At 50.3% G+C, this 115564-nt stretch overlaps 11 protein-coding genes across 20 annotated transcripts; 7 read left to right on the top strand and 4 right to left on the bottom strand.

Moving 5' to 3' along the window:
* Window positions 1-8476: 8476 nt before the first annotated feature.
* Window positions 8477-24694, top strand: TRIOBP (TRIO and F-actin binding protein). Of its 2 annotated transcripts, none has more exons than XM_083860347.1 (14): window positions 8477-8812; window positions 14356-14412; window positions 14762-14830; window positions 15232-15321; window positions 16161-16270; window positions 16721-17276; window positions 17878-17988; window positions 19952-20099; window positions 20590-20701; window positions 21163-21322; window positions 21662-21775; window positions 22074-22160; window positions 23036-23193; window positions 23885-24694. In XM_083860347.1, the coding sequence occupies exons 1-13, from the start codon at window positions 8492-8494 to the stop codon at window positions 23189-23191; spliced, it is 2091 nt and encodes a 696-aa protein (XP_083716473.1). In that variant the 5' UTR covers window positions 8477-8491; the 3' UTR covers window positions 23192-23193; window positions 23885-24694. The 2 variants fall into 2 exon arrangements, with proteins under 2 accessions (XP_083716473.1, XP_083716474.1); XM_083860348.1 differs by lacking the exon at window positions 8477-8812 and adding an exon at window positions 10293-10743.
* A 5472-nt stretch (window positions 24695-30166) lies between these two features.
* H1-0 (H1.0 linker histone) lies at window positions 30167-31092 on the top strand. The gene has a single exon (XM_083859129.1). It carries the CDS (start codon window positions 30355-30357, stop codon window positions 30928-30930), a length of 576 nt encoding a protein of 191 aa, XP_083715255.1. The 5' UTR covers window positions 30167-30354; the 3' UTR covers window positions 30931-31092.
* Window positions 31093-33189: 2097 nt separating this feature from the next.
* Window positions 33190-37886, top strand: GCAT (glycine C-acetyltransferase). Its single transcript, XM_083859128.1, has 9 exons — window positions 33190-33428; window positions 33514-33644; window positions 34235-34336; window positions 34864-35010; window positions 35291-35445; window positions 35961-36043; window positions 36416-36587; window positions 37007-37128; window positions 37521-37886. Exons 1-9 carry the CDS (start codon window positions 33227-33229, stop codon window positions 37676-37678), a joined length of 1272 nt encoding a protein of 423 aa, XP_083715254.1. The 5' UTR covers window positions 33190-33226; the 3' UTR covers window positions 37679-37886.
* Window positions 37887-40621: 2735 nt separating this feature from the next.
* On the bottom strand, window positions 40622-41453 carry LOC310909097 (noggin-like; the record flags this gene model as incomplete). Its single annotated transcript, XM_083860661.1, has 1 exon — window positions 40622-41453. Exon 1 carries the CDS (start codon window positions 41366-41368, stop codon window positions 40622-40624), a length of 747 nt encoding a protein of 248 aa, XP_083716787.1. The 5' UTR covers window positions 41369-41453.
* A 1755-nt stretch (window positions 41454-43208) lies between these two features.
* On the top strand, window positions 43209-46313 carry GALR3 (galanin receptor 3). Its single transcript, XM_083860704.1, has 2 exons — window positions 43209-44249; window positions 45172-46313. The coding sequence occupies exons 1-2, from the start codon at window positions 43900-43902 to the stop codon at window positions 46067-46069; spliced, it is 1248 nt and encodes a 415-aa protein (XP_083716830.1). The 5' UTR covers window positions 43209-43899; the 3' UTR covers window positions 46070-46313.
* A 3645-nt stretch (window positions 46314-49958) lies between these two features.
* Window positions 49959-59517, bottom strand: ANKRD54 (ankyrin repeat domain 54; the record flags this gene model as incomplete). 2 transcript variants are annotated; one of them, XM_083859714.1, is made up of 8 exons in its annotated part: window positions 49959-51697; window positions 52352-52459; window positions 53287-53411; window positions 53524-53571; window positions 53978-54049; window positions 54478-54576; window positions 58875-58922; window positions 59256-59517. In XM_083859714.1, 8 exons carry the CDS (start codon window positions 59515-59517, stop codon window positions 51623-51625), a joined length of 837 nt encoding a protein of 278 aa, XP_083715840.1. In that variant the 3' UTR covers window positions 49959-51622. The 2 variants fall into 2 exon arrangements, with proteins under 2 accessions (XP_083715840.1, XP_083715839.1); XM_083859713.1 differs by having other exon boundaries at window positions 58875-59517.
* A 312-nt stretch (window positions 59518-59829) lies between these two features.
* Window positions 59830-69362, top strand: EIF3L (eukaryotic translation initiation factor 3 subunit L). Its single transcript, XM_083860205.1, has 13 exons — window positions 59830-59913; window positions 59994-60042; window positions 60148-60358; window positions 60949-61028; window positions 61278-61339; window positions 62656-62725; window positions 63395-63468; window positions 64322-64493; window positions 64748-64902; window positions 65684-65854; window positions 66841-67338; window positions 68302-68382; window positions 69120-69362. Exons 1-13 carry the CDS (start codon window positions 59881-59883, stop codon window positions 69156-69158), a joined length of 1695 nt encoding a protein of 564 aa, XP_083716331.1. The 5' UTR covers window positions 59830-59880; the 3' UTR covers window positions 69159-69362.
* Window positions 69363-72412: 3050 nt separating this feature from the next.
* Window positions 72413-93031, top strand: MICALL1 (MICAL like 1; the record flags this gene model as incomplete). 7 transcript variants are annotated; one of them, XM_083859132.1, is made up of 16 exons in its annotated part: window positions 72413-72558; window positions 78629-78677; window positions 80738-80879; window positions 81990-82093; window positions 82792-82928; window positions 85139-85719; window positions 86247-86310; window positions 86974-87359; window positions 87700-88118; window positions 88546-88716; window positions 89037-89163; window positions 89520-89610; window positions 89975-90048; window positions 90463-90577; window positions 90904-90950; window positions 91250-93031. In XM_083859132.1, the coding sequence occupies 16 exons, from the start codon at window positions 72413-72415 to the stop codon at window positions 91369-91371; spliced, it is 2775 nt and encodes a 924-aa protein (XP_083715258.1). In that variant the 3' UTR covers window positions 91372-93031. The 7 variants fall into 7 exon arrangements, 6 of the variants coding, with proteins under 6 accessions (XP_083715258.1, XP_083715256.1, XP_083715257.1 ...); XM_083859130.1 differs by having other exon boundaries at window positions 87640-88118; window positions 91250-93030; XM_083859131.1 differs by having other exon boundaries at window positions 87640-88118; window positions 88582-88716; window positions 91250-93029.
* Window positions 92348-97170, bottom strand: LOC310908285 (UPF0193 protein EVG1; the record flags this gene model as incomplete). Its single annotated transcript, XM_083859136.1, has 6 exons — window positions 92348-94064; window positions 94362-94462; window positions 95625-95759; window positions 96228-96404; window positions 96779-96841; window positions 97080-97170. The coding sequence occupies 6 exons, from the start codon at window positions 97168-97170 to the stop codon at window positions 93960-93962; spliced, it is 672 nt and encodes a 223-aa protein (XP_083715262.1). The 3' UTR covers window positions 92348-93959.
* Window positions 97171-97268: 98 nt separating this feature from the next.
* Window positions 97269-101156, top strand: POLR2F (RNA polymerase II, I and III subunit F). Its single transcript, XM_083860662.1, has 5 exons — window positions 97269-97345; window positions 97441-97510; window positions 97691-97821; window positions 99308-99379; window positions 100955-101156. The coding sequence occupies exons 1-5, from the start codon at window positions 97326-97328 to the stop codon at window positions 101043-101045; spliced, it is 384 nt and encodes a 127-aa protein (XP_083716788.1). The 5' UTR covers window positions 97269-97325; the 3' UTR covers window positions 101046-101156.
* Window positions 101157-104333: 3177 nt separating this feature from the next.
* SOX10 (SRY-box transcription factor 10) lies at window positions 104334-114814 on the bottom strand. 2 transcript variants are annotated; one of them, XM_083859910.1, is made up of 4 exons: window positions 114632-114814; window positions 112964-113405; window positions 107165-107430; window positions 104334-106762 (listed from the first exon to the last, which is right to left on the bottom strand). In XM_083859910.1, exons 2-4 carry the CDS (start codon window positions 113371-113373, stop codon window positions 106047-106049), a joined length of 1392 nt encoding a protein of 463 aa, XP_083716036.1. In that variant the 5' UTR covers window positions 113374-113405; window positions 114632-114814; the 3' UTR covers window positions 104334-106046. The 2 variants fall into 2 exon arrangements, with proteins under 2 accessions (XP_083716036.1, XP_083716037.1); XM_083859911.1 differs by lacking the exon at window positions 114632-114814 and having other exon boundaries at window positions 112964-113701.
* Between the last annotated feature and the right edge of the window lie 750 nt (window positions 114815-115564).

Consider the following 115564-nt stretch of genomic DNA (forward strand, 5'->3'; position numbering starts at 1 on the left):
GCTGCATGACCTCATTGTATTGCAGATGAGGTGTGAAGAGTGGCTTCAGTTTTTGTCATTTTGCTGCCAGGTGATCTAGAAGAATCTCACATTTAGTTTGCTGTTTCCCTGGTCTAAAAACGTTTTTTGAGCTTTTCTCAAGTGTCAGCTGAAATCTCCAGCAGCCCCTTCCATGCTTTGAAATCTTTCAGTTCCTGCTAGAAAATGAGTTTTCAAATTCAAAAAATCAAAAAAAGTGCATGGAAAAACTGAGAACGGAACTGTTAAATCCTATGCAGCATTAACCATCAGGATTGTTCACTACACTATTGATTTCTCCATTTGATTGATTAAAGCTTTATTCTTTAGTGTGAATTACTGACTCAGCCCTTGCCTGCTGTTTTTGTTATGCACAGAGTGTAGTCAGGCTACCCCTGGATATATTAAAATGAGGATATGAGTTTTCACATACAAGTTAGTGAGTGAAGTGTTTGCCAGACACATCACAGTTCATACCGGACTCTGGCCTAAAATTCTTCTTCACTGCTTCCACTTGTTTTCAAGAAGGATTTGAGCATTTTGGGGTGTTTTTCCCCCCTTAGCTGCTCAGGAGGAGGCTGCTTCCAAATGTAAGGTACTTGCAAAATGTAAGGTACTTGCAAAAATCAACATGCTAGGGCAGTTGCTGCTCCAGACCAGCAGCTCCCTGTGAATCCCCTTTTCCACAGGCATTTCACGCGTGGCTCTGCAGCTGGGTCACCTCCGGCACCTGTGCATTGCTGTACACATGCTCCAGGCTCACACAGAGATGCAGGGCTTTGACATGGGCTGCCACACTGGGGATGCCATGCATGATGGCTTTCACTGTCTAGACCACAATTCCGCATACACGCACACACAAAAATATAATTGGGATTACAGAGGATCAAAAGCAGACTGGAAGCCAAAAAGATCAGACAGTTGGGGGAAAATTGGAGCACAGCAAAAAGGAGGAATGGTTGCAATGTGTGCATGAGCTGTGTGCTGATCAGTGCACTGTAGTTATTGCTTTTGTAGTGCATCAAGCTAAAGGCTGTAGTCAGTACAGTCACACTGCTGCTTCCAGCATTGTGTTCCAGAAACGAACTTGAGGGAAAAAGTTACTGGGAGATTGATGAGAACTTTCAGGGACTAAAAGAGAGCTGAATAATGGGTTGTGTGGGGTAGATAGGTTTGAGGAGTGGATTGCAGACTGGCCTTAATGAATAAACAAAAAGTAAAATTGAATTTTTTGTAACTGTCACCAGCACGCGGAAGAGGAGGAGTTCAAATTGTAGAAGGAGCAGTGGAAGATAGATTTTAAGGGCGTTCTTCTAGAAATAGTGAGGGTCAGGTAGGGCTTGTGCTTGGTAGGTAAAGCCCACGTTAGACAAATCTCCGAGTGCTGTGGGTAGGCATGATCCTCTGCTGGAGCTGTGCTGGGACACGGTGGCGTTTCGCTCTGTCCGTGCTCCTGGGTAAGTCCGATGCTGTGGCATCTGTTTCGGCTTCGGGAAAACTACCTCTTGGGGTGCTGCCTGCGGGGAGCACTGGGGAAGCCCCTGGGCAGGCGGTGAGGTGGTCTCTGGGGAGCTGCAGCCGAGGGGGCGGGCTGGGTGCCCAGTCCCCGGGCCCTGTCCCGCCCGCTCGATCGCCCGCCCGCTGCCCGCGACACGTGGGAGCCCGCGCCCGGGGGCGCCACTGCCGCGCGCCGCCGCCAGCCACTCAGGAGGCGGTATTCAAATCACTGCCCAGCGGCAGCCAATCAGAGGCGAGGGGGCGGGGGTCTCCCCGCGGTTCCCACGGCGAGCTTCATTGAGGGGGGAGCTCGGCGGGCGGCGAGGTGCTGGGAGCCATAGGGAAGCTGAGGTACTGGGGATACTGGGAGGTACTGGGAGCACTGAGCACGGCCGGCTGCATGCATACCAGAGGCCCTGGGGATCACAGCATTATCCTGACAGTAGGCCCCAAGGGCTGTGGGGAGTAATGATTTGCCCATCAGGCAGTAGGGTACCGGGGGCTCCAGCCACGAGTGGCAGTCCGTCGGCAGTGATGGGCAGCGATGTTGGCGTGTTTTGTGCTGCAGGGGAGTGTTTAGGCTCCTGTCAAGCATTTTGTGTGAACAAGTCAAGCAAACACGCCCCAGTGTGAGGGATGCTGCAAGGCTGGCACCTAGTGCAACTTGCTGTACTGAAAATGAGTGCACTGACAAACAAAAATTATAGCTTTGTTTTTGGCATTGACGTTTGGTCTTGGTTGTTTTGAGGAGCAGCCATAGCTTTGATCTGCTCTGACTAAAATGTCCATGTTTAGGGCACCAGTGGCATGTTCTCATCTCTGTCCTGTTGGTGCCTCCTCCAGGTAAATTAGGCAGAACCCTCCCAGCTAAGATCAGCTCCTCAGATCCGAGGGCTCACTCTCAAACCTTGCAGGACAGAGGAGGTGATGGTGGGCAGGATGCTTGCAAAAAACAGAAGTGTGGATCCCAGCTGTCAAGCTAGCAATGCTTGTTAACCTTCACAGTTTTGCAGTCTGCTGTCCTACAGGCCTCAAAATTTTAGTAGGATTAACAAGTTTAAGAAGAGTCTCAGTGGGTTTCCAAATTTCCTAAGCTGCCTAGAGCTTTATGACCAATATAATTAAGAAGAAAGGTTTAGTTTTTGTGCCTTTTAAGAGAGAAAGAACATTTCCATCAAACAAAATAGCAGGAAATGTACATCATTCCCTCTGTTCACAAGGACTCTCAAACTGAGGAGTTGTTTCAGGGTGCCGTGCCCCTTCTAAAAGAGGTCCCTGCTAGAGCACATTCTTCTTTTATTACCTGTATTTACATAGATCACCTTGGGCCCGGGTTCCCTTTGATTAGAGTATTTACAGTTGGGAGCAGCAATCTTCAGTCTGGAAATAACATTCCTGCTTCCACAGCTTCTTCTGCTGCTATTCCTTCCTCCTTTTTCTCCTAGCTGGCGCCTGCCAGTTGCCCACCAGCCAAAGATCTTCATCCCTGTTATGCACAATGTCTGGTTCAGTGGATGACGTGCCTTGCATGAACTTTGAAGCCAACGTATTTGCAAAGAGCCTGTGCCAGCACTGTTTCCGAGCCGCAGGGGCTCACCAGCATGCTATCCAGGTGAGCTCCTCCATCCCACCTGCAGGCTATGGATACTTCATTAAGGGCCGCTTCTATACTGGGACTTCAGCTGCCTTTTTAGAGACAGAAATCCCTAGGACAAAGGCTCAGCCAGGATTTCTAGATTCCTTGTTGGGGAAAACCTCTATGGGCAGAGAGTCTTTCCAGGCATAGGAATGCTTAATTTAACTGTGCCAGACCAAAGCCAGGAACCAAGCTTAGCAGGGAAGTTCTGGACACTGGATACAAGGGGCTTAATACACCCTGGAAAGGAAAGCAGGAGTGTCACATATGCAAAGGAGTGCACTGAGTACTAGCAGAGCAGGGACCCACCCTGTATTAATCTCTGTTTGACACTTGCTGGCATTTACAGCTTTGCCTCACCTTAAATATGGTCCTGGTCGATTCTCTGTGGCTTCAGCTGTTGGCTTGGGGCCAGGGCTCAGTTTTGTTCCTGAGGCAGCTTCAGCAGGCTGTTCCCAGAGGAGAAGACAGGAGAGGGATAAATCTCATGGGCTTTTGGGCTCCAGATACCTTGATCCAACACAATCCTTTGGGACAGGGCTGGACACACAAGCTACTTGGCTGTCTCCGACTGGGCAACAGCTGGTTTCATGTTCACAGCGGGTTTCGTGTTGTTTGGCTTGCTCCAGGAGCAACTGGCCAGGGATGATGAAATAGTAATGAGCCTCCCTCTCTCTTTCTCGTCCTCTCCTCCTGGCCTTGGGCCCTCTAAGGTTACCTCAGCCCTTCACCCTCGATCTGCTCAGAGCTGTCACCTCTGAGCGAATCCTGGTGCAGGAGAGACGCTGGAGGGAAGGCGGTGCAGACAGCTGGCTCTCGAGAGCCTCCCCCACTGCTGCTTATAAGCCCCGCAGGTAACTGGGGCCAGGGAGAATGCTGAGACACCTGCAAGCCCTCACAGAGAGAGGCAGAGGCTGGGATTACAGCCTTTTCTGCAAAAATCTTCCTTCCTCTTGGCTCCACTTCCTCTCCCTGAGCTATCCTGTTGGTGAGGGAGAGAAGCTACCAGCAGCATCAGTGCCAACACGGGGGGGGAACAGTTTCCCTGAACCCTCACCCACGCATGAAATCTCTGGGATGTCTGCAACATTCAGCATCATATAGGAGCGTGATGGGCCTCTCTGGCTCTTTGATGTAGAAGGAAAACCTCAGCGGTGGGCTGAGAGAGATATCAAGAGCCCTGGAGGCCAGGCTGCTCTCAGAAGAGGTAGAAGAAGCAGGCATTTCTAAGGGGCAGCTTTATCCTCATCCTTGGCACGCTGACAGCACCACTGCACCCCTTCTTCTCGCAGGATCATGCCACGGAGGTTCCAGGGCACAATCCCTGCACCGACGCAGTCCCAGGAGAACCCTGGGACTCCCTCCATATTTTAGCCCCACAGTGTGAGGTATACGTGTGTGTGGGCCCGGCGGAGGGCACGGAGCGGTGAGTACCAGCCAGGAGCCCTGCTGCTCCAACAAGCCCCTTTGGTGGGAAGAACGGAGAGGGAAAGTGGGAAGCCAAGCAGTGGGAAATCAGCTCCCTTTTCCCTGATGCTCTGCAAGCTGGTGCCTGGGAAAAAGGACTGAGAAACCTCCATGCCCTCTAACCATTCCTCTGGGCTGTCCCTGGAGAGGTCAGGGGGCCCCTGAAAGAATCTCCTTCATCCTCATTCCCTCCAGAGCAAGGCTAGTGGTCTCAGGAGGGGCTCTGCCAGCCTCTACCCATCCAGTAGAGAGTGAGTCAGTGTGGCTTGGGCTGCCAGTGCTGTCACTCGCCCCTGAGCTCTGCGGGCTGTGCTGACCACCAGCTGTCCTCTCTCCCCGCCCCACAGCTGGCACGAGAGCAGGCGATATCCCCCACTCAGCCCCGGAGCTGAGGGTGAGCACAGAGAAACTGGCACCGACCCCAACACCTGTGCCGAAGCCAACTCCACGCTTGCCAGGGTGAGACGGGGATCTCTTGTGGTTTGGGTTATTTTGGTCTCCTCAGCTCCCCTGGCCCTTCAATGCCAATTTTGCTGGGCCCATTCAGCAGGTTCCTGGGCACACAGACATGTTGGATTTGCCTCTCTGCCTCTCCTGCCTTGGGCAGATGGAAGAAGGAGCCCATGACGTGCAGGAAAGTGGATTTGATGATCCTTATGAGTCCCTTAAAACTTGAGATATTCTATGATACTAAGGTCCTGAGATGCAAGGGGGGATTAGCTGAGACTCTTAGTCCCCACAAAGGAGGCTGTCCCACTAAAGAGCTTATGAGATTTGCTCTTGGATACTCCCATGTGGATTTTTCTATGTTGTTTCTTGCCATCATTGGTCTGGCATTATCTTACACTCATACAGCTCCTCTTCTGGTTCCTTTTTGCCAGCAGCTTTGGGCTGAACAGGTTGTAAGTTTTCAAATATATTTTTACCTCCTTCCAGCCCACAAAAGCTATTAGTCCCCGTTGCAGAGATGTGCCCTATCTTGTCTCCCAGGAAGGGGAAATGACCCGGTTGTGGGACAACACTTTGGGATCAGGCAAACGAGACATGATGAGCTACTTGGGCCATAAGGAGGAGGTGCGGTCACGAGCCCCACAGGCAGACAGACCCAGGTGGGCTCAGCCTGTTCCCTCTGGATCTTGGGTGAGAACTGAAGTCCAGGGCTTTAGGAAGGAAATCTGTCCACTGAAAGCAGGTATACTCTTGGTTTGCTCCTGTGTGAGACCCTTGTTCTGGTTTGCTTTCCATCCAGGGGTCTCTGAGGTTCAAGGCAGATTTCTGTTTAGATTTAGCATCTCTTTATCCAATTCTAGTCCCAGGAAGTGTTCAACACATCCATGGGCACAATGTGAGAGTCTATCTGTGTGTGTTCTGGCTGTGAACTGTGGGCATCTCGGGTGCTCTCTATCTGCATGGTTTGGCATGCCCTCAACTCAAAGTGCCGTGTTCCAGTGCTCCCACCCTGTCTCGAGGGAGTCTGGGTTTTATCTCTGCCCTCCTGGACCGTTTCTAGCTCTCCTCCGAAGACCTGCTTTGCCGTGGATGTGGTGGCATCCCGCGTCGCTCACGCCTCCCCCAGTAACGGCCTTCTCCCCGTCCCAGAGCACCGTCCTGCCAGACAGAAACCCGAGAAGAGCTGGCCAAAGCACCGAAAAACTGACCCTCCCTGGGCATCCACCCTGCCACATGCCTCAGCTGGCTCCCTGCCGGCCCGCAGTGACCTGCTGGGTGGCAGTGGGCACCTCTCTGGCCCACGGGTTTGGGAGTCTCACGGACACTCTGCCAGTGGGGGTGCTGAGGGGCAGCATGGACTGGAGAGGCAGGAGTACACGGTGCTTGCAGATCTGCCCAAGCCCAAGCGCCTCAGCCAGCGGGATGCTGTTGACCGCTATGGTTCCCGGACACTCAGCCCTGGCCGAGTGGAAGTGGAGAGGATATTTGGATGTGAACGCAGGTGAGAAGTAACAGGACTCCACAGTGGGCAGGGGATTGCCCTTTTATGCTGTTGGGGGGCCCCCACCTCTGAATCGCCATACTTCAGGGGGAAGGCAAGGCTAGATGGCAGAGCTCAGCTTTCAGCTGTGCTTAAATTTCCCTCAAAGCAAGGGTTGAATCCAGGCTCAGAGCCTCCTCCATTGCGGCACATGGGCAGCTGAAGCCTTTGGAAAGGTCAAGTTAAGCTGCACTGCTAGAAGGGAGCAGCCCACCTTCCTCATTCTCACAGTCTCTGGAAGCTGCAGGACATACTGCAAAGCAGGGCTTCCCACAGTAAAAAGGGAAGGAAAGAGGTATTCCCAGTCCCAGCTTCAATAGCTTCCCAGGGATTCCACATTTACTGTAGGAGCCACCCAGGAAATGATGGGGGATGCCAGAAAGTATCAGTAGCTCTTTAGGCTTTAGCTGGAGGAGCAAGAGCAGCTCCAGTACTGGTAGCAAAGTGCAGGAGGGGACATAAAGAGGGACAGGAAAAGTATCCTGGGCAAGTGCATGGGATGTAAAGATGGAGGGAAGCTTGAGGAATGTGTGAAGAAGACATGGATGAGGCAGCAGGATATGAAAGCTGAAGTGGTTGATGGGGACAGGGAGATGCTACGGTGCACACAGTGTCTGAGGCAGGTGGAGGTCTGTGGGGTCAGGCTAATGTGGAGCAGGGTTTGCAGGGGCCTTGCTTCCAAGCTGATCAGGGTGAAAGCTAGACCAACTGTGTATGCCCACAGGAAATCAGAGACGCTGGAGGCCTTCCAGGCTCTGGAGGAAGGCCGTGTGGACCGGCTCGATGGCAAGACACCAGTGCCACCCAGCAAAGGCCATCTAACTTGGAGGCGGTCCAGCCCCAACCTGCCCAGGGAGGTGAGGCTTGGCTGCACAGCAGAACCTCGTCCCAGCTCTGCAAGCTGAGTTGCTTTTTCCTGTCATGTTTTCCTCTACTTCTGCCACACACTTCTCTCTCATTCCCCTTCTCCCTCTTCCCTTTAATCCCAGCTCTCCCTCTGACATGGATTGGGACCCTTGGCTCTTAAAATGCAGCAGCCCTTTCACCATTTAGGTGCAAGAGGCTTCTCTCAAGTATGGACTGGCTCCATGCACAGGAATGCAACTGCTCTCTGGGGAACCATTTAACCAAATCACCTTCCAGCCCCAATCCCGTCTTGTTCTGCTCATTGGCACTTTTTTAAGAGGACTCCTTGCTCTCTCTCTCCTGTGACCCAGGGTCAGCGACTCTCCTGGCAGCTCGAGCAGCACAGCAGCAGAGACCCCAAGGAGCCCCGGCGTTCCCCCAGCCCAGCTCGGCAGCCCGAGAAGGCCAGTAGGTCCTGGGGTGACTCCTCACGTCCTGCCAGCCCTGGCTGGCTGCTGGAGAGAGGCAGCCGAAGCCCACGCTCTGCAAGCCCAGCCTGCAGATCGGGGAGGAGAGCAGGGGAGCCCATGAACCCTCCCTGTCACACTGAGAAAAGCTGGAGAAGCCGAGGGGAGCCTGCCCGCCCCCCAAACTCAGACAGGGGCCGAGCCACCTGGCAAGCAGGGGGTATACGGCAAGCACTGGAGAAGAAGAGCCAAGGGGATTTCCTGCACTCCACAGGTGCTGGGAAGGGCTCAAATAATGTCAGGCTGAGCCGGGTAGGGACACCACCATGGGCCCTCAGTCCTGGGAGACATACAGAGAGCACACGGAAAAGCCAAAAGGACATCTCGCTTCCCAGCTTGGTGCGAGGGACAGAGAGGCAACGAGTGAAGCCAGGGGAGCCGCAGCACCCTGTAGGGCCCAGGAAGCCATCCAAATGCAGCTGGCAGGGCCTCCGGGAAAAGCTGACATCCTCCCAACCTGGAAAGGGCACCAGCAGTGACTGGAAAGGCCGAGACAAGCCCCTGTGCCCCATGAGCCCAACACGACCACTGGAGCAGGACTGGAGGGGCCGGGGGAATGCCCACCAAGCACAGGTGTGGGAGAAGGATTGGAAGCGCCAAGAGATGCCCGTGTGCCATGCAGATGTGACGCGCCAGCTGGAAAGGGACTGGAAAAACCCTGCTAGATGTCTGGATGTGGGACTACGGTTGGATGACAGCTGGAAAAGGGCTGAGAGTCCAGCAGAGCATCTGGAGGAGGACTGGAAGGGTCCTGAGCACACACGACATACACACAACCGTGAGAAGCCATTGGAAACTGACTGGGGGAACAAGAGTCTTCTCATTTACCATGTGAGTAGGGCAGGAGGCAGAGGTGATGGGGACCCTGCAAGGCCTAAAACTGGCAAGCATAGACTGGGTGGGTCCCCTGGGTTGCAATTCTGTGCACCCTGATTCCCTGGGATCCTCCAGGGAAACTGTACTGTCCGCCTGGCACTGGAAGGAAGGAAGGAAGATGCTTTCTTCCCTGGCCCACACCAGGAGAGAGATGCTAGGATCTGGTGAGGACTAAACCCTAATGGCTTCAGCTCCTGCTTTCTCCCCTGCAGCCCCAGCTGGGTGGAAGCATCTTCCCACCGCAAAGCAGCACTGGCTCCTCAGGAAGCCCACAGCCACATTTGAATGCCAGTAAGAAGCACAACAAGGTAGGGGCCAGGCCCTGGGAGTTGTGAAGAAGGGCAGCTGCCCTTCTCTGGGGGTCACTGTGGGCAGGACCTAAGTCTCTAACACTTGACCTGAGTGGGTCCAGCATGGTGCTGCCTTCCCATGATGTCCTGAATGCCTTGCTCACTAACACTACCCTTCACTTTGTCCTTCACCCTTTTCTCAAATGGGGAAACTGAGCACAGAACCTTTTTATGAAGCCAGAGAAGGGCAAACAGACCTGGGACCTGGGACTAAAATCTCAGTACAGCTGCTTTCCTTCAGTTTATTATTGGCCAGTGCTGTGACGGAACAGAGGGTTTTACAGAGATGAAGTGGGCTTTAATGGTGTGAAAGAGGATAGGTTGTACTGTGTTGGCATTGCAGCAGCTATGGAGGGCTGCAGAAAGTATTCCGGGAGCCCATGTAGCTGGCAGCTGCACACAAGTTCCTGCCTCTGTCTCCCTCTGTGCACATCAGTCATCTCAGCCAGGTCGTCCTCTGCTAGGACCTGGCTTTGTTCTTTATACAAGGACAAACCGCAGCCAGGAAAGAGGCTGTGAAAGGCTTCTGAAACTTGAAACGAGTGACACCCTTTCCCTCACTTCCCTGCCTCAGACCAGAGAGGAGCCCAAAGCCCTGAACTCACTCTGTACAATGGGGCCAGATCACTCCACCTATGCCAGGTTTCTTCAGCACTGAGCTCTGGCACCTTCCCTTTGCCTTGCAGCAAGAAGCATCATCTTGGTGTGATTGCAAAGTAGAGCCTGGCATTTTGTGATGCACAGTCCCTCTCCCCATTTCCTTTGGGACCCTCTCTAGCAATTCCCTTTCCTGAGAGAGGCCAGGTGGCATGGCTTTCCAGGGGCACCAGGATTCTCCCCATGACCTCCTACCACCGCTGCCACGAGAACCCAGAGAGGTTCAGTTGATTGGACAAAACCGAGTAGCCCCAGGAGCCATGGCGAGGGACTCCATTGTGTGCACTGCTGAAAATCCCTGCCTGCGAAAAACCCCAGCCTGAGCGCAAAACCTGCCGGGGAAAGGGCTAGGCTCCTGGCAGTCCCTTCCCGGGGCAGCAGCGCCTGAACTCGAGCCTCTCAGGGCTTCGCCTTTCCCGGGCCAGCGAAGAGGGAAGGGGACACGGTTCAGCCCCAGCATCGCTACGCCCGTCCCGTCCACAACGCCCCGGGGCCGCCGCCCCTTTCCGTGCGGACCGGCGGCCTCGCCCGCCCCGGCGGCTCCATTGGCTGCGGGCGGTCGGGGCGGTGGCGGCGGCTGCCATTGGCCTGCCCGGGTCCTCCCAGGAAGTTCTGGGGGGAGGAAAGAAAAGTTTTGGGGGGTGGTTTTCTTTCCCCCTCCCCCCTTTCCTTTTCCTTTTTTTTCTTTTTTTTCCCTTTTGAAAAAAAAAAAAAAAAAAAAAGGCAAGAGGCGCGCGGGGATCGCGGGGCGGGCGGGGAGCGGGCATGGTGGGGCCGCGGCAGCCGCCCGGGCGCTGAAGCCGTCCCGCCACCCTGGCTGCCAGCGCCCGGCCCCGCCGCGACCCCGGCCCCGCCGGCAGCGGCGCCCCCGTCATGACGGTGAGTCGGGACTTGGGGTTCGGGGCTTGGCGGGCGGTGATAGCGGGGACTCCTCCTCCGGATCCCGGGGCTGGGAGGGGGTGGAGGACCCCAGCTGTCAGCCGCCGCCTCCGGGGGTCTCTGGAGCCGCCGCTCCCTGGGAGACTCTGGCCCCGGGACTCGAGGCTGTGGCGGTTCTTCCTTGGCTCCCTTCTCCATCACCGCCGTGGTCCCGCCAGAGCTCCCCGTGGCCGCTTCGGCCCCCGTGGGCACCACCGCACCCCGATAAGCGTGAGCGTGGACCGGGCTGAGGTCAGGCCAGCTCACCGCACCTATGACCGCAGTCGCATGCGAAACTGGTGTCCCCCTGGACGTGGGAAGCTCCTGCTCTCTGTGTGAAACAGATGCGGTTTGGGCCAGGGAGCATCCTACCCCTGGGGCGAGCCTTCCTTGGCACAGGCGGCTGCCGGCCGCGAGTGGGGTAATGGAGGTGACAGGCTGGGCTGTGCCCGCCGGCGTTTCGTACGGGGGCGGTGAGAGAGGAAGAGCCCGTCGCCCGCTGGCTCTTAACTGCACGTGTATTTCGGGAGCTCCATGTGTTGTGCTTCAGCCTGGGAGTGATTTTGCTTTCACCCAACCGAGCTGGAGCGGTTTTGCTTTGTGTTTTGGCTTGGGGCCCACGCCTTATGAAGCGGGTTCCCTTTTTAGAGGAAAGGAGACACTGTGCTTTCCGGTAGGCTTGAGAGCCCTTTGCACCATCTCCCAGAGATGGGAGGAAGCAGTGCCCCAGAACCTGTAGTGCTGAGGAGCTTTTGGGAAGAGCAAGGAGGCACGGTGACAGCAAAGGCCGGTGATGAAAAGACACACCTGACTATCCTGCTCGGACACTGAGCTTTCTCAGCCTTCTGCAGCCTCTTCTCCACTTATTCATCCTGGCACCTCAGTACTACCCAGGAGCCATTCCTTTGCTCCCACCATGTCCCTTTTCCTTCTTTGGTGTTTACATTCTTCGGATACTTACAGACTGTTATCACCTTCCCTGTAGCCCTTCTTCAACCAGAGCAGGCAGCTGCTGCTTCTTAACCTGCTCTTGCAAGCCAGTCTTTCCAGATATCAACTATGTCCCCAGCTACCTGAGACCCCCTTCAGTACCTCTACCTGGCCAGCTGTGATCATAAAACTCTGATGGGTATGGATGCAACTGGGCAAAATCACTGCCACCACCTCCCAAGCCATCTGCAGCCCCAAGCTGCAGGGCCGTGCGTTTTGCCAGAGGTGCATCCTGCCACATCATTGCATCTCTGGCACCCGGATCTCTCCCAGCAGCTCAGCTTTCCTGGATGTTTCCTCCTCCCACTGCTGGGCCATTTCCTCTGGATGATGAGTTCTATTTGAACCCTGCACTCTTCTCTGACAATATCCTTAGCTTTTTATGCTGGGTGAGGAAATTGGATTTGGTTGTGAGGAAGGGAAGAAAAGTGGCTTTAAGCACTTTGTGTATCAACTGAGGCCTCAACTTATGGTACTGACCCTGCTATGACAAGAATAGTTCAAAGACAATTCTGTAAAGCTGCAGCTCTGTGTCTAGGGCTGGCAAGGAAAGCAGAAACCCTGTGCAGTTTGCCTGCTTGGGAAAAACCCTCCAGGGGAATTTTCTGGGCCCAGCACTCCATTTAGGGCAGCAGTTCTGGCAGGACTTCATGGCAGTTTTTCCAGCGGCATGCATCCTGTTAATATTAATTATTTTGGCACCTAATGCTTTGGAACTGTAAATCCTCAATAAGATGAGACCCATCTGATCTGTACTACAGCCCCACTCTCTCCCTATATTGTTTTTCTGCCTCCATGGAGTCTGCCCATCTCTCCCTCTTCTGTTGAGCGCACATGCATCCCAGGAGGGAAGTAGTTGTACTTTGATGTTTTGTCTCCTTCCGTCTCACCACTCTGAATTCAGAGCTGGAGCTTAAGTCACTGGACTGGAAGGAATAACGGGAAGAAGGGTGGAGCTGCTGCCACAGAGAAAGAATTAATTTTTGGGATGCTTTCTCAGGGCAGCAGTAGAGCCACCACAAATCTGGGTTGATGAGGATGCATAGATCCCCCTTGTCTTCTAGCTCCCAGAAGTGCCTGTTACTTCAGCAGGAGGTGAGGTTTGGGAGTCCCCCCACATCCTTTTGCTCTGGTTTCTCTCCCTTCTCAGGGAGCTCAGGACTGCCGGATGCTTCTGGCCTGGCCTGAAGCTGTAGCAGGCAGTGACCTCTCCTTGGCAGGACTCCTTGCTCCTGCTTGAACCAATAGCCAGAATGCCAGGTGGGCCAGCACATACTCGGCTCTTGCTGCCCCATAACCTTGGGTGTAACCCACAAACAGCAGCTCAGGGAGATGAAAGCAGGGAAAGGCTTGGCCTGACTGTACAGCCAGGGACCTGGGCTTGTGGGGCAGCTGTGGCTGGCCACTGGGCTTGTTCAGGGGATGTGGAGTGGCCATCAGCTTGCTGAGCCACCTCCTTCTCACCAGCTCCATCTCAGCTGGTGGTTGTGATATGTGGGGACTGCTGGTGGCTTCCACAGGACTGGCAGGTCTGGTGCTGGACCCCTGGTACCATCACTTCTCCAACACTGTCCTTGCCTGGTTCAGCCACCGAAGAAAGGGCAGGTTGGCAAACTGGGAGAAGTTTGGGAGAAGAGGCATTGGACTGAATTCTTGGATGGTGCAACTTCCTGGGAGCCAGCAGGGGTGGGAGGAGGGACCAGCTTGAGCCTGTTTGGCTGAGGGTAAAGCTAGGGAGAAAGGCTCCCCTGAGTCAGCTCTCTGGTGCTCCACCTTGGGAAGAAGATAAACTGGTTGGGATGCTGCACCAGCGACATGAGGTTAGGAGGAGACAGAGAGTGTGTGGAAACTTCTTTGTGGTATAGGGTAACCTGGGTGAAATTCTCTTCATCCTTATCTTCTGTAGCTGTGGCTAGGCAGAGGGCAGGCTCTGTAGTAAGAGGGAGCAGAAAGAGCTGGGTAAGAGAAAAACCCCCAGAATCTCAGTGTTGAACCTCGGAGGGAGAGGGGAGAGGATCAAGCACTGACCTCATCTCTGCCCTAGGGCACATCATTTAAAGTCAGCGCATTTTCACAGCTGTTGAATTGCCTCCTGTAGGTTTTTGGTGAGAGCTGAGCTACTATGTTTCTAATAAATGATTGGTCATGAAGTTACCGGAGGGACATAGCTCTGGGGCATGGAGAGCCAGGGCTGAGACAAGGCCTGTCTGGTTTTTCGTGGCTTTGCCTCCATCTCTGTGGCAAGCCCCACTGGTGGTGGTGGAGCACTCTCCTTGTCCCTGCCCCCACCTCTCTGAATAAATACCTCTGAGGGACCTTGTGGAAACCTCTTTGCTGCATATTTTCCTTTACTTTTTTTTAAACCTCTTCCCTTATCTCCTGCTTCCTCTTACAGGAACAACTGCCTGCTGCTGAGAGCTGTGCCCAGTTTTCTTTTGCCATAGGGTTGCATAGTCCCATGAGTTTCCTAAAAGGCTGTTTCCCATTTTTGTTCTTCCACAGGGGACTCACCTTCCACCCCCTGCCATGGAAAGCCCTTTTGTGGGCCACTCTAAGACAGTAATTTTCTGTTTTGTTTTCCAGCCGGATCTTCTCAATTTCAAGAAGGGATGGATGTCCATCCTGGATGAGCCAGGAGAGGTAAGCCTCAGATGAGAGTCTGCCTCTTCCCCTATTCCCTGCTGCTGGAGAGCCCTGGTGAGCCAGCTGATTTCCTTCCTCCTTGCTTACTGAGGTCTCTCCTGTTGGGAAAGGCAGTGGGAGACTTTTGCTGGAGGTGTCTTGCTCTGTCAGTGGACACAGAGGTTCATCGAGTGCCTCTCTCCCAGCTGAGGGTCATGAGGGAGATCTGGGAGGGAGGAGGGGGAGGAGAAGACTGAGAGGTCATAGTGTGGAGCGTTCCTCCTTGTTCCTACGCTTTCCCTGGTAACTGCCTATCCATTTCCCTCCTGTCTTTTCCCTTCCCTCCCCCTGCCTGGTGCGCCTGCAGTGGAAGAAACATTGGTTCGTGCTGACTGACTCGAGCCTGAGGTATTACCGGGACTCAAACGCAGAGGAGGTAAGCATGGCCAGCCTTTCGCCAGCTCTTTCTTCCTTCCTGGCCAGGGGGGAGAGAAGCACAGCTCTGGTGTGACCAGGAACAAGCAGCAGCACCATGTCCTCCTGAAGGATGGCAGAGGTGCCAAGTTGCTCTTTGCCAAGGGGAGAGGAAGAGGATGAAGGCAGAGTGGCAAGGTCTGGGGGGACTGTCAGTGGTGGGAGGTGGGGAGAAGGGCTGGTCCTATGGCTGGGTATCTGATATGCTCTCCACCCATGCTGCCGGCAGCCCTTAGGTTAGAAGAGGCCATGCTGTGCTGGGGAACTGAGCCTGGTTCCCAGGGAACTGTGGGATGAAGACAGAGGTGGTCTTTTTCAAAGCTGGCTGAGCACTGATGTCCTAGCGGGTGGCTGTGCTTGCAGGCTGATGACCTTGATGGAGAAATTGACCTCCGTTCCTGCACAGATGTGACAGAGTTCGCGGTGCAGCGTAACTACGGCTTCCAGATACACGTGAGTGTCCGGCACCGCGTGTCCAGAGCGGCAGCACCGAGAGACACAGGCTGGGAATGTGTGCTCCCTCCCTATGCCGAGATGCTGAGAGGCAATTTATGCAGATCTTGTGCCAGCATGGTGGCCCAAGGTTGTTTTTTTGACACATTGGTGACAGTGCTCTGGGACTGCCTCACTGCAAAGGAAGGAAGGAGGAGGAGGAGGCTTTGCAGGGCTGGCTGAAGGCTGTACTGGAGGCAATCCAGGAGCCAAGCTAAATGCCAGAAGTTTCTAAGTGACATGTTGGCCAAGGCAACTTTTCCACAGCTGTGGAGGGGGGGAGTGGTGAGCACTGCAGATCTTGATGTAACCTGGTTGACCATGCTCTGAGTGACAACCTGTACTCTGGATCCAGTCCCAGTACAGTTCTGTCCTTGGCTATTTGTTGTAGCAGCAGGAGGTGGCTGCTAAGGCAGCATGAGAAATGGTATTTCTATGGGTGTGCAGGGATGGACACTTCATGGTCTGGGTTGCCGTGTGTCCTGCTGCTGTACACCAGTGCTGGCACCTGACTCCTGGCACTTGAACAGCTGGACTGCACCAGTGCATGTTTGGCCCAGTGTGCCAACAAGGTTTCTTTTGGCTTTGCTTGGAGATGGTCTCATGAAGGATCCTCCTCAAACACTCCTCCTGCCTCTCCTCTCCCTCCCCTCCACCTGTCCCCAAGAGCCTGACAGAGGGCAGCCTTTCTAACATCCCAGCACTGCTGTATACGAGTGGCTGTGGGTCTCAGGGAGCAAGAGGGAGCTGCTGCACATCCACTGGGTGCTGAGAGGGCCTCTGTCACCTCCCTGTTGCAGACAAAGGATGCTGTCTTCACCCTGTCAGCGATGACCTCTGGCATCCGGCGCAACTGGATCGAGGCCCTGAGGAAGAATGTGCGCCCAGTTAGTGCTCCAGACGTCACCAAGTAAGAGCTGCCCAATGCTGCTTGTCCTCTTCTCCCTTGCTGTCCCTCTACCCTCACTAGCAGGGGCAAGGAAGGCCCCTCTGGAAATCTCACCACTCCCAGATCAGCCCTGCTCTCTGCTTCTTTCTGAAAGTAGTTTGGTTACACTAGCCAGTGACAGGGCTTGAGAACATGATGGTTCCCTTTCTTGTACCTGCTTTTTGCCTCACCACGTAAGTTTAGACTGGTTTCTCCACCAGCATAGCTGTAACCAGGGTGGATCCTTGCTGCCTGGTGGAGAAATCCATTTCCCTGAGGGATGGGATGGTATAGGCCCAGCTTTGCACTGAGGGTATGGTTTTGTAAGGCTGGGCCCGGTGAGGGTCTGAGCCTTGAGCAGTTGGCAGTGCCTCTGCTGGTATCCTTTCCCACATGGTGCCTCTCCTTCACCAGTTCCTGCTCTGCTTTCAGACTCCCTGACTGTGACAAGGAGAACTTCCGTAACTGTATTCCCCAGAAAGGCTCACTCCAGACGGAGGAGCAGCAGCAGCCGGGCTCAGGCTCCGAGGGGAGCTCAAAGGGCAGTCATTGGAAGGCAGATGGGCAGCGCCATGCCTTTGACTATGTGGAGCTGTCCCCCTTGCCACAAGATCCTGGAAATCAGGGGTCCCTGCAGAGGACGAAAGGGAGCTTGAGGATCTCTGACCGAGCTCCCAAGTATGAGGAGCTGGAGCGGGATCTGGCCATCCGTTCAGAGGAGAGGCGGAAATGGTTTGAGACCCCTGATGGCAGGGTCCCAAACAGTGATGGCCCAGCAGGAGACTCCTCCCGCAAGGCCGGGGAGCAGGACCTCCCCACTCCTCCACTTTTGGAGGACCAACGGATTCGTCTGAATGAGGAGATAGAGAAGAAGTGGCTGGAGCTGGAGCGCCTGCCCTTGAAGGACTTGCAGCGCGTGCCCTTGACAACACTGCTGAACCAGAGCAAGGAGGGGCAGGGAGACACCAATGAGGCGCTGAAAAAGGAGGTAAGAGCATCCCTCCTCTCTGAAACTGGGATTCTGCCGGCCCCTTGATGTGGTACTTGGCTACAGGAGGCTCTGCAGAAGAGCAAGGCAGATGTTCAGAGAGATGTTCATTCTTTCTGACTCTTTGAGTGCATGGAAGCTTTCAGAACTTGGTAATGCCAGACTAGAGGCCAGCTCGCACACACCTGCAGAGGTTCCCCAGAACATGTTTTGGGCCAGGATAATTTATTTGGTGGCACTACTTGTGTGGAATCTCTGTTTCCTGGGAATACATTCACAGCCTTTCTTCTCTGGCTATTCCCAAGCCTGCAAGGACTTCACCTGCCAGCCTTTGAAAGGAGCCATGCAATAGTGGTTTTCTCCAACATGAATCCACCTCTGAAAGCTGGGATGTCTCCTCACTTCCTTACTGGCACTAACCAGGCTGGAGCTGGCTTTGCCAATTTGATCTCTTGGCAGGCTACTGGGGAAGCAGAGGCCTCCATTGGCCTTGTGTTGTCCTCCCCCCTCCTAAGCCCAGGGTTTGGATGTGGCATGTAGGTCAGGCCATGGCACTTTTCCACCTTTGGCTGAACATCTTTCTCTCTCCTCCCTGGCACAGATCCGGTCACTGCAGGCACAGCTGGAATCCTGCCGGGCCAGAAATGAGAGCCTTCGGGAGGCAGCAAAATCCCAGGGGGACAGCCATGTGCCCCGAGGGTACATCTCACAGGTGAGTAGAGTGCAGGACCCAGGGCTCAGGAGGTCAGTCCCAGTACCAAACTGGGAAATGCTGGCAAGAAGCTTATTGCTGAGCAGGAGTCACTAATCATTGGGTTGCCATGGTGACCCTAACTGTGCCCATTTGTAATCAATGTTAATTACATAAAGGCTGGTGCATGTTGCCTGGCCTTAAAGCGGCCAGGGTTAGAAAGGGGGAGAAGGATAATTTGGGGAGAGGTGCAGGATCTGTGTCCTGCTTTGCATGTGGGCACAGTGCTGTCCTTGAGCTGTCCCCCAGCCTAGGAGTGGATCAGCAACTTCCTACTGAGCCTCTGGTCGTTCCCTGGTGGTTTGCTACATGTGGTTCTTGCTAACTGGGACTCCCGTGTGTTTTGTTTAAAGCAGTCAGTCAGTCAGTCCCTGAGGACAGCTCAAGCCTTGAAGGTCACTTTTACAGTGCAGCCCATTCGTTTGCTGGGACAGTACGTGGGAGAGCCAGCAAAGCAGAATTTGCTCATGTTTCATCCTCTCACTTCTCTTTGTTTATTTATTTTCCCCTCTTGTGGAGTCATCCAAAGCAAGCAAGGTCACATCCCGCAGGGATTTCCTGTGTGGAGGCTGCTGTTTGACCATACAGTGGGGTTTTCAGGATGGGCCTTATGTGTTGGAAGATGTCAGGGCAGAGGGGGTTGGCAGGGCAAGAAATTTGGGCTGGTGAAGTCAGTTCCACAGAGTTGGCTGTACCTAGCACAGATAAAGAAACCCACAAGCCCTGTAGCACCCAGCCGGTCTCTGTTATTGTGATATTTAAAATTTAATTTAATATTTACAGCTTAGAGGCCTCTTTATGGTTAAAAAAAAAATAAAATTCAAAAGCTGTGGGGAGGAACTTTGTTATCTTCCTAATAACTTGGCTCAAAAAGCCAGCATTTCACGTCTGAGGTCAAACCTGGTCTTTCCCTAAAGGATTCTCTCTTTCTGTCTGCCAAGGGTTGCAGCTGGTCCATGGATAGATCACCAAATTGATTCCTCACCTTTTCCTCTCTTGTTCTGTGAAGCTTCCCACCTTCCCTCATCACAGGAGAGAGGAGTAGCCAGAAAGGGTTTGCATTCATACAATATGTTCCAGTGTCTCTTGAATGAGCCTTAGTCCTTAGTAGGGAAGGAACAGGATTGCAAGGAGCTGTTGGAGGATGTGATGACTTCCTAGCTCTCTGCTGATGTCTTTGAGGCCCAGGCTATTAATCATAGTGGCACGGTTTGTTGGTGACCAAATCCTTCCTGAGAGGCTCAGGAAGGTGCTGCCAGCATGTAGAGGGAGAGTGAAGGCTTAGCACCAAGGTGGGAACCTCTTTGCTTTGCTCTAGCTAGAGTTGACCATAGCACTCCGCATAGGAAGAACCATCCCCTTGGTCTCAGAGCCATCAAAAAGGAGGAAGTGCTGTGTGAGGAGGATCCCTAACCATTAGGCTGTGGGGAGGGCTCCTTGGCAGCCTCCATCAGGTCACAGGGTAGTGCAGCGTGTCATTTTTCAGGAGAAGAGGCTCAGTTTTCATTGACTCCAGGGAACATTGCTTCATTTAAAAGGCAGATACTGAGATGCAGTTCCCACTGTTGATCTCTTCCAGCCAGGCATTACAGCCTGGTGTAGGGTTGGGACTGTGGTATCGGGCATGTTATTCCCAGCTCTTGGACCAAGAGGGATGCTCCTGTCTTGCTGCTTTAGTTTTAAGAGCTAGAGGAATGTTCTTCCTCTGTAAAGCACAAAATGGCGTTGCAAGATGTGTGTCCCTGTCAAATGGTTGTGTTCAGTGATTAAAGTGCCACTTCACTTTCAGAAGGAAAAGACCCTTCAGGGAAGTAGTCTCACTTCTTTCAAAATGTCCCTGGACTTGCAGCCAGGTGCCTGTCCTGGCCCAAGCCCTTCCATCTTCCCTCCTGGTCTCTCCCACCTCCTTTCTTCCTCACAATAGGAGGCCTGTGAGCGCAGCCTGGCTGAGATGGAGTCATCTCACCAGCAAGTGATGGAGGAACTGCAGAGGCACCACCAGCGGGAGCTGGAGCGGCTGCGGCAGGAGAAGGAGCGGCTCCTGGCAGAGGAGGCAGCGGCAACAGCAGCAGGTAGGAGCAAACACCGAGGTGTGCCCCTGCTCAGCTGGGTCTCTCCTGCCTCTCCCCAATGTCTCTTGCCAGAAGCCAGTCATCTGGAGCCACACTGTTGACTGTACTGGTTTGAGGCTGGCACTCCTTGGAGCACATGCTTTGGTGCTTCTCACTCCTGGGTCGCTGGTGGAGACGGGATGGTAAAGATACTGGAGGAAATGGGGTCATGCCTCTGTGGATGGGAGGGAGGGGACTAGCACTTTCTTGTAGGTGGGCAAGGCAGAAGTAGTAGAGAACTCCCATAGTGCCCTGTGTTAGTCCCCGTGGCAGCATGATGATCCTGGAGTGTGGAGACAGTGGGGAATACCCTGAAGGAAGAAGAGAAAGAGGGAATCTGCAGAGATGGATCTGGGAACTTGCAGTGGTGAGAACTTAGCCAGTTCTCCAGTGTGTTTTTCATGAAGCTGGCACAGCCTGATTCCCCATTTCTCATTGTTCCCCCCTGAAGCCATTGAGGCACTGAAGAAAGCCCACCGGGAGGAAATGAATAAGGAGCTGGGCAGGACACGGAGCTTCCAGCAATGCAGCTCGTTCCCAGAAGCCCTCCAGAAGCAGCACCAGTAAGAAAGCATCTCTCTAACTCCCCTTGTCCGATGACGCCACCTTGTGCCGCTGTCACCACACTCCATCTGCAGCTCTTTTCTTCCTGCCACTTCCCTAGCTCCTTCCTCAGGGCTAGTGGATGCCCAGTAGCGGCTCCCAGGGCTGCTGCAGCTGTAGGGAAGGGAGGTTTGTCTCTTGCTTGGCTCTTTTCCCTATAGCACCTCCCTCATACCTATAGCTATTTCCCCTCTGTTTTCTTTATGGAAAACTCCATTTTTTCTGCATGGCTTGGAGCTCCAAGAAGAACCACACTCATGTGCAAGACTGTGGGAACTGAAGCTCATGTTCTCAGGGAACATTGTCTTGTGCTAATGGCTGATGTGGGCAGAGGCTGGCCATGGCAGGGGGGAAGGCAATGCCAGAGGCCAGGAGCTGTCAAGGGTTTTGGGGCAGTGATGAGCTGGTGCCTCTTTGGCAGGTTGGACATGGAATCACTGAAGCGGGAACTGCAGGTGCTTTCTGAGCAGTATTCCCAAAAGTGCCTGGAAATTGGGGAGCTCACCCAGAAGGCAGAAGAGCGGGAGCAGATTTTGGAACGCTGTCAGCAGGAAGGGAAGGACCTCCTCCAGAAAAACCAGGCAAGAGAAGGGCTTTCCTACCAGCAGAGAGGAGCTTTGGAGCATGTTCCTCCCTCACACAGCAAACCCCTCTTGTTAAAACTCCCCTATTTGTTCATATTTCTTCCCTTCTGAGATTCTATCTTCAGAAAGAAAAAGATTAAGAGTCAGAGGCTGTCTTAACTGTGGCATTAAATATGGCGAGTGTATTCTGCTGGATGTAGATGCTGCCATTGCCTATGGATGGGGGATTACAACCTGGTCTCTAAGCTGAACAAGGACTGCCATGAGGGTGGAATGGTCAGGACAGTAAGAGATCTGTGCCATGGCTACTCTGACATCTTTTGGCTTTGCCTGCAGGAGCTGCAGACCCGCCTGTCGGATGAAATCGGGAAGCTGCGAAGCTTTATTTCATCACGGGGCTCTGGGGACTGCGCCTCACACAACAATGAGCGGAGTTCCTGCGAGCTGGAAGTACGGGGGTCCCCCTGGCTGCCCCGTTGCCTCCATCCCCACCTGTCCCAGGGGTCTTCTCCTCTTGATGGCGTTGGCTTGGAGCAAGTGGGAGGGGGGTGATGAATGGACTGGTGCAGGAAGCAGAATGCAAGCTTCTCCTCCACTGCTCTCTCAGGCTGCTTGTGCCATTTCCTGCCCCAGCCCTTCTGGCCTTTCCTTCCTTTTCCACCACCACGCCTGCACCAGGGCCTGCCGGCCTTTCCGAGGCGGTGGCTCTTGAGTCACCTCTGGTTCCTCTCCCCCTTCTCTGCCCCAGGTATTGCTGCGGGTGAAGGAGAATGAGCTCCAGTACGTAAAGAAGGAGGTGCAGTGCCTCCGGGAGGAGCTGCAGATGATGCAAAAGGTCAGTGTTTTCTGGGAGCAACTGGGAAAGAGCAGGAGAGGGAAGGGAGGGAAGCAGCAGGGCAGCAGGGTTTGGCTGGGTTTGATGGTATGCTCAAGACAAACCCTCTTGTCATCTGTGCTGCTTGTGCTTGCTGACTGCAGAGCACATAGCAGCTCCAACGGCACGGACTGGCATACACTGAGCCTTGTACAAGGGAAGAGTCACAGAGACTTAGCTGCTGCTTTCCACAGATGTATGCACACATAAGCATGGGCAAGACAGGAGGCTGCCTCCTGCAAGTGGGAAACCTGGATGAAGGCTGCCTGGCATTCTGCTTCCCCTAGTTGTCCCCTCTCTGAGTGGATGTGTTTCCTCGGGCACTGTTTCTTGGTGTGCTGCTCCCTCCACTGGCAACAGCTCCTTCAGAGGAATTTTCAAAGGTTCCTCCCAAAGGGGAACCTGAAAGAGGCTTTGGAATTCAGTGATGCTCAAGGAGTTTATAACTTACTCACATAAGATTTTGGCCATATAAGCAGCTGCACTGAGCTCTCTCAGTGGCCTGCATTCCTGGTGGGGTTATGTTTTCTGTATGGCTGCCCCACATGCACACAAGCTGTGGTAAAGCCCACATCACCTCCTCAAATGTGATGCTGCAGATCCCTGCTGCTGTGGGATCAGTGTCTCTGCATTCTTCCCTGGCCTGGTGTTTGTGAAGTGATACATTCATGCTCCTCTTCTGAATGTTTTCTGCCTGGCCCAGATTGGGATGGGCTTCAAACCCAGGGCTAGCTCTCCCCTCCTCACCTTCTGGGTCCTCTGCTGGGCTCACCTTGCTGCCACCCTCCCTAAAATCAGCCCTGCAACCTGCCTGATCCCTCTCCCTCCCCTGGCAGGACAAGAGATTTGCCTCAGGGAAATACCAAGATGTGTATGCAGAGCTGAATCACATTAAGGTGCGCTCAGAGCGAGAGATCGAGCAGCTGAAGGAGCACCTGCGCCTGGCCATGGCGGCTCTGCAGGAGAAGGAGTCACTGTGCAACAGCAAGTAATGGTGAGCCTGGGGATGCTGGGATATCCACTGCAAGTGCAGGTGACCGAGACTGGCTGCTGCAGGGGTGTGGAAACTGCCAGTTTCTCCTGCTCCACTCAGTTTTGAAACTTTAGGCTTAAATTCATCCTTCTCTGCTTCTCCCATCCTCTTGGCCTGCACTGCTGGCCCTCATGCTGTCCCTGATGTTCTCCCGAGGGCCCCAGCCCCCTTTTCATGGTGCTCTTGATGCAGCCAGCACCAGTTGCTGCTCAACCAGGCTGCTTGTGGGAGCCAGGCAAAAGCTGACCTTTGGCCTGTGGCTTGGGTGCCAGCATGGGTAGTTACACATTCCCTGTGTAGGCAGTGTTTCTGTTCCCTTCACCTTTGAAGTGGCTTCCCTATCACAGCACGGTAATTTTAGGTCTTCATCAAAGCAGGCCCAGCTAGACCTAGCCCTTCTCTCATGCTCACCTCCAGGCATCTCTGCCACAGATGGGGCAGGAAGCAGGGTGACAGGAATGAGGGCATCCTGTTGTCCAGAGTGCTTCTGCTTCTTGCTTGGATTGGGTTCACCCTGCTCCACCAGCGCTTGCTGAGATGAGTGGGTCTGTAGCAGGGCACCAGACAGCCATCTCCCCAGGGAGCTGAAGGGATGGCATTTCTGTGCTCACTGGAATCTTTCTAAATCATTTCTGGTTTTATCTCTCTCTAGGTCTGCTCTACATTTGTTATCTGTTCTTGTTTTGTATTTGCTTCATTCCTCACTTGTGGGGAAGAGGGAGATTAAATCCCCATCTGTTACCACCTTGACGAGGAATCCCACACACCTCCAACCTCCTCACTCCCCTCCCAAAGCTTTTTTGATGAACCCTTTTTGCCTGCACACCTGAGCACGTTGTTTGGACTGGCTCCTTACATGCACCTTCTTCAGGATTTTATATGTGAAAATTATATTTTATAGAGGAATTTTCTTCCCCATGGAAAGGAGAGGAAGAGGAAGAAGAAAACTTTTACTACATCACCAGCATTTTTCTAACCTGAAAAAGAGAACCTGTTTTTTTCCCCTTTCCTAGCCCCATTTTTCCTGGCCACACACAGCCACCTTTGGCCCATATTCCCTCTCTTCCAAATGTCTCCACGGTCCCCCTGGGATGTACGGCAAGGACCATGCTCCGCCTCCCCATGCCATCCCCAGGGACCTGCAGAGAAGACACACAAGCCATAGGAGGGAGCCACCAGGGCAATCTGCCTTGGGTGTGCTTACCTGAGATGGTTGAAAGAGGACACCTTGGCAAGAGTCCGCGTGATCGAGTTCTCTCTCCGTGACTGCCGTTTTGGCTTCTGAAAGAACCTGAATTGGCAGGAGCCCAGAGCCATGGGGCTTCTTCTTTCTGGGGAAGAGGAGCTGTGAGGCTGCTACTGTACCCGCCCAAGCCAATCTCCCCAAGGTGGCAACTGCTGCTGCTCTGCTGTGCCCTTCAACTTTTAACTTAATAAAATCTTCCCCTTTCACTGAGAAAAATGTGTTCCTTGAGAAGAAGGCTTGCCATGTGGCCCTAATCCAGTGGTGTGGGTGTGGGTGCGGGTGTGTGTTATTTTTTGAGGTTTTGGTGTATACTGACCAGTTGCTTCCTTTCTTCAGGATTTGATGAGGGAAAGCAGCAGGAGTACCCCTGGCCAGAGAGTGAGAGGAGCCTTGCAGTGCTGTTATCCAGCAGTTTGGGTTTGAGGGGGAAAATAACCTGCTTCACCGCACTGCTCCCAAAATTCCACATGGACCCTGAGCCTCATGGAGGAAGAGCTGAGCATGGGCTGCATTAGTAAATCCAGTATTGGAATGGCAAATAGCATTGCAAATTGCTGGCAGAGTAAACAGTATATAGAGATCCTGGGGAGATGACAGAAATCGTAAATGCTTTCATTCTCCTGTTTTTTGTGTGAAGCATGTTGCTTTTTTTGTCAGGATAGAGGACCTGGGGGTGACTACTACTCATTCAGCCCCATCCCAATAGAAGTAGAAGCTGTTCTACAGAGAGAGTGCTGGCGATTATGGAAGAGTTCTAATTGTAGTCACATGCTGGGACTGAAGGCAGCATCTGAAGAAGGAAAGACTAAGGGGTCAAGGAGGATACTTGGATGGAGGTGACAGATGTGTTGGCTGAGAGACTGGAGTACAGTGAAACCTGGGAATGGAAGCAGGGTGTAAGAATGTGGTGGCAGCTAAAATGAGGGGTATTAGGGTGGCACTCTTGCTCAGGATGTGATCACTTTGCCATGGTATTGGCATCCCCTAGGGCAAGAGGGTGCAGGTCTGCCCTTCCCTTGGGAAGGGCTGCAGGGACTACTTTCCTTAGGTAACACAGATCACTTTGTTAGTCACAAATTCTGGTAAAATTAGTTTGCAGATTTTAGTCGTGCACAAGGCCTTTGGGCAACCCTGTAGATGGTGCAAGAGTCCAAGCAATGAGCTCAGCTCCCTACTACACCTGTCAAGCACCAGGGCTTGCTGTTGATGGTTTTTGACCTCCTGCCTCTGGCCTAGAAACCCTTCTGTCCCTGTGCTGCCCAAGGTCCAGGCTTTTTCCTCTGCCTCCCGGCAGGCCATGGCTGTTGCCATCAAGTTTGGAATGGGATGAGCATTTGGCATTTGGGGGCTGGGATGGCAAGGGTTGAAAGAACAGCTCAGGGCAGTTGTTTTCAGGCTGCAGTGCTTGGTCTTCCCATGGGAATTTATAGGAGCTGAAATAGGAGGGGGAAAAATTGTTCAGGGCACAATGTTGCAGGGCATATGTGTTTTTTAGAAAAAGTAACCACTCAAACAACAGTCTGCATAGTTGTACCTACTCCTGGGGGAGAAAACTTCCAAAACTGGGGCACTGGGGGTACGCAGAGGGTAAGCAAGGGGTGAACTGCACACAGCTTTCTGCACAGTACTCAGCACCCTGCTCACTTATCTTCCTTCCCCTAAGAGTTTGGTATCTTGTGTTTGGGTTGGTTTGTTGGAGTGGTGTTTTGGTTTTTTCTGCCTTTCAGATGAGGGCTGCTCAGCCTGATAAATGTGTGGCGTAAGCAAAGACAAAATGTGTGTGCCCCTGACATGTGGTGGAGCTGCCCCTCCTTGAGTCTCTGTGGCTGCAGATCAGCCCCTGGCAGGGTAGGATCATCCCCTCTTCCCGAGGTGATGGGGGACACTGCCTCCAAAATTGGCACAGCGCTAATCAGGCAGACCCTGTCTCGCCTGCGTTGGGGTGATAATGTCACCCCATCGTCTCCACTTCCTTATCTCCTGGGAGCAGAGGAGCTGGGTAGAGGAAGAGTGGCCAGGAGAGGAGATGACCAAAATGCCCACAGGGTGACAGGCGTGATGTCTGGCAGAGCCCAAAAAACATCCCAAAGTGATGGTTGTACCCCATACGCTTGCTTGCAGCTGGATTGTGGCTGTGAGAAACATCCCAGCCTCAAGCACAGGGAAAACCCACAGCTGTACAGCATTGTGGTTGTATGGGAGCCAGCATCCCAGTTCACATAAGGAACTTGCCCTTAAAAAACAGGCCATAAATATTTTAAAACAGTGGTAATCAGTCCAGCAGTCAGGGGTGATGCCCCTTTGCCATTTATTTGTATCTTTCAAATCTGCTCTGCCCCTAGCAATTGCCAAGGCTGACCACACTGCACTGCACACTGAGGACTCAGAGCTGAAACTCTGATGAGCACAGCTGGAACTTCAACTGGTTTCCCTGTTTTGCTTTCAAAAACACACAGAAGCACTTGGATCCGAGTACCACCAAGACCAAGTCCCGCTGCTGGGGATTTTGAGTCTCTCTGAAATGGAAACTGGGTAAAATGAAATGATATCTCTGACATTAATTGCCAGAAGTGCCCTGGTGCTGTCAAAGGCCTATGAACAGCTATCCTGCCCCTACAAGGCAGGGGCTGTTACATGGTGGATCCATAGCACATCCACAGTGGACATGGTTTGACCATTTAAGATGAAATCTGCAGCTGAAAATGTGTAAATCCCCATGGGGTCTGCTTGAACTCAGTGCAGGCAGGGAGGAGAAGGTAAACAGGATTACAGAGAGAATTTTTCTACCAGGCTCTGTCTTCTGGGGTTTGTTGGAGATGTGGGATTTCCCAATCTCTGCAGAATAATGCCAGAAAGGGGAGGCTCAGGAGGCTAGGAGCAGTTGGGTAGCAATTCTGGAGGAGAAAAGTAGGTGCAGGTGGTAACCCACCCCATCCTGAGCATGGTGGCAGGTTCCTATGGCCAAAAATACAGGCATGAACCCAACATGGCCACGGTGGCATGTGTTTGCATGGGAAAAACTCTTTCTTCTGGATGAGTACCCTGTGCTGCCTGCAGTGAGGTGCCAGAAGCGCTGGACCCACTTCCCAGAGGCAGCAGGGCTGCCTTCTACCTCCAGGCCTGCCATTTTGCCAGGGGCTGGAAAATTCTCTCATTCTCTTAGTGCTAAACAGTTCATGTTAAAGATGCATTGTCAAAACAGTGCAAGGTTCAAGGGGTGCATTCCAATATCAAGTGGGATGCTTGGGGGTTTGCCTTGACCAGGTTACCCCCCATGTGCAAAGCCAACAGCAGCCTGATGAGTTGTGACCACCTGTATGCCTTCCCTCCAGTGAGTTGCTTGGGGCACGGCGTCTTCCCCTTAATTTGACTGGTTAAATTAGGGATCCAGTCTGTATGAAAGGGCCAGAACCCCCATGCACGGGGGAGAGCATGTTTGTGTGCTATCAGTGGAACCTGCCAGAGGAAGATGAGCAGCCCAGATCGGCTGCAGGAGCTGCCCAGGTGAACGGTACAGATAAGGCTCCTAAGGTGGCCAAAGTTAGGTAAAGCATCTGCCGTGTCCCTCCCTGCCACCTTTCCCCCCCCCCACTGCCTTTGCCTCCCCATCACTGCACTGGATTGATAATTGCTGCCTGGGTTTTAGGGCTGGAGGCTCTGCAGGCAGCCTGTGGTGCTGTGCCAGCTCTGGGGGCCAATTCCTAACTCCCCCCCCTAAACTTCCTTGTCTCCCCTCAGAGCCTGGTGTATGGGCAAGCCACTCATGACGGTTATAAACTTGGATGTAAATAAAAGCAGATGGTGCCTTATCTGTGTGCCTGTTTGCCTACGTGCAGGCAGCCAGTGCCAGCAGTTCATTCCCAGATAGGAAAAATGAGGGGTCCTTTGGCTGGTCAACGTATTCTTACAGAGTCCACCAGAGCTCCCTGCCTGTGTGCTCCATATGGGATGCAAAGCCATTTATTTATTAGGTCTTAAAAGCAAACCCCAAGGGAGGCAGGAGGGTGGTTATTCCTCTTCACAATTAGGAGCAGTTTGCTCTTAATTAAATCAAAAGGTTTGCAGGTGCTGAGAACCTTTCCCATTCCCCAAATGGAATAGAGCATGTGAAGAAACTCCATCAGGGAGGAAGGCTCAGGGAAATGCACTTGGTTCTTCCATCTGTGGGAAAGCATGTCTTCTTCCAGAGTGTCTTCTTCCAGACCAGGTCTTCACATAATACAGGAGCAGCTATCAAAATTTCTATTTCTATTTAAATGTAGTGATGGAAAAAGGCAGAATGGCTCTAAACAAAGAGGGCAAGTTTAGATTAGATATTAGGAAGAAATTCTTTAATGTGAGTGTGATGAGGCACTGGAACAGGTTGCCCAGAGAAATTGTGCATGCCTTGTCCCTGAAAGTGTTTAAGGCCAGGCTTGATACGGCTCTGAGCAAGTCAGTCTAGTGGAAGGTGTGCTTGCCTATGGGAGGGAAATTGGAACTGGATGGTCTTTAAGGTCCCTTCAAACTCAAACAATCCTATGATTCTATTTCTATTATCTCAATTTCTACTATTTCTATTATTTCAATTTCTGTATTTTAATTTGTATTTATGTATCTATATTGATGTTTTATTGATGCATACTTCTGTGTGTCCTTGGCTGGTGGTTTTCATGGCCCTGGACACTCTGGGCACACAGAGGTTATTGAGAGGTGCTCACTGTGTTTTTTAATGCTATACTGAAGCACTGGGAGGTTTGGTTCACCTCTGAGCCCAGCATGGCATGTTGGTGGGCATGAGGTGGCCGCACACTTGTGGTTTTAAAAAATAAGGGGAAAACATCATCTAAATCCTACAGGCAAGATGATGATAGTGGCTATATTTAATCTCCCAGGAACAGCCGGCTGCTCACCCAGCAGGGAAAGGATGGCAGATTGCCACTATGTCCCTGCTCTGTCCCCTCACTAAGAGTTGTCCATGTCCCCCAAAACAGGAGGACAGCCTATTATTTGTAACCCCTTGCCATCCATGTGCAAGGGCTGAGCTGGTGTTCCTAAAGCACCTGGTGGAGAGCAAAGGGGCAGAAGAGGGAGTAGCAGCACTTGGCAATGGGGTATTGCTGCTGAGCTGACTTGTGCCCAGTGCTCCCCCTTTTCTCCTTGATGCCGTGCCCAGTGTTTTCTCTAGTGTTCCTTCTGACCCCCTAATATCTTCCACAGTGCCTTTCCTTGTCCCCTGATATTTTTCCAGCATGTGGTACCTTGTGTTGCCCCTAAATGTCCCTCCCTAACCCCGTGTCCTCCCTGAGCATTCCTCTGCATCTCTTGATGTTGCTCTAAATATCCTTGACATGCCTGTCCCTGTCTTACCAGTGTCCCCAATGTCCCCTCCAATGTCCTTCTTTGTCCCTACACAATACCCTTCCAAATGTACCTTGTAGCTAAGATGCCCCACTAAATGTCCCTTACAAGTCCTCGCTCTTCATTGTCCTCCACTGATCCCCACCGGAGTCCCTCCTTGTGTCCCCACCATGTGTTCTCCCCAGTACTCTTATTTACTCCACAGCGTCCCCCGCACTGTCCCTCCCTGTCCTTCCCGGTGGGTCGGGTCAGGGTGTGGCAGGGGACACGCGGGGACACGGGCGGCGGGTGGCGCGCGTGGGGCAGTCCTCCCCGCGGTCCGCACCGCGGCTTTAAAGGGAGCCCTCGGCGGGTGCGGCCAGAGAGGCACCAGCGGGGGCACCCGGCGGCAGAGCGGCACTGGCTCTGCTGCGGCTTCACCCACCCACCGCTCCCCTCCCAGCCTCTCCCCGCCCAGGGGCGGGGGTCCCAGGCCGGGCGGGCCACGCTTCCAACCGTGAGGGCATAGCGGGGCACCGCGGGACGAAGCACTCGCCATGAGCGACAGCCCGATTCCACTGCCACCGGCTTCGGCCGCCAAGCTCAAGCGGGCCCGGTCGGCGCGGCGGCCGGCAGCCCACCCTGCGTACTCAGACATGATCACGGCAGCCATTCGGGCCGACAAGAGCCGCGGCGGCTCATCCCGGCAGTCCATCCAGAAGTACGTGAAGAGCCACTACAAGGTGGGCCAGAATGCCGACGTCCAGATCAGGCTGGCCATTCGGCGCCTGCTGGCCACTGGAGTCCTCAAGCAGACCAAAGGAGTTGGTGCCTCTGGCTCTTTCCGCCTAGCCAAGGCCAGCAAGGCGAAGAGGTCTCCTTCCAAGAAGAGGAAGAAGGCAGCCAGAAGATCCACTTCACCTCGGAAGCCAGCTAGGTCCAGGAAAGCCAAGTCCCCAGCCAAGAAGCCCAAATCTGCTGCCAGGAAGGCCAGGAAGAAGTCAAGGAGCCCGAAGAAAGCCAAGAAGCCAAAGACTGTTAAGGCCAAGTCCCTGAAGGCATCCAAACCCAAGAAGGCAAAGCGGTCAAAATCCAGAGCCAAGTCCGGTGCCCGGAAATCGCCTAAGAAGTGAGAAGTCTAGAGGCGTTTCGGTACTCTCCCCATTGGTTCTGTAAATAGCCGTTGCCTTTATTTTTACTCCTTTCTACTGCATTTTATAAAGAATTGCTCTATTCTTGAATTGAAATAGCTAAAACAAGGCAGTTGAATGAAAAAAAAACATTTTGAAGTGTTACTGGTCTGGGTTTTTATTCTGATGTCTCAGAAATTTCTTATGTGTGTGTCTGTTGGTTTTATTAACACTGGACTGCTTGGTGTGTGTTGGGAGTGATGGTGACTATGTGTCTGTTGGAGTCACACAGGATTTCAATTCCTGGTCCTGCCCAAACTCCTGGGGGTCTTACATATTTGCTGGGGCCAGGCAAAGACATTGGTGAGGAAGCTGGAACATATGGCTGCGAAAGCCCTGGCCTTCCCTGGAAGAGGAAAAGGGGTCCCCATTCCCTCATCCACTGCTGCAGATGCCCACCATGGGGATGAAGTAAGGAATGTTGGGCTGCTGGGCGTGAAGTCCAGCTGGTGCTGGAGATAACCGGGGCTGCTCTTGGAGCTGCTTGCAGAGCTGCCTCAGCACAGCTGGGTGGTGGCAGGGACTTTTGGGGCAGGGATGGGACAGAGGAAGTGAAGCTGGGCCAGAGTCTGTCCACATTGGCTTTCAAGGAGTTGAAGGTGTTCATGAAGTGGGAAGTGGGGTCATTGTGGGGAGAACAGCCATAAGCAGCTTTGCTCCCTAGGGAGGAACATCCTGAGGCAGTTGACAGCTTTGCAGGCGGGCTATGGTGGGCAGCCAGGGCAGGGTGGGGCAGAACTGCTGGGCTCAGACCTGCTGTGACGCGGGGGCTCTGGCTTTGTGCCCAGTGGGGGCTGGCACGACTCCAGGGCCTGCCTGGCCCTTGCCAGAACCCCTCCCTTCGGCTGGGCTGGGTGATCCTAACAGCCAGGGCTGGCAGGGAGCCTGTGGGCTGGCCTCACTGCTCAGCAGGGCCTGAGCCTCAGGCAGGGGCTGCCTGATCCCTCTTGGCTAGAGACAGATAAGCTCCTTGATCATCAGGGTCCCTAAACACCTGGCCAGGAGCTCTGAAATCCCAGGGGCTCTGGGTGCCCAGTGCCCTTGGACTTGCTGTGCCTAAATCTCGTAAGCCCATGGTCTTCACCCTCTCCAATGGCTCCCAAATCCTTCAGTCTATTCTTCCTAAATTAGTTGGGAGAATGGTGCCTGAATCCTTTAACCATTAAGAATTCCAAATTCAGTACTTCAGGGTACTGAAATCCTTGGCCTGGATGCAGTAAGAGCCCTGTGGGCTCTTGTTCCTAAGACCCTTGGATCACAGGCTCCCAGAACACCTAGACTGAAGACCTTGAACACCTTTCAAGAGGCAGGTACCTAATTCCCCTGGAATGAGTGGTCTAAACCACTACTGGCCACAGAATTCCCCAGTCAGCTATAGTAGAGGAAGGAGATACCTAATCCAGACAGTACAGGTTGCCCAGAGAGGTTGTGGATGCCCTATCCCTAAAAATACTCCAGCTGAGTTTTTATGAGACTCTGAGCAACCTGGTCTAGTAGAAGGTGTCCCAGACCATGACAGGGAGCTTGGAACTAGATGATTTTTTTAAGATGCATTTGAACTCAAACCATTCTATAATTCTATGACCCTTTGTGTCTAAAGCCACTGAGCCTACAGTTTACAAACATATTTGGCCAGAGGTGCTCAAATCCCTTGGATCTGGGTATTCTAATTTTTCCCTGGTAAATCCTAAACCTCTCTGTCCAACAGATTATTGGTCACCTCAACTGGATGCACCCACATACTACAGACCCATGGTTAATTTTCCCCAGTGGTGGGTACCCATAAACCACCTAGCTGCAAGGATCCAAGTCACCTGTGCCGAGGACCCCAAATCCCTAGGCAGAGGCATCTATCTAATGCTCCTGGGCTTGTTGATCCTTGAGGTCCATGATGCCCTGTTGCTATGAAATCCCTCAGACTCTAATACATGACCCCATTACAGTTCCTAATCTCACGGATGGCGTTCCCCCAAAATCCCTCAGACTCTGGGCATCACATATCGCCTGGCTCTGCGGTGCCTAAACCTCTCGGAACAGACCTCTCCTCCAAACATTCCGACTGCCTCCTAAAGGAGGAGCCGAAGCCCTTCCATCCGCCAGAGCTGTCCCAGTGCCCGCCCCGCCCAGCGGGGGGCGGTACCCCGGCGGCCAATGGGCATTGGTCAGTAATTAACCCGTGATTAATTAGCGGCGATTGGGCAGCAGGGTCCGCCTCCCATGTGCGTGGCGGAGCGCCGGGATGTGGAGGGTGGCGGCGGTGCGGACCCTGCGGGGCGGCGGGGCTGGCGCTCCCCGGGCCGCGTCGAGAGCGGCGGCGGCGCAGCTCCGGCGGCGGCTGGAGAGCGAGCTGGAGGACATCCGAGGCGCCGGAACCTGGAAGAGCGAGCGCGTCATCGCCTCCCGACAGGGTCCCCATCTCCGCTTGGCGGGCGGTGGCGCCGGTGCGTGCGGGAGGCGGCGGAGAGGAGGGCTCTTGGTGCCTTCCCCCGGTGCCATGCCCCTGCTTCTCTCTCTCTGTTCCCGCAGGCATCATCAACTTCTGCGCCAATAACTACTTGGGGCTCTCCAGCCACCCCGAGGTGATTCGTGCCGCTGTGGAGGCCCTGGAGAAATTCGGCGCCGGGCTCAGCTCCGTCCGCTTTATCTGCGGTACCCAGGTACTGAGCAGCGCAGACCCCCTTCCCCGCGGGTCTTTTGCAGGGACTCCCCTGTGGGCACTCCCACTCGACATGCGTGCACAGTGCTAAGCTATACGTGGCCCGATGAGAAAAAGAGCCTGCCAAGTCCCCACTAGCCAAGCATCTGGAAATATGCCAATTTAAACCATTACAACACCTGAGAGCAAAGAAACTGAACATCTCTCTGAATTCGGGAAATTGATGACTTTTTCCCTCTCTTGTGGGTCAAAATTACAGTGATCCTGATTTGAAGTGGCTCCATCAGACCCAGCCCAATTTATTCCTGCTGGAGCCTTTTTTGAGTCCTGCCTGGTTAAGTGCAAAAAACAAGCAGAGCTTCTCCCTTGTGCATGGGGAGCTTGGAGTCTCTCTGCTGAGCTTTTGGCATCCAAACCCATAATCATACTTTAGGGTTGCATTTGCTGAACACAAGTAACTCCTCCCACACCCACATACCTTTTCTGGATAAAACCTGGTCGTCTCCTCTTTCAAGTCAGCATTTAATAGCAATGGGCAAGCAAGAACTTGTGCTCCCTCACTGTTGACTCCTGCACCTCTCTTCTGTTTAGAGCATACACAAGGACCTGGAGGAGAAAATCGCACGTTTCCACCAGCGAGAAGATGCCATTCTCTATGCCAGCTGTTTTGATGCCAACGCTGGTATCTTTGAGGTTCATGAGGCTTCCCTTGTGTTGTGCATGGAGGAGGGAGGTGACAGCAAAGTGGCTGTCATGCCTTCCAAAGGCTCTTCTGTGAGCTCTGTGCACCAGAAAAGATGGTAGTGGCTGGTGGTGAAGAGCCCTGACTTGGGACCCTTGCACTAGGGAAGCCATGCAGAGGTGTTTAACCACCCTCATCTCTGCTGTCTCCAGCCAGCTACAGCTCTTGGGGAGGGCTCCCATTTCTGCAGTGGTCTGTAGTCTCCCTTAAAGTGTAGGTGAGGGGAAGGGGTAATCTCACAGGCATATTAGGAATGGGGGGGGGGGGGAGGTTTTGAGCTCAGAAGCTACAGGCAAGAGCCTGGCATAAAGAAATCAGGAGATAAGGTGACTGGAAAGAAAATTTAAAGTTTAGCAGTGTCTGGAGAGATGTGGCAGCTGGAATCAATCATAGCCTTCTATGTTCTGAGGGAGGCTGGGAGATCTCAGTGAGGTGGTATCCAGAGCGAGGGATGTTTCTTTCTGTTTGGCACGGCCAGGCCCTGCTGACCCCAGAGGATGCAGTGCTGTCAGATGAGCTGAACCATGCTTCCATCATTGATGGGATCCGTCTGTGCAAGGCCAACAAGTACCGCTACAAGCACATGGACATGCAGGACCTGGAGGCCAAGCTGAAGGAAGCACAGGTATGGAGGTCTGTTCTCACCTCAACCCCAGGGCACTTGCTTAGCTGTGCTGCCTGTGCAGTTACAAGTCCTGGAAGATGAGCTCTGCCTTTTCCCATGCAATAGGCATTGTTTTTGCCAACAGGCATGGATAGGCAAGGTGGCAAAGCAGCTGGTTGTGATGCAAATCCCTCCCATCTCAGTTAGGTACATCCTCTCTGTACAGGAGTTTGAGTGTATCCCATTGCCAGCCCCTCAGGGTGACATCTTCATCCCAGCGGTGCCTTTCCCTTCCAAATAGAAACATCGACTGCGGCTGGTGGCCACTGATGGTGCCTTCTCCATGGACGGTGATATTGCACCCCTGAGGGAAATCTGCCAGCTGGCTCAGAAGTACGATGCCCTGGTCTTCATTGATGAATGCCATGCCACAGGATTCTTGGGACCCTCTGGGCGGTAAGTGACTGCTTCAGCCCTGTTTCCTCCTCCTACCCTGACTAACTCTGAAGCAAGGCCAAAGGGCTGGTGACCAATGTGGTTTTGTGTAGAGACTCCTTAAAGGCTTTGCACCTCACTTCTGGATTGAAAGAAGATACTTTAGCAGTGATCCATCTCTAAGTGACAGCTGCTTCTCAGTTGGTAATGGATGGGGTAGCCATCTCATCTGGGCACTACCTCTCCTGGCAGGTGCTTTCTTGGACTATTAAACTTCTGTGTGGGAAGTTTGAGCACTTTCCCACCTCTAAGGGATGAAAAACTCATGCTCTTACTTTGTGAGGTCCCAGCTTAGGCTTTCTGCAGGAGAGGAAGGTCAACACTTGGGTTGAATTATCTCAAGGGGCTATTCCTCCTTATCTAGAAGGAGGGATGCCAGACACCTGGCTGACAGTGCTTCGTTTCCCTTGAGGTATCTGGTAGGTTCCCTGCTGTGTGCTGGCACAGCTGATAATGTGACATTCCTTTTTCTATAGGGGTACTGATGAGCTCCTGGGAGTGATGGACAAAGTCACCATCATCAATTCTACCCTGGGAAAAGCTCTTGGAGGAGCTGCAGGTGAAGGCATTTTCCTGTCCAGGGTTCTGCATGGCCTAAAGAGCTCTAGAGCATCAGTCTTATGTTTCCTTCCTCTGCCTAATGATAGGGTAACAAATGCATGTTATCCTTTTCCACTGGTGGCATGAGGCTTGGTTTGTGATGTTGCTGCAGGATTAAGGGAGATCCCGCTGTGTGCTTCTTACACTGTCATCTTTCTCATGCATTTGCCTTTAAGGTAGAAACTCTTGGTCAAAAGCATCAGCTGTGATTTTTAGGCCTGGTTTCTACCTAAAATTCCTCCTGTAGGTGCAGGTTGGCTTTATCAAGAAGCCTCACTCTAAACAGGTCACCTTGGGCTGCCTTGTCCAATTCTCTCTCCTCTGTCTGCAGGCGGGTACACAACAGGTCCCAAACTCCTTATTGATCTGCTCCGCCAGCGTTCTCGCCCATACCTCTTCTCCAACAGCCTGCCCCCTGCTGTGGTGGGCTGTGCATCCAAGGCCCTGGACCTTCTCATGGAGAGCAATGCCATTGCGCAGTCTATGGCTGCCAAAACCCAACGGTGAGGGGCCGTATTGGGGTGAGAGCAGGGGCAGCTTTGTTAGGAGTGAGTTGTCTGTAATTTATTCACCCCCCCTTACCCCCTTAGCTGTGAAGACAGTTTGCAAGTCAGAGCTCAGGGGAAGCTCCAGGATGTGCTTGTCTGTGTCAGGCAGATGTGTCACATCTGGCTGCTCTGTGAGTGGGGCACACTGTCCACTCAAGGATCTGCAGTCCCATTATGCTGAGCACGACATGGCAGGAGGTCACTCCGAGAGGAGAGATCAGTTCCCTGCACAGAAGATAAACAATGGAGCAAAAATCCAATGAAGAAAAGATCTTACCCGGTTGTCAGTGGCCAGGGTTCCCAGGGGAAAGAAAGGCAGTGATCTCCAAGGACAGGGTTGTTGACGTTTTTACTCGTCTTGTTCCCTTCACCAGGTTCAGAAGTAAGATGGCGGCAGCTGGCTTCACCATCTCAGGGAAAGACCACCCCATCTGTCCAGTCATGCTGGGGGATGCTCGACTGGCATCAGTGATGGCAGAGGACATGCTCAACAGAGGTGATCTGGGGAGGGAACTCAGTATGCAAGCACATTCCCTGAGGGAAGGAGCATTTGGCAGTGGTGCCACCACAAACCCTTCTTTAGAGGATGTTCCTACATGAAATCCAATACTCCTCCACTCTCCAGCTGCAAATGTCCTCATGGTCTCCCCCAGACGTTGCTGGCTGCACCTTCTTTCTCTGCTAGGGAGGGGATTTACATTGATACTCTTGACCTGCTATGCTGGACTCCCCATTGCTGACCCTTAACCTCATTTCCATGCTTGGGAGCAGATGGCTCTTGAAAACCCTGAAGGCTGGAAGTGGTTATTGGGAGGGGAACCTTTCTGTCACCCAGTACACCTCAGCCTGCCTCCATCCCAGCCAGCTCTGACTCTGTTTCCTCCCCAGGCATTTATGTCATTGGCTTCAGCTACCCCGTGGTCCCCAAGGGGAAGGCGCGCATTCGGGTCCAGATCTCAGCCGTGCACAGTGACGAGGACATCGACTGCTGCGTGGAGGCCTTCACTGAGGTGGGGCGGAAGCACGGAGCTGTCTTGAGGGGCTAGAAAACACCTCCTCGGCACCATCCCTGCTGACAACCAAGTGCCTCTGATGGGGAAAAAGGCGTAAACAGCACACTGCCAAAAGCAAGACCATTCCTCAAGGCATCACAGCCTGCATCACAAGTCAGCCAGCTGGCTGTTGCGGCGTGCTGGCAATAGTATTGGCAACCAGCACTTAAAAGTGTCATTAAAGGTGTCCTGCAGTGCAGTGGATATTTGTCTGCCTCCTGTTTCCTCATCCAGGAGCTGCACCCCATCCCCATCCTCTCATGCTGTGACCAGACACTGTGCTGTGTTTTCCCTGAAGCCTCAGTCCAGATGCTGAAGCACTGCAATTCCTGCTGTCTTCTGCTGATAGAAATACAGCATTGCTGATGTGCCTGAAGTTGCCTGCTTCTTCTGTGTTGTTCTGTGGGTCAAGCAGCATCACCCTGGCAGATCTGACTGCTGCAGTTCTCCACTGAGGCAGGGGTGTTTCCCAAGCCCTTTTCAACGTGTGCCACCAGCACCTGGTTAGGGAAAGAGGACATGGGCCAGCTAAAGCTCCAGTGCTCCTTTCTCTCCTTCTCACTTTCAGGTGTTAGACGTGAGGCTTGCTTGGCCCTCAGCTAAAAGGCTTTGCCAATTTCTTCAGTGGTCCCAAACCTGCCTTGGGAAAGACATCTTGCCCCAGAAAGGCCATCAGGCAGCAGGCAAGCTGAGGTGGCAGAGGCCAGCAGTGTGGTGAGAGGATCTGCATCTGACTGAGGCCAGGGGAAGAGCAGGTGTCAGAAACCTTTAATTTTCTTCCATGTGGCAGGGATCTCTGGATTTGTTCCTCCAAGCTGTGGTGTAGTATTTCAGCATTCAAAAAGGCACAAGTGGGACCTGATTAGGATTGCGTTGTTTGTATTGGTTTTGCTCCAGATCAGAAATTGTGTCCTGTCATGTGCTGAATGAGTAGCTGCAGCCAGGGACAGATTCTAGCTGAAATGCAGTGTGCTGTGCTTGGGTGCTGGAGCACTGGGTCATATCAGCAAAGACCTGAAGTCCTTATGTGTTGCTGGGCTGTCAGGGAGCAAACTGCAGGGCAATAATGTCTGGCTTGAGCCAGAGCAACTGTAGTCAAATACAGGTGTTAATACAGGATTTTAGGGCTTTACAAGGATGCAAAGGACAGGAGAAATGTGTCCTGTGGGTTTGACAGGACTCCAACCAAACCCTTTTAGAACAGCTGGTAATGTAACTGTGTGCTTATTTTGTTTAATTTTCCATCTCTGCAAGCCCTGAGCTCAGCTTGCTGATAAACTATGATAGAGAGTTACCTTTCTGTGGCACCAGGCCCCCACAGCGCTGCAAACCCTTTTCAACAGGCAGTATTTTGGTGTGGGGAAGGCAGGGAGATGGCTCTCAGGCCCCTGGTGCAACCTGGAAGAGATGAAAGTTCAGCAAGATTGGGTTCAGGTATGGGGAGGTTGAGACCCTGAACTGAATCACTGCTGGTTTGAGTCCAATGCATGTGCACCCCTTGCTTCCCCTACCTGCAGACCTCCATTGCACACCTGTACTGGCCTTCCCTCATGTTTCTCTCCTGCTGGTCCCCATCCCTGGTTTCCACCTCTCTCCTGGCCTTCTGCAGCCCTGGAAGCCCTGCTGATGACTCCACTCCACTCGGGACAGACGACCTGAGCAATTTTACCCTGCTCCAGCTTTCAAGTCCTCCTCATTGGCAGAGCAGCCCTACAGATGTCTCTCTGCTCAGTTGCAGGCCAGACCAGCAGCAGCAGCAGCCTCCCTCCTGTGATGCTCACAATTGTTTTTGCATGCACACCTGGGCTTGCCCTTCTGCTCCTCTTCTCACCAGACACACTGACCCTCTCACCTCCGTATCTCTCAGGTCCCTTGGCAGCCAACTTCCTGCACTCTGGCTGCTTCAAGGCCAAGCTCAGCAGCAGACTGTGGAGCTGTCTGGGGAACAGACTGTGGAGTGCTGGAGTCCTGGGAAGGCAGGAGGGTCAGATGATGGCACACTGGTAATGGATAATGCCGTACTCATTGACTTGTAGGCATCACGTTAATATCAAATTGAGGCAAATCCTCCTGCTCTTTATTGCTTCAATGCCTTCCAGCCTTGGTCTGATCTACAGCTCTAGGCAGCCTTCAGCCCAGAAAGCAGAGGAGGTTTTGCTGAGTGGAATGTAGAAGCAGATGCCACTTCTTGAGGATGCAGTTTCCACCCTGGGCTCCCTGACCTACCTCATACCCTGTATCCTGCTCAGGCAGTCCTGAGTCTGGAGCTGTCATCTTCTGCACTGTGGGATAGGTGGGGGATCCATGTAGTTCACCTATTTTACCTCAAAGTAGGGGACTATCCTATCCCATTGCATTTTCATACACATCTAGCCCCAAAAATGCTTCCAGCCCTGGGTTGTGGCCCACCCCCAACCAGACTGCCTTGTTGCAGTCCCAAACTACCCCACTGTCCACTGATTCACTCCAGCCCCTCTCCCCATTGCTGTTTTCACCCTGAGCAGTTACCCACCTCTACCCTTTCTCTGCTGGAATTCCCTTGCCCTGGCTCCCTGCCTGCAGCCCCACCCAGGGCAGGGATGCCCCAGCTTGGACTGAGCCGGTTGGGGCTGGTGCAAACGGGGTCTGAACCTGCTTGTTCAGTGCCATAATTTTTCCATCCCTCATCCTTTGCTGGAGATAAATGCTGCACCAGGGCCTCCGCTAGTGCTAATGCCTCACGGCACTGGTGCGTGAAGGGTGAAGCAGCTGCGCCCCCCACCTGAGGGTTTCGGCGAGACAGAGGAAGGACCACAGCCATCCCCAGTTCCTTCATGGAAGTTTATTTCTGTTTGGGGGGTCCAGCTCCGAGGGCGAGTGCAGGCAGACGTTTGCCTTTTCAGGCCTTTTGGCTGCAAGAACAGGCACCGGGAGGTACCTCAGCTCCCCGTAGCCTCCTCAGCGGCAGGAGCACTTGCAGGCGGCCACGACGGGGTAGGGGATCTGCCGCCAGGTGCAGTTTGGGGGGCCGGGGTGCTGCGGGGTCCAGCAGTGCCAGGCCAGCAGCTTGATGCGGGTGAGCTGTGCGGGCCGGCAGGTCATGCCGGGTGGCCAGGAGCAGCCGGGGGGGCCGCTCTCACATGTGGTGTGGCGCACCCAGCGGGGCCAGAAGACAGGTCCCAAGTCGACCCAGGCGGCAGTGAGGCGGCAGGTGGCCCGTTCCACCAGCCACTGCCGCAGGCGGCGGGCCAGAGCCTCCGCTCGCTCTGGGGGCAGCAGGGTGGGCAGCTCCAGCCCCTCCACCTCTCGCCACAGCTTGCGGTGATATCGCCCGGCACCCTCAGCCAGGTTCCTGCTCATGGACTCCAGGTTCTCCTTGAGGATGCTCCCGTTGCGACCGCGGGGCTCCTCGGTCGCCATCCAGAAGGGGTCGAAGGCCGAGCCCAGGAGCCGGCGCAGCCGCCCGGGGCGCAGGTGCCGGGGCCTGGGGGTGTAGCGATAATCCTCGGGGAACAGCGACAGGCTGTAGGGCCGCACCGGGCCCGAGGGGTGGCCGCGCAGCAGGTGGGCGGTGGGGTCAGCGGTGCTGGACAGTGGCAGTAGCGGCTCCTGAGGTTCCTCCAGAGGCGGCGGCGAGCCTGGGGTGCCCGGTGGTGGGAGCAGGCAGAGGAGGAGGAGGAGGCAGCTGCGGTGTGGTCCCTCCATGGCCAGCAGCACTGTGGCAGGCTGTGCCCGGCTGCAGTCTTGCACTCTGTCGCATCCCCTGGGTTATCATCGTGTCCCGAGGCACGGCCTTCCCCTTTTCCCTGGTTACAGCGACTGATAGGGAGCTGGCGGGGACAACTCGCTCCTTCCCACCAGAGAGGCAGGTGGGGAGAGGGGGGAGAAGCCGCATGGTCCCTCCTTCCACTGAGCCAATGAGGATAATTTGAGTTGATGTGGAGCGGAAGGGGCCAGCGCCTCCTTCTCTGCATCCTGCTCCACCATTGGAAGAGGTACTCACAACCTTCCCAGTGAAGGGAAGCTGGTGGCCTTTCAGTCTTGCTGAGTAAGGATCACCAAGCTTCGCTCAGCCCACCTGGAAGTCCTCAGGGTACAGGTCCTGTCACCAGGCTGGACATGGCAGCAGAGTGGCAGGACAGGAAGGCTATGTGGGTCACTGTCCTCTCCTGGCAATCAGCCAGCCCCCATGTGTCCCAGGCATCTGTGATGGAGCTGGACCTCTGGAGGTGGCTATCGTGGAGGTCTTGTCCTCCCTCCCATACTGCAGTACTGGTGGAGACCTGGACTGGATGGAATCCAAAACCTGCTTTTTCCTCCTTCCCTAGGTCAGACGTTGTGGGAGAGGCTCAATCTGCTCAGCTGTTATTAATTAATAACAGCTAGTAGCAAAAATTAATTGCTCATCCTCCAGTGGGTTTAAGACCCTATATTTGAGGGACAGGGCAGGGACAAGGCTCACAGTGGTGGGATATTTACATTCCCTGGAGTTGTTGGACAGCATGTCCTGAACACCCAGCATCAAGAGGTGGCTGCTGAGGTCCAAGAGATCCTTTCCCCCACTATCCACCCTTTTCCACCAGAGAGTAGTGGGCTTTCTCTGTGCCCCCTCTTCTCAGCAGGAGCAGGGAGCAGCTGAGCCTGCAGGAAAGCTGGGCAGAGAGGAGTTAACTCCAAACCCAACCTCAGAGAGAAGGAAAAAAAAAACCAAACCAACAGAGAACTATGGATCGGCAGCAAGAGCAGAGGGAGGGAAAAGGGGAAGTCAGAGAGGAGAGGAGCTCCAGAAGGAGAGAGAGCAGAGCTGGTGGTGGGCGGGGAGTGGCAGCAGAGCACCAGCAGGAGTGACTGGGGTGACTGAGCCGCTTGGATAAACTCTTCTGTGGTCTGCATCCTCCCGCTACCACTGCGTGGGCTGGACTGGAGGTCTCCCCCTAAGCGAGTGGCAAAGCTGCAGGCCCTTCCTCTAAAAGGTGAGTGCCGGCTTCCAAAGCTGAAAGGCGGCCCTCAGGCTCCCTGAACAGAGACACCCTTGTACATTATGCATGCCCAGAAGGAGACGGGGCTCCTCTGCTTCAGTGAAGAGATCCTATGGGGCCAGATGGATAAGCTGCATAAGCTGGAGGGTATCTACCAGCAGGACAGAGGGGAGCAAAGACAGAGAGGCAGTCACAGTCTCTTGGTGTGATACACAAAAAAGCTGGGAAGCAGAAGTGGCATGAGCTTGAGGGATGGGGGAGCATGGAGGGAAGGAGCTTGCATGACCCAAAAAACCGAGTTAATTGCTTGTCAACAGTAGCTAGATAACAGTGTCTTTCCTTCTCTGTTTTTCCTCAGAGAAGGACAATTTGTTCTAATGATAGCACAACAAGAGGAAGGCTTATTCAGAGATAGGCTGTTGATGTTCCGTGCCTGAGCACAGTGTTACTCAGGGCTGGAGGAAGTTTTGCAGCAAATCACAATACCTTCAGCTGTGATAACAGGATCCTTCACAATGATCATCATGTTGTTTTTCAGGTAGCTCCAGGGTCTCCTCCCCATCCTCACCTACCTGCCACCATCCAGCCCTTGACCACCTCTCAGCATCAGGAAAAGATGCATTTAGTTGCCTTTCCTCTATGGAGCGTAACTACTGCTCAGGAAGCAAGGAGCAGCCAGCTCCAGAGTGGAGGTGGCCTTAGCTTAAGGAGTTCCTTTGGGAGAGGAATGTGTTGGGGTGCTGCTGCTGCTGTGGGGTGTGATCCATGTCCCTGCTGCTGGAGGTGGCACAATCCTGGGCTGAGTGTGCTGGGACTACTTGCAGCCCAGAGGAGCCTCCTACCCCATGGCCCTGTGGCTAAACTCTATTGAACACTAGCCAGGATTTAGACTTGCCAAAGCAAGCAACCCCAAGGGGTTTAGCAGCTTTGGGAATGTAGGAGGAAACGTGGGTGAGGCCAGGTGGCAGGGCAGGAGAGATCCTCCAGAGTGCTGGGGGCACAGGAGATGTTCTGGTGGCAATGTGAATCCAGGCAGGAGAAAGACGCTTCAGCTCTGCTCAAGCCAGGCAGATGTGCACTGAATGACCACAACAGCATTCTTTCCAGTGATGTCACAAGGATCTTGGTGGCATCATTTAACCAGCTGGTTGGGATTGGCATCTCTGGGAGAAATGTGAGTGTCAACAGCTGGGGTCAGGCACCTTGGAGCCTATTATCCCTTTCTCCCAGTGCAGGTCCCTGGAGTCTGACAGGAAGATGCCAGGGGGATTGAACATCTCTTCTGACAGCCCAAAGCTACGAGCAGCAGGGATTATTGTACCCATCATCTTCTCCCTCATCTTCCTTGTGGGTACTGTGGGAAATGGGCTGGTGCTGGCTGTGCTGCTGTGGAATGGCCAAGTCAAGTACTCCACCACTAACCTCTTCATCCTCAACCTGGCTGTGGCTGACCTGTGCTTCATCATCTGCTGTGTCCCTTTCCAGGCCACCATTTACACCCTGGATGGGTGGCTCTTTGGGGCCTTTGCCTGCAAAGCTGTGCATTTCCTAATCTACCTCACCATGTATGCCAGCAGCTTTACCCTGACTGCTGTCTCTGTTGACAGGTAAGTGTCCCCTTCCCTTTGAGTTCTCCAGCTCAGGGACACTGTGTTTGCCACTCTTGAGCTCAGGGTGGGAGAAAGGCCACTACTTACCTGTGACAGCAATAGCTGGTCTGTAGCTGCACAGATAATTTGGCTTAACAGACACCTACTGGACCAGCCTAGTTTGTTAGAAGTTAGAGGTAAACAACTCCCCAGGTATGAACGTGATTGGCTGAATTCAAGCGCAAAGGGACCCCAGCCAATCCTAATGAATCATGGATGCATACATATCATTACTCAAGTGAGCTGGGCAGTACTAAGACCTCAACCAATCACATGTGTATGAGTGGGAAATTTGAAGTCCCTACATAAGGGCTGCCCATCAATAAATGTTGGCCGTTGCTACGTGAATTTCAGCACGTGTATGTTGCGTTCCTGTCTCCACCATCCGCAACACATACCCTGTTGGGTGTCCTTTAAGAAGCAGGTCAGGTCTCCCCAGAGGCAGAGCCAGCAAAACCAGTCTCCCCAGCTCCCCATGCCCTCCCCCTGTACCAAGCCAAGCCCTCAGCCTAATTATCTGGTGCTCACTTGGGGAGGAGGGGAGTCCACCATGTATAAGCAAGAACAGCAAAAGTCCCAGGGCAGAAATACAGATCAGAATAAACCTGCTTCTATCCTTCTCTTACCTGGTTCAAGATATACACTACTTGCCCTTCCTGAGCTAGCACAGCAGAGTGGATGATAGAGATTCCAGACCTTCTGTTGAAATACCGTGATATTTCTGTGAATTCACTGTGACTTTCACTCCCAAAAAGTTTGAGAGGGAAGAGATGAGTGGCTGCATGGAAAGGGATATGCAGATGGCAGCTCCACAGGGCAGGAGAAATACCTCATCTCATCCCTGTTGTGTTTTGTCTCTCCTCCCTCTCCTCCTGTCTAGGTACCTGGCCATTCGCTATCCTCTGAAGTCCCGGGATATCCGCACATCCCGAAATGCAGGAGTGGCCATTGTGGTAATCTGGTCACTGTCACTGTTCTTCGCAGGGCCTTACTTCAGTTACTACCAGATAATCCATTACCATGGCGTGCCCATCTGTGTCCCCATCTGGGAGGACCAGCGCCGAAAGGTTGTGGACATCCTCACGTTTGTAGTTGGATACCTGCTGCCTGTGACGGTGGTGAGCCTGGCATACTCTAGGACCATCAAGTTCTTATGGACTTCTGTAGACCCCATAGAAAGAATCTCAGAGTCCCGGAAATCCAAGAGTAAGGTTACCAAGATGATTGTCACAGTCACCATTCTGTTCTGCCTCTGCTGGCTGCCCCACCACCTGGTCATCCTCTGCTTCTGGTTTGGCCACTTTCCCTTCAACCGGGCCACTTATGCTTTCCGCCTGGCTTCCCATTGCCTTTCCTATACCAACTCGTGCCTCAATCCCATTGTCTATGCCCTCATCTCCAGGCACTTCCGCAAGCATTTCAAGCAGGCCTTCACCTGCCTCTTCTTCCAGGACAAGATCAGGAAAAAGAAGAAGAAGAGAGTTGGAAGGAAGGTCCATATGGTCAATGTGAAAAGAGGTTTTGCCAACAGGACAGGAGCTTTCTACGGAGGCAACCCTGAGGTGACCCAAGTCCCAGAGGAGAACACCAGGAAGAGGGACCATGAAGGTGCCAGTCATGCCACAGCATGGACTCGGCAGGTACAAGATGCCATGGTCTCTGTTCAGAACGAGCTACTGGAGGAGGAAATTTTGGCAACAGCTGGCCATTCCCTAGATGTGACCCCTCTAAGAGGAGCTGTTGGACAAGACCAAGAAGAAGCCCTAGAAAAGGGCTAGAGAAGCAAGAAAAAAGTGTCCATTTGCATCACATTTTCTGACCATATCACAGTGGTTTTGCTTTCCTCCAGGATCATCACGCCCATGCTTTATCCCCACTGAGATGGTTTTATGTTGGCAGTGAGAGATGAGCTCGCTCATTCAGATCCATTAAACTGAGTTCAAGTCCCCCAGAACTCCTCAAACACAACCTCCACAATCCTGTAGCCATATCTGAGACCTGCCATCATCCCAGCTCAATATTCACAGTAAACTTTAAGTTACTGCAACAGCCCTCCTTTTCTTTAATTATGTGTGGCATTTTATCCACTATGTGGATCCTGAATATGTAACTCTTAATGTGAGGCAGATCTGCACCTATAATTTCTTAAGAGAAGGTGAAAGATGGGAACTTTAGGGAAAGCTGTGACATTGTGGGACACCCAGACTTCCATAGTAAAGCTGGGAAACCATTACAGGTTGTCATGGCACTTGTAGCTGTCCTGAGCCCTGCATGGGCTACAAAATCCTCTGGTGTCCTCACTTGTCCCTATGCATGGTGTTGGAAGCTGTGTCAAAAGTAAGGGGGTTTTGGCCCCAGCCAGTGCTGTAGCTAATGTGCAGTGGGGCCGGGTAACATCAGTCAGCTTGCAGAGCTGTGATGTGCATAAGCAGAACCATGATTTCTCCCTTATTTCTCTTCTTTTTCTGTTCCCTACTTCTGTTTGCGTAAATCTTTCCTTTTTGCTTTGTCCTGCCCACTCTTAATTCCCAGATGACATGGTATTTCTAATGCTCATTGAAGCTGTTGTATGCTTTGCTAGAGCTCAGCTCCAAGGACATCCCTTTTTCTGCGCAGAGGCTAACTAAAGAGGAAGGCCAACTGAGCTGGGAATTAGTTTTCTTTTTCCATTCAAGTGCTTGATGTTGATTTCTGCATTTTGAGCCTCCCTTGCCTCTATCCCTGTTTCTGATTTTTTCACCTCTCTCCTTTCATGGTGGCTGCCACTCCTCTACAGCGGATGTCTTCCAGAAATGTGTCCAGTCTGCCTTACCCACTTTCCTGGAAACCAAGAGTTTTGCAGCCACCCTCTGCACATAATGCCATGGCTGGTGACCAGCTCACATTGCCTCATCATTTCTTCAAGTGAAGACTCACTCCACAGCCCAAAGCATTAGAGAGAGAAGGGAACAGCAGTCAGGCAATGATGTGGCACAGCTGGATGCTGCCTGTTCTTGCCTAGGAGCAGCTGGGCAGTTTCTCACCCCTGATTCTGCTCCTCCTGGTCCCAGCTTGCAAAAGGAGCAGATCAGATCAGGGCTGACTGCTGCACATTGGGGTTAGGCCTAAATGAAACAGGACAGAGAGGACAGGGAAGATCTTGAGGAGAAGGCCCATTTAGCATGACAAGTGGCTGCAAGCCCTGGGCCCCTTCACTAAGCTCTGTCTGGTGCTAAGCCCCAATTTTGAGGAGCACATGAGTAGGAAGGGCAGGTGCTGAGCCTGGGTTGGGAAGGCTCTGGAGCCAGAAGGGAATTCCTGTCTATCCGGTACATAAAAAAAACCCAGAGAAACACTGTTTGCCATACCTCCTTTATATCTTCCCAATCAAAACTTGCTGATTCCTCCACCTAGTCACCCCATGGGCGCTGGCCTGCCCAGGGCTGCTCCCCGAGGCTGGCCAGGCACAATACATGAAGAAGGCATCTCTCTGTAAGTATCTTTCTGTGATGGAAGACATCTTTGCTCACAGAGTGAGCAAAGGAAGTGGATGAAAGGGTGAGAAGTTTGCCCTAAAGACACTTCATGGGGCTTCCTTAGCAGCGCAGATAATTATGGTGCTGGATTTGAAGTCTGCTAGAAAGGTAAAGGTGGAGGAAGTAAATGAGTTTAGCTGTTGGAGATTAATTATTTTGGCTGCTGAAGAGCTGAACAAGTTCTTGATGTTCACACACATTTTGCAGTGTGTGCTTTGCATTCAATTGTGTGGGTGAAGTGGCTGCTCCAGAGAAAGGTCATTTGCAGCTTTGCTGGGAGGCCTTGTCAGGGCTGTCAGGGCTGTTGCTTCTGCTATGGCTCCTCTGTGAGACACAAGCAGGTTGTCAGCAGTTCACTTGCTTGAGGCAGATCCTCAGTCTGGCTGGTTTTGGTTGCATCTTGTAGTACAGCAGCAGCCTCAGAGCCAGGGAGGTTGCTGCTGGGTTCAATGGCTGGGAATTCTGCAGATCACATGCTTTGAATTGGGAGGGGAAATGCAGTGTATTTGGAGGTCAGATAGTGGTGAGAGGGAACCAAAGCCTAAAGTTCTGGTTGATATCATGGCCCTGAGAACAGGAACTAATCATTGCTCAGGGAGGGATCTGGGGGATGCATTTGATGGTGTAGCACAAAGAAAATGAGGAGTTTGGACTGATTTTAATGGCAAAATAAAGAGCAGAGGGAAACCTGTGCTGATGTTTTCATTCTCCATTACTGCAGCAGACCCCTCTGGAAGGTGCAGAAAACTGCTACCAACCTCAGGGGTTGTGCAGGGAAATCTGTGGCACAGAGTGCAAGGACAGAGAAAAGCTGCTGGGAGAAGCTGAAGCCTCTAGGCCTCTAGCCAGAAGCAGGAAGAAAACCAGGCAGTGCCAGTCAACATAGTGGGAAGCCATGTTTTCTCCTTCCCTGGAACAGCTTCTTTCCTGCCCATCACCCAACTCTCATTCTGGATACAGCTGCTGAGCATTACAGGGTAGTTCAGGCTCTGGGTATGACTGGCTGATGCAAAGAAACCTAAAACTTTTCTCCATCCAATGCCAAACACATGATATGGCTCAGGGCAGCCCACAGCTTCAAGCCCTGAGGCAGGAAAGCAGTGACTCATAGAATACAATTCCTACATGATACATTTTTTTTTTCCCCACTGAAAACGAGATGCACTTTTCTCTCTTACCTGGTGTTACTGCTAAAGCAGTGGCAAAACTTCCAACTTCCATTTGGGGTATTATTGCTTCTCCTGCCATTGTGGGAGCAGTGCTGCAAAAGAAGCGAGACAATTGCTCCTGGCTGGCTGCAGCACCCCCACCTTTCCCCTCTGTCAGGAGCTGTTAAGAAAAAACCCAGCACAAGGCAAGACAAAAGCCTGAAGAACTGTGGACAACATCACGTGTGCTGAGACTAAAAGCTTCACTCTGAGTCTCAGCTAGATGTGTTCCCGGGTTTGAGGTAAGCTTCTAAGAGGTATCTACTTAGAGACAACATCAGCAACTGAAGTAACTGCAGGGATAAAGACCATTTTAGCCACGTGCTCTTCAGGCCCTTTAATGGTCTCCTCAGCAACAAGGCTGCTGATGTTAGAAGCGCTGGCAACTGAGTGTATGTGGACATCAAGACTGAGCCATAAAGACAGGAAGAGACAAATTCAGTAAGATGGGGCATGAAGGTCACCTGCCCCTCACATAGGGGCCATGTTGGAAGTTCTCTGCCCTGCCCAGATGTCCCTCCCCAGCCCCTCATCCTCTTGCTGTCTCTTCACAGCACGCCATTTTATTTAGCATGGGGAAAGGCACAATTTCTGCCACTGGGAAAGGCTGCTTTTCCTCTCTGCAAAATATCTCATCTTCCAGCTTGAAGCACTCCTGTTGGGATTCTCTTTCCTCTGTACAGTTTCACAGCAACTACCTAGAATTTAAATTTGGATTTCTTGGCTGTGGAAGTCAGGATCAGAAAAGGTCAGCCAGCAACTCTGTACTTCAATCTGCAAACAGAGTTGTGTTTGAACGCAAACAGCTTTGTGTTGTCGCTTCTGATTTGAGAAGCATATGAGAGTAGCAGTTACCAAGTCCAGTGCTGTGCATGTGGCCTGGAAGAGACGTAAAGAAAGAGGAATGGGCCACTCTGAAAAGAGAACTTGGCTGAGGAGTCATAAAAGGTTGACAGGATTTTATTGAAATTGAAAATACAAAAAGGTCAGATTGTCTCCCACCCTCTTGGAATCCTTCCCATCCAGCACATTATAATGAAGTATCAATATGCACAGTTACAGCTCCAGCCCAGACACCAGACTGCTGCTCCCAGCTGTGTCCTCCAGCGGCCCAAAGACAAACCCATCTAAAAGCCATGCCTGTTTCAAGTATCTCAGCTTTGAACAGAGGTCCACTTAGCCTCTTCCTGGACAAGAGGGAGATATCAGAGAGCATGCTGACCTACAGATCTCTGAAGAATGCTCCAAACTGTGGCTGCTGTATATTTAAGCTGAATTCTAATAATAAACTCTTTCAAACCAGTGACGTCCAAGCTGTGGGATAGGTATGTCTACCAGCACACCATGGTGTGGTACAGAGGTGGGAACTCAGATTACTACTTGCATGTTCCTGTCACCCTGCTGCTGTTGGTGCCTATCAACAAGATTTGCTGGATCCCTGCTCCACAACAAAGCAACCTAAATCTTCTTGGCTAACCATAGTGGGGAGAAGCGAGAAAGCAGTAAGAGCAATTCCATGCTTCCTTCATAGCTGCATCACTTCAGGTTCCCAGCATAAGCCATAATTTGTTTCTCACACTGCACTTTGGGTTCTCCATGAAAAGCAAGAGACACAGAATGGCTGAGCAATGGGTTTGGTGCTGCTGAAGCAGAAGTAAATCTGCCTCCATCCTAGCCCAATAATACAGGTGAATGCACAATACCTCCTGTCACAACTGGACCTCTTGCCTGTGACTGCCAGTAAGAGGAAACACAAAAGTTAGTTATGGTGGGTTTTTTCTGCAAGATGTAGATGTCTGACTAGAACTGCGTTAAGACTGTCACCCTCCAATCCTTATTCTCGCATCAGGGCAGCTCTGACCTGCTATTTGTGTACAATAATACTTGTGAGTATTTTTTGCAAATGTTACACTGTAGTATTTAAGCACTAACTCGCAGCAGACTTAAAAAATGGGTCCAGTGAAAAGTGTTAGTCTAGCCATGAAAAACTTTGTATCCCACTTATAACCAGAGGGATTACATTGTCTGCCCTCTGACAGCAGGCTCTGGGGAAGGTGAGGATTAAGCCTCATCAGTGCATGTTTCCTAAGGCAGAATGTTTGCTCAGCTTCTAGTGTGCAGAATTAAACATGTGTTCTTCTCATTACACTTTCTGCTCTTCAAGGCATTAACTTTCTCCCTCATGCAATTGAGTAGTATGAAGGTGGGAAAAGGTGCCTGTTCCAAGAATTTCCATGATGCTGGGCAGTTGCTGAGTGCACTAGTCAGGGCTGGTAACTGCACACGGTATTGGTCACTTTGGCCTACATTGAGCTGACATACTTAGGAGAAGGCAAAATATCTCTGGAAAGGGCACCCTATTTCATCGCCAACCCATCTGGTAATAAGTAGTGCAGCTCTTTTACCCCCAAGTCACAGCTGCAGCATTCTTGTCTGTTGCCTTTGTTGAGTAAACCAACAGGAACAGCCTGAGCACCACTGGAGAGTCAGTCTGGCAGGAATGGCTGCTGGCAGCAATGTTTAGTCAGCGATCTGAAGTAAACTTCAGCTTCCTTTTCTTCTCTCTAAGGCTTCTCCTGCGGCTTCAGTAAGTTGATTTGGCAGCCCATTACCTGTTGTCCATCTTCTGCATCTGCAGGCTGAGTGATGTGAAGCTGGCCAGGAGGTCTGTAACCTCATCCACCTGACAGAAGAATACAGATGGCCATCAGGGAGGAGAATGCAGCTGTGCAGCCACCTACCACCACAGAAGAAACCCCCATGCAGTAGAGACCACCCTTGCACTAGAATTGCCAGTAATGCCCATGCTGAACTTATACTAGGACAGAATACTTTTGGTGCCAACAATCATTCAGAAGGGCTACTATCCTCATGATCAAGCAAGCCTTAATCTAAGTCAATGGGAGCTTCTCCCCATTTTTCAGGACGTGATGCTTGACCTCTGCTCTATGTGATTTAGCCAGTCCTTAAAATACAAGCATGTTGCTACATTACCAAAACTCAACAATAGTATCTGGGCTGTTTCCTCTAAGCCTGTTTCTAGGAGCCAGTCTTTTGTAGGAAAAAAACTCCAGGCCCTGCAGCCCCACGTGGTTGTGCTGATCCTGGACTTAAACTGACTGTGCCCTCAGCCTCCCTGCTACTTGGCACTACAATGCTTTCTGCATTTTGAATTTTCACCTAAAGGAGTACCATCAGTCATCATATAACTTGCCCACTAGACCCAATGCGAGCAATAACCATGTCTTCAACGTCCCATTTCTCATGGAGTTGCATTCTCCTAAACACAGGAGTCTCAACACAAGAAGGTGAGTCAGAGTAGCTCAATGATGCCTACCTGCTCTTTTGTGCTAGTCATCTGTAGCCTGGAGCAGAGGTCATCCAGCTGTTCCTTTTGCTCATGCCTCCCCAAACGGTCCAGGTACTCCCGCAACATCTGGATAATCTGAAACAAACAGGCATAAGAAACAAACATCAGAGAGCTGCACGAGGCTGGGTGTTTTTACAGGAAAAATTGAATTGCAATTAAATTGCCAAGCACACAGCTTTGAAGCTGCAGCACATGGCAGAATACATGGCCTCTAGAGACAAACCCAGGCAAGGCAGCTACACAGCACTAATGGCAGCATCAGAATCCAGTGAGTTACCAGAGGCAGTCACAGACGGACTAGTTGTCATTTCTGTGCCTGGTAAAGAACAGGGATGAGAGATAAGCCCAGCTGAAGTAGCATAAGGTCTAGCCGTGAAAGCACCAAACTTTTCTTTATGGCAAGTTAGCTTTCCTCACTGTGAAGAGCAGGGACTTCTAATTCCAGCAGGATCTGCTTATGCACAGAGGATAAAAATTCTTGTATCTGTGTGGCTCCTGAACTGAGGCCAATGCCCCATGTATTTGCAGGCCTCAGAGTGCTTTCCTATTTCATGCTTCCACACACTGGAGCAGGCTAGACTGTGCTAGGAATACAGAGCGTGTGTATGCCACAGCTACAGCCTCATGCTGTGGTCCCTCTCCTGATGTAAGCATTGTGGTTGAAGAAAAGAGAATGCTCCATATAGCCCAAGAATCCAGACACTCAATGCATCCTTAGCTTACAGAGCCAAGGGAGGCCCTGGAAAAAATTAAAGTAGAGGCTGGGAAAAAGGAAGGTCTCTGAAAATTAAGTCAACCTCTTCCCACAGCAGTTGAGTCTACAGACAGGCATTTAAGTAAAGGGTGCAGGAGGTTGCCAGGGGATGCACCAACTTTCCAGAACATAGGACTGTTTCTTTTACCTGTTTCACTTCAAGGCGTACAGCCTCCAGGCTGTGGGAGAATCCTTCCTGCAGGATATTCAGCTTTGATTTGGCAAGGTGCAATGGAGTTCTGCCAGCTCGATCCAAGGCATCAACTCTGGCCCCTACAAGATGAACGAGCAGGGACAGTGAGGTCTGTCGTCAGGATTTGGTGTCGCTGGGGAGTATCAACAGGGCAGGAAGGGGACAGGCTGTAACTTATAGAGGAAATGTTACCTCCGCGCAGCAGCGTGGTGATGACAGGAACGTGGTTTGTGCAGGCAGCTGGGGAGGGAAAATGCAGGACACACAACTCAGAGGTAAAAACACAAATGAGTTTCTGCTCAAGCACAGAGCTTTTGCTGCTTCCCAAAGGAGTTCTTTGCCAGGGAAAGAGGAATGGCTCAAATGCTAAGGTAATCTCCCACTCAAGCCTGAGTAATCTATCTGAAATAGATCTTGCACTCCTTGGGGCTGGCAGAGGGAGGGAAATCAATTTTCTCAAACCCTTTTTTTAACTAAATCTTTGTGAGAAGTGAATCTAATGAAGTGCAAAGAGTCCCTCCTAGGTCCTTAAATCTGGGGAAGCATTCTGTGAGGCACAGGCAAGACGAAGGTAGAGAGGAAAGGAACAGTAAGGAGGTTCTCACCTCACTTCTCTGCATGCAAAGCTCATCTGCCTGGCACTTACCCAAGTGTAAGGGAGTATTGCCCAGCCCATCTCTCTGGTTTGGGTCAGCCCCATGGTCCAGAAGTAGTTGGACTAGAAAGAAGAAAAAAGAGCCACATAAGTCCATTCCCTTTGCCCCACAGGTCCATGTGGCAGCCAACAGGTTGCCACATGGGTATTTCTGTTCAGCTCATCAGCTTCCTTACTGAGACAGGGACAGGAGTTTGCACAGAAATGCAGAAAGACTCAGCACAAAGCCGGGCAAGTGCCACTGATCCTGGGCTCCCTGATGCGAAGAACTGGGAAGAAGGACACACCTGCCTCTGCACCAGTACAGCCCTAGAAGTACGGGGTCCTGCTCCCCCTTCAGCAGGCAGACATGGCAAGCCCTGGGGCCAGAGTTGGCAACTTTGACAGAAAAGGAACAGAAAAGAGCAACATCACAGGTGCTGAATCAAAATAAAGAGCACCCTTCAAAATCCCCACCACAGAGAGACAGAGCTCCCCCCACCCCCACTCACCGATGTGATCATTGCCATTGCAGGAAGCAAAGTGCAGGGCTGTCCGGCCTTTGTCGTCTGCAGCACAGGGGTCAGTTCCATCCTCCAACAACTGCTGCACTGAGAGAACCAAGGAGAAGAATGCATGTAAGTTGAAGGGGCACCTGATCAGAGAGAGGTAATGCTATCTGCTCTTTTAGGGGCAGATACATGTGCTGTCAGCTGCCAAGTCACCTGGACTTGAACCAGTTCCCACCAGTACCCTAACTCAGCAGAACCAGCCTAAGCAGTATAACCTCCACCCTCTGATTCAGCCTTCACCACCTTCCACATGTTGCCATAAAAGATAAGCCAACAGCTCTAACAGCTAAAGATCCACCTAGCTAAATTTTCAAGCTCCAAGGACCATCAGCAGCAAACACCTAGAGAAGAATACAAAAGGATAGGAAGGACTAACTCTTGGTTTTAGTCAGCTGCATCTCCAGCACTTCCCAAGACAGAATTAGCATCCTGTGCTTACTATCCCTCCATGGGCTTTCCCTATGAATTTACACGGTCATTTTCTGCACCTATGTAAACTTTTGACATCAACATGGGCCCGTGGTCAGAAGCTTCACAGTGTAACCACAGGTAGTGAGAAAAGCCACTCCTCCACACCTCTTTTGACTATGCTCCTTCCTAACCAATGGTGGCTACAGTTTGGGAAGCAGGCAGGGGAATGCACTGACCTGCCAAGAGCCGAGTAAAGAGTGGAAAGATTAGAGGCATAAAAATAGCACCTACAGCAACATGTGTTAGGGGCAACTATAAGGGCTGTTACTCCTGTTGTTTTGAGATCATCCTAATATACTATCTGGTGTGTAAAATATAGCTCATTCCATAGCTGTTAAAAATGCTGACAGGTTCACTATATTTTGAGATTCTTAAGCAGCATATTCTACAAACAGCTAAGATTGTCTCAGGCCACTGAAAGTCACCATTCATCTCAGCTTCCAGAAAGTAAATTATAGCCACCTTTGAATTTCTTCCTGTACACCTCCTACTTCAAGTGTGGTACAGAACTGAAAGAAACACCTGAAAAGATGAAAGTGGCATTAGCATGGAATGTTTGTTATTTCAGAAGAAAGACAGGGAGACTGACAGTGCCCCAGTGAGAACCATTAACAGGAACACCTTAGCTACTCTTCCCCTGAACCAAGTAGGAATGACATAACCTCTCCACCCAGTGCCACCACAGGAAACAACAGAGATGTTTACTTGTTGATGAAAAATAAATTAATCATATCACACTTCCTCAAGTTGCAGAGTAAACAAAACACAAGAGGATTGTAAATGCAGGAACCTGTCTATCAAATACAAGGTGGATTGAAACCAAGACTTCCATAAAATTGCATTCTTTCATCTTCCTGTTGAAAACAATATAACTTTTTAATAATTTTAGTTAGTGGATTTAATTAACTTTGAAATTAATTGCTTTAGTTAATCATAATCTATATATAAATTATAAATAGTGTGTGATTCTTAAACTACTCTCAGTAATTTAAGAATTTACTGCTTTAGCAAAGCTGTCATAATGTAGTTTTGTAGCAACACAGCTTGGAGAAACCACTGAAACTTTAACTTTTGATAAACTAACTCTGATATGCTTCAATGAAGTAAAGCAGAGAAAGATGTATGGTTGAGGTTGGACATCTGGAATGTAGAATTTATGGACCACAAGGACTTTGCAGAAACCAGAAGATAAAGAAGGGACTAACAAAGACTCAGTATATGTGTTGGAAAGTCCTTACAAGAGGAAAAAGATACTAAAAAGACTAAAAATATGGACTAACTAGCATGAGAAGTGAGAAATCAATAACTCATAGAGGACAGAATACTAATTCATAAAAGAGAATTATGTCATTTATAACCAATAAGCATTAATTTCTGTGTTTGCTAAAAAGTATAAATAAGTGAAGAAGTTTTATATCTGTGTCTGAGTGGAGGCCAGAATTTTGTGAGCCACACAAATTTGTCCTTGCCAACAACAAAGTAACATCTACACACTAACACTAAAAGGAAAGTGTTAGAGGGGTTTATTTACACAACAATTTCAGAGAATTTGGTAACAATTTACTGGTGACCCAGGTATGACAGCACATTTGATGTTCCACAGACTTACAAGATCAAGGACTTTGGTGCACACTGAAAGTCTTTTTTTCAAGAAAATTTTTCAGTCCTCTGATCCAGGTGAGTTCAAGGCAAAAACCCCTGGGAGTTTATTAAGAGATTAATGAAGGTTTAAAAAAGTATACTTAATCATAAGCTTGCACTCTCTAATATAATAAAGAAATTGATGATATAATTGGCTATTTTCTATTAAAAGTTAGTGTAAAACTCTGTAAGTGAATATTAATGGAATTGTGCTTGACTCCCACTGCCTAGTTGGAAAACTGTAATTGTAAAACTATATGAGTGACCATCAAAAGGTGTGGTTTGAGTCTTCACCCTCTGCTTTTCCCATAAATTAGTCACACGGTGCTGCTTGCCCAAAAAGCCACATTGTGGAAGGGTTTTTCCCAGATATTTCTGTGCTTATTAAAGCCTATGGTATGTGTTAGTGCTGGAAAATGCAAGCATGTGGTAATGTGTGTTATAACTATAAACTGAGTTTGTATGAAAATTAATTTGCTGTAAGAGTGTTGAAGCCATTTCATGTTTACTGTGAATTTTAGGGTATTTGGTGTGTACTAAGTGTTTGGTTTTGGGTAATGTAAATTGTTAAAGCAAGGATTGTTTGCTCAGAGCTCTCTCCTCGGCATTAGCACAGCGGCTGCTCCTGTTTGAGTGACTGGAATTGTATTCATGTGCACAGAGCGCTCTCTCATGTCTGTTTTACTGATTGCTGGAATTTTTATTTACTGCGGGTTTCCATTTGTCTTCTTGAACCAAGGAAGAGGGGGAATACCCAAACGTTCAATTTTAGGTTGTATTTTGCAGCACTGGAAAGCATTTAAAAGCAATTTTTTAACTCAGACACAGTTAATAGAATATTGTATTCTCTGGTGGCCAGATTATCTATTAGATAATCAAGAAAAAGGGCCAGTTCATGGTGTTTTACACCAAAATGGTATTTTAGAGTTGATGTTATATTGCCAAAAGAAAGAGAAATGGAATGACATACCATACACAGTACCTCGAGCAGAGATGAGACAAGCAAAGATAAACACAGAGAAAGACATTGGGGAGCAGAAGCTATTAGAGATAACTTGAAACACTAAGTAATTAGTGTAAAAATACCACAAATCAAAAGTGTAGACAGTGTAAAATATGTTTGCAACACAATCCACAGCCCTACAAAAGACCTCCCTTTTATAAAAAGAGAGAACTGTCCTGGAGTTTATAGGCAAATAGATTTTCCTGAGTTACCTCAACAAGAGGGATATTGATACCTATTGGTTTTAGCTGACACATTTTTTGTATAGCCGTTTGCACCAACAAAGCAAGAGAAGTTACCAAGATATTGGTAAAAGAGATAATACCCCGATTTGGAATTTCATTTGGAATGAATGATCTATGATAGCTTATAACAAAACACAAGCAGAATTTTTGCATTTTGATGTCTTAAGTTCTGCCAGATTCTCAATGATTTAAGTGGAAGTAATCTTAAAGGAAAATTAAGATCACTTCCAAAGGGAGGAATTGTTGGAAATGTCAGAACCTTTTAGTAATTTTACTTAATTGTTTTAATTATATTTTAAGTTGTTCAGTCATAATCAATATTCATTAATTATAAATTGTGTGTTATTCTTATATCACTCTTAGCCAGCATCTAGCAAAGTTATTAGGTTATTTTTTGTAGGAACATAGATTGCTAAAACTACTAAAACTTTAAGTTTCGATAAACTAACTCTGATATGCTTCATTTAACAAAGCCTGAGAGAGAGAGATGTAGTGTTGAGGCTGGACATGTGGAAAGCAGAATTTATGGACCACAGGGGCATTTTGCAGAAACCAGAAGGTAAGAGTCCAGCTCTGGCCCTGGTTCTTATCTACTGGGTTACACTGCCTCATCACACAGGGTATGGCTTAGATAATTGTAACTTTTCCACCTAAACAAAAACATTATTCTCTTGCTGCTAACAACTGGGCAAAAGAACATACCAAAACAGCTGGAACAATGCAGTGCAAATTTAGCTCCAGGCAGATGGAAAACTAACACAATGAACCAGGTGCAGTGAAAAAGTGAACACAATAACCAGCTCCACTCTGCTCGGAGAACAAACTCAGTATTTAAAAAAGCATTTTATGGATCTTTAGCATCTAAAACATCCTGTCCACAAATTATCCGCAGCTGCTTCCTCCTCTCCTAACCTAAGAGCCCTTGATATACTGCCCATCCAAGAAGAGGTCCCAAGTGGGACTGACAGAAGTCTTACCTGTGTCCAAATCATTGCTATTGGCAGCTTCACGCAGCCTTTTCAGAGCTATGGAGGAAAGAAAGCAATTACTAGAAAGCACAGAGGAAAAAGACACGTTTACCGAATAAAACACTTCCATCCCTGTGCTCGAGCACAAGTGAGGGGTCAAATCACGCTGCTCCTGGCTCCAGAGAACGAGAAGCAGATCAAGACACCAGGTAAAAATCGTTCTCATCTCCACCCGAAGCTGACCGCGGGCACCCTCCCCTAGCAGGACTGGGATGCCTTCCCCAGCCGCCCACCCAACAGAGCCGACCTCCCTCCCGAAGCGCCGTGCGGAGCCGACCGAAGGAGGGGCTGTTCCGGAGCCAACAGCGGCTCTACGCGCCCGCCGCTCACCCTGGGCCTCCTTGCCCGTCGGCCCCAGCCGGCGGTGGAGGCGGGCGGCCCTGCGCAGGCGGCGGGCCGGGATCTTGCCCGTGGGCTCCTCCCGCTGCCACAGGACGTGCAGGTAACCGAGGGGTGCGCCCAGTCCCAGTGGCGGAAGCGCGATGCGCGGCTGTGGCTCCGACTCCAGCCCCAGTCCCGGCTCTAGCTCTGACTCTGGTCCCGGTTCCGGCCCCACGCCGAGCGCCCCGTCAGCCCCACCGCCGCCCTCCATCCCGTCACGGCCCGGTCAGGGAGAGGGGCGGGACATCTCCATAGCAACGGGGTGAGCCGTGTCCTCTCGACCAATGGAAGGCGACGCAACCCGTACATGCAGCCAATGGAGAGTGAGCGGGTGGGAGAGAGGCGGGGCGGGAAGTGGAGGCTGTGACCCGGAGAGCCTGACGGGCAGTTGTTTTGTCCAATCAGATAGCGAAGAGGGCCACAGCCCGCCCGTGATGGCTCAACAGGATGAAGACAGGCAGGTGTTGTAGCCAATAGAAGGGCTTAGCCTCTCCTGCGCCCTCCTCGCCGCTGTGCCAGCGCCGCTCCTGCCCCGCGTTTCCGCCCGGAGCACTTTGCGTGCCGCGCCGCCGCCATGGCCTACCCGGGCGAGGACTACGACAACGAGGTGCGGGCGGGGGGGCTGGGGGGGCGCGGGGCTCGTGTCCGGGGTGTTCGCGGGGACTCATTGCCGCCCTCTCCCCACAGGCCGCCTACGACCCCTACGCGTACTCCAACGACTATGATATGCACACGGGTAAGTGTGAGCGCCCCACGCCCCGGGCCTGCCCGCGCCCGGCTGGGTCTGTGGGCCCGGCCAGGGCCGTGTGGTGGCTGCTTCACTGCTCCTCTTTCTCCGCAGGAGACCCGAAGCAAGACCTGGCCTACGAGCGCCAGTACGAACAGCAAACCTACCAGGTGATCCCCGAAGTGATTAAAAACTTCATTCAGTATTTTCACAAGACAGTGTCAGATCTCATTGACCAGAAGGTGTACGAGCTCCAGGCCAGCCGTGTTTCCAGTGATGTTATTGACCAGAAGGTGTACGAGATTCAGGACATTTATGAGAACAGGTACAATACTATCCTTCCAGCAGATGGAAATCACTGTTTTAACTGTGACCCCGTTAAAAGGAAAGGCTAGCTACTACCTGTGCTGTTTCAAACTTGGGCTTTCTCTGAAACCGTTTTGATTTGGTTACTGTGGGAAAAAAACTCTAGGTATTTCCAGCCCATTAGGCTAATGTAAGTATACACGGGTTGTGATCTGTCTGAAGGGAAGGGTCAGCCCTGGCTTAACAGGAAGAGAGTCTGCAAAAAAGGATCTCAGTGGTGCTAGTCAGGCGGTTTGCAGAAAGCTGTGAGGTGTAGCTTTTGTGTTTCTTTTCAACAGCTACTTCTACTCCTGCTTGTAGCCGTGTCAGCTTGACATAAAGGGAATGTGGAAGTGACGTACATGTTTCGTGCATGGGGGATAAATTGAAGTCTCACTGTTTACTTTGCAATTCTCATTCTTTGCTTCAACACTGGACTTACTCTGGGGTTGGTGGTGCTGCTCAGTTTTCACCAAGTCCAAGGCCTTTCTCTGCTGTTATCTTTGACTCCAGCACTCTCATACTGAGTGAGAAGTAGCTTGTCATACTATATCTGTGTCTGTTTTTCAGCTGGACAAAACTGACAGAAAGGTTTTTTAAGAATACTCCTTGGCCAGAGGCTGAGGCCATTGCTCCCCAGGTTGGAAATGGTGAGTCTTCCACTTTCCCTTGGGTTGTCAGAGAGAAGGAACTGAATCCCTCCTGATCCTGAGTTAGCAGGTGCACAGTGTTGTTGCTGCCTGAGTCAGTCACCTTTGTTCACTCTGGCAACTCTTTCAGCAGATGCTTGGCAAGAAGTCAGATGGGCAAAGTGTCTTTTTGTGCCTTCCTTTATTGTTGTGGCAGAAGGCTGATAGGCCCTGTGGCTTCCTAATATCCTCTTCTGTCTTCTTTTCCAGATGCAGTTTTCCTGATCCTGTACAAGGAGCTGTACTACAGGCACATCTATGCCAAAGTCAGCGTGAGTGTTGGCTCTGTGTTTTCTTGTGGGTTGCATGCTGGAGTCTCTGTGCCAGCAAACTTGACAAGTCTTGCTGCCATTACGGTATCAGTGGTTCCCTTATCTTTGCAGGGCAGGACTGGATGGGTTCATGAGCTGTAAGTCACATTGATTTTAGGGAAGCTTAAAATTCTTGCCTTTTGTTAGTTTAGTAAGGATTCACTGGTTGCTGAAAGCAAGAAAGACTTGATTGTCTGTCTGAGGCTTGTTAGCTGTCTCTTCCGGCTTGGTGGTGATGAGCGTGCAGGTTTCTCTGGTAGCTTAGATGAATTAGGACACTGGATCTGAGTGTTCAGGAGGCTCTTTGTTGCTAACAACAAATGTAATGGTTAGTGAGCTAGGAAAGAAGGGGGTGTTGGAAGGTAACTGAATTTTCCTTTTTATTGCTTATGTGTGTTTCTTTGTGGGTCCTCTTCAAATGAGCAGGCAATGAGAAGGGATGTCACAAGAGGAGGTGCATTATTTGTCATTAAAAATCTCACATAGGATCAGAGTGCCTTTCAAAAAGGGAAACATGGATACCATAGAGGATGGAAAAGAAGGAAATGAAAGGAATAATGTTCTGTGAGACAAAACAAATTTTTGGGTTTTTAAGCTGCTTTGAAATCAGTGAGAAAGTCTTGGTTCTTAAAGGAAAAAATCTCAACAGATGCATGACTTATGGGTAAATAAGTAATGACTGCAGTTTTACTGTGGACCAGAGGGTGGAGAAATGGGCACTTTTAAAAGGCTGCTGTGTTAACCCGAGCCAGGCTTCAACAGGAGAAACTGGTTTCTCAAGCTGTGCTGTTAGTGGTTCTCAGACTCAGTGTCTCCAGCTGAAACAAGAACTAGTAGGTCAAAGCTGATTGATTTTAATCAAAAATTATTGAAAGTTGACATAATTTAGAAATTATGTCCAGAAAAAGAATTGCTGGTCTATTAAGGCTTCTTACAAGCAGAGAAGGAAGGAAAGCTGGTGCAAGTAATAGGAAGTTCTTGAATCTGAACAGCAGAGGGGAACAGGGAAGGCTAATGCAGAATATTTACAGGAGGTTTGACTGCTCGATGTCCTGGGAGAAGCTACTTGTATAGGAAAAGTCATCCCTGTTTCGTGGGACAGCAGTGCAACGATTTCAGGTTTTCTGGGTGATGCTGGTGGGTGTCCTGATTGAGCACTGGCTCTAGCACTCCTGAACAGGACCCTCTGCTATTATGACGACTCCTTATGCTGTTGCCCATGAACTCCCTCCTGCCCTGCTTGAAATGAGGCAGACTCTGCTGACTTCTCTTTGCAGGGGGGCCCCACACTGGAGCAGAGATTTGAGTCCTATTACAACTACTGCAATCTCTTCAACTACATCCTCAGTGAGTTGCTGCAATTAATTTCTGTTTTGTGAATTTTGGAGAGGGCAGAGCTGAAGAGAGGGTCAGAAGAACTGCAACATGTTTATAAATAACAGAGGGAAAGGTGGTCTATAAGCTTTCTGCATCTTTGAGTTTGTTGAATGAAGAGTCATTTACATCCATTAATTTAAAACCACAAAAAGCAGAAATAGTTTCCAGTGCTTTCTGAAATACTGTAAAGAATAAAGCTTACTTAGATCTCTGTCTTGCTGAGAACTGCTTCACCTATCTTTATTAAAAAGTAAAATGAAGTGGTAAGCTAAAGAAAACTTGCAGTGTTTCACAACTGTTTCCTGTTGTTAGCTGCCCTTGGAACAAATGTTGGTGTTTCTGACTCCCTGCCAAGCCTCATGCAGAGAATGGATCAGTTGGGGTCTCTGTATAGCTTCTGAGAGTTGATGCTGCTGAGCAGTCACTCTAGAGATGGACCCTGTGCATGTTCATAGTCTTTGAAAGTGAAGGCAGTTGAGGTAGTCAAAGCTGCATATCTCAGCCCTGCTGGAAGCTTCGTTCATCTGCTGCTCCATCTCCCATTTCAGGGAAACTCTTGTGTTCTTTAATTTATCTGTTCCTGCAGTTCTGACTATGTTCTTGCTGAAGGTGTTAACCCTCTCATCTGTTCTCCTGCAGATGCTGATGGCCCTGCTCCTCTGGAACTGCCCAACCAGTGGCTCTGGGATATAATTGATGAATTCATATATCAGGTATGTGATTACAAAACTTTTTGGGCCATTTTGGGGTGATCTTTCCTCTATTAGTTATATAATTTTTCCATCACTTCCCTTGCTGTGATTTCCATAGCAAGGGTACAGTTGTAGGTTGAAAATCTTTGGTGATCACTGTTACTCTTGTGTTAGCAAGTGGATGAAGAATTTGTAAATGTACAGATTTTTAAGTTACAGGGTGCTCTTAGGAGAGTCCTGAACTTTTGTGCCTATTTCTCTTTCAGAACAAAATTTCTGTCTTTCTTAGTCAGTAGGGCCTTTACGTGTGCACTGAGAGATTGATGACCTGATTTGAAATAAGCTGTGGTCTGAGATCTTGACATTAAGAAATATTTTTCCACTTACTGTTCTGAGTGCAACAATACAGATCTCAAATGCTTTTGATTTTTCTCTTTAGAGAATATACTCCTGTCTCTGTAACTTTTTATTATAGAGCCGTCTGGAATTCCTCAAGTGTTGTCAATCTTGAGAACAAAAAGCACATGTGCATATAGGGAAAAAAAGATGTGTCTATGCAAACACATCATATAATTTGGTCATTCTCTTTTCTACTTGTTCAAACAGCAAATTTGTGTTCAGATGCCTTTCCTAATTGTTTAAGAGATCCTTTTCTGCTTTGATCTGTCTCCTGGCCTTTTCTCTCAGTACTGTATAATTTTTTAGATGCTTTAGATGCCCTTTTGATTTCCACGTGATCTCACATGAAATTTTTTTCTTATACAACTTGTAGTTTATTGTAATGCGTTTGTATGAGCAAGTTGTAAGCTTAGTGCACTTAGTTGAGCATCTCCAAACAAGCTGCTCATCATTGAATCTCTGCTTTTTCCTGTAGTTCCAGTCTTTCAGCCAGTACCGCTGTAAAACAGCCAAAAAGTCTGAAGAGGAAATTGATTTCCTTCGTTCCAACCCCAAGATCTGGAACGTCCACAGTGTCCTTAATGTGCTGCACTCTCTGGTTGACAAGTCCAACATCAACCGACAGCTAGAGGTCTATACAAGTGGAGGTGAGCTTTGGGTGGTGCCAAGCAGCACTGGTGTCTGTGCTGCTTGGATTTGACCCAAGTTGCTTGACTTTGTTTGGGGGCTGGATCAGACCCGTAATCAGTGGATGGATTGGCTGGGAACTGGTTCTGTTGACCCTAGGTGAGAAGTACCACTGATTACATTTCAGGCCTTGCTCTCTCTTTCTTAAACAGAAAAGTATTGAAAGGGAATTGCTTCCTTGGAGCAATGGCATTGTGGTTTCTTTTTTCCCTAGGTGACCCTGAAAGTGTGGCTGGTGAATATGGGCGGCACTCCCTGTACAAGATGCTGGGCTATTTCAGCCTGGTTGGGCTGCTGCGTCTGCACTCTCTGCTGGGAGATTACTACCAAGCCATCAAGGTGCTGGAGAACATCGAGCTCAACAAGAAGGTAGTACAACATGTTTTAACTCTTCTTTTGCCATCTTCCAAATGTCTCTGTTCAAACGTGCTGGTGAAAAATTGCTGTACTGAATCTTTCAGCTGAGGAGCTATTTATATCTGCTATAGTTTTCAGGAGCTTGTGGCTGAGCACAGCTGGCTGGAGCTTTGGCATTAAATCAAGCCATATGATAATGCCTGATGCTGTTGCAGCACAATTGTCCAGTTTTTTAGGAGGTTTGCTGTGTTGTGCAAGGCAGTGTTGTTACAGAGAATACTGCTGGAACTGCAAGTGGTGGTGCAGTGGAAACTACCTGAACACACCATTCTTACCTTTGTCAGTGTCTCTTTCTTGTATTTTTGACTTCTGTTCTCACTGTGCTTGCTACCACCTAGGCTGTTTTTGCCTTAGAATTGAGTGCTGCTTGTGGCTAATAAAAGTTCAGCTGCAATGGGTTTGGGCCAAGGCTTGGCACAGATCTACATACGTGCTGTCTGGCACAGGATGTGGAATGAAATAGGGGGAAAGGGAACTGAGCAGAGCAATGTTAGGCACAGAGCAAGAGTCCTCTCCTTGCAGGAAGCTGAAAGTGGAAAACATAGGAAAAGGGATGATCTAATAAAACACTGAGGAAGCTGCTGCAGGGATGGGTGGGAGGTGAGGTATCCTATATTAACCATCTCCTTTCTGTATTTGGGATTGGAGTGAAAGCAGAGGTGGCTGGATTGTGGCTAACAAGTGGTTTGGATTGTTTCCACTCTAACATAGCATGTTGCTCCTTCCTTCGCAGAGCATGTACTCCCGGGTGCCCGAGTGCCAGGTGACCACTTATTACTATGTGGGTTTCGCATACCTTATGATGCGGCGTTACCAGGATGCCATCCGTGTCTTTGCCAACATCCTCCTCTACATCCAGAGGACAAAGAGCATGTTTCAGAGGACGACCTACAAGTATGAGATGGTAAGATAGAGGAGGGATGGGAAAGAAGACAGCAGTTTTTTCTTTTGGGAAGTCTAGTCTATTTTATCACCTGATAGCTTATGTCTAGTAGTCCAGCTTTATTATCCTGGACTTTGCTGGTGGTGGTGACTGCGGATCCTCTGAACTCCTTTGCCATGTGTGACAATATTTTCTCTTAGCTATGTTACTAGTTACTTTGGGTGTTCCCCATATTGTGTCCATCTGCACTCTAGCTCCTCTAGCTCTAGGCAGGGTTGTTAATGTGTGTCATCTGCTGATGATACTGTTGTTGATGCTCCTTCAGACTTAATTGTGTTTCTAGTCCAGTGCTGTGCTTCAGGTTGCTGCCATTGTCAGATACGTTTCCATTATGTGATAATTATTCACAGACATGGCTTTAACAAAGCTTCTTTCTCTTTCTATCTAAGATGTCTTACCTCCTGATTTTGGTGCCTGTTTAACCTGCTGTCTCCTTTTTATCCTTATGATTAATTCCTAACTCATTGTTTAGCTAAATCTTGCCAGTCTTAATTCCATGACACTTCAAAAAGTTGGTGTGTTGTTTCAGCCACACAGCTGTCCATTTCATCCCACATTCAAATAAATCTTCTTTTCTTCACCGACCTCCCTGATAGCTGTCCTTTGCCAGGAGATGGTTGTTAAACTATCTGCCTTCCCTTCTCTGCATGTTGTTGTACCAAAACAGTCAAAGGTGCTTCTGGCCCTCCGGGTTCTGCATGGCCCTCGATGCATTTACTCTGCACCTTCCTCTTGTCCTACCCTCTCTTTTATTTTTAAGAGCCTTGATGTGTCATTCATCCATTTGCTTTGCCCAGAGGCACTGCTTCTTGGTGCTGTCCCTCTTGAGCATTAGGACCATCCCTGTGTAAAGGATCTTCCTCTGCAAAGTGCAGCTGCCAGCTGCCTTGGGCACCCTAAAGCCTGAGCACACTGTGGTGCTGACAAGGGTCTCCTCTCTGTCTCAGATCAACAAGCAGAATGAGCAGATGCACGCACTGCTGGCCATTGCCCTCACCATGTACCCCATGCGCATAGATGAGAGCATCCACCTGCAGCTGCGAGAGAAGTACGGGGACAAGATGCTGCGCATGCAGAAGGGCGACGCGCAGGTCTATGAGGAGCTCTTCAGTTACGCTTGCCCCAAGTTCCTCTCCCCTGTGGTGCCCAATTATGACAATGTGCACCCCAACTACCACAAGGAGCCCTTCCTGCAGCAGCTCAAGGTCTTTGCTGATGAAGTTCAGCAGCAGGCCCAGCTCTCAACCATCCGTAGCTTTCTCAAGCTCTATACCACCATGCCTGTGGCGAAGCTGGCTGGCTTCTTAGACCTCACAGAGCAGGAGTTCCGTATCCAGCTGCTTGTCTTCAAGCACAAGATGAAGAACCTGGTATGGACCAGTGGCATATCTGCCCTGGATGGAGAGTTCCAGTCTGCCTCCGAGGTTGACTTCTATATTGACAAGGTTGGTATCTGCCATGTCCTGGCTGGGAAATTATTTTACCCAGGAAATTCTGGAATTGGCAGCACCTAGTTTTGTTCCATTCTGTGGGATACATTCCTTCTTCCTTTGCCATTTTTAGGGCTTGGCTGCCCACAATGAAGTTATAACTCTGTGTAAAAGGAATGTCAGCGGATGAAGAGTGATGGAATATCACAGGCAGCTTTGGCAGTCAACATACCTAGAAAACAAACGCTTCCCCAGGACAGAGGGAGCTGCTTGTCAGTGTTCTGGGAGTGATAATTGAGTGACATATAGTGCTGCTGTTTGTGTGTCAGGTGGGATTGTCCTTGTAGGTGTCCCCCACATCTCTCCTTTGTTTGACAAAGCAGAGATGTTGTTTGGTCATGTTACAGGTCTGCTTTGCACTGGAACAGCATTTAGTTGTGGCTGCTCTAGGAGGAATCTAAACACAAGGTGTGGGGCTGTCACCATCTGCCCTTGGAGCTCTAGCAGCAGGAAGCATAGCAAAGCATCTTTAGTCAAAGAAGATAGCAGTAACCATTAGGTTTCTTGCTAGAGAGGAGACTGGGTTGTCCTGTGCTCTTGGTCCTTATAGCAGACCTCTTTTTTGCAAGGTCTCATGCCATGTCTCAGCTCTCATGGCATATAGCATGACTGAAAAGAGGGAAGCATGAACTGGGGTTGGAACCATCAAACTGCTGCAAGGAAGACAAAAACAGACTGAGTGTGTAAGAATGTGGGAAGTGAATACAGCATGAACTGGGGACCCATCCCAGGCAAAGGTATGAGGGAAGGCAGCCCAAGGAGAACTGGATAGGTGCTGTGGGACTAGCACAGGTTGGATATGTGCGATGCTGAACCATAGCTGGGGTGAAGCCCCTTAGGTTGATCCTTATGTTTGGCAGTTCTTGCTGTCTCCTTGCTAGTAGTACAGTCCTTTTCCTAATCCTGTTTGCTTCCCAGGACATGATCCATATTGCAGACACAAAGGTCGCTCGACGCTACGGGGACTTCTTCATCCGCCAGATCCACAAGTTTGAGGAGGTGAGGCCTGGGTGGGAGAGCTGTGTACTTGTGTAGGAAACATGGGGCAATCACTGGGCTGTGCAGGCTCTTGAGGGTCCACACTGGTGTGAGATAGCTGTGTAATTCCATGCTGGACTTAACCCTGCAAGGCACTGGGCAAAGGCAGGTGTTCAAGCAGCAGCTGCTGGCCTTTGAGGAATACTATGTTTTTGTGAGAAGTGCTCAGTTGAGCCACAGTGGAAAAGGAAGAGAGTTTTACTGTTCAGGGATGCCGATTCCATTGTCCCTAGATAAACGTGGTGTCCCTGTCAGTAACACAACCAAAATCACATCTCTAACTTCATAACTATGGCTCCAGAAAATGGCCTCAGAGATGTCTGGAGCAAAGATGGCTTCGGCATTGATCTTGGCTAGGAGGTGACATTCTGTCACTGCTTCACTTTCTCCCAATGGAGGTTGTTCTTCACTGGAAACTCAGAGGGCAAAATTCTGAGACTTGGGAACTAAATAGAGGGTTGTGATACCACTGCTACAGGTTTGCGTCCTCTCTTGTCCCCACATCTTCTGCTATCTTGGAGAGAAGAGAATTCTACTTATTCTCCGTCTACTTGACACACTGTATTTGGTCAAGAGCTCTCTTGTCAGAGTGTTGGAGAGGAAGGAGTTAAAAGGCATTGAATGAAGTCTGCTGAGGGGAACAGCAGTGTGTATCAATCACTGTGTATTTTTTTGACCTTTGCTTTCTCTAATTCCAGCTGAACCGAACATTGAAGAAGATGGGCCAGAGACCCTAATGTGGATGCAGTGCAGGTCTGGGCTGACAAGTGTGTGGGAGAGATTGTTCTCTGTGTTGAGGGAGGGGAGCTTAGGGTTCTGGCATTTCTGGAATCTCCTGTGACTCAGAAGGTATTTTGTATTTAAATATTCAGGCTTGTTTGGCTCCAACTATCCTATGAAGGGCAAGACATCTAATAAATAAGTGGAATTTTCCTGATGAACATTTGTACTCATTTATTTTTCATATGTGGAAGAACCTAACTGCATCTGGAGATACGGGCAGCTGCCATTGACTTGTGCTCTTGTTGGTTCATGTTGTTGCAGGTAACAACAGGGAGCAGATCTGTTTAGGTGCTCTGTACATTCACTGTGCACAGCAAATGGGGAAGGCTGCAGAACTGATTGACAGGAAGAAAATGAGCTGTTACACAGTGACTTCACCAGATATGGACAGAGATAAAGGCTGATACTATTCTTTTTAACTTTTACCCCACACATTGAATAGACCTGAGTTGTCATTACATTCTTAGAAGGTTGCATTTTTGCCTTTTCTCCCCTCTGTTTTATTTTAGTTGCTATGGACTGGAAATGCTCCAAAGTGAATTGTCATGTTTCTAAAGGAGAGGGGAGAATTTTTGTAAACATTGAACCAATATTAACTGGTTGTCTGATGAAATGTCCTTGCTGGAGGTTGTGTTTTATTTCAGCAGAAGTGATGCCCGAGACCTGGCTCTTAATTTAATCAAGTTCAGTTTCTCTGGAAGACTCCCCAGGGGCCTTTAATTTATTAAAACCCTTTAAATGCAAAATTTCCCTGCTCTCCAACTGCAAATATGTAGTGTCTTGAAAAAGGGGGAAAAAGAAGTTGGAAACTAGTCACATAAAAGGAAATCAAGGACCTGCAAGTATTGGGGAAGAGAATGCAAAGAATGAATCACATCCCTTTGCACCCTCTCTCCCTTTTGCCATCTTTAAATAGTTTGGCGTTTGAGTGGTAGAAGCAGGTGCAAGAGGAAAACCTGCATGTGTAATAGAAAGCTACACAGAGTGTGTTTCAGATACACCATCTCCCTCTTTGTACTTCTCCCTCTCATTCTTTTCCACTAGGAAAGGGGTCCTAGCAGTCCAGTTTGGCTCTGTGTGTGATTCTATTTAAGCAAAGGAAATAATTAGCCTTCGTTGGATTATATTCTGTGTTTGAATGAGGATCAGGTTTCCAGTATCCTAGATACCGCTCAAAAGTAAACTGTTTCCCATCACAAAGTCAAGTAGCTCAGGCGGGCAGGGTACAGGCAACACAGTGAGATTGTAGGGGCAATTCCTGTTGGCCTTCTAGCTGCTGGTGTTAGTGTTATGGATGCTAGGAGCTCACTGTCTCCAGTTCTGGAGGGTTTGAGGCAGCTGTATCATTAAGAAATTAAAGGACTGAGATGCCACTGCACTGCAGCAGCCCATGGGGAGCTGTGTTCATATCAAGCAGAATCTGATCCTTTTTTGATTTTTGGGCTGGCACTTTTCCTTCTGTGTATTTGCCAATAACAGCATAGCTGTCAACAGCAACTGCCCTACTTACTGTCCAAAGCCTAAATCTTTCCCAGGATGTGCTCAGGTGGATGTGATACACAATACGAGAACCCTGGCAGGTATCTCCATGATCAATTCTGGTTCATAGCCTAGCAAAGGAATCCAGCGTTTTACTGGAATTTTAATATCTGGTTGGCATGTCAGAATTTTTAATGCTTATCTGTATAATCTGAAACCCTCCAGTGGTTACAGGCTGTTCTCAGGTCTGTGAATATGCTGCTGCTTTGTTTCCATCTCCCAGAGCAGCTTCCAAAGGATGCACAGAGATCATCCACTGATCTCTCTGGCTCCATGCCTTCTCTGAGGGACTGCTGAAGGTTTACAGGACTGGTACTTGGTGGAATGAAGCCAGGAGGAGCTTGCAGCTCTCACTGCGTGGAAAGATGGGCTCAGCAAGCTGTGGTGCCTGGCACTGCTTGAAGCTGGAGGAATGCAGGGTGTTCAGCAGCATCAACAGAGCCTTGCTGGTGCTGGGAAGGCACTCTGGAGGGAGGAGGGGGTGGCTAGAGCTTGAGCTTCGCCTGCTGCAGCAGGATTTGATGAGTGGAAGTGGTTCTGGACAAAATGGTTTTGTCAGAGGAAACCACAGTACAGGGTCATGTACTCTGTGTCTCCGTCTCTGTCCTATAGTTGTGAAGGGGCTGAGTGTAATTATGGAACTCGGAAAAGTCAAGAAAACCTCCCTCATTCTGCTGTCCCTTAGGATACATCAGGAAGACGCTGTTAGGCAGATCTGGAGGATGCTGAGTAGCCGGCTCAGTCATTACAAAACTGACACAATGTTTCATTTCCTTTTTTGCTACAGAGTAGTTTTTCTTGTGATTTACAGTGCAGTTTATCTCGAGCCCTGAGTGGGGAGATTGTGCAAACCAATCAGAGAGTTTTTTTTTTCACGTTACAGTTCTGGGACCATAGAATGATAGAATGAAACAGTGGAGTAGAAGAAAGAAGCTGCTAAGCATGAAATCTGAGTGAAGGAAGGAGTGTTAGAGCCCATACAAAATAACTACATGAATAGGCTCCTAAAGATTTGGAACTGGCAGCAATAAGCTCAACAGCAGTGTGATGGTTTGGTCTTGCACAGAGGTAGCTGTTGGAGGTGAAAAGCTTAATAAAGTAGCCTTTAATAGTATGCTTCCCCCTCTTGTCAAACCATTACCCTGAGCGTGCACACCAGCTCTCGTGACAATCCATTGCCTCGATGTAGTGGGTTCCTGAGATTGTATCACACTCTTCCTCCACTTATTCCAGGGCTTCCTGTGAAGCGCTGCCTGTGACTCCAAGTGTCTTGATCTTCAAAGCTCTCCTTGGCCCTGAGCCTACCCTGGGAGTCACCTACGTCCCAGATTTACTTCACTGCTACGACTTATGCCCCTGGGACTGCTGAGCACTGCTTCTGCCTGGAGCAGCCTCTGTCTAAGCCTGAGAGGGATCCAGAAATAAGTTGCCAAGTGGTTTTTAATCTAGTTAAATTTAAATTATATTCAGGCCCAACTCTCTCCCCGAGGTAGGAGAGGGTGCTCTCCCCAGCACAGGCCCTGCTACCCGGCAAGTGCTGGGCCCGGGGCCCCGGGAGTTTCCGTGGCGTGTCCGGGCCCCGCCCCCCGGAGCCCCGCCCCGGGAGGCCCCGCCCGGCCCCGGGCTGGTGGCGGCGGCGGCGGCGGCGGCGGTGGGAGCGGCCGCCCCGATGTCGGGTCCGCGGGGCGCCCTGCAAGCCTGGTGCCGCCGGCAGTGCGAGGGCTACCGCGGCGTGGAGATCCGCGACCTCAGCACCTCCTTCCGCGACGGACTGGCCTTCTGCGCCATCCTGCACCGCCACCGGCCCGACCTCCTGTGAGTGCAGGCCGCGCCTTGCCCGCCGCTCGGACGGGGCGCCGCGGGGCCCCGGCTGCCGCCCGCGGGCGCTGCTGGCAGAAGGAGCTGGGGGGCGCGGAGGTTTGGGGCGCGGGACCGCTGGGACCCCCCTTTCTGGAGGGTTTGGGCCGCCTGGGCCCAGCAGCGATCACGAGGAGTTCACAGTGATTGTGGGAGGATGGAGGTACCGTGGGAAACGGCTCCAGGCTGGCTGGCAGAGAAGCTCCCTGAGCATGGACATGAAGGGCTCAGAGCGGATGTGTCTCGGTTGTGCTGATGTGCTGGTAGGGGATGCGCTGAAGAAGATGCTGTTGAGAAATAGTTGGGTACTGGGAATGAAGGATTTCATATTCCCAGGCAGTGCTCAAAGCCAGGTTGCATGGGGCTCTGAGCAGCTTGGTCTAGTGGAAGGTTTCCCTGCACATGGCAGCAGGGTTGGAACCAGATGATCTTTCAGGTCCTGTCCAAGCCAAACCATTCTATCATTCTGTGTTTCAGCAAACAACCTTCTGACCTGGTCCTGCAGACCTGTCAAGGTCAGGGTTAACAGAAGTCCTGTGATTTAAAGCTGGTGAGAGCATGAAGGTGTACTAGGTCCCTACACCCAAATGGGAGCTGTACCTACCAGAGAAGAGACATGGTGTTGGTATCTGGGCGTGGGGGTATTTTGCCTCAGCAAGAGGTGAGCTTTCACACTTCAGGAGGGCCAGAGGCCTGCCCTGCACAGAGACATTCCCAGCTGCCAGAGGCAGCCACTCTGAAATGTATAGAGGCCTGGATCAGGTTGCTGCTTGCATTTGCTTCCTGCTTGTTTTCTCTGGATGCCACAGTGAAAGCAGGAGATAGCAAATGCCAGTAGGGGTATTGAGCCTCTCTAGTCTCCCACAACTTGGGTGTCTCTGAGGAGGAATGAGAGTTTCAGCAGGCAAACAGTGAGTTTGGGATTGCTTGGGGGCACCGTGTCAGGCTGGAGAAACTAGCTGAGCTGCTGGAAGGAATCTGCCCCGACCTGCTGCTGTAAGCCTGTGTGCCCTGGCGGTGCTGGGAATCTGGCACCCATCTGCTCTAATCCTTGGTAGCCCTTGCAAGGCAGGTAGGCATCGCCCCACCTCGCCGTGCCTCTGCCAGGCACACGCTGCCTTGCCTGCTGCTAAAGCTGACAGGGGTGATGCGTCCTCGGTCATGTTCTGCTTTGGGACTGGTGGTTCTTCCTTTGAGGTTGCCCATATTGACCAAGTTCCCTTTCCTGAGCCAGCCTCAGGAAGGTCTTTTGCCGTGACAGCAACCTCTGTCAGGCATAGGGTTGACTCCACTGGGGAGCTGTGGTGTCCTTGAGAGGGTGAAGCAGGCCAGTGGCTTTACAAGCTGAAGCTGAGCAGGTAGACTGGAAACTGAACTACTGCCTGCTGTGTTTCAGGTGGTTGCTCCAAAACCCTCAGCATGGTGGTATGGGATGAGTGAGAGCCAAGACCTACAGTGTCTTTGCATCACTCTGGGTCTTGAAGGAGCTGCATGGTCTTGTGTCCTGCAGCTCTTGGATGGCGTGGCTCACTATGACTAGCTAGAATGGAGCCTCTGAAAGTGGGTGGGAAAAGGCAAATTAAGGACAGGAGCACTTGCAATTATTGTTTTTTTTGTAAATGGCACAGTAACTGGGAACTGAAAAGCAGAGGTTCAGTAAAAGCTTATGATAAACACCACTAAAACCACCTGATGTTTTCCCATTAACCATATTTACCATCCCATTAAAGCAGAGGCTCCTCAGTTGTCAGTGGGCTTAAATCTGCTCCTGGCAGATGTCCTAACTACACGCTTCACAGCTCATCGCACGAGCTGCATTGTAGAGACAAAGCCCAGGACCTTACAAGGACATGGCATGTTGTAGAAGGATTTTCAGACTGCAGTCAGGAGAGTAGCATAATTTCATCTGATTCCAACTTCTTCAGCCTGTCCCGATTTGGAAGTGGGAAGATTGGATCAGAGGCAGTAAATCTCCTGACGGCAGAGGAAAAGTGGTTGCCCTTCTTTTCTTCTAAAGTGCTTTCAGTCAGCCCAGTAATGGGACTTGGCAGGGATCTGTGAGTGAATTTCTGACCTTGTGTGGTCTTCCTTTATGTGGGGCTCTCCTGGCCCACATGAAATAGCTGTGCTGTTCCCTGAAGGCTGGAGTTCCTCTGCATGCAGCTGCTTCCCTGCTTCCTGCTGGCTTCCCCTGGGATTGCAGAGGGGAGGAATGGGCACATCCAAAGGAGAGCTGAGCTGAAGTTCTTCCCTACCTGTGTGACACCACTCCTCTGCCACACTGATTCCCCAGGCAATGCTGCTTTGGTGGCTGTCAGCCTGTTCTGGTTTTCTGACCTTGCCTAGATTTGCCCCTGTTGTGCTGCTGTGCTGAGAGGGGGCACACTGGGGAAGAGGCTGTCATGAAATACTATAGGGGTGAGTGAGACTGAGGACAGTTTTCCACATGCCTCCTGATTTGAACACAATCACCATGGAATAAGGCAAATGGCTTGGGAGAGATGCTGCCCTGGAGAGCTTTGGACCAGCTCCCACAGAGCTCTTGGAAACACTATAGGTTTGCACTTTTTGACAGAAGTAGACTGGAATTCCTCAGTGTCTACTGAATCCAGCTAAAGGTGTCTTGAAGTGACTACCAAGAATGAGGTGCATACCTGTGGGACCTGTGTGTTGAACCATGCAGATGAAAATCCTGGCTCTGCTGTTGTAGGCACTTCACTTGGTGTCATTTCCTCACTATCCCAGTCAGGGAAATGAGAAACTTGGATTTAGCTTCTGACTGTGCTGCTGGCTTTGTGATCTAGAGATGAGACATTTAATCTCTTCTCTTCCCTTTTCAGTTAAGCTGGCAACATCCAGACCAACTTGACAGTGGACTATGGGGATTAATGAGTTTGTTTACTCAGTGCTCTAGAAATCTGGAGCGTGAAATTAGTGTTTACAAGGCATTTGCTACAGCTTTAGTGAAGCAAAGAGCATCTTTCAGGATCTCAAGCTCTACGGCCTCCCTGGCGCTCAGGGAAGGATCTTGGCATTCAGGGATGAGAAGAATAAAGGAGTGTGGCACATGCCTCTGGAGTGCTGGGAGACATGGAGGCTTGAGGAAAAACAGGAGATGAGAGCTGTTTTAGAAATGCTGTTTTGTGTCCCTAGAGCCGTGGGTTTGGTTACAGTCAGGATCACAAATCTTGTTTGTTCCTTCCCATGTACTGCTTGCATTTCCCCAACAAGACCTGGGAAGTTGAATGGCTTATTATGTGGCGCTGCCTTAAAGTGCTCATGATTTATATTTGAGGAATCCAGGAATTTGCTCTGGTTTTAGCTGTACGGCACACCCTTCCCCCTTCTCTGGATCTGCTGTGCTCCGTGGCAGCTGCCCTAAACCCTGGAGTGCTTAGTGGCTCTGCATGTATCTAATTAGGTAAGTGCTTGGGATGTTATTTGCATAGAAATACTACTCCAGGATATGGTACAACACCGAGGTTTGCTGAGTCAAGACAGTTGTTCAGCCGGGATAGCCAGAGTCTTGCCTGTTCTTACATCCAATCCCTTGGACAGGTATGTTGGCAGGAGAGGAGCCTGAGCAGGGCTAAATGAAAGACTGCTGAGATCAGGGCAAGGAAATAATGTGACATGCAACCACATGTCACAGAATTGTGAGATGGCAAGTTCTGGGCTCTCTGCAGAGGAGACAGTTTACAGAGGGGAAACAGGTGTGTCTGGATGACTTCTCCATGCCTAGGAGGCCATGCTCCTTGCACATTGGTACTGGGAGTTTGCCTGGAGCCACAGGGATGCCACGTGACCAAATGGCATATGGGAGTGCTCATGTCAGGAGCAATACAGGTCAGTGTGGTCCTGCTTGGCTTATCAAAGAGGAAGCTGGAAAATGCAGTGGAGAGGAACTGAATAAACTGATCCCTGGGGCCTTGTACTGATGGACTTCAATGTCTCAGGTAAAGCTGAGTCTGCAATCCTAAATTAGTGGAAAAGAATCTTCTATTCCCTTGCTGCTTGGTAATCCCTTGATACCTCTTGAGCTTCATTCACATCCTCTCTGCTGATATCTGCTTTTCCTAATGGAGTTGCCTCGGTATACTAAAACAACTTTGGTTCTCTGGGGCAGAGTGGAATGGACATGATGTTTTGTGTGTCAGAAAATGCTCTCCCAGACAACCAAGGAGTTTTCAAGCTTCCAGCTACACCACTCCCATATCTTGAAAATGAAGGCATTCAAAATGAATGTCATGAATGTTAGAGGGCAGTTGATATATAACTTTGCTGTCATTGCTTCTCCTGTGTTCCAAGTTGGCATTTTCTTTAAAAGGAAAAAAAAATACTGCAAGGTGAAAGGACTTCTCTTGGCAAAAACAAAACAAAAACTTAGAGAAAAAACATTTCCCAGTGGAGACTAGTTATAATTACAAAAATGGCAGTGGTTTTAAATTAAAGCATAGAGTGCAGCTGACACCTTTGCTCACCAGCATATAAGAAGGAAAAGTGGTATTTTGAGCGGTCTGAGCTCTGTACATGTATTCACATGAGCTTTCAGGAAGGTAATTGAGCTGAACATCCAGCCTATCTTTCTGTGTGTCTGCTGCATTTGCTCCCACAGCAGCAAGCAGCTGCAGCTTCGTTCATCTGTGAGGAAACAGCACCAGCAGCCTCTTGCTTTTGAATGGAGGAAGTGTAATTTTATGGTGGTGTAGGCAGCCGGGAAAACCTTCCTGAGCTCATCACAGACTTCCTCTGCAGCTTTGGGAAAGCTGCGTGAGAGGCTTCAAGAAGGGGCTGTGTGCCCTGCCATGTGGCACCAGGACAGGTTGTGTCGGTGTTACAGGAAAAGGCAATAAAATCCAGAGGGGAATGGAGGAAGGAGGTTCCTGTAGCCCCTCTCCACAGGTGCATGGTACCACCTCGCCTGGATCCTGTACACTACTTTCAGGGTGGGGAATGCATTCCCCCCTCTAGTCTGAATTATCATTCTGTGTTGATCTCCCAAGCTTTGGCACCTCTCTGTGGTCCACTGGGATGGCTTTGCTTGACCCTAGACCTCTCTGGACTGCACCCTTACGTGAATCCAGCTAGCAGGCACACCAGGCTGCTGCATGGGGGTGCACTTTTTTGTAACAAAGCTGAGATCCTCGGCAGGAAGAAGCTGTAAGCAGTGCAGTGTGATACTGTTTTTTCACACACTGTACCCACATGCACAGGCAAAAGGCATAACTAACTCCTTCCTGCATTTCTCCCCCTCTATTGAAGCCTGCAGTTCTGCTTTAACTTTCTGCCCTCTGCTTCCCTGGTGAAGGCTGCTAATCAGTCAATGTGGGCAGGTCAAGCTCCCAAATGGCTCCAGGGTAACAAGGGAAATGGGTTGGAACAAATGAATCCCCTGGGTTGGAGACTGCTGAGATTTCTCTGTGTGCCCTGAGCACCTTAAATTTAGGTCTAAAGGCTGCAGCTGAGTATGGTTTCTTGTGAATGTTTGGGGGAAAGCAAGGAGAGAAGTGCAGTTTAAGATCTTCTGTGTCACCCCAAATTCCTTGAGGTGGTGCAGGGAGTTTGTCTAAGGACCCTCATAGAGCCAGCTGAATCTGTCCCTTCTTTCTCTTGAGGTGAAGGATCTGTATCCCCATTCTCTCCACTGTTATACCAGTGGCCTTGGAAAAACAAGTTTAGGTTCATGTCGTGCACTTTTTGGTGCAGCAGTGTGTGGTGCTAATTGCAACATGGCCCTGGTATTTCTGCAGCCTTTAATTCAAGGGCAGAAGCGGGTAACAAGATACAAGAATGACATTTTAATTTCCTGATCACCACCCATTTGGGACTCGCTCTCTTTTTTTAATTGCAATTTCCCTTTAGTTTCCTTGTCCTGTTACAACCTGAAATCTGCTTTGCCAAGGTTTTGTTTATCTAGGATCTTACATGCTGAGTTGTAAGATTGACTGTCCTGGGAATCTACATATGATGGCATAGGGGCACTTTTCCTCTGCACTTCATATGGCTGTTTTGTGTTCTTTCATTTCAGAGACTTCGATTCTCTCTCCAAGGATGACGTCTATGAGAATAATCGCTTGGTAAGTCCCCTTTCTGCACTGCACAGAAGGAAGAAGTGATGTGAGAATGATTTGATGAAGGTCATGTAGTGTGGGAGGAATTTGTGACAGTTCTGAGTGTATAAGAAAAAAACAGTGTTTATAAGTAATAGGCAAGAGCTTCTCTGGAAACAAGGGAATCTGAAACATCAGTTTCCAGCCTGGTTATCCTAATAGTTGCCAAGACAACATCTCAGATGTAGATTTAAATGGTGCAACATCTTCTTGACTTCAGTTATTCCGGATTTGCAGGCAATGGAAGCAGGAGGCTAGTTTTACTTCAGGCATCAGCAGAGAGGAAGGTCATGCTAGACTCTGGTCTGAAATGTTCCCTTCCTGCTTGGGACATCTGGAGCCAGTAGCAGAAGCAGGCAGCGTGGAATGGGGAGATACCCAACCCCACAGGCTAGTGGTAGGACAGAGCAGCAATAGCCCTGTTTTTTTTAAATGAGAGAAAGACCTAATTGCTGCAGGCTCCATGTGATAGTGTGTGGAAAGGCATGGCCCATCACCTTCCCAAGACGAGTTATGTTATATACAAATATCTTAAGGGTGGATGTCAAGGATGAGGCCAGACTCTTCAGTGGTGCCCAGCAACATGAGAAGGAGCAATGGGTACAAACAGAATTACAGGAATTCCTCAGCTGAATATGAGGAAAAACATTTTTTACTGTGAGGATGACAGAGCACTGGGCTAGGCTATCTAGAGAGGAAGTAGAGTCTCTAGCTCTGGGGATATTTTAACACAAACTGGATGTGATTTTGTGTTGCCTGCTTTAGGTGAACCTGCTGTAGCAGGGCTTTGGACTAGATGATGTCTGAAATCTCTTTCAACCCCAGCCATTCTGTAATTCTGTGATTTACAGGATTTACAGGATTAGGGTTGTCCAGTTGTGTCCTGGCATGTCCTTTCCTACACCCCTTTTAGTCATTAGCAGCTTTTTCCATTCAAGACCCACACAATGGGTATCTTGTCCTATTACAGAGCTCTTAGGTGGAGTCTCTCTTCACTCCTTGCTGCTTGCAGCTTTGTGTTCAGTAAGACTCAGTCCAGACAACTGGCTTAAAGCCTGGCTGAGCAGAGCAGGATGTCTGTAGTTGGCACTTTTACACCCCTAGTTACTGCAAATATCAATTTTCTTTTGTTTCTCCATTCCTTTCGTTTTATATCTCACACCCTGCACAGCACCTCATTCTGCAGACACCAGGCACCTTCAGTTTTTACTCACACCCAGTACTTTTAGCTGTGCACTTGGTACCTCACCATTCAGTGCCCAAATCACTCTCATCTGCTCCTGGTTTACTTCTCTTCAGTCCCTGCCATAGTTTTGCACCTCTGTCCTTGGGAGATCAATATGGGTATGCTGCCCTTGGCTCAACAGAGGGATGGCCAGTATAGAGACAGTAATCCACACACACCGCTAAGTGGGAAACTCTCCAACTGCTTTTTTCGTCCTCCATTTCTTCCTTTTGGGTAGCTATGTATGCTGAAGGAAGAGATGGGTGCTTCTTATCACAGTGTCCTTGTTTCTGGTTGCTGAGACACAGAAAAGTACTGAAAGTACTGTCTTGTGCATGGCAGGGTGCTGGATGTTGAGCCAGGATGGCTCTATTGATTGTGGGAGGGGAAGGTGTGGAACCCCAGAGCATGAAAGAGTGCACAGTCAGGGTTTCTGTGGGATGAGCATTTGGGCTGGCTGAGGACACTGCTCAGTAAAGTTCAGTGTCACTGGAAGTATCTGACAGCCCTTGGCCCTTTGTGGTGCCAGTCAAGACTCTGCCAGGCTCTTGTGTAAGGGCACTGCTGGTTTAGCTGAAAAAGCATGTGTTTTTTTTTTTTTTTTTCAGTGAAAACTTGAGGGGAACCTTGCTTCTGTTGCTACTTTTTTTTTAGTCAAGGAGCATGTCTGGATGCCTCTTCCATAAAGGATGCTATAGGCTCACTATTTAATCTTCCCTGGGTTCCTTCTAATTTGAGATTTCTGTTATTTTTCATGAAACATCAGTTTACTTTCCTTAGCGCCTCTGTGCTGTTCCTGCAGGCCTTTGAGTTGGCAGAACGGGAGCTGGGCATCCCAGCCCTGCTAGATCCCAATGATATGGTCTCCATGAAAGTCCCAGACTGCCTCAGCATCATGACTTATGTGTCTCAGTATTACAACCATTTCAACAACCCCAGCCAAGGTGAGTGTCCTCTCACCCCTCAGGCTTCCAGTTTTCCCCTGTTTGAATACAGGAAACCCAGCACTGCCTTGTGCTTCCTCCTTCCTGTGGCAACTGGGAGCTGTGTTTGTGGGGAAGGGGAGAGGAGCAGCTAGTACCTGCCTCTCCTGCATCTTGCTGGTGCCCCTGAGGAAGGCCTGGAAGAGAGAGTGCATTTGGGTGAGGTTTCACAAGAGGTGGGGGTTGATGTAATAGCTTAGGCTGTAGAAAAAGAAACGCCTTTCTCCACCCTCTGCACTGCATTCCTGCCAACTTAGGTTGGGCCACCACCCTTGGTGCTCACCAGAACCCTTTGTGATCTGCTCTAGCCCACTAAAATAGGAGAAAGCTAGATAGGAGTCCATCTACTGCAGCTAATTTTTATCACATAGGTACATGGAGAGTGACTGGAGGACAGAGGGAGTGGAGCCAGGGTGGAATGTTTCAAATCAGCTCATCTGTCCCTACAACTGCAGCCTGAGTTGAGTGCTCTGAGACAGCTCTTCTCAGCATCCTTTGGTTGGGTGGAGATGAGAGCTTCAGGTCTCTTCTGTTTCAGTCTGTAGCCACAACATCAGATAAATCTCTTCCACCTGTACCTGTATATGCTTCTTCAGTGATGCTGGTCTCCCAGACAAGGAATCCTGCTGTGGACTAGTGTGTGAGTTCCAGCCCCGACAGCAAGAGATGCTTCACAGACCTGCTGACAGCCTGGAAGCCCTGGGGCCCGTGGGTCGCAACAATACATCAGCAGCTACCCCAGCTGCTCTGGGCTTTGAGCATTGCTTAGGGAGTCAGTTACAAGGAAGCCAAGTAGCATGTGATGAGTAAATAAATTCACAGTGGTATCCCTGGGCCACAGAAGGGGATCCACAGCAGGCCAGGCTCTCTGGCAGCCTCACAGCTGACCCATTATTAGATTGTGTTTGTCTCTTCCACCTAAACTAAGCACTAAAGTTTTGGGAGCGGCAGGTCTCATTCTGTGTCACAAGGCTGGATGATTTTATTTTTTTTCCCCTCCCCTTCCTACACATGGGTGGTGTGAGTCACCACTACTCTCCATGCCTGATCCTCCTTCCCTCTTGCCTCCAGCCAGCGTCCCTCCACCTATGAAGCGACCAACTGCTGCCTCCTCTCCTCCTCTGCTGTCCCACAAGACGCCTGTGGCTGCAGTTGAGAGTCCTTCAGCACTGCAGGTACCTAATTTCTTGATTCAAAGACAGCCTGAGGCAGTGGTACCCCCTGCACTGTGAGCAGACAGGAAAAAAGCCTGTCACAGAGCCATGGATTTCTGCAGGAGCTTGTTCTGTGTATTTTGGGAGTGAGATGTGTTTGGGATTTTGTTTCCTTGTGGGATCCAGCTGAGAGTGATTTTTCTCTGTGAGTCTGTGGACTGTAATTTGTCCATGGCAGGCAAGAGGTTGGGCAGATTGGTGCTGGATGGTTCCTTGAACCACCCAGGGTACAAACACTCTCCTTTCTATGTGGGGATAACCCTGTAGATGAGAAAAGAGCAGGAATGTGGGACTAGAAGGGTAGAAAAGATGCCTTTTCTTTCATGTTTTAGCAGTTGTCTGGGATGAGACCTTTTTCAATGTTTTGCAGGACCCTGGTGAATGGTGTATAGATTAGTCCTTTCCACACCCCTTCAACTGTAGATAGGGCCAAGGCACCTTTGGGAGTGGTCCCTTCTAATTTGGGAAGAGGCAGCCTGCCTGTGCCTAGGCTTGAGGGCAGCTGTTCTGTGCATTATCAGCCTCTGAGGTCAGCCCCTGAGCTGTGCCATGAGTCCTCAGTGATGGACCTTGCACAGGGAGCAGCTGTTCTGGAGAATCCATGGTCTGGGGAGCAGCTCTTGGTCCCCATCCTGAGCTGCCTGTGCATTCTGTCCCAGGATGATGCCCCGTTGGAGCCCTGGGAGCGGTCCCAGCGCAGCATGCTCAGCAGCACCTGCGCAGCCTGCCAGCAGCATGTCCACCTGGTGCAGCGCTACCTGGCTGAGGGCAAGCTCTACCACCGCCAGTGCTTCAGGTATGTCGTAGCCAGGTGTGATGGGGCAGCCTCTCTCCTTGGCAGACTGGCCTGCTGCACCCCATCTTTGAGTATCTGCATCCCTGGGCAACATGGAACATGAACGACAGTGCTTGAAGTGAGAGTGAAAATGTTCCATTTGCCTGCCAGCTCCCTGTCTCAGAGGTCTGAGTAACCCCTTGTGTCCCTGTGCTCCATTCCTATCCTGCTCCCTGCCTCCCTTGCTGACTTATGCTTTCCCACTTCACTTACTTGGAATCCCAGCCTCTTGAGCTTCTCTCACCTCAATAAATAAGGATGCTCTGCCTCTTTACCACCTGCCTACCCAGGACCACCCTGCTTCACCTTCCATTGAGGTCTAAGCCATGACATCATGCTACAGACCTCCTTCCACCTACACTCCACATCCTCAACTGGATATACAGGCTTCCATGCTGCCTGGGTGGTGCTGAGCTCCCAGGGAGCATGTGGAGAGCTGCAGACTATTAACAAACTGAGGAATGAGGGTTTTTACACGTCAGCAGCTCTGCAGTTACTCCCTGAGTGCAGGTCCTTACCTGCAACACCTGTGAAATCATTTCACTTTGCTTTCCCTGCTGTGATGATGAAGAAATGAAATCTCTCCCATGAGCCACAGGACAAGGGTTGGCATCTGAGGACAGAAACATCGAGCTACTGGGAAGATGTGGGAAGTCTCACTTACCTGCCTAAGCCAGCTGGGGATGTGCTGTGTGTCACAGGAGGGGAGCTGAGCTGGGTCCCATCAGACTCTCAATCTGCATCTGGGACAAAAGCAGGAGTTTTGGGGTGCAGGTGCAACACTCCCACTGTCCTAATGGGTCAGGAATAGGAGAGGTGCCATGTCTGCCATGGCACAGCTAATGGCCCTTCAGACTGAGCAGGGAGTAATTTTATCCCAAATGTAATTTTATCCCCTGTAATTTTATCCCAAATGTTTTGCCTCCTGATTCTTTTTTATTTTCTGTTTTGTTGGGGTTTTTTTCCTGTGCTGATTCATGGACAGTTTTTGGTCAGAAATGTCCTGTGGCAGTGGTTCCTGTGGTCTGATAGAGATAAACCCAAAGCAAACCACTTTCTCCCCTTGTCTGAGCTTTCCACCTCATTTCATTATACCCCTTCTCTCTAGAGTCCCTGTGTTCTTACACTTCTGCTCTCCCTTTCAAAGAAAATTCCAGTCAACTGGATGCCCAGAGCACAATTCCTTGCCAAAATTATCTGCTGGCAGTGTAGGGCACCCAGCTGCTGCAAGCACCAGATATTCAGACAAGAAGGAACAAGCTCGGTTTTCATGGGAGTGCTTGATTAGCCTTTGGCTGTCATTCATGTATGCTATCCACCTCCCTTCCCAGGTGGAGAAGGACTGACTTAGTTGCCAGTGCTTTGTATCATGCTTGCGCCTGGAGGGCTTCATTAGGAAGCATTCAGAGGCTTAGTGGGGAAAGAGTGGATGATCCAAGGAGATGTGGCAGACAGCTAAGGACAGGAAAGCTATTAGCCCAACAACAGGCAAGGCAGAGTGTAAGAATGGCCTGCTGCATAAGGCCCTTGTCCTTCCAGCCAAATGCTGTGGCCCAGCTGGAGGCCATGGTCAGCATTACTGAGGCTGAGCATGAGACCTCAAGGCCAGGCTTGTGTGTTCTTTCTCCTGAATACTCTGGAAGCCTCCAATGCAGTAATTTCCCGAGTTGAAATTGATGTAATTTTATTTAATAATCAGCATTGGGGAATGGTTGTTTTACAAACAAATGTGTCTGACAGTTCTTTAATGTGCCAGGACCCTTGGCCCTACAAGGCAGTCCATAGCCTCCAGTTGTGAACCAGTTGCTCCCTAATTCCAGTTGATAGTCACTGTTTCATGTCTGTGAATGGTTGATGCGTCTCCCCATTCCAAGTGTGGAAAGCACACCATATCCCAATACCAACTGTCACCCTGCCACATGTATTAAATCCTTTCTGAGATGAAGGAAGAACCCAAATGCATGCAGTATTTGAGTTGTGAACTTGCTGTGGGTTCCTACAGTGGCCTGGTTACATTTCTCTACTTCTTTTCCAAATGACTTCCCCAAGGGCACTCAAGCATTTAATTGCAGGGGTAAGAACTAACTCCTTGTCCCTGCAAGGTGTGTTGCCTTCTGTGAAGGGCAGGGTGGCATCCCCCATCTCATGGTGCTCTCTCTTCTCATTGGCAGGTGTAAGGAATGCTCCAGCACACTGCTGCCGGGGTCATACAAGCCTGGGTCAGAGGCAGGCACTTTTGTCTGCACACAGCATCGTGGTAAACTGGCCATGAGTGGGAAGGCAGAGAGGAGGCCCAGTCCAGACCGACAGTCACCAGAGCTAAAAACTGAGACTGGGGCTGACAGCATGGGAGAGAAAGCCCTCCAGGCAGGAGTGGAGGTGGGGAAGGATGATGGTGACTCCCAGGAGAGTGTGGCAGAGACCCCTACGGCTGCAGAGGGCCTTGCTGGCCCAGCAGAGAAAGACAGCACAGCCAGCAAAGCAGAGACGCCACCACCCCCTGCTCATGCTGGCAATGAGGCACCTGTCTCTCAAACTCCCCCCAGGCCTCCAATCCCCAGCAAACCTGCAGGGCTCACCCAGGACAAAGCCAGCTCAGTGGATGGACGGCTCAGAGACTCACGTCCCACCCCAGCCCCAAGGAAGGCCACTGATGCGTCTGCCCTCTCCCCTCCAACCTCCCACCCTGTCCCCCGGCCCAGGTCCACTCTGCAGGGTGAGGGCAGCGAGTGTGGGCCCAGCATGGTAAACGGTAAGAGGGCACTGTAATGGCAAGGGTTACCTTCCACATCCTCAGTGGCTGTAGGCTGGCGGCGTTCCCTTCCTTCTCTGCAGCCTGACACTCTTCTGCCTCCAAATAAATCTTGGGCTCAGACACCAGGTCTTTGATTGCCAGGTATTGCCAGCCCTCCACACAGCAAGGAGAGCACTGCTAGTTTTCCTGCCTGTCTGCTCCTTCGTATTTCTCCAGAGCTCTCCAAAGACAGCAAGCCAGTGTGGAGGAAAGATGGTAGAGCTGGAGGAGTTTGCAGGTGTGGGAACAGAGGGCCATGTCAGTTGTCCAGGTGCAGCTCCCAGGGCAAAGTGGGGAGAAAAAGGCAAAGGGGGTGTTTGGGGTTAGCTGGTTGCATTGACTGTTGGAGAAATGCCATGAGGTGTTCAGTGAGTGAGAACAGCCACCTTCCTGTGGGAAGGTATCTAAGAGGTGCCTCATGTTGATTTAACCTCTTTCTTCATTTCCTTTTGGTGTTGTGACAGTATGCTTCTGCGTCTTTCTAGGTCGGGTACCTGAACCCAGCCCCCCTGTCCCAAAACCTCGGGGGAGACCCTGCTCCTCTGATCGGTACGTCCCTTTGTTTGCAGATCACCTGAAAACTCCATTGCAAGGTGGGGCTATGGGGACAGCACAGCTGTGGTCTTCTCTCCCACCTCCATCATCCTCTTAGGAGGATGTAGGCTTTGACCAGGTTCCTTTTCTAATAGGTGCTAGTCCAGCATGGTCAGGCTGATAGTGTTCATCCGTGCCTCCCAGGACATTTGTCTCTAATTGTAAAGAGTTTGAGAACTTCAGAAAGGTGTTTCTGTGGCACAGGTAGATTGCCAAATGCCTTCTGAAATGGCACTGCTTGTGAGTGCTGAGAAGGGGACATTTTTCTGCCTTGTGGAGAGTTTGTCCTGGGAAAGATGGGAAGACCAGCTATGTCCATGAAGTTCAGCCTTTACCACTGCTTAACAGATGGAGGCTGTAGTATTCAGACACCAAAACACTGGGCCTAGCAGGCAAGTCAGGCAGGCTGTGTTTCCCTAAGGCCAATAGGTTTGCCCACAGAAAGTGAGACACTGTGGGGAAGCCTAGGGCCATCCTTGGAGGAGAAAGCTGCTTCTGCATGGTAGACATCCTGCTCCATCCTTCCTTTTCCCCAAAGGGCTAAGTCCCTCTCCAGTGCCTTGCCACCCCACCTTGTCTCTACCATCTTGACTTCCCTTTCTGTTTCTCTTCTGCCAGTGGTGGAGCTGCTGTAAGAGCCAAGGACCCACCATGGATGGCCTTAGTTCAAGCAGAGCCCAAGAAGAAGCCAGCTCCCCCTCCTCCTCCAGGCAACAGCAATGAGACTCCAAGTAGGACTTCAGAGGAGGAGGATGGAGAGGAGGTGGGGAAAGCCAGCAGTGAGCAGAGCAGGTCTGATATCACAGAGCCCAAACTGTACAACCCCTTTGAGGAAGAGGATGAGGAGGAAGTGGAAAGTGCTGACACCCAAAAGAGCACACCTGAGGAGGAGCAGAGTGAGACTGCTGCCAAACCTCTCCACCCATGGTATGGCATCACTCCTACCAGCAGTCCAAAGGCAAAGAAGCGGCCAGCTCCACGAGCCCCCAATGCTTCCCCGCTAGGTGAGCTTCCTCCTGCTCCTTTATCCCTCCTCTGCAGCCCCTGTACATCCCCTTGGAGGTTCCCCCATTCCCAGGTGCCTCTGCATCACCCTAGCAGGCCAGGCCTTTATGCAGTGATGGTTACATTAGCTTGCTTTAGCCATGTCCTCTCTACCTCTCTACTGGAGAACAGCATTTGTAGCAAGATTTTACTTTCACCCTTGTCTCCAGTGTGTGCCATCCTCCCCTTCTGTCCTGGCTGTCCTTTCATTCCTCTCTGAGCTCTCCCTTTGCTTTGCAGTCCACCACCCCATCTCCAGGCTGTCACATTCTGAGCCATCATCCTCCATCCCATCTCCAGCCCTCAGCCTCGAGAGCATCAACTCTGAGAGTTCAGCCAAGGTGCTGGGAGACACTGATGAGGCCTCAGTGCCCAAAAGCTCCTCTGAGCCCTTTGTGCACATGCCAACAGCTGCCAAGACTTCCAGCACTGATGCACCGCTGGCCAGCGTCTCCTCCAGTGAAAGCCCTGCTGTCTCAGCCAGCCTCTCCACCAACTCCTCCTTCTCCTCCTCCAGCGAGCTGGCCAGCCTCAGTGGGAAAACACAGCCCAGCACCCAGCAGACCAGCAGGAGCATCTCCACTGGCAGCCTGAAGACCAGCCCCAGCCAGCTGCCCCCCAAGCCTCCAGCTGGGGCTAGCCCTACACCCATCCTCTTGGCTTCAGATGGGGGTGCTGGGAATCCCAAGACATCCTCCTCACCTAAACCACAACTGAAGGTGAGATGATGACCTCCCCATCCAAATCACCAGGCTTTTCTTCCCCATCCATCACTCGGTCACAGGGGATCTGTGAGTCGAGGCTTGTCCCTTTGGTAGGCTTGATGTGCGACCCCCTGAAAGCAAGATTCAGGCCTGTGTTAAATGGTGGCTCTGCTTGTACTCTGCCTATCCCATGTGCTAAAGAATAGGCAGGATGTCATGTAGTCTGAGCAAATAGGAAGGGAACCATGAAGGAAAATATTTCAGCATGCTTGTGAGAGAGAGGTTGGGAAATTGATGTCAAACAGTAGCACAGCTATTTTTTTTACTAGGTGCTTGTGGAGATGAGTGTTGTGTTCCTCCTTTAGGAGGCTGTGGGGCAGGACAAGTCCTAGTGCTGCCCTGTCTGCTCGTTCTCACCTGTTGGGATCCCTTCCCTTCCCAGGATGCTTATGTATCTGCTTTTGTCCGCCTTCTCCAGTCTTCCTGCAAAGAGAACCCCTTCAATCGGAAGCCATCACCTGCTGCCTCCCCCTCGGCAAAGAAACCTCCCAAGGGCTCCAAACCTGTGCGTCCTCCTGCACCAGGCCACGGCTTCCCACTGATCAAACGCAAGGTAAAAGGGCCCTTGGGAGCAAGGAGGGAAAAGCCGGCTCTGTGCTGTTCCCCAGGGCTATAGCAATCTGCAGGCACCCTGCTGATGCAACTGTGGGCAGGGATTGCAGCAGGTGGCTGTGGCTGGGGAGGAGGCTACACCTTGTTCATGAAAGCACCATGGTCTTTCTTTGCTCCAAAGTGGGGTGGGGATTTCAGATCCACACTTTCAATGGAATATTCTATTGTCCAACCTGCCCTTGTAAGTGTTGACCAACCTCTGCATTACCGCTGGAAACTGGAGTCTGTGGTAATGAAAGTGTCTGATTTATGGTTTGGCAGGTGCAGACAGATCAGTACATCCCTGAGGAAGACATCTATGGGGAGATGGATGCCATTGAGCATCAGCTGGATGAGCTGGAGCGCCGTGGGGTAACCTTGGAAGAAAAACTGCGCAGTGCTGAGAATGGTGTGTGGGTTGGGCTGTCTGTGGGTGTGGGGCAGGACAGACCCTAGGGCTGCCCTCTCTTCAGCCAAGGAAATAGCAACAGTGACTTCCTCCCTGCTGATGCTGGGATTGGAAGAGGAAAAGAGGCTATGCTGATCTCCAAGATTGGTCACAACCTTACCCTGAACACAGAGATGTCCCTAGAATGGAAACAGGTGGGAGAAGAGATAGGGTCTCTCTGGGCCTCAGAAACAGGCTGAGGTTGGGTTGGATCTAGCTCAGTGCCCCTCCCCTGGCTTGGCAAAGCCCAGCCTGTGGCAGGGTAATGGGATTCACCAGGGCTGGGAATGGCATTGAATTATCCCTTTGCTTGGCAGACAACCCTGAGGACAGCCTGCTTGTGGACTGGTTCAAACTCATCCATGAGAAGCACATGCTGGTGCGCCACGAGTCTGAGCTCATCTACATGTAAGTGTGTGCAGGTTTGTGGAGAGGCACTGGCACTCTCTCAGAGAACCCTTTCTCAGCCCTCCTGAAATGGTGCTTACAGGAGAGATCCTAACAGGGCCCCTTTGCCTATAAAAGAGAGGGAGTAAGGGCAAGCAAATCTGTCCAGATGCACTGAGAACTGACTCACAGCGTGTCAGCCTCTGCAGCATCTACTCCAGGAAGGCCTTGAGCAGCCAGTCCTTACTTGTCCTTGGCTTCCTGGCTATACAGGACAAGATCAGCATCTTGATGGTTCTTTCCAAGCTTACTCTGTTCTTTGGGATGATATTCCACCTCTCTGGAGCCTTGCAGTACTTCCCAATATTTCCCCCTTCCTTTGCAGCTTCAAGCAGCAGAACCTGGAGCAGCGGCAGTCAGATGTGGAGTATGAGTTGCGGTGCCTCCTCAACAAGCCAGGTAAAGCACCACTCTGCATATACTTACCCCTTTTTTCATAGAATCATAGAATATATTGAGTTGGAAGGGATCAAGGGACAAGGATCATTTTTCCCCTGGGCATCATCTCCCCTCTCTGTACATGAATCTCAGGTGAAGAGAGGCAGATCTGTAGGGATGCCAATGCAATCAGCTGTCTCTAGAGGCTCTGTCCCATCTCAATGTATGTCCCAGCCTTGTGCAGGGGCGTGCTCCTTTTGTCCCCATGGAATGCCACATGCAGGGCTATGTCCCCACAGTACTACTAGCCCAGCTGGCCTTGCAACATGGCAGGGTTGAGGGAATTGCACTGGAGATCTCTGCCCTGATGCTCTGAATTTCAGTGCTCCTTCAGCCATGTAATTGCCTGTCATTCCCTGGGGTTTGGCTGGGTAGAGAAGGACTGGACCGATGAGGACCGAGGGAGGGAGAAGGTGCTAATGCAGGAGCTGGTGACCATCATTGAGCAGAGGAACGCCATTGTGAACTGCCTGGATGAGGACCGGCAAAGGTGAGTGAGGAATGGGGTGGACTGAGGGAGAAGGGAAAAGCACAGCCTGTGACTCAGCACCACATGAGCACCTTGTGGGAGTATCCCAAAATGTCCATGTTGCTGATGTCTTTACTAGGCTTCCCAATCCTTGCCTCCTTGAATGCTTTGTGTGGGAAAGACAGGACAGCACGTGCAGTATGTGGGATTTATCCTGCTGGCTGCAGATGCTCACAAGACAGTGATGGATCTGCCCCTCTATGGCTTCTAAGTAGGAGGGTCTCTAAACAATACAGCAGCTGTTTTCGGGGCTGAATTCCTGATCTCTTTCCCATTCTTTCTTTCAGAGAAGAGGAGGAGGATAAAATGTTGGAAGCCATGATTAAAAGGAAAGGTAAGAAAAAAATGAGAAGCTTTTTGGAGTGATGTTTTTACTGCTGACCCCAGTAAGGGGCAGCACGAGTCATTAGTGAAACTGTGTGCAGGAGAGATTGTATCTATACTGTGTAGGCTGGGGAAACTTTCCTGTAGGGGCAGTAAAATTAGGGGCACAGTTGTGCTGCACACCCCTATTATCAGAGAAAGTGTGCATGCAGTGGAGAGCTTTGATTCATGGCTCTCACCCTTGCCCACTGTCGTGTGTTTGTACAACTATTGACATCTCATAGTAACAACCTCCCTTTGCAACTCCAGAATTTCACAAGGAGACAGAGACCGAGAGCAAGAAGAAAGGCAGATTCAAGCCCATGAAGGTGCTTAAGCTGCTGAGCAACAAGCATGACTCCAAGAGCAAGTCACCCAAGGAGAAAAGCTAGAACAGGGGAACACCAGCAGTGGGAGGGAACCCAAACTCACCTCTCCCTGGCCCTGGCTTGCCTCTCTTGCTCCCTCCCCAGGCACCAGAGCTGCTGCCCCAGGGAGATGCCAGCCCTCAGCCCAGAGTGGGTGAGAATGACCAAAGCCCTCCCCTTCCCTAGGCTGTGAGGGAGCATGACCATACCCTCCATGAGCCTTGTTAACAAGGCGGGGAGAAGATGCATTTGCTTTTCACATATGTTACCCAAATGTGTGCTCTTGTCATTAACTGAGAAGAAGCCAAGGAGTTTTGTGTTGTTGGGAAAACCTGCACTAGCTGCACCCTGTCCCTTCTCCCGCTCTAACTGTGACAGTTCCATGTGCCTCTGACTTCTGCCAGGAGGGGACTGGGCCTCCTTGACCCTCCCTGCCTGCCCACTCTTTTCCCTTTTCTGTCTCCTTTTTAAATTCAGGAGAAAACTGACATTAGAATCAGGATCCTTTGGGTTTTACTGGCCTAAACTAAAAGGTTAAGAAAATACTCCTGCACCACAAGGCTCTAGAGCCATAGCCAAAAAAAACCAACTGGTGCCCTATTTATTTTGAGTCGTCCCCTCCCTCAAGCACCAGGGCTGGGTGGGCTCCATCCCAAGGCTGAGAGGACCCCAGGGGACAGTGTACAGCTGCTAGGATGTAGCTCACGTGCCCTACTCAGGAACCTCACTGCTGCTAAACACTGCTGACTCTGCTGCCTTTCTGGGGAGGGAAGGCCTTTTCCATTTCCAGGCAAGGGCAGAAAAGCTCAAGATTGACTGAGTGCAGGCAAGAGGCACTAAGCTTGTGTCCCTGCTCACCAGTGCAACCCTTGAGCAGCAGGGGAGAGAGGTGTGGTCACAACTGACTTTTACCCAGCTTAACCTGTGTATACTTTAAAAGTGTGCAGATGTGGCTGGTTATTTTTTAAACCTTCTTTACTAGATGAATTCAAACCCATCCTAAAACTTTAAACCCCTTATTTTATTTGTCATGTGTGTGCGTGTGTGTACATCAGAGGAGGGAATGGGATGGGGCAGTGTTCTTCCAACCATCCCTTCTTCCTTCCATTTTTGTTTCCTGCCTTCGCTTCCAAGATGAAGAATTATTTATTGGATTATTGGATCAGTCTGAATTAGTTTCATGGGTGTTTGATTGGTCCGCTGTTCATCATGCCTTCTCATTAGAAAATTAGACATAAACAGCCCTGAGCCATCTGCTGCAGTCCCTTCTAAAAACCCAACAGGCTTTAGCCAAAATGCTCTCAGAGCAGTGCCTTGCAAGGTGGCTGATGTAGCATTCTGAAGAGGGATCCTCATTTCTCAAAACCAGAGGGACCCAAGCCCCTTCTCAATTCCAGCATGGGCCCCAGTGCTGGGAGCTGGCCAGCTCAGCCCTGTGCTGGTAATGCCATTTCACCCTTGCCATACCTAGCAGGCTGATGAGGAGCAGTGGTAGGGGAGATCCCCAAGCTCAACTCTTTTCTAAGGAGAACAAAAATGCTTTAGAGCCTGCTGTCACATCACTGTTGCCAAAGGGCCATTGGGATTGCTGAAGCCTGACACTCATTGGCCCTGTGCCCAGTCAAAGTTTGATTTGTAAATTATATTGTACTAACTCCATGACTTCCATTCACCTAAACAGAAATAAAAGAAACATTGGATTTAAAAAATGATTGTGGATTAGGTTTCTGATTCCTTTGTGCACTTGTGCTGTCCCAGGGCCAGGGCATGCTGCCTGGCTTTGGAAAGTGGTTGAGTATTGCTAACAAGCAGAGGATGAGATCTTAAGGAAACCAGAAACTGGACGTTATGCTGGGATTTGCACAGGAAAAGCAGGACGTGCTTCCGCCTGCTGGAGGACAGAGGTGCAGGTATTTAGGAGGTGACCAAACCTCCTGAGCCATTTCCATTTTCTGGGAATACAGCGGCTATTCTGCATACCATGCTTTCAGGAACCAAAAAATCACAGCAAGCCCACTGCAAAGAGCAGCAGGCATTGGGGTGAAATCCTGTCTGTGCTTGGCAAGCTGTGTTCCTGAGCTCCTGCCCAGTGGGCTGGCATCAGAGATTTGCTGATGCTGAAGGTCATAGCCACCGTGACCTGCAGCAATGCCAAGGGCTTGCACAAGGCTGTGCAGCTGCATTTCCTCCAGAGACATTCCTGGAGTCATGGAGCCAGGAGTGAGGTTACAGTTTTGGTGGCAGCATGTGTTACCATCATGCTGTCATGAGAAACCTCCAGCTCTGGGTAGGTGGGAAGGAATGACACTTCTGTGGATAAATTGCTGTACTCTGAGGCTCTGCATAGGCAAAAGAAGGTCTGCTTTGTCATGTTTTCAGAGCTGTTGCTATGTGTTTTCATGTCTTTAATATTATTGAGCAAGAAGGAATCCAGTGTGTGGGAAGGATTTTACAACTCCTGTCACTGTTTATGTACAAATTGGTCCTGCCTTCTAGTTTCAGGCAACAGATGGTGCTGCCCCCTCTTTGGAAACAGACACAAACCATTCTCCGATGCCGAGAGTCTGGGAAGAATAGGTGGGAACAAATTGCACTTGTGTTTTGCCCTTGATCTAGTCTTGGAGATTGGATTTGTTCCCAACAGGGAAAGCTTTTGTCATGTTGTTTCTCATTTCCTCACTTCTTTTCTTGTCAATGATCTCCATCTCATGCAGTTTCTGTAAAGTACAAAGGGGGAGAGCTGAGCAGGGAGAAAGCCAGCAGCTTTTTTTTTTTTCTTCTTTTGCCAGTCTCAAGAACAAAAACTCTATTTCCCTGATTAAGTTTCATGCAGAGATGGAAAGAAAGCTAAAAAAGCGTTAGCCAACATTCCCCAAATTCACACCTGAGTTGTGCTATGAAGAGAAGCAGCTCTTTGCCCCCTTCCCTGCTCAGATATCAGAGAAGAATATGCTTTATGGTCTCTGACACATGGGGTTCCTTTCATGCGATGTTCAGCCCAGGTCCCTGCATACCTGTGAGATTTCAGTGAGGACAATCCCTTGATATTTCTTGCCCTGTCCTAGAGCTTCCATCTCTGCCAGGAATTCCCTCCTCTCTTGAATTTCATTCATCACTGGTGGACAAGAGAAAGAATTTTGGAAACAGCATGCAGCCAAAAGGCAAGAAAACATGTTTCTGTCTAGATCTGAACACCCAATTTCCTAGTTCAGCTTCAACAGCAGTCTCATCAAGGCACGGTGATACCTGCTGTAACACTCACCTTGCTCAACATGTCATGACAATACCTCAGTAGTCCCTTGCATAATGGGAAATGCCCCCTCTGCCCAACTTCTAACCACTCCCTGACTTCCAGGAACAGTAGTTTTCTAGTTTCTTTATGTTGAAAATTCTCTTTTGCTTGTGGGAAATTTAACCATTCTATGGATGGAGACAGAACCTGCTGCTGAGGTTAATTAGTTGACATGCATTGCCCAGTGACTGCAACCATCCGAGACCATCAGCTGCTGCTTTGTAGCACAGACCTGTAGCCAGCTGATCCAAATCCTGTCACAGATGTGTCAAGGACAACATTCAGCTTGTGACAAGCATCGGAGGCTACCAAGCATCTGTGAAACCAGCTGCAGTGGCTCCCTGCAGCGGGGACCAAAACATCCCCTCTGCACACATTATTCTAGCATTGCCCATTTTTGTGCTGCCCTGGCTGGCAAAAGGCTGGCAGGGCTGTACACACACATTGAAGATTCAAGCACAGAGAGGTATTAAGGCAGTGTTTTGTTATCCCAGTATACTCTGCAGAACAAAGTCTTTCACTGTTTCAAATTCTACTTGATATTGAAGCTTTGCTAGTATAACTGCAGTTATATATACTGCAGTATAACAGCAGCATAACTGCTGCGATCCTGGAGTGGAATGGCCCAAACTGTGGTCAGGCCGTCAAGTGACCTGGTCTATGTTGAGTCATGCTTGCTGGGAAAAGGACCAACAATATACCTGAGCTTGAGTCCCAGGTATCCCTGCACATCCCCAGGCTATTCCCCTGCCAGGGTGCATTTTGTGTGGGCAGCCCAGAGAGCTATCTGCCAGCAAACCTCAGCAGTATAAGCTCTGTGAGGACGGCTGGATCAGAGTGTTGCAGCAGCAAGACCTTTCTCTTGGAAACTGGGCTTTGTGGCTCCCCCTGTAATGTCAGTTTACAGCCTGCCACCTCAGCCCTAGGGGGGAGCTGGCTTCTCAAGCTTCCTGCCTGCCTCCCTTCTGGGGACATGAAGACGTACATTCTTCAAACCGATCAGGCTCAGCTATCTCCTCTTCCTTTTTCTGAACTAACACTTGCTCCACCTCGTCCTCCACCTCATCCTTCCCTGTTGCTAGGATGTTTTGAAGTCTTCTCTTCTCCTTTTCTAAATCTCCTGTAAATGCCAAAGGAAAAAACCCATTATTATCAGGATGTCTCCTCATGGAGGAGCCTGACCACACTGCTTACCTGCTAACTATGCCAGAGGAAGTGTTTCATTAATGTCAGTCCATCCCTGCACTGTGTGCAAGCACCACATGGGTGTACAGAGCCCACCAAACCAACATCAGAGGTGTGGTTCACATTTATGTGCTAGAAAATCACGTACTGCTCCATTCTTACTCAAGGACTGTTCAGGTCCCTATCACCTGTCACACCCCCAGCTGGCAGGCAAAAGTCAGTGAGCACTTACGGCCGTTCCCTCAGAGATCCATTTCTGAAGCATCTTTGAAGACTGAGAGTGTGAAGATGTGGAGCAATTCAGAAACACTGTCACTGCTGAGATTGAGGCAGGGGATGGACAGAAGGGAAAGAGAGGCTCCAGGCATCACCATGTATTTATTAGCAATGTTTGCTGACTTACGTGTGGGCTGTGGCTTGAATTTCTCTCGAGTGTAGGCATCTCCAGCCTGGCAGACCTTGGCAGGTCGGAGAAGTGGTCTAGCTGGAAGCCTCTGTGGCTGACAGGCTGCTGGGTAGGAAACAAGCACTGGCTGTTTGCTGGATGGGGGGAATCTCTGAAGGGGCAGGGCATCTCCTCCTGGGGGATGAACCAAAAATAACAGCAAATCAGGCAGAGGAGACTCTGGATGGATGGCTCTGGGCCATTGCCAACAGATCTACCTGTTGATCCATCGTATCATCACAAAGACCCCAGTGCCCCAGATGTCTCACCCTGGTCACCGGGCATGACAGACTGCGGTTCAGGTCACACCGTTGTGCCTTGTTTCCTGGCTGACCCGTGAGGACAGCTTGCCCCGTTTGTCCCCGTGTGCCAGCAGCTGCTGTGCTGCTGTTTTAAAGCATTTGCCCATCCGAGCTGGCTGTGTGTGAATGCCCCCATCTCAGGCCGAGATGCAAAAGCTCCCCACCACGGCACAGCAGCGAGCAGGAGAGCCAGAGGGCCTCACTCACGTTTCACATAGTCCATCAGGTATCGCTTCTGGGACTGCGTCACCTGCAACTCCTCCATCATAGCTGAAAAACACGTGTCCATAAGAGGCAGCCGAGACGGCCCCTGGGCTCACCCCCCTCACAACCCAACCCGAAGGGGAAGATGCGGGTTTGGGAGGTTCCAGCCGGGTCGGCGACACCAGCGAGGGGCCCGCCCTGTTGCCGGCCCGCGGTGGGACGTTCTACTTCGGGGCGAGGTACGGTGCGTGGGACACCGGCGCCCGGAGCACCTGGGCCCGGCCCCGGCCCGCTCCACCGTTACCTCTGACTAGCTCTCGAGTGCCTGTGCTGTACCGAGCCGGCCTGCCCGCCGCCGAGCCCCCGCCGCGGCCAGCGGTCCCCGCCGCCTCCATCGCGACGGGCGGCGACCGGGCGGGACGGGGGGCGCGGGGACGGGGGAAGCGGCGGTGGTCGCCATGGCAACGGCGCAGGAGAACTTCCTGTACGTCACGACAACACCCGGAAGTGGCTCCTGGCAGTGCGGGTCAGGGGGCGCCGGGCGGGAAACATGTCCGACAACGAGGATAAGTGCGAGCGGGGCGGGCGAGGGGAGGCGGTGGCGCGGGTCGGGTGAGGGTGGCGGCGGCCCGGCTACAAGTGCGATGCGTGTGTCTCTGCCGCAGCTTTGACGGGGATGACTTCGACGATGTGGAGGAGGATGAGGGCCTGGAGGACCTGGAGAACGCGGAGGAGGTGGGTGCTCCGTGGGCCGCTGCGCTGGCCGGCCCGGGCAGGCTCTGCCGCGTCCGCAGGGTCGCGTCGCAGCCTGGCTGGGCGACTCTTATGGTTGGGGAGGCCTCAGTGGCTCCCCCCACACCTCAGGGCCTCTGTGGTGGGTGCGGCTGAGCAGCGGCGCGGGTCTGTTTCCAACAGGAGGGACAGGAGAATGTGGAGATTTTGCCCTCGGGAGAGCGGCAGCAGGCAAACCAGAAGCGGATCACGACCCCCTACATGACCAAGTACGAGCGAGCCAGAGTCCTGGGCACTCGTGCTCTCCAGATAGCGTGAGTACTGCCCACAGTGTCCCCAGCATTGCCGCAGCTGCCCCTCCCTTTACACTGATAAGTGTTTTCTTCTTCCCTTAAAAATTCCCAGATCTTCTAAATCCTTTGCGTGACTGCTGAGCTTGCATGTCACCCTCTGGTCAACAATGATGCACAGAACTATGGGGCTCTTAGTTGCACTTGAAGTCTCTGTGTCTTTCCTTGCCTGAAACTGTGTTACTTCTGCATAAAGAGGGAGCATTTAGTAGCCACGATGAGTTTTCCTAGGTCACGGACAAAATTACTGGGGAATGGGACAAGACAGTTTCTGGTCCTTCCTAAGAGAGACAGCATGGAGTTGAATGTTCATAACTGGTTTGTAAGAGGTGATGTTGGAGGGAGAGATGCTTCAAAACAGCTTCAGTTGATACCACCAGGCGGTAGGAATTGGGAGTGAAGAAACCAACCTGAAATCCTTTTTAAGTGCAGTTGCATTGTGGGAAGCTGTAAATTTTTTGAAGTATTTGCAATAATAAGGCCTTTGTTATAATAGACAATAACATTTAGAACTTTAAGTTCTATCAAGTCCAGCTGCTCTTCATCCATTTGCCTTGTTGGACTTGTTTTAATAATAAATATTAAAAAGTGTTATGCTTTTTGAAAAACTGCCTTTTGAGCGAGATTGTTAGACAGTGGCAAGGATTTCATCTTGGTTATAGCCACCTTGAAAATGAGGTTTCTCTTGTGCATGTTTAGACCCGTTCTTTGCACAGCCTGTGAAGCTATTTTGTGCATGTCCTTTTAGTTGGTGAAAGGCAAAAAAACCAGGGGGGGATGAGATGGGTCTATGCCAGTCCTTTAATCCAAAGCACTCTGGCACCTGGTTCTGCTTCACCTGCATCTTCTGCCTTCAGTGCTGAACTCAGTCTAGCAGCAGCCCCCATGGCCTTACCCACACATAATGTGAGCTTTCTCTGCCACCACTGTCCAGTGGATGGGTGTAGTCACAATCCTTTGCAAAATGATTAATTTCTTCTTCCGAGAGGTAAAATGCCCTGTAAATCCAGCCCCTCTCTTCCCCGATGAGGAGCTGGAAGCCATGAGCAAGTCAGAATGTAAGAGATGTGTTGGACTTCCAGGAGGCCTGCTCATTTAACAGCAGTTCCACCCTTTTCATTGGATTCACTTTAGAACCATCCTTTTCCGCATGTTTAAGTGCAGCAGAGGGTGACTAGGAGAACGTGGATTTGACCAGTCCTTGAGCATGAGCTGGTTAGAGCCCTAGGGATGGGACAAGAAGAACATTGAAGTAAAAGTTTTGTCTGTAACCATCTGGGGGTATTTTCTTCTTGAAGTGCACAACAGCAAATCAGTTTTGTGAGGATGCTGTCCCACTCTCCTACTTTATTGGCTATTCTAGAGGTGACACAGGTAGTAGTCAGGTGTTTAGTTCTTCCCTCTTCCCTCTCTGTGTTTTTGCTCAAGTGGTTGTTGATGTTCTTCCTAGGATGTGTGCCCCTGTAATGGTGGAGCTGGAAGGAGAGACGGACCCCTTGCTCATTGCCATGAAAGAACTCAAGTAAGTAACAGATTTTGTACTAATTTCCATAAAGCCAGCAGTCCTCTCCTCATGTTAGCATTTAGCATCTTATTCTAAGACAGCTTTGTCTTCCCTCAATAACAGTAAGCACTATAGTTGCCTTTTCCTTTTTTCACCTTGGAGTTTCTCCACAGCTACTTTCTCCCATCCTAGTTGCTCCTACAAATACTGATGATTAGGAGTGCTCTTGATTGCTTCTGCTTCACAGTCCCAATGTTCTTTTATTTCTATAATGGGATCCCAAGATCCTCATCTCTTGGGAATTGATTTAGTTCCCCAAACTGAATTATTTTGAAGCAGCCATCTGAACAGACCTGGGTTCAAATGAAGTGCTGGCAAAAATTAAAATAAGAGTCAGGCTGGTGAGAATGTTTGTTTCCTGCACCCTTGCATGCTTGGCTGCTTGCGCTTTCCCCCTGCTTACAGAAAGGTAAATAAATCCATTCTGACTGCAGCAGAGGCAGCTTTTGGATGACCACTTGCAGACTCACCTTTCCACAGCAGAGCTCCCTGCTGTCCCACAGTTTTCCTGCACCATTTAGGTCACATGTAGATATCCTTCAAGCAGCTGGACTCTGTTACTGATTAGGTCTCTGTCCTTGAATGAAATTATCCCCCTGCTTCCCCAGTTTCTCAGTGCACTGAGGCTGCTCTTGCAGATTTTTTTATCTGTTACAGCTCCCTTTGCCATTGCTAGAAGTTCCTTAGGTCATATTCCTGTCAGATTTCCAGGCTGAGTTGCTTCTGACGCCTGCCTGTGTGTGAGCTCCAGAAAGTAAATCATGATAGTACAGGTGCCAAAATTCAGTTGTAATTTTTGGCATCAGTTACTTTACTACTGGAAAAACAACCTCCCTGAATGTAAAGGAGTTGAGTTACTTTTCAAGACTGATACAGTTGAAACCTGATGCCTTGGCTAGATTCCAGACTGTCTGATTATGCTTTGCTGACTTAAATCTACTTTCATGAAGTTAAATTGTATTCAGCATTTTATTGCTCTCTAATTGGAAGCACTGTTAGCAGGTGCTGTGCTCCACCCCAGCTGTAACAGGTTTTGGTACCTGAATAGTCACTGTTTTATGTATCCTTCTTAAAATGTAACTGATGCTCTCGGGATGCAAATTCTCTGTAAATACTAGTTTTTCCTGGAAGTTCTCAGAATTCTGTCACTTTTTTAGTGGTCGAAAAAACTTTGACAAACAAAAAGTGGATTTGTTCTTGGAGTCCCTTGATTTATATTTTCCCCCTATATCCGGGTTAGATGCTTGGTGTTGTCTCTTAGGGGGTTCAGACTGCAAGGCTCAATTCCTGCAGTAGCAACAGAGGTCTGAGAGGTCTTCGGTGTTTATAGTTTAAGAGTGCTGAGTGCTTTGCATCTACAAATGACAGAAGGTCGTTGGGACTTTGCTATATAATATCAAATCACTGGTGCTGCACAACTCTCAGTTAAATCTGATGAGCTTATTGAAGCCACCAAGCACCTCACTTCCATCACCTACTGAAGTGATACAGTGGAGATTCTGACATTTCTGTTCATCTCTCTCTTCCCTTCAGAGCACGCAAGATCCCCATAATCATCCGTCGTTACCTTCCAGATGGGAGCTATGAAGACTGGGGTGTGGATGAGTTAATTATCACAGACTGATCAGATTCCAGCCATTGTTTTTGGTTTTGCATTTCCAGAGATGTTTCTAATTTTGATTAATGTTTATGTAAATAAATTCTAAATCTCCCTATTTTAAATTAAATGTATTTGGGGTTTTTTTGCCCTCTGACTTTCTCTTTCATTTTAGTCCTGTATGTCTGAGAGGTTACTTTCTTAGCTGTCTCCACCAGTTTGGGTATTATTTTTTTCTGTGTGTGTCATGTACTATATTAGAATGATTAGGGAGCCAAGTGCAATGCTGTTTTTTCAGCTTTCTTGCAGTGTTGAAGGCCTCTTCTTTTAGCTAGACTAAATTCTGCAGTAACTCCCTCCTCTAGCCCTGCTCCTCCCTGGTTACAGAATTGATACCCAGTTAAACCCCTGCTATACAGAAATGCTCTGGCAGGCACTGTGGCTTCAGAAAGACTACAGCCTTCCACCACTGACCCTTCTTAAAATGGGAATGCCAAGACACCTCCATTGCTTCCCCCTAGACAGTTGGGCCTTTGTGCCCTGAACAGGTTGCTGTGGAAACCCCCAATTTCCTCTTTGGCCAATGCTGTCTGTTGGGCTTCTCAGGAGTATCATAGAGCAGCTCTCATCAAGCCACCTATTGTTTCCCAGCTCCCTTGCCGCTTATCAGAAGTGGGGATCCCCTTTCAGTGGCACTGCCCCAGCCGGAAGCACGGCTGCCACTCACCATCCCACCAGCTCGACAGGTGTGGGTTGTTGTTGCACTTGCTCCTGGTGCAGCCAGGTTCTCTGACACATGGTGGAACTGAGGTCCTGAGGATGGGCCAGCCATCTCAGTTCAACATAACCTGGTGGTTCTTATGGTGGCACAACTGCAGCTAAATCCTAGAGTTCCTTTGATCTGTATTGTGGTGAAAGATCAGTCATCTGTCCCCTTCAGGTACCTGCCACTCTCACCTCTGATGTGCTGGGAGGTAGTGTGCTTGAGTCAAGAGTTGGGTAGATGCCTTACAATCTGCAGGGGCTTCCAGCCAGCTGCAGATTTTCATTAATTCACCTAGTTTTCGTTTCTTGATCTTTGTACTTCAAGGTTCTTTCTCTGCATGCAGAAGATCTGAGCTTGGGCAGAATACACCAAGCTTTCTCAATTATCTTACTAAAAAGAGCTCTCAGATTTTGTTTTCTATTTTTAAAGAGAAGGAGGAAGACACGCCTCACCTATGGTTTCTGCCTTGTATTTTTCTTTGCTCTGTTCTGGAAAGAATATTTCTCACTAGTTTGTGTTAAAGCTTTTACTTACATATAAAGTGATCGTTCTCCATGCTGTATGTGTGGTCAGTGCCTGCACGTGAGGATCCATGTCGCAGAGAGAGTTTATACCCATCTGCCTGGGAACTTGGCTCATGTAACCAGCCATAAATGTCATTCTCTTACTGCTTCCTGTAAAAGCACCAGTCTATCCTTCTTCTCTTGGTATGCATAGAAGGGGCTGGTTTAGGAGATGATAATGCAAGAGCTGAATGGGTCCCTGGGTGAAATGACAGGTCAAAGGAGACGTGGAGATGTTTGCAGGTGCGTAGAGGGGGTTGACTGTGAAGAATGCAAATACTTCCTCATCCAGGCCATCTGCACCAAGAAAAGGTTAATTTGCAGCACTGTGGCCTTCAGCCTTCTCCCCCCACCCTCAATGGAATCCTTTAATCACATTGGTGCGGTGAAATTTCAGCCCTGAAATGGTGCCTTTGTGCAATCGTTTTGGCGTCTGCCATGGAGTGCGCGGTCGTTTTCTTGTCCTTTTTTTTATTTTTTTTTTAATGGCTTCTTTGTTCCCTACTGGACTCCCCTCCCCAGCCTTGCCTTGCATCTGTATCAGATACAATTAAAGGGATAGGGAAGGATGCTGGGCCAGCTCTTGCTAGGCTGCAGGAGGAATGGTTAACCCCTCTGTTACCAGTGGTTTTCTTAGTACTGTCTTGCTTGTAACAACCCTCCTGTATGAGAGGAGGCATCCCCTCCCACTGGAGAATGGTTGAAGTAGAGCTCACTCGCTTTCCTAATTTGCTTCTTGAAGAGCTGGAGAAGAGTACTTACGTGAGATTAAGAACTTTCTTTTCCCACTCTTCTGTTCATCCATACTGTGTCACTTTTCTTTCCCACCCCTGTGATCAACTTTCATACCTCTAATTCCACCATGGCTTCCCTTCCTCCCTACCTGTGCTCCTGACTTGCTGAGCAGTGCCCTTCTGGGTTCTTCCCATAGCCTGTGATTTTGGGCAGAGGTTTCTCCTCTCCATGAATAGTCAGTCCTATTTCGCATGAAACTCTTTAGCTGGCATCACTATTATTAAATTAATTAAGCAATCCTGCTGTGAATGCTCTTTGCCCTATACAGAACTTCATCCAAATAGTGCTGTTGCTTTTTAAAAAGCTTTGAACATGTTCCACAGTTCCTAGATGTTCTGCTTACTCTACTCACCCATAAAGTATTTAGTGAAAAGGAACTCACTACATCTTCTCACATGCACCAGCATTGAAACCCTTTGGAATCCAATTCTAATTGTTGGGAGTGTCTGTGGTAATTTGGTTCCTACTGTTCTGCCATTGGCCTTGAGAGATGTTCTTAAACAGAGTGATACTTGCTACACATTTTTCTTTCCAGATGAGTTCAGATACCCTCCCAGGACCTGACTATATACAGAATGTCTTCTTCAACAAGGAAGAAAGTGTATACATGTGTTCTGGAATATACTCTGTGTGTATGAGTGTTTGTGTTTAGGTTCTTGCTTGTGGAAGGCAAGAGGATGGGGGGGTTTTACAGAGAAATTAATGGCTGCTTCCAAAATACGCTAATTTGTGTATGTGGAGAAGTTTTTCTTTTGAAGGTACATCACCTGCTACCTGGTCATGAAGAGCCAAGATGAGAAACCCCATACTTTTATCCTAGAGAGCATTAACAATCACACTAAGAATTTTTTGGGTGAAGTATGTGCAAAATAGTACTCTTGATTGCATGTGCTGTATCTCAGATGGAGAACAGAAATCAGTGTTCATGCTTTACTCATGGAAGAAATGACTAAAGGTGAGATGTAAACAGAAGATGAGCTTTATCTCCATGAAGGAGTCTGGACAGCCAGTCAGAAATGCTCCTGTGTCCTCTGCCTGAGAGGCAGAGGAAGGCTGTGCACAGGATCTGTGTGGTGGTATGTGTGACCCATCATATATTTACTGGGGGAAAAAACAGAGACTTGCAGGGAAGAGGTTGAAAAAACCCAGACATGTGAAAATGAAACTTTTAAGTTTATTATTCCATATGTTTAATGCAGAGTTAATGGTGCTAGGATGGCACAGAGACTGAGGAGAGGGAGGTGGGGGAGGAAGGTGCTACTTGCATAAATAAGGGGACAGGGCTGGAAGAGGTTACATGCATACAGTGAGCAAACATTCTACGTGATCTTTTCAGACACCACAAGGATAAGTCATCTGTAGCTAAGGGAGGTGGGAAGGGCATCTGACAGTCATATCAGCAGAGAGATACAGCAGCACCCATCACAGTCCACATTTGGTTAAAGTCTCTTTCTAGACTGGAAAATGCACTGGAAAGTCCCATAGGATGTCTGCAATCAGCTGCCAGGAATCATCTTTTCCTGTGACAATTTTTGTGCTGGCTCACTCCCTGGCATGACAAACCACCCCAGTCCTGGAGGTGACAAAGGAGAAGCAGGCAGTCTGTCCTCAGATGTTGAGCTGAAAAAAGAGGTTGATCTCTAGGAGGTGGTTGCTTCCAATTTGAAGCCCAAAGGCAAAGAATATTACTTTGCGCCTAAATAGACTTCTTTTCTTCCATCATCCACAATCGGGTCTGTATCTACCTTGCTAAAAGCCACAGGAGTATCTTTCCATCTATTCTCAGCACAGATGGGAGGGAGGTGTTGGCTGACTGAGAGACACGATGGATGAATGAGTTCAGCCTGGGTTTGGAGTGGGAGCTCAAAGAGTGGAATCAACTCGGGGCATTGGCAAGTGCATTGTAGCTTTCTTGGTGCCTCTTCATTTCATGCAGGCACCATCAGACGTTGAAGAGCAAAGACCAAGTTTGCTCAGAGGTTGTTAGGGGTTCTGAAGAGATTAGAAGAGACTGACAGACCAGAAATGCCAGACATAAATGAATGATACAGAGTAATTTTAAAAAAGGAGGATTCACCCATAGCACCATAATGATTCATTGGTCCTTCCCTGCCTCTCCTCCACCTTCATACATGAACATGCATGTGTCCACAGGCTGTGATATGAGTAATGCTAAGACTGGCCATGCTGTTCCCAAATCCCGTGTACTGTTCAGGCAAGCCTTCAACTCTCCATGCTGGGAAGAGTGTGGGATTAAACAGAGACAGGATGGAGGGAGGAGGTGGGAAGAAGAGCTAGGGTGTAGCTGTGGAAATTGGCAGGGAAGCAAGCATAGGTTGGTCTTCCAAGGGGTTCAAGATTCATGCATTTGTGAATCTTAGGCAGGACTGCTGCACAATGCTCATTGCAAGGAAGCTGGCCATGCCATCCTCCCTACTGCTCCTCCCATGACACATCCACTGAGGCTGAGCAGTCACCCTACACCCACAGCAGGTGACAAAGTGTTGGCCATTGTGGCCTGTTGGAAACATGTGCAAACTCCCTGGAGCAGTGTGGGAGGGGAAGGAAAGGACAGTCTCTCTCATTGTACAGTCCAGGGTGCACACAACAAAACCCACCATAGACCAGTCACTCCATATCTAGAATCCTCCTCAACTAGAAGGCTAATAAGGCATTGCAAGCCAGTAATGTGGCTTGTGTGAAATTGGTAAAGGGCAAAAGGACGATAAACCTTCCTCTAGGTGGGTGTGCCAGCGAGAGCTGGATCAAGATAGGCACTTCTGTATACTTGGTGGGTTCTGGTGTCTGGATGGCACTGAGTGACCTTGGAGTTCGGAGGCTCTTCTGCCTGTGCTGATTCTTTGGAGCCTTTCCATCGCTGCTTCGATCACTGTTCCCCATTCCCTATGGTCTGGAGAGAGTTGTGTACACAGGCTGTTCCCAATGTGTGGGGCTATGGGACTGTGGCACAGAGGGTGCAGGGTCAGAGATGGCAGTGTAAAGGGGACGTTGGGAAGGTCCCATATAGGAGAAGGCAGAGTAGAGGCCAGAGGCTTGGGTGGAATGGCTGTAGTAGGGTCCTGAGGGCTGGTGGTCTGGGTAGTCAAACTGTGGCCTGGAGATGGAGGGGAAGGCCGAGCCGTAGTGGGGCAGACTCAGGGATGTGTAAGCAATCTGGGAGGTGGAAGGCTGGTCAGTGTAATGGCCTCCAGGGGTGGATCCCTCTGTTTTCACCTGGGCCTTTGAGTCCACCACCGATGAGGTGGCAGTGGACAAGGAGACTCCATGCTGCTTGGAGATCCAGGCAGAGTGTCCACTTGCCGCAGCCAGGGCACTCCCGAGGCCATAGCCAGCAGCGGCTGCTGCTGCATAGCCCCCAACGTGGCCTGGGTGGCTCGCGTGTCCATTGGGTGGCAGGTACTGGTCAAATTCATTGACATCAAAGGTCTCCATGTTGGACATCACCTCATGGCTGATCTCCCCAATGTCCACATTGCCAAAGTCAATGTGTGGCTTTCCCCCTTCCCCCAGGGAACGCCCTTCTCGTTTGGAATCGGCTTTGCCTGCCTGCATCTCGGTCTTAGGGGTGGTAGGAGGTGTGGGGGGTCCATGGCTCTGACCTACGATGTGAAAAATATTTTGAGGAGGAAGAAGAGAGAAGAGGTGAGTTACAGTTTTATGACTGGCTCTATACACAACCCAGTTCTGTTCTTCCCAGTATGCCAGCAGTTGTCTAGCTGGAGGCTTTGGTGGAGGGAGAAAGAAATGGCCAAAACCAAATCTCTTTATATCATCTTGTGGAAAAAAAAGGGAAGGATGTGCAACAATACCTTCCCTGACTAGGGGAACACAAGTGTCTCTGAAACTCAGGCATGTCCCTGTACTGCTGACTCCAGCAGTCTGCTGGGTCATTAGTAAGGTGTGAGCCCCATCACTAAGGCTTTCACCATGATGACTTGTCTTTTTTGAGCCTCTGACTTGGCCATAATCTGTCAAGAAATTCACTGAGACCCAAGACTCACCTGAGGAGTGTTCTGGATGACCGTCGGACATGGGTGACCCTTCGCTGGGATGCCTGTGATCCAGGTGGGCATTCTTGTAGTGGGCCTGGATGGCAGCAGCCCCACCTGCCTCCCCCTCTACCTGGCCTTCACTCTCACCCTGTGTAGCCTTGCCATTTTTCCGCCGGCGGGGTTGGTACTTGTAATCAGGATGGTCCTTCTTGTGCTGCATCCTCAGCCGCTCTGCCTCTTCAATAAAGGGCCGCTTGTCGCTTTCATTCAATAACCTGCAGGGACCAAGGTGGTAAAGAAGAGAAGAGGGAAAGGAGTGGGGCAGGTCCATCAGAGTAAAACACCTATGCTCAGTATTGTGGGACAGGGTGTGTAAATGCCAGGATGTTGCCCCATGGAGGGTACTTCCCAGAACAATAGGAAGAACTTGGAGTGTTTCCATTGAGATAGCAATGCTTTCCTTCTTCTCCTTAGTCATTAAGCCCTGCCACTGGTTGGTGCCAGTGCTGGGTCCCCATTCCCCACCTGTATGATACTTCTCACCTCAGTAAGTTCAACTTACCCTCTCTTCCATTACCAAAGGGTGAAGTGCAGCCTTTTGTAGCTGTGTCAGATAAGGTTGGACGAACTGCCTTTAAAAACTTTGGGTAAATTAAGGGCACTTGGAATTGTCCTTTGGACAAAGATAGTATACGACCTGTAGTGCTGCCTGTCCCATGTCTCTTGCTCTTCCCCAGACTGTATTTGTTCCAGGTTAACCTACCCCTTCTATAGACTCTGCTCCTAGTTTGAGGCTGTATGGAGCGCCAATCACAACAATTGATATTGCCTCCACTATAACCATGTAAGTGACGTTTAGTCATCTTGCAATATTCTAAAAGGGAATTAAAGAAAATTTGGTAGGGGCAGAAACGGTGTATTCTACTATTCCTGAAGCTCCTGCTCACGTCAGACATGGATAATACAAAAGGCTGAAGCATAAAGGACCAGCCTTCCTTGAACTTGGCCAAGCAGTTGTAAAAAATTTAGCTGCTATTTTGCTGGTTTTGTAGAAATAGATGAGCCTTGGTCTCTGGATGAAAGGCACTGCAGAAATGTAAGCTTCTTGTCTGTGTTCCTGCAGATCACAGGCTGCTCTAGTTAAGGCTCTCTGAGGAAATGGTGAAATGCACAGGCAGGATGCCTTAGAGCACTTGAAGATAAGATCAAACTTATTTCTCAAGCCTTTTGCAAGTATTTCAGCTGGAAGCACTTCAATTTCATGTTATGATTTTCCTCCTCATATTCTTGTGACTCAAGGTCATCCTACCTCCAACCAAAAACCAGTGCTCTCAGAAGGGACCAGTCTTCTCAAAACACCCATTACAAATGGCAGGGCTCACAAACAGAAAAAAAAAAAAAAAAAAAAAAAAAAAAACCCACAAAAAAACCCACCACAAAACAAAACAAAACCAAAAACAAAACAAAACAAAAAAACAACAACAACAAAAAAAAAAGTTTAAGTTATGTCCCCACCTTTTTCTCTCCAGCAAAATAACTACATGGGGATGGGACTGTGCCAGCACCTTAGCACCCCTGAAACCCTTAGCACTAAAATGTGACCAATTCTATTTACCTGTAGGCTCTGGGGAAGATATGAAGGCCTGAACTGACTTGAAAAACTGAAGATGAAGAGGAGGCATGGCTCAAGGAATACACAGGTAAATCTGATGAGTGATCAGATGGGTCACCAGCAAGTAATGGGTTGGTCTTTAAACACCCCCTTCCCCACTACTCCTTTTGCATTCCCTTGGCTGGTAGATGGAAGGTGTGTGGCATGGTGCTGACCTGGGTTCACTCCAGTCAGCCTGAGCGGGTTGTGGCCATACACCACATTCCTCCACTGCCTTAATCCTGGAGATTAGGGCAACTGGGCCACCATGAATCCAACACCAGCTTTCCTGTCTCCCTCCCGCCACTGTTTACCACATTCACAAGTCCCACAGGGCTCTAATTCCTCAGCCTGTGCTGCTCCAGATGGCCCTCCAATGGTCAACCCTCATAGGCCTTGTGGACTGCAACCTTGCTGTGGCAAAACCTTCATCCTTGCGGAATGTGGGATATAGAGAATAGAGGCAAAACCCGCAAAGCTCAGCTTCCAAGATCTGTCTTGTGGATGCTGTGAAACAGAGCCATTGGAGGCTACACAGGTGTCAGATCCCTGCCCTCTGAGCAATTCTCAAGTGCCTCACCTCCTCTCCCCTTGACAGCAGCCCATGGGTAGTGCCACCAGCAGGACAGAGGCAAGTCCACTCCCCGCATCTTTGCCTTTTCTCCAAGGCTGCCTGCTCCCTCCTCCCTCCCACTGGGATCAGAATTCAAACCGGCTTTAGCAAAGTGAAACTGGTGCGAGCAGGCAAAGGCCAGGAGATTTGGGGGATTTGGATTTCATTTGCTTCCTGCCCTCCCCCTCCTGCCCCTCATGCTCTCCAGGCCACAATGCAAAGGAATCTCGCACAGGCAGAGAAGTTACGGATCACAGAGCAAAGCCTTTCATGGGGCTTATCCAAGCCCGACACCAAAGGTCTGCTCCTGAGCTGAGGGGAGAGGGGCAAGCATCCAGCGCTGCGCTCTGGGAGGAGAAAGAAGGACTAAAAACTTCCTGCTGCCTTCCCTTCTGCCACCTGGCATTGCACCGCTCCGTGTGCCAGGTGCCTGGCTCAGCAGCCAAAGGCCTGACCCTCGCTGGGGCTTAGCTGCCAATGAGTCAGTGCAGTGAGGGGCTTGGGCACTGGGGCTGATGCAAGGCAAGGGCTGGCTGGGAGCAGAAAGCAGCCCTCCTACACATCTGTGGCCCTAGATTTTGTGGGCCTGGGTGTTGCCACTCATGCAAAGATCCCTCCAAGGGGCCCCTTGCTCCTCCCTACCAAGCCTTCCTCCCCTTCTTCCCATGCCTCCCTTGTTCTCAGTCCTGGAGGTGGTGCTGGCTGGCATTTTGGCTGGGAGTCATGCCGGCATTTTCAGCAGCCAGTCTCCATTTGAGAGCTGCTCCCTGTCCCACCCTGGGAAAGGAAAGCATTCAAGGACAGATTTCATGACCATCAAGCACAAAAACTCTGCCTTCTTTTTTAGTATGTCCCATTTGTAGTCTTCACCCATCACACACCCTAACTAGGTACAGACTGGGGAAGGTGGATGGGGCCATAAGTAGCCTGGCACCCTGTTTGCGGTCAGGCAGGTAATGTGGCCATCAGGGCATGTCCTACAGCCCCTAGCAGTGAGGGCTGGTGCCTGTGGAGGACATGGCAATACAAATTCTGGGCTTAAAAAACCAGAAATCCTGGGCTGTTGCATCCTGTTTTGCAGGTGCCTCTCAACATTTCCTAGCCTCTTCCATTCCCAGCCAGTGTCAATTGCTGGGGATGTGCATGGTTTAATGGTGATCTTCAGGGAGTCCCTGTGGTCACCAGCCTTTGCCTCTAACCTACCCTTTATCTGTATAAGCTCAGAACAGCCAACATTTTCCAAAGCGTCAAGCTGTGGCAGTAGGGTTTCGATGACCACCTTTGCAAGGGCACTCATCAAAAGTTTGAGCCTAAGCCATCCAGAAAAAATTCCTGTCTGCTTGCAGCTGTACCCATGTGTAGGAGCTATACCTGCGGGACAGTGTAGATAAGGCAGTGGGAACCTCAGCAGAGGAAGTCCAGCTATACCATGGCTGGAAGACAAGGCTTTGGGCTACTATCCTGGTAAACTTTGGGCCACCTCCCCTGGAATTTTGTGGCTGGTATTTCCCCCCAGCCTCACAGAAAGACACATGCATGTGGCCAGACACTGACTGTACCCATAGCCCAGCTTGCTGTGTTGTGTGATATCTGTAGGGGCTGTCACAGCTTGGAGAACTTCAGCATGCACTAGGAGAGGAGACACTCAAGAGAAGCACCCAGGTGGCAAACTTACCAACTTACAACAACCCCAGGCCTGACCCCACAAGCTTCTCATCTGAGCCATGCTTACTGGCTGTATTGTGCCCTAAGAAACATACGGGCACCTTGACCACTGTCTGGCGGCAGTGTCCTGTGGCTCTGAGTCCCATGTGGCCAGCAGTGGGAGCCTGTCCTGAGAGCACAGAGCATTTGGATGCATGACTGTGGCCACAGGCCGGGGGCTATGTCTCTCTGTGCTCTGAATGCAATACTTGTGGAGGTTTCACTGCTCTGCTAAATTTTCAAGGAAAATGTAGTGCCTGGAAGGAGACACCATTTGGTCTAAAATCTGGCAAAATTTTGCAGGAAAGAAATGATATTTTGAAATCAACATTTTGGGAACAAAAAGAATGGGTCCCCCCATACACCCCCTCTTTTCAAAACAGCTTCACAGTCCAGAGGCTGGCAGCACAGTCCTAGGTGAAAGCAAGTGCTATGGTAAAGGGAAGGCAGAGGGGATCCAAACTGGAAAGAAGATCAGATGAGATATTCATAATCAATGCTCTGCTTTTGACTTCCCAAAGAAATCCCTTTCCTGGGGTCACATTAGACACTCAGGAGTTAGGACAAACAGGCTGACATAGCAGAGGGAGAATCTAATGCCAAGGAGTTTGTTCCTTGTGAGCTAGACAGTTTGAAGCCAGAAATGAACAGCTGCTCTAGAGAGTGTGTTTTGAAGCTTCTGCTTCAAAAAATGTGTTTTGTCTCACCCAAAACTGAGGCCTTCCTCTGTGAAATGCTGTCAGGGTGTGAGAGAATGAGAGGGCTGTTTGCATGAACTGTGGTTTGTGTTGGTTGGCATGAGGCAGGGGACTGTGCTGGGGACTTGTGGCAGAAAGTAACAGATTCATGGGGTTATCAGCAGAGAGTGTCCGATGGGATGGACGCGGCACAGCCAGCCTGACACATTTGGCTTTGGCACAATGGCTCTCTGCACACTCATGGGCTGGCTGCACTCAATGAGGGCAGCCTATGAATCTGCTGGAGGAAGGAGGGGAGGCTACACAAAGGACCCAGGATCTGCACAAAGTGGAAATAGGTGCGCAAATTGGTGGTGCCAAAGGACAAGTGTATGTGTGCTAGTGAGAAGGGAGGGCATCTCTCTGGGTGCAAAGGAAGATGGGGTTTGTTTGAGCCAGCATATTCCAAGAGAACCTGCTAAGGCTGGGACTGTTGCAGGTCTCTTCCTCTCTGCTAAGCCTCAGGCTCTATTTCTACCCATGTCTCTCCTTTTCCATCTCACTGCACCTGCATGGCCTGCCAAAACTGGGACCGTCCTGGGAAGGATGGGTTTTTGGCTCTGCCTGCCTTTCTCCTGACCTTCCTCCTCAGCTGTAAATTGGTTTCCCTCTTGCTTTGTGGTACCCCCTGGAAAAGAAATCTTGTTAGTGCTGGGATCTGAGTTCAGACAGGCTTGAGGCAGCCACCTGTGACTTAGTTCTTAAGTCTAAAGCTCAGCCAGTTTACTGCTAGTGCACAACTGAGCCCAACAGGGAGGGTGAGCCAAGAAAACAAGATCTCCCCAGGGAGTCAGGCAGGGAGGACCAGAATGAGTGTGTCCACATCAGGAACAACAGGGAAACTTAGTATGAAGCACATGGAAAGGGCTGCTGCCCAGGATGGAGGTGAGCTCTGCTGAGGAAGCCTTCACTGCATCCAACCATCTCTCTTGCTCCAGTCAACAACTGTGCCTCCTGTGATGGGGCCCACTGTACAGAAGTCCCCTCAAGGGACAGCCCTTCCATTCCACTGAGTCTCCATCCTTCCACAGGACCACATAGTCCTACAGAGGACACCTCCAGACCTCAGCCCCCACACCCCACATTCCACTGCTCTCTCTTACCTCCAGAGCTTCCCCAAGGTTTTACTGAGCTCGGCGTTGTGCAGGTGGGGGTACTGGTCAGCCAGTTTCCTCCGGGCAGCCTGTGCCCAAACCATGAAGGCATTCATGGGCCGCTTGACATGGGGTTTGCTCTTGTTACTTCCATTGACCCGGACGGGCATGGGAACAAGGGTCCAGTCATAACCGCTCAGCACCTGGCTGACTGCCTCACGGATGCACACCGGGAACTTGTCATCATCAGCCTCTGAGTCTTGCTGTTCCTTCTTGACCTTCCCCATCTCCCCATTCCCAGAGCTAGTGAGGTGCGGGGAGTTGTCTGATGTTATGGAGGGTCCTGGGGAGAGGCAGTGATGGTCTTCAGAGCCCACTGGGCTCATCTCCACCTCTGAAAGGTCTTGGTCATCAGCCATCGTTGCTCTCAAGCCTTCCCTCTTCCTTCTCACTGGGGAGGGAAGGGAGGAAGACAAAAAAAAAAAAAAAGGAAAGAAAGGAAAAGAGGGGGGAAAGAGAGTAAAGGAGGAGCAACTGCCGAATCTGAAAGGGACCCCAAGGTCTCTGAAGAACTGACCACGAGACAGGGGCTGCTCAATTAAAGCTCAAGCAACGCAATTGCTGTGCACACCACAGAACCCGTGATCGATGGGGGTGGAGATGGGTCGGGGCCCCTGATTAGTTGGGATATTGCTCCCTATCTCTGCAACCCTGTGGAGCTGACATGTGTGGAAGGGCCTGCAGCAAGAGGGATAAGGAAGTATGGGGACCTGAAAGGAGAGAGACATGTACCATTCTGCCTGGGCACAGCACCCCACAGAGGAGTGGAATGTGGAGGAGAGCCACCAGACTTGTGTGGGGAGTGCCCCTTTATTTCAAAGACATGCAGTGAAATGTCTAGGGGGAGGCATAGGAGGGGAAGCACTGGCACTGTATCTATAAGCCAGAAGGGACTGATATTCCAGGTGCCAGGGAATCTGAGCGGGTGGCACCACCATGCAGGGAACCCCCCCAGGCCCAGGATCCATACCCAAGAGACCCTGATCCCAGCTGTGAGAAAGTGCTTCTGCAGGGATATCTCATCCCTCACTCTCCTCTCACAGCTGATAAACCAAAGGCTTAAAATGCATCTACACGTTATCCACACACACAGTCCAGTAAATATGTGTGTATGCATATGCATACTCACATTTATGTATCTATATCTATGTTTGTATATCTATATATATCCAGACAAAAACACAACCAAGTTTAGCTTTGAGACAAGCCATAGCTTTGGGTTGCCTGTCCCACACACTCTGCCTTTCTCCTTCTGTCTGCAGTCACCTCTAAAAGTCCCTGCTGCTGTGCAGCAGTTCCCCCCCTAAGAGAAAGAAACACTCTAAAAATAAAGGCCTCTCTATCCTCCCCATCTAGAAATTTGAAAAAAAAAAAAAAAAAAAAAAGTAGAAGAAGAAAGAAATTTAAAAAAAAAGTGATGGAAAAGCATGCCTCTGGCTTAGCTGGAAAAAAAAAACAAAAAACAAACAGTGCATAGCAAGTGCTGCTGTACCTCTAGTTTCAGAGGGCAACACAGACTCTTGTTTAGGAAAATGAAAAAAGTAAGAGAAAGTAGAGTGAAAAAAGCGCGACCGAAAGTGTGCGTGTGTGCAAGCGAGCTCAGGTAGGAAAACTTACATTGCTGGCTGGTATGCTGGGCAAATCCTGCAAGGGCTGTGATTTGTATCCCAATAGCCCCCCTGTTCTCTCTCCCAGCCCCAGTGGTGTCGGGGCGCACAGCACGAGGAGGCTCTCAAGCAAGTGCCATTCCTGGAGGGAGGCTTGATTTTTACTAATACCCCGGCTGGATGTCTCTAGCTGGCTTTGCTGCTTAGCACCGGGGGAGGGAAGGGCGGAAGGTGGAGCCAAGCACTCCTCAGAGCCAGAATACAGTCAGCCAGGGACAGCGGGGAGGGGACACAGGCAGCCCCCCACCCCACCTCAGCCACCAGTATTCCCTATTTTCCATGGTGCCAGCTTCTTCATGAGAATTGCTGGCATGGCTGCTCTCAGTGGTATGGCCACTCCAGAGATGATGCTGAAGGGTTCAACCCTGGCAGTTTGGGGTGATGGGATGCTGGAAGGGGTGTGAGTAGTTTGGGAAGAAGAGTGTGTATCCTCAGGATGGGGGTCCCGTCCTTTTCCTTCCCTCTGATAGCATGGTTGCTCCTGAAGGGCCTAGTGCTCTCCATGTGCTAAATGAGTCTCTAGTCCTTGTCAGAGTCACATTAGGATTCCTCTATGCTGAAACAAGTTGACCTGGGACCCTGGGGTCAAGACACTGTGAAAAGGGTATCATTCAGGCCTGCATCTGCAAGGTTTGGAAGGCAATGCAGGGGATCAGAAGTGTTCTGAGGGTGGAGAACATCAGGTCCAGGGAAAATGCCATGCTGCTGGATAGTGGACACCAGTTTAAGCCTTAAGATTTTTGCACTCTAGGGATGGGCTCTGTGGGATCTTGCCAAGACAAGCAGTCTCTGCTTCCTCCAGCATGCTGAGCTGCTCCTAAAGCCAAACATGGTCTGACAAGGAAAGTAGGGTTTCCTGATGAGAAGGACTCCCAAACTCACT

This window comes from Zosterops lateralis (assembly GCF_965231275.1).
Source record: "Zosterops lateralis genome assembly, chromosome: 4".
NCBI classification, from domain to species: Eukaryota; Metazoa; Chordata; class Aves; order Passeriformes; family Zosteropidae; genus Zosterops; species Zosterops lateralis.

What these genes read in the sequence shown, in the direction of transcription:
- SOX10 (XM_083859910.1), bottom strand. Translation starts at nt 113,373, where the DNA reads ATGGCTGATGACCAAGACCTTTCAGAGGTGGAGATGAGCCCAGTGGGC. An exon ending in ACCTTGGGGAAGCTCTGGAG is followed by an intron (nt 107,431 to 112,963) that starts GTAAGAGAGAGC and finishes TGGTCCCTGCAG; the next exon opens with GTTATTGAATGAAAGCGACA. An exon ending in TCATCCAGAACACTCCTCAG is followed by an intron (nt 106,763 to 107,164) that starts GTGAGTCTTGGG and finishes TTCACATCGTAG; the next exon opens with GTCAGAGCCATGGACCCCCC.
- GALR3 (XM_083860704.1), top strand. Translation starts at nt 43,900, where the DNA reads ATGCCAGGGGGATTGAACATCTCTTCTGACAGCCCAAAGCTACGAGCA. An exon ending in ACTGCTGTCTCTGTTGACAG is followed by an intron (nt 44,250 to 45,171) that starts GTAAGTGTCCCC and finishes CCTCCTGTCTAG; the next exon opens with GTACCTGGCCATTCGCTATC.
- EIF3L (XM_083860205.1), top strand. Translation starts at nt 59,881, where the DNA reads ATGGCCTACCCGGGCGAGGACTACGACAACGAG. An exon ending in TCTCTTCAACTACATCCTCA is followed by an intron (nt 62,726 to 63,394) that starts GTGAGTTGCTGC and finishes GTTCTCCTGCAG; the next exon opens with ATGCTGATGGCCCTGCTCCT. An exon ending in CGACCTACAAGTATGAGATG is followed by an intron (nt 65,855 to 66,840) that starts GTAAGATAGAGG and finishes TCTCTGTCTCAG; the next exon opens with ATCAACAAGCAGAATGAGCA.
- GCAT (XM_083859128.1), top strand. Translation starts at nt 33,227, where the DNA reads ATGTGGAGGGTGGCGGCGGTGCGGACCCTGCGGGGCGGCGGGGCTGGC. An exon ending in CTTGGCGGGCGGTGGCGCCG is followed by an intron (nt 33,429 to 33,513) that starts GTGCGTGCGGGA and finishes CTGTTCCCGCAG; the next exon opens with GCATCATCAACTTCTGCGCC. An exon ending in ATGGCTGCCAAAACCCAACG is followed by an intron (nt 36,588 to 37,006) that starts GTGAGGGGCCGT and finishes TCCCTTCACCAG; the next exon opens with GTTCAGAAGTAAGATGGCGG.
- POLR2F (XM_083860662.1), top strand. Translation starts at nt 97,326, where the DNA reads ATGTCCGACAACGAGGATAA. An exon ending in ACTCGTGCTCTCCAGATAGC is followed by an intron (nt 97,822 to 99,307) that starts GTGAGTACTGCC and finishes TGTTCTTCCTAG; the next exon opens with GATGTGTGCCCCTGTAATGG. An exon ending in ATTGCCATGAAAGAACTCAA is followed by an intron (nt 99,380 to 100,954) that starts GTAAGTAACAGA and finishes TCTTCCCTTCAG; the next exon opens with AGCACGCAAGATCCCCATAA.
- H1-0 (XM_083859129.1), top strand. Translation starts at nt 30,355, where the DNA reads ATGAGCGACAGCCCGATTCCACTGCCACCGGCTTCGGCCGCCAAGCTC.
- TRIOBP (XM_083860347.1), top strand. Translation starts at nt 8,492, where the DNA reads ATGAGCCCAACACGACCACTGGAGCAGGACTGGAGGGGCCGGGGGAAT. An exon ending in ACTACGGCTTCCAGATACAC is followed by an intron (nt 15,322 to 16,160) that starts GTGAGTGTCCGG and finishes TCCCTGTTGCAG; the next exon opens with ACAAAGGATGCTGTCTTCAC. An exon ending in AGCTGCAGATGATGCAAAAG is followed by an intron (nt 22,161 to 23,035) that starts GTCAGTGTTTTC and finishes CTCCCCTGGCAG; the next exon opens with GACAAGAGATTTGCCTCAGG.